At 55.1% G+C, this 119,998-nt stretch overlaps 8 protein-coding genes and 1 non-coding gene across 26 annotated transcripts; 5 read left to right on the forward strand and 4 right to left on the reverse strand.

Annotated features, from left to right (window-relative positions):
- Positions 1–513: 513 nt before the first annotated feature.
- Positions 514–5,625, forward strand: LOC122368320. The gene is made up of 8 exons (XM_043342146.1): positions 514–757; positions 1,090–1,320; positions 2,327–2,501; positions 2,752–2,988; positions 3,266–3,710; positions 3,756–4,196; positions 4,444–4,620; positions 4,924–5,625. Exons 1-8 carry the CDS (start codon positions 514–516, stop codon positions 5,176–5,178), a joined length of 2,205 nt encoding a protein of 734 aa, XP_043198081.1. The 3' UTR covers positions 5,179–5,625.
- Positions 5,626–6,639: 1,014 nt separating this feature from the next.
- On the reverse strand, positions 6,640–34,784 carry LOC122368327 (procollagen-lysine,2-oxoglutarate 5-dioxygenase 1-like). Of its 4 annotated transcripts, none has more exons than XM_043342158.1 (14): positions 34,494–34,767; positions 29,252–29,340; positions 23,338–23,638; positions 22,890–23,066; positions 22,471–22,667; positions 21,702–21,955; positions 21,159–21,260; positions 20,305–20,430; positions 14,397–14,535; positions 14,094–14,276; positions 13,526–13,630; positions 8,497–8,649; positions 8,048–8,176; positions 6,640–7,776 (listed from the first exon to the last, which is right to left on the reverse strand). In XM_043342158.1, exons 1-14 carry the CDS (start codon positions 34,573–34,575, stop codon positions 7,615–7,617), a joined length of 2,199 nt encoding a protein of 732 aa, XP_043198093.1. In that variant the 5' UTR covers positions 34,576–34,767; the 3' UTR covers positions 6,640–7,614. The 4 variants fall into 4 exon arrangements, 3 of the variants coding, with proteins under 3 accessions (XP_043198093.1, XP_043198095.1, XP_043198094.1); XR_006254216.1 differs by lacking the exons at positions 6,640–7,776; positions 8,048–8,176; positions 8,497–8,649 and adding exons at positions 9,006–9,874; positions 10,154–10,282; positions 11,250–11,586 and having other exon boundaries at positions 34,494–34,762; XM_043342160.1 differs by lacking the exons at positions 6,640–7,776; positions 8,048–8,176; positions 8,497–8,649 and adding exons at positions 9,006–9,874; positions 10,154–10,282; positions 11,440–11,586 and having other exon boundaries at positions 34,494–34,784.
- LOC122368328 (immunoglobulin domain-containing protein oig-4-like) lies at positions 14,893–19,129 on the forward strand. 2 transcript variants are annotated; one of them, XM_043342162.1, is made up of 5 exons: positions 14,893–15,149; positions 17,296–17,442; positions 17,837–17,985; positions 18,179–18,232; positions 18,767–19,129. In XM_043342162.1, the coding sequence occupies exons 1-4, from the start codon at positions 14,904–14,906 to the stop codon at positions 18,204–18,206; spliced, it is 570 nt and encodes a 189-aa protein (XP_043198097.1). In that variant the 5' UTR covers positions 14,893–14,903; the 3' UTR covers positions 18,207–18,232; positions 18,767–19,129. The 2 variants fall into 2 exon arrangements, with proteins under 2 accessions (XP_043198097.1, XP_043198096.1); XM_043342161.1 differs by lacking the exon at positions 18,179–18,232.
- Trnae-uuc lies at positions 20,470–20,541 on the forward strand. The gene has a single exon. It is a non-coding gene; the product is annotated as a tRNA-Glu (tRNA).
- A 1,562-nt stretch (positions 34,785–36,346) lies between the features above and the next one.
- On the forward strand, positions 36,347–41,632 carry LOC122368319 (guanine nucleotide-binding protein subunit beta-2-like). The gene is made up of 7 exons (XM_043342144.1): positions 36,347–36,580; positions 37,928–38,073; positions 38,811–38,944; positions 39,511–39,676; positions 39,992–40,199; positions 40,436–40,652; positions 41,024–41,632. Exons 1-7 carry the CDS (start codon positions 36,512–36,514, stop codon positions 41,128–41,130), a joined length of 1,047 nt encoding a protein of 348 aa, XP_043198079.1. The 5' UTR covers positions 36,347–36,511; the 3' UTR covers positions 41,131–41,632.
- Positions 41,633–41,786: 154 nt separating this feature from the next.
- On the reverse strand, positions 41,787–58,455 carry LOC122368316 (retinoblastoma-like protein 1). 2 transcript variants are annotated; one of them, XM_043342126.1, is made up of 19 exons: positions 58,378–58,455; positions 54,671–54,908; positions 54,224–54,366; positions 53,676–53,879; positions 53,263–53,453; positions 52,725–52,885; positions 52,158–52,415; positions 51,475–51,659; positions 50,936–51,146; positions 50,227–50,433; positions 48,997–49,113; positions 47,584–47,695; positions 46,931–47,059; positions 45,687–46,252; positions 45,325–45,501; positions 44,570–44,825; positions 44,175–44,344; positions 43,679–43,852; positions 41,787–43,280 (listed from the first exon to the last, which is right to left on the reverse strand). In XM_043342126.1, the coding sequence occupies exons 2-19, from the start codon at positions 54,848–54,850 to the stop codon at positions 43,104–43,106; spliced, it is 3,618 nt and encodes a 1,205-aa protein (XP_043198061.1). In that variant the 5' UTR covers positions 54,851–54,908; positions 58,378–58,455; the 3' UTR covers positions 41,787–43,103. The 2 variants fall into 2 exon arrangements, with proteins under 2 accessions (XP_043198061.1, XP_043198062.1); XM_043342127.1 differs by lacking the exon at positions 58,378–58,455 and adding an exon at positions 56,027–56,089.
- Positions 57,270–63,882, forward strand: LOC122368317 (polypeptide N-acetylgalactosaminyltransferase 1-like). 4 transcript variants are annotated; one of them, XM_043342131.1, is made up of 10 exons: positions 57,270–57,586; positions 58,602–58,838; positions 59,204–59,301; positions 59,630–59,810; positions 60,103–60,440; positions 60,668–60,878; positions 61,216–61,333; positions 61,605–61,791; positions 62,020–62,162; positions 62,488–63,882. In XM_043342131.1, exons 2-10 carry the CDS (start codon positions 58,696–58,698, stop codon positions 62,887–62,889), a joined length of 1,821 nt encoding a protein of 606 aa, XP_043198066.1. In that variant the 5' UTR covers positions 57,270–57,586; positions 58,602–58,695; the 3' UTR covers positions 62,890–63,882. The 4 variants fall into 4 exon arrangements, with proteins under 4 accessions (XP_043198066.1, XP_043198067.1, XP_043198063.1 ...); XM_043342132.1 differs by having other exon boundaries at positions 57,364–57,586; positions 58,580–58,838; XM_043342128.1 differs by having other exon boundaries at positions 57,366–57,586; positions 59,627–59,810.
- An 818-nt stretch (positions 63,883–64,700) lies between these two features.
- Positions 64,701–119,693, reverse strand: LOC122368318 (muscleblind-like protein 3). Of its 10 annotated transcripts, none has more exons than XM_043342135.1 (11): positions 119,437–119,673; positions 102,753–103,293; positions 86,417–86,575; positions 77,463–77,513; positions 76,048–76,203; positions 75,101–75,316; positions 72,152–72,187; positions 71,320–71,461; positions 67,606–67,649; positions 66,368–66,452; positions 64,701–65,836 (listed from the first exon to the last, which is right to left on the reverse strand). In XM_043342135.1, exons 2-11 carry the CDS (start codon positions 102,942–102,944, stop codon positions 65,673–65,675), a joined length of 1,245 nt encoding a protein of 414 aa, XP_043198070.1. In that variant the 5' UTR covers positions 102,945–103,293; positions 119,437–119,673; the 3' UTR covers positions 64,701–65,672. The 10 variants fall into 10 exon arrangements, with proteins under 10 accessions (XP_043198070.1, XP_043198073.1, XP_043198068.1 ...); XM_043342138.1 differs by lacking the exons at positions 75,101–75,316; positions 119,437–119,673 and adding exons at positions 72,790–72,861; positions 117,150–117,314; XM_043342133.1 differs by lacking the exon at positions 119,437–119,673 and adding an exon at positions 117,150–117,314.
- On the reverse strand, positions 106,280–108,889 carry LOC122368321. The gene has a single exon (XM_043342147.1). The coding sequence runs from the start codon at positions 108,887–108,889 to the stop codon at positions 106,280–106,282; it is 2,610 nt and encodes an 869-aa protein (XP_043198082.1).
- Positions 119,694–119,998: the final 305 nt, after the last annotated feature.

Below are 119,998 nucleotides of genomic sequence, written 5' to 3' on the forward strand. Positions count from 1 at the left end.
GAGGAGGTGGTGCAGCTGGAGCTGCCGTTCGAGGTCACCGAGCTCGCGCTGTGTGAGGAGCTGCTGCTGTGTGCCGGCGCCGACCGACTCCAGCTGCTAAGGCTGCGCGCCGAGACGGCGGGCGGAGCGTCCGGCTCCGAGCGACGGAGGACCGAGGAGCCTGCCGAGGAGGACGGGGAAGAGGACCTGGAGGAGGACGATCTGCAGGTCGGTGGGGAACGATCAGCCCCAATCCTCCCCGCTGTAATTAAGGAAATATCGAGATCCTACGTCCGTAGTGGCTGGAATACCGGCCAAGCCCATAGTCTTTCTGTGGCGTGGGTGGCTGCTCTCTTAGGTAGTGAGCTTGGACCAGACTGGCCACTGGCCAGCTCCGCTGTGGCCGGATCTGGGTCCCGCTCTAGCTGCAAGCCGTGTTCATTGCTGCGACCTATGCTACGCTTGATCCCCAGATGATGACTTGGGTCCTCAGCCCCCATCATGCTGTGAACCTGAGTGCTGTTCCCTCAGATGATGACCTGGGACCCGGCGCTGCCGGCCGCTCGTCTGACCCTCCCGGCGCTCCACCGGCCGCTGCCGACTGCCGCTGACGCCGGCCCGGCGCCGCGCCTGCTGGTACCCGCCGGCCGGCCCCAGCTCAGCGCCGAGTCGCTGCTCTACTGGCGAGAGCCCGACGGCGAGAGCCTGGTGGGCGGCGCGCTGTGCCTCACACCGTTCTACCAGCGCGCCGAGACCGGCCTCACCAACGGACAGAGAGGTGCGCTGCCGGGAGGGGTGACTGGTTGAAGGTAGGCCGGGACGTGCGGAGTGCTGGCTGGCTTGGGAGCAAAACTATTTTTAGCCAAGTGAATTAAAGTAATTACGTGGGGTATGGAAAATCGCAAATGTTCTTACGTCTCTGATTAAAATTGATTAGGGAACTCAGTTTTTTTCAGGTGCTCAGTTGCCCTTACCTTTCTAGTGGAACGAATGGAAATGCATGTGGTCAATGACCAGTTTTTGCCGTACTGACGTGCAACATACGTATATGCCTTCCATACGGGTTGTATGCTCCCCTGTGACCCGTGTGCTGTCCCTACCGTGTCTCAGAGTCGGGCGACGCCGGCGGTCTGCACTCTGCCGAGCGCGGCCTGCTCTCCGCCGTCTCCGTGTTCTTCTCGTCCTCCCACGAGGGCCGGCTGTACCTGGTGGCGCCGCTGCGACCGGCCGACGACCCGCCCGCCTACGCCGCCCTCGTGGGCAGCCACTCGTATACGTCTCCGCTACTGCTGGCCGCCCGGGAGGCGCATATGCTGCACGCCGTTACACACACAGGCCTTGGTGAGTGAGTGAGCGAGTGAGTGAGTGAGTGAGTGAGTGAGTGAGTGAGTGAGTGAGTGAGTGAGTGAGTGAGTGAGTGAGTGAGTGGGGCTGTGCCGTCACACACACATTGGCCTCGGTGAGTGAGTTGGGCTGTGGGAACTGGGTGTCCGCCCTAAGTAGAGATTGGTGCGCAAGCCCTGACGTCCAGCTCCATCTAGCTAATCGAAAAACTATGTGTTAAAAAAAATTGAAAAAAAATGTTTCTTTATTTTCCATACGAGATAATTTAAAAGTCATTGTTTAGCGTACGCACAGATTGACTGTCAATGACGGATGATATGTCAACTTTTAACCCGGCAGGCGGTGGGCCTCCCAGCCACCTTCCGCGCGGTGAGGGGGGGGGGCATCCCTCGTATCTCTGAAACTACTGGACGGATCTGTAAAATTCAAACGGCGTTCGATAGCCCGGTCAAATTTGTGGACGGGAACTAAATTTCATTGACCTCGGGCCAGCTGTGTAGCCCCGACCTCGTTTGGATGTTATCATCAGTGTCTTCCCGTCACGGAAACGCTCTCGTCAGTGTAAATACTTGTATCAGCCGCGTCATATCGCGTGGTTTGTTCAGAGGAACCGCCCTGCGACTCTGACCGATGTCGTCAGCTGGTAGCAGTTGGCGCGCTGTGCCAACGCTCCCACATCTGTTTGGCAATGTTCTACGAATTGATATACAGTCTGTTACTGCGTTTTTTATGTCTTGTCGATAATTGTGCCCCTACCCCTCCCAACCTTCGGTCTCAGTGGCGCTGAGGAAAACCTGATCTCCTAGATTTTAAAGTTTAAACTAGACATAAGCTCAATATTACGGTAAATTCTAAACAAAGCATCCTAGCCTCACTTCACCTCGTCCATGTTCGGCTCATGGGTCCTGCCATTCGATTGAACCAGTTTTCTTCTGTGCCTTTTTGTCCCACCATCCTGTACCACCCCATACCGCCCACAATCACACCATTCTCTCCTTTCCAGAGAGCTACACCGTGCGCGACACGCGGCGCCTGAGTCGTCTGGAGCGGCCGACGGAGCCGTGCCCCGACCCGGCCGAGGCAGGGTTCCTGCTCGGGATCCGGCCGTTCGTCAATGTCACTCACATGTGTGTCGGAGATGGCGTGCTGGTTCTGGCCGCTTCTGGGCCAGAGGATAGGTGAGTTGGACCGCACGGGAGACGGGTGGGGTGTGTGCCTGGAAACGCAGTGGGCCGGGCATAAATGAGGGAACCGGGTTGACGATATAGGGCGTGACTAGAGACATGGTAGACCAAGCTGGGGATAGCACGGATCGGGACGAACTGGAGACAAGTGAGGGACTGGACTGGACCGAACTCTGATAAGACCAGGATGGTGCTGCGAAATTGTTCGATGTTTCCTGATTGTGTGTGTGTGTGTGTGTGGCAGCGACTCAGCCACTCTCTACCTACTGCGGCTGCCGCCGCCGGAGGAGCTGTACGCCGAGTGTGCGCGGCTGGGCGGCACACACGGCCACCACGCCCCGGCCATGTGTCAGGCGCTGCTGGAGGAGGCGCACATGGTCCTGCGACCGGCCGTCAGATGGCAGCTCGGTCGGCCACCTTCCGACCGGCTCATTACTGAGTACAACAGCTCAGCGGCCAACGTCGGATACTACCTGCTGAGGTACGGGCGCGGGGGGGGGGGCTCGTATGAGAATCAATGGGCCGGGCTGGTAGATATTCAGTTCACACAACTATTTGAGAGACTAGTTGAGCCTTGGCTGGGAAGTTTTCTAATGAGCCATCGGCTAACTGGAACGGTACTTCTCCGCCCGTCTGCCTTGAGCCCGTGGCAGGTCTTTGTCGGTATATGTCTATTGATAATTATTTAAAGCTATCCAATATCCATGCCTGTGGTAAATTACCCTCTGACCTGGCCGGATCCTGTCGCCCTGACACAGGTCGTCCAGTGAGCAGGACTGGCCGCGCGCGGCGCCCTGGCTCCAGCTGGCCGCCGCCTCTGTCGAGGACGTCCTGACCCAGTGTGCCGAGGCGCCCGGTCTGGAGAGCTACCTGAGCAGCGCACTGTCGGCCGCCGACGGGCCGCCGCTCTCCTACCAGACTGCCAACCAGGCGCTGTCGGTGCTGAGTTTCCGCGCGCCGGACGCGCTGGCCGGTGTGCTGCTGGCCGCCGGGCCGCTGGTGGAGTTCCGCGCCGAGCCCCCGCTCGAGGCGCTCGAACAGCTCCTGGAGGAGACGGAGCTGAGCGAGCCGGCCGCGCAGGCGGCCCGGCTAGCGGCGCTGCTGCTTCTGGCGCGCACCGGGGGCGGCACAGCCGAGCGGCGCGCGCCGCTGCTGGAGCCGCTCTCTGAGGAGGCGCTGCCGGCCGGCTGTCCGCACCTGCTGGTGGCAGAGGGCGGCGGCCGGCGCCGGCTCACCGAGCTGGCCGAGCTGCTGGCCGACGGCCGGCCCGACCTGCTGGCGGCTGGACTGGCGACGCTGGCGGCCGCCGGCCGGCCGCCGCTGGCCGAGCTGACCGGCCTGCTGCTGGAGGCGGCCGACACCAGCGACCGGCGCGCCGCGCTCCGCTACGAGCTCCTTCTGCGGGATGTACTGGAGCGGCACCTGCAGGCGGGCGGGAGGCCGCAGCGCGCCGGCCAGGCGGTCACCCTACTCGTCAGGATGTACCTGGGCGGCACGGTGGGCGCGTTCCCGCCGGCGGGCGCGGCGCCGGCCACCGGTCCGGCCCTGGAGCGGCACCGGCTGGGCGCGCTGTACGGGCCGCGCGCCGGCTGGCTGAATCTGGTGCCGCCGTTCGCGGGCCGCGCGCCGGCCCAGATCCTGGCAGATATGGAGGCTGACCCGCGACTGGTCGACCTCGTCATGCTGCAGGTGAGGGGCGCTGTGACCTGAGCAGAGACGTGCTGGTTGCCCGCTCTACCCTGGACCCAGCATGAACTCGATCTTTCAATGCTGAGGGGTTAATTTTATGAAGAAATATGCTGGGATTTGTTGGCAGAGGAAGGCATATAAATAGGACTGCAAATTAAAATGTTGCTTGGTGAGTGGCTTGTCGCTCAGCGATCTCAGCACAGTGAAGCGGCTGATGGCCTCTGTCCCTTACTGCCTGTGCCTCCAGTCGCTGTTGTGCTCGGACCTGCCGTCTGCCGAGGACCGGCGACACATCCGAGAGTTCCTCTCGGCCCACCCGTCGGCGGTGGGCCACGACGCGCTGCTGGCTCTCTGCTCCGAGCTGGCTGACGCCGCCGCGCTGCTGGCTGAAAAGTACCCCGAGGCGGCGCTCGAACACGCCAAGGTGAGGGGACAGTGGGTGAGGTTAGAAGCCAGGGAAGGGTTAGGTGGTGGGGTGATGTCCATAAATTAACCCTTGGAATGTTGGAATTGAATGTTTAGGGCTCCCAGATGACTTTCTCACGGCTACGCTTTTGCTAAGCCTCCCCATGAAACTTGTGAATTTGAAATCGGAAGTGGTGCTTTTGGCAGTCCTTGTTGCAGTTCTTGTGAAAGCCTTCTTTCACCTGATCACCTGTTTTCGAAATGAGAATGGTGAATCTCTTGTTCCCCATATCGCTGACCGTGTTCCATCTCCGCTCGCCAGGAGCGGTGTAAGAGCCCGTCCGACTGGCGGACGGCCGTGCAGGCTCTGTCGGCCGCCCATCAGTCGGCCGAGCCGGACGGCGGCCAGCAGGGCGCGCTGGCCGCCCTGCTGGACCACCTGGCCAGCACGGTGCCACCCGACCAGCTGCGGCTGGTGCTGGCCGAGCGCGCCGACCAGCACGGCGCCGCCCTGCTGCGCTGCCACAACGTGCAGCGCGCCGACGTGGTGCGCGCAGAGATTATGCGTATGGCCTGAGGGGCCGGCGGGCGCTCTTGGCCCTGGAATGTCCCTCTCAAGTCACCGGTCAGTCAGCGGGGACCTTTGGCGAGTAGGGTATGGAACGGCGGTGTGCGGCGTCCCATGAGTGCCCCCGGACCTATTGTCGGTGCTGATCCGAGGCTGTGTCAGTTGAGAGATAGCCTATCCCACCTTACGTTGGTTGTTGCATCTGGTCAGCGTGAAGCAAGTCGAATGCGGGATGAGTTCCTTTGAATGCCATATTCGACACATGTATAATCGGGGTGCTGCAATGAGCTTACTATTCACCGCGAGTGAATTATGTGCATGTCATGCAATGGTCGCTTAACCCTCGCATGTGTGCGGCGTTTGCCAGCTTCTAATGCGTAGGGGGGGGGGGGGGTCGGTTGGACCCCCCCCTTGCCGTTTGGCCCCTGATCGAGCTAGAGCTTCGCGGAAAAAAACGAGCGTGCTGCCCGTGACGAGAGGAAGCCGATGATACCCAATTTTAAGGTCCTAGGTCATTGGTTGACCTTCCAGGTCAGGTCAATGACCCAAAGTCGGGAAAATCGGGACCTGTTAGAAAGTCGTAAAGTGTGGCTGCTAAGGGGTTTTTCGGGGTGCTGATCACGAATATCGTGTTAGTTTTGATCACAGATGATGTCTTGAAGCATTTAGACCAGGTCGGGTCAGGTCAGGTCAGGTCAACCAGTAGGCGTCGTGACGGGTATTCGTAGTACGTGTCAACCGCCTCTGACAGCTTCGTAACATGTTACGAAGTCACCAAAACTACTTCGTAAATGTTCAAATGGTTGCTAAATTCGAATTCAGCTCCAAAAACTAGCCTAGAAACATGTAAAACTCGAAAAAGTGACCCGAGGTCACCCGAGGTCACCAAAGGTCAATGACCTGACCTGACCTTCAGGTGACCTTGACACACACGGGAGTAACATCAAATCACATGTTTGAACGTTTGAAACCACGAAAAGCTTGCAAACACGCGGCTAGTGCGAGCCGACATACGCGAAATCGCGATTCCGGCCAAACATGGTCTCGGAAAAGAGGTCACAGGTCAAAGGTCATTTGGGTCAGGGTCATGAAATTTTCAGGGTAGGTGTAAAATTGATCAATGCGAGGGTACTGAAAGTTTCGTCGCGATCGGCCGCTTTTTACGCGAGTTATTCGCGAAAAACCATGGGGGGGGGGTCCATCCGACCCCCCCCCCTACACATGCGAGGGTTAAATATGTAATGCTTTGTATGTATTCATTATTACTGCGCGCACATGACAATCCTACCTTTCTCCTTGTCCAGTGCTCTGGTGGGGAGAAAGGGGCCCATGAGCTGTTTGGCGCTGTGATTGGATGACATTGTATCTACCGGTGGCATAAGGCGACATCTCGGGAGGGCGCGGATGGCCCACAGCGCCGCAGAATCTCACAGCTTGGGGACGTATTTGGTCCAGTTTAGATACTCGAGCTCTTTATATGGAGTGTATTGCTACAACAAAAGACAGTTTGTTCATACTGCATCAATGGCGTAAATAAAGCATGTTTGTCTTTCTGCCGTTGCCTTCCATAGAAGCTCGTACGCACATTGGCCCGACAGCGATTACAGACCTAAGCCGCCTGGCCACGGACTGTTTATGGCCTCGAGATCACCTACATCGCCGATCATCTCTCGCTGAAAAGGTCGGTTCGATCAGAACAGGGGCTGCTGAGATTCGTCATCCACTTCACACGACGGCTCGCGTGTTCCGGGCCGGACGTTGGGTCTATGTCCACACCGTTGTAAATATCAGATCCGTACCCAACATACAGATCATTCGCAAGGATCTGTGAAGGCACTTTGTAAACTTACATGCTATACACACAGTTGTCTCAGAAAAGAAAGACGGCACAGTCTCGCGTCCGCGTTACAACGTACAACACCCGCCGTCCTAGTCAGCGCCCGAACCACAGCACCCCTTGCCGAAAGCAAAACCGACTAACAGCAGCTACATATACTCGTAAGCGACTACCACACTACGTGTCAAGCCAAAAACATACCACACAAAACTATGCATTCCTCAAAGACAGCAGGTCAGAATATGACCCTGTTCAAAAATGTAAAGCTCATGTAAGTATGAAGATCTCTTCACAGCGTTTCACAATCTGTCCAAACAAGCATTACGATAAAGACGCTGGTATCAATCTGGTGTGGGAACCTAAACCTGTCTCCTTAAAAAGTGCATTGATCTCACCGTATGGCCTCATACGAACCGCTCTTATTCCAGGAACAAACTCACTGCGAAGGACAGCCAATGGCGAACGTACGTACAGCACGAATACCACGCAATCACACTATACCACCCATATACTTCACAGGTTGCAGCTGCAATCCAACCAACCGATCATCAGACTGACTGACCGACCGATCCTCCGACGAACCATCACTTCATCCGACCGTTCGACGATCAGACGTCCGGGTCGACGAACGACACCATGATGTAGCGGGTGCCGTTGGTGGTGGGCAGTCCCTGGTGCTGGTGGGTCAGTCGTCCAGGGTGCATCAGCACCCAGCCGAGCCGTGAGTCGGTCACCGAGCACTTGTAGCGCGTGAAGTGCACGCCGCCGCCCTGAGAGGTGGGGGGGGGGGGGGTGGCAGGTCAGTGGTCACTGGTCAGTTGTCCAGGTCGTTGGCATGCATATTGCGTATGGCATCAAACGCAATGCGCTTCATGGTGACGTGGTGACATATACTGCAAGTGCACACATCCTACGTTCATACTTGATTCATACAAACGGAGCGGACAAGAGACTGCGGTCTTTAAGTGGCGATTAATGAGAGCTCTAACGCAGCCCGCAGGCATAGTCACACCAGGTGGAAGGATCAGGACAGACACTGACCTCGTAGTCCTTTCCGGGCTGGTTGAGCGCGATGTTGATGGTGTAGGTGGAGCTGTCGCAGTGAGGTCGCAGCGCCGCCTGCACGTCCCAGCGGTAGCGCACCACGAAGTTGGCGCCGGCGTACGGCGGCTGAGGGAAGGGGCGGCCGTCAGTAGCGGGAGAAGGCCGACTGACACTTATCAGGCCAAAACTGACTTTTCCGTCCCATCATACACAGTCAAGCTTCAACGGCACGAACCGTCTACCCTGTCTACCCGGAGTACGAATCGGCCAAGGTGCCCTAACAGCCAACGACTCACTACCCCAACTCAGGATTGCTAGAACATGTTCCTGTTGATTGCAGGCCCTTGAAGAGTCATATCCGCGTCTAATAAGCATCCGAATCTCGAGATTCGGATCCTCCGGTCTTACGAGCATTACAATCGTCTCCGGTCCTAACGCACTCTCACCTCTCTGACGTGCCCCTCGAAGACCTTCTGCTGCAGCGGCGTGACGTACTGATAGAGGAAGGCCATCCACTGGTCGTAGAACCCCACCTGCTCCACCTGAATGTCGTCGGTCGGTACCGGGTCGTACTTGATCAGACGGTTCGTCTTGGACTTCTGCAGACGTGGATAAGAGTCGGGGTGAGACGGAGAGAGGCGGGTTAGATTTCCGACATCCGAGCCAGCCAATGGCTGTCTGATGGGTTGGAGTTCAGCGCAAGTCGTCCAGAAGAAGACAACCTAAGATAGAACTAGGTGCGCCCGGTTACCAACTAACCTATGGACCAGGGTCTGGAATTCTTCGCCCCACCCACATATTACACACATTCACCGATATCGGTGAATATGCTCCAATCGCCATTGGACTCCTCCGCCCATCCGATTGCCCTCTGTGTCATCACTTACCGCAGTGACACCAGCTCAGTTCAGCACGGCGCAGTGGCTCCGGTACCTCGACAGCCCCAAACAACCGATACCTCAGAGCGCATGTATTGGAAGACAGCAGCAGCGGACTGGAGTCCCACAATTAAGTGTTGCACTGGCAGTGGGACCGCTCACTGTGAGTTTCGCAGTAACCAGACAGCTGGACAACTCAGCCATCTGGTCACTAAACGGCAGAGTAAAACACTCCGCAGAGAAACAGATACGAGACATAGCTCAGCCGAACGAGATAATCTCAACACATTAAATTGCAAAAAGCACAAAAAAATGAAGTGGCTGACATTTCCATACATTTACTGACAGGAAAATGAGCGGAAATCTACAAACGTAGCGCTATCAAATGCATATAAAATTCCACTTACAACCACACGATATTGTTATGAACAACGCCAGCAATGGAAATATTCATTGCAAAATACCATACTATAAAAACGTGACCTTCAGTTGTGAGCGCATTCTCAACATCTGAGAACAGGCCGCATTAGTGAAACAGGCCTCTGGACAGCTTTCCATGATCATCAGCCAATCACTGTGTATAATGCCGAGAGTTCACTGATATCCAGCGTGCATTGCCATCGGAACCACCAATGCCGTAGAAAACGACAAAGTCCTTGGCATTTAAGAGACTGCTAGACAGCACAAAAGACGCTAGTGATTAGACCGACCGCCGGGTCGCCTGTGAGTGGCTGCTCTATGCAGTCCCGCTACCTATAGCAGGCAGGAGACCGGGCCGGCGTCCATCCGTTCACGGGTCAATGAACGATACCATGATGTAGCGCGTGCCCTTGGTGGTGGGCAGACCCTCGTGGAAGTGGGTGAGCCGTCCGGGGTGCATCAGCATCCATCCGGGCCGCGACTGGAGCACCTTGCAGTCGTACCGCAGGAACCGGCACCCGCCGCCCTGCGAGAGCAACAGAAAACCGTCACAGGCACATGGAAAGACACGGAGACAGGACGGAAAACGCGTGACAGGCATTACCAAAGGCAGAGAGGGTGGGCAGACAGCATTCCAGTAACCAAGAAATGTAAGTGTTAGCAGTGGGACTGCCCGAGCTGATTCGAGCTGATGGGCTCCCAGTATTATCTTCGTAGTGACTCCCTTGCAGTACCTCCAAGTGGCTCGCCTTAGTTCCCACCATAATCGCTCCATCCCATCGCTTACCATTCTACCGACACTGACCTCATAGTCCTTGCCCGGCTCGTTGAGCGCCACGTTGATGGTGTAGGTGGAGGAGTCGTGGTGCGGACGCAGCGACGGTTGCTCGTCCGGACGGTAGCGCACCACGAAATTCATCAGCGCCCGCGGAGGCTGTCCGGCGGCACGAGGGGGATAACTTAGACAGGCTGAGATGGCAACCATCACAGTCCAGTGCCCACTGTACGCTAGCCGCTCGATGGACAGGTGAAAACCATGTGTACAATTACTACAGGTACTTGGCAGTTGGCTGTAACTTTAGTCCGCAAGACTAAAGGAGACGCATACGTGAGGAGACGCATAAACCGGTGCAACATGTAAATTTACATTTATCAAATGGTAATAATCTATACCATATCCTCTTTTTTAAATTTACAAGCAACGCTATGAACAGTGGTAAGTGAAAAACACACAGTGCATCCTATATTCACCATCCCCACCACCACTGTTGGGTACATTACGAATATACAACATTTACCACCACCAGTGCAGCTTCGATGGTGTGGTAGCGTTGTAGCATTAACCACGACAGTAGCGTTGTAGCATTAACCACGACAGTAGCGTTGTAGCATTAACCACGACAGCTGCGAATTGACTCGAATAAAATACAGAATGGAGGAAGCATGCTCAACTAATTCGCGTCCTGTTGATGAAGATTGCTACTGGTGGCTCTTTATTTCACCATTTCAGAGAGATCCCCTGTGAAACCACCACCTGCTCAAATCAGCATGTCAACAATGTTAGTTCGAATCAGCGCGCAATGCACGGTCTAATAAAGAAAATATGTTAAAAAGAATAAAAGATTTCCTAACACCAATCCATAGCCAATGTTAGGGGCGCTCAGACGGATGGTAACCGACTGCGCGCCTGGCGTCAGAATGTTCAGCCCCTCCACCACCAGCTGTCACCTGCAACCGTCACCAGCCGTCGCCAGCTGCTGTAACCATCACCAGATGCTACCAGCCATCACCAGCGCTACCACCACCTTGGAGCACCACCAGAAGTCACCAGGCTGTCACCAGAGCCGCCACCACAATCCTCCATCACTAGTCTCTGGCTCCGCTGTCTTACTTGACCTCACCTGGCTCTCATAGCCCTCGAACACCTTCGCCTGCAGCGGCGACACATAATCCTGCAGCATGAGTAGCCACTCCTGCTCGAAGCCGATCTGCTTCATATGGATATCCCTGGTCGGAACTGACTCATAGCCGCCCTCCAGTCGCGAGTCCTGCAACACGCTGGTCAAGTCAGACAGGGCGGGAGGCACCTACATTATGGAAGTAGCCGACGTACACCTTCTCTTGGAACGGGCGCACGTAGTCCTTCAGCATGAGCAGCCACTCGCGCTCGAAGCCGATCTGCTTCATGTGGATGTCGCGGGTGGGCACGTTCTCATAACCACCGTCCAGCCGCTTGTCCTGGGGCCACAGATAGCTGTCACCGGGAGCGGGCAGAGAGGGAGAGACAGGGGATAGACAGAGGGGAAGCACCGTCACCGCAGCGGCCCACGGCGCCGCCGACAGAGGTCCAGACTCACGCTGATCAGTGGTCACCGTGCTCAGACTGGTGGGTATGGAAAATGTGGCCCAAAATAAATTAATCGCATTTAATTAAACCAGGGAATTCAAACAGATGCTTAAATCAAGGGGTTGAATTAACGCCACGGTAAAATTGAATTCGCAAGCGTCCAAAACCGTCTCAAAAATAAGATTTTCCAGGAATTTGTTCTTTGTTTGAATGCCAAGCATGAAACGGTCCACATTTCCTTCAAGCCCGTGCGTTTGTCGAGACCTCTGTCACAGCGCCACACAGAAACGACAGCTCAGTAAGAGAGCAGCTTCCTACCTGTGTACAGCTTTGGCTTTAAGGGCATTTAAACCAAAAATTAGGCGAGGTTCAATGGAATTAGAACGTATAGCAGTATGCTCAAGAGACATTCAATTCAAGATACGTCTAAATAAGGTTCATCGGTTGATAAGTGATGGTTATCAGGAAGACATAATTATTTCAAAGTGTTTTACGATCGCCTAGACGTACAGAGGCCAATATGAAATATCAAGCAGTGAGCAATAACTAGATTACTGGCTAACTACTTCATTCCGAGCATACGAATGCCGCTTTAAGTGTCTGATAGAACGATTTATCAACACGAGCAGCAGACAGAGAGTGAAAAGAAGCGTTAGCAGGCGGTGGAGAAGATAAGTCCCAGTCACCAGTCTGTGAGGATGCTGGTCGAACTAGTCCGGCGGTGACGTTAGCGTTTAGTCCGTCACCTGAGCTATGGAACGTCAGTACATACCTCGGATCTCCGTCAGCGTCACGTTCCGTCACGTCACTCGTCACAAACGTTAGTGAGTTCGCCGCGGTCGAAAAACATGCCAGTCCAGGGGAAAGCAACGTCCCAGACAAAACAAGAAAATAAGGCGGAGAAAACAAAGACGCCCAAACGGCACTGCTAGCGGAAAAAGCGCGCGTCGTGTTGTATATATGTAGGCATGTATAATCATAAGGAGTAGGTTAAATGTGCCAAGTTTGTATGTAGATAGCATCGATCAACTAAGAATAGGAGGCCATGCTGAAGATTATACTGATATCAATAAATGAAATCAACATACCATTTATTAGAAAACTATTTTCGTGAATAACAGGGAAATGAAATGGGACGGAAAATGTCACAAATTTCCCAATGGGTCAAATAAACGGGGCGACTAGAATAATGGAGAGCCCTTGCATGAGAAAAACGGCAAAGACATTGCCGACTAAGAAACGCCTGTGTTATATTCACTACTAATTATTAACCATCGAATTATAAAATAAAAGATCCGGAACAATAAAAATGGTGACGGCGAATTTCCTTCCAAATGGAACGAGCAATATTCATTATTTTTGATAAATTTAGAAGCTTTTAAAGCATTTCAAATACGAATTATGGTTGATTTATGCCAGAAATAGTTCATGACACATACATTAGTTGAAATGTTGAAAAACTGCTTTAGGCCACTTGTAGTTTGTAGGTACTGCCTTCAACGCACATCTACCACCCCATTAGTAAATAAAAAGCTTCAGCCGACCGTGTTCTAGTACCGAGTGGTTGAGTCAAAACTTCCACACAAACGAACACAAAACCTTTCAATCATGCCTAATATGCCATCGAGGCGAACAGTTGCAATACGCAAGCCATGCTCCGGCAGTCAGGCCATCCGCGCACGCCAATGTCAACTGCCCGCTCGTCCACGTCCACGTCCAGTGCCTACCGCAGTCGTCAGTCGGTCAGCAGGCCTACCGTACTTACTACTTACTCCAGAGGACAGTGTGTTTAGCCGCGTCCCCCGGCCGGCCGGCGGGCCAAACACTCACCTCATTGGTTCCTGATGACCACTCGCCGAAGTCTTCCATGGTGTCAATCAGCTCCTGACAGAACCGCGGGGTGACCAGCGGGAACCAGAACACGTCCGGGCACGGCTGGAACACAGAACCAGAGGGTTATCGGAGAGGAACACGGAACCGTGGGGTGACCAGCGGGAACCAGAACACGTCTGGGCACGGCTGGAACGCAGAACCAGAGGGTTATCGGAGAAAAGCATAGAACCGCGGGGTGACCAGCGGGAACCAGAACACGTCCGGGCACGGCTGGAACACAGAACCAGAGGGTTATCGGAGAGGAACACGGAACCGTGGGGTGACCAGCGGGAACCAGAACACGTCTGGGCACGGCTGCAACACAGAAACAGGGGGTTATCGGAGAGGAACACACCGCTAGAGGGTTAGCGGAGACGGAAATACACAGCCAGAGTTGGAACAGATAAACAGCGAGTTATCGGAGAGAGGAACACAAAACCAGCGGTTATCGCAGAGAAAACACATAACCAGCGGGTTATCGGAGAGGTGGAACAAGCAGTGGCACGGTGATCGCGGCGGCACTGACCATCTCGTTCTGGAAGTCCTTGTCGAGCGCCTGGCTGTAGTTGGCGTGCAGGTAGCGCTGCTCCCAGTCCCACCGGTTCTCCGTGATCTGCCACATCTCGTTGAACAGGTGACTCGTCTCGAAACTGTCCACCGACAACAGGTGGCCGAAGTTGGCGCGGTTCGACACGTACATAAACTTGTCCTGAAACAACGAAACAGAGGTTAGGTACATACATGTGTGACAGGGGTTACGGTATCAAGACACCATTGAATGTGAAGATTTAGCACATAATGTGGGTGTATAACTGTATAATGTTCATACCGCGTTCCGCATGTTCTCGCAGAAGGCCATGTCGGCATCCAGCAGGCCGCTGATGAAGTTGGGCCGCGTCTTGGGGTCGGCGACCACAGACCGCCGGATCAGGTAGCAGGCCGAGATGTACGGCACGTTCCAGATGCCTCTGCCAAACAGAAAGACCAAGAGTCAGACAGGCTGTACAGAGGGACAGACGGACATACAGACGGCTCAGACAGACCGTAAATAGGGGCAGACCGGACAGACAGATGGACAGACGGACAGACGGACGAGGCTACTATTCAGTTTTGTAGCCGTCTAACTTTCTCGGTTGACCCCATCTCATCCCGCGCGCGTTCTCACGATCATGAATGTCCGATCCGACTGCGTTTGGGCGCTACTCAGCTCGCCCCTCAGCCCTCAGCCAATGAGCCCGACCTCGATGAGGCGCCAATGAGCTCAGCCGCGGTGAGGCGCCACAGCGCTCACCCTCCTCCCTCATCTCCGCCGGCCGGCGCCGGCTCAGTGTCGGTCATGCAGGCGGTGCGTCACCACCTATCTGTGGTGCTGGTGCTGGTGGTGGTGCTGGCGGCGCTGCTGGTCGGACCAGCGCCGGCCGGCGGCAGCCTCCACCTGCCCAGCAGGGACCTGTGGCGCAAGAGCTCCGTGTGGCGGCTGGTGCAGACGCAGCACGAGTACCCGCAGCACCGCAATGAGTTCACAACGCTCGGCAAACCGCTGGAGGGCAGCCGGCGCAGAAAGCCGCACAACCCGCACAAGGTCTGTGGTGCGTTTGAGCTGTGTTCGTGGTCGATAATTACCATCAAGCGTTGGCGTTGGGGTGAGAGGAACTGCGTTTTTCAGTTGTCATCCCTCTCGCACTCGCTTCTGAACTTCCATCAAGATTCGAGGACCAACAGTCGGCAACCATATGTTCATGTAGGGGAGAGTGGGGCAAAGCGGCCACCCGGGGCAAAGTGGCCACCCATCGTTTTAGCCCTTCATAGCTGGCGTCAGTTCCAATTTATGGTTTCCAATTATACTTCTCTTCACGGTCGTTCGAATGAGCCAGACCGGGGTTTCAGGCCCATCACCATTGTTCTGTGAAACACGGAAAAGCATTTCTTGCCAGATTACCAACTATGTTTACAATTTTTAAATGTTATGTTATGCCATAACCGTTTTGGAATTTTTATAAGCGTTCTTGTCCATGCATTGCATGGTTATCATACATGTATTCTACCAATTTTAATGTTTTTTACCCCACTAATAGCTAAGCTGGAATATTTTTGTCTCGGACGGTATGCGCGGGGCAAAGTGGCCGGGGCAAAGTGGCCACCCCCCAATTGGCCATAAATTGCTTCCATCTGGATAAAAAAACATTATTTATATTGAAATGTGTCGTCATGCATTCATCTTGGCCACGTTTCAGTTGCATGAGTTGCCAAATAATGCAATTAAATGTTTATTTTTATGAAAACTCCTTTCTTTGTTTACCTACAGGTGGAAGATGATAAAGTAAACATCCATCCTCGATTAACCTTGTCACCATCAAATACACTAGTCGTACACGAGCAACTATTTTGTTTCTCATATCGGGACTTGAGAAGACGCCGGTGGCCGCTTTGCCCCAGGGTATGGGGCAACAATATGCATAGGTTTAATGTTTTGTCAATAGGGGAAGTTGGGGCAATGCCGGAGTTGGGGCAAAGCCGAAATTCGAGATATTTCGAAAACCGTAAGACATGGATGCCACCTGTCAGTGATGCTCTGAAGCTTAAGTGACTACAATTATCGCATGTTTGTTACGAGTCGTCATTCGGAATACTTCGACTGTGAGGGCGCCAAGAGCGTTTTCAAGGTACGTTTCCCTTGTACTACATGCGCCTTTGAAGCTGCATTTCTTACTCATTATGCTACCGTTTGTCTGGCCAATTCGGTCAAGTAATCTTTAGCATGTCTTTGCATAAGTGTGCTGCCTATTTGAAATTTATACAGCACGTTGAAAAGTTATGGGCCTGCAAATGAAAGTATGGCAGGCTGGGGTAATGCCGAAAACGTGTGATTACGCACGTGTTAAAAGCACGCTACGTGGACTTTACTGCTGTAGAATAGCAACGCGTATTTTTAGTCACACAAATTACACTTTCAACCGACACAACGGCCTGTTACCTATAAGGAATGATTTACCTGGCATGTTCTTATTATATCACACAATTATAACTTCCAGTGTGCACCGCGTCCTCAAGCTCTTAAAACGCGTGTCAGCTTTGATCAATTCTGGATAAAGTTTGAGATAAAATGGCAAAACATCAATGTCGGCATTCCCCGTAGATCATTTCTCCCATTTTCGGCTTTCCCCGCAGTCCGGGGCAACGCCGAAAAAGTCACTTCTTTGATATTTTTAGTTTGTGCGCTTAACGGTATGCGAATTCATCAAATGCGCCTGGTATGTTTGAAAGGCAAAAGACTGGCCTCTCGAATGACGCCAACAAGAATAGCTTATGTTGTCTACCTTGCGTGCTCAGGGCGTCAGAAAAAAAGTCTTCGGCGTTCCCCCAACTTCCCCTATCTTTCATATGTGAACGCCTTTGGAAATAAAACGCAGTTGAAATAAAAGGCAACTTACTAGGGATCACATTGGTATAGAAAGAATCTTTCCAAGTTTGAAAATCAAGCGTTGGCATCGTGAGAAGCGTTAGGGTGGCCGCTTTGCCCCACTCTCCCCTAAATGAGATATGCATTATTTATATTCGATTATCTTCGGCCCAAATGAGTCCCTCGAGTGGGATTATTGGTAGCATAATACGCCAAAATACCGTGGCGGTCCCTGTTTGTTTGTTGTTTACGGAAATCTGCGTGATGTTCGATCATCATAGCGGTCCTTTAGCACGCCTGTTTTCATACATGTTTGTGCCACACCCAGGTGCGGATTGCCCAGTCGTCGCACTACGAGCTCAAGTACACGTTAGGCCGGAAGATAGTGTTCATCTGCGTAGCGCGGGGGAACCCGCGACCGCAAATCACCTGGTTCAAGGACGGCATCGAGCTATACGCGCACAACTTCTTCAAGGTGGGTCACACGGCCGGGACACGTGGGCACAGGCAGCACAGTGGAACTGGACGCTGGAGCTGGACGAGCTGAGATAACAAGTTATATCTGCACACATGTTATGAGATAACAAATTATATCTGCGCACATGTATAGACTTGGGATTGCAGACCCACAACGGACATTGATAGCATTAACGAAGGACACAAACATAAACTCTGATGCATAGACGATTCTAAAACTATGCCGTACACTATTTCCTGAAAACGGCTCAGTTTTAGAGGGTAGCAGACCATTGAGCAAATTAAGCCAATTGGAATACGTTTGAGTTCCGCGTTGCATCTGCCACTCGCCAGTCGTATTTGTAAATAAAGTAGCTCGAAATGTCACGCTGCTGATTCGTCCGTTCCAACAGGTGCACGAATGGCAGATCGGCAAGCGCAAGTTCAAGTCCAAGATGGAGATTGATCCCGCTACGCCGATGGACGTGGGCTTTTACGAGTGTGTCGCCGACAACTATCATTCGGTGGACGTGCGAGGCTTCCGCACCGAGTACACCGCATCGTGAGTACATTCCGTACTGAGTTCACAGCATCGTGAGTACGCATTCCACCCATCCACAGCTGTCTACAAATGTGATCCTCCAGTCTCGGGCCTCCGGTTTGGCCTGAATGTGATCAAAGTCTCGGACTCACGTTAGTCCAGACCAGACACTGCCACAGTGCCACGGTAAAAACTAACAAGTATCTCTCCACAGAATTGTACTGGAGTCGCGAGCCGGCTGACAAGAACACCGTCTTGAAAAGGACAGGTAAGGAAGCTGATTGTGTCAACGATAACTTACTCAGATGCCCAACAGGAGCTGTGTTTCTTCATATCGAGCCATCAGGTAACCGTCCTTCGTCGAGATTAGTCCGTCCCATAGCTCAGGTTATGGAGTACCGTCCCCCACGAGTACCCCTGCTAGCGATCGAGTCAGGGTTAGAGTCGCTCTATACATGACAATTGACACCTCCGTCAGGGTTGGCCGGAACAGTGGTCTTATACATTATCCCCGAATACCAAAATGTAATACACATTTCCCGTTTGCCTAATGTCCGCGACTGTTTCCTTTTCAACGGGTCACGTTCTTTTTTTCGCGTGTTTACAGCTAATGTGTCCTCGGTTCGCCGCTCGTTAATCATAAGCGTTATAAACACTCACCTCAGAGGAATGACTTTTTGCGACAACTATAAAAAACGCAAAATACTGTCTGTGCATAAAAAAAAAATCGCAAAATACCATTTGTACAGCCGCCATGTTTGGTTGTTAGAATTACTGAATTGACGCATTTTCTCCGTTTCAGGCGAGCGGTGCAGCAGCACAACATGAGAGGCTAGGGGCGACAGGATCGTGTCTCCTCGCTGCTTCCAGACAGACTCATGAGTCGAGCGAGCGTAACTAGGCTGCGCTTACAGTCAGTTACGCGGCCTAGCAGAAGAGGGGCAGACATGTCCTAACTCTAATATTGAGCAAGGTGTGAGGGGTGGGTATGGTTCATGGCTGGATATTCTCACATTTACCGACCAGCCAACAGCTATTAAGGTCCAGCAACTGTATTTAATGTCTTACGAGTGTGTGCATCAATTCTGCAGTTAATGACGTGCACTGCAGTTCGTGCAAATATTGTTACTGATCACGCTATGTTGCAATAAATGTATGACAAATGGCAATGAGTTGCGATTAATTGTGGTCGGTCTGTCAGACGCAGGGCAGCATCGATTTCAATTTGTAAGCAAAATTACAACTTCACGGGATCACACGATAACAGCTTCCAAACTGTTCAAGGAAGGATACGTCTTCTCTCGCCGTGTACTTAATGCGCTGCAAAGACCCAGACCAATACAGTCTGTTCAGACTGGAACAGTCTGCCCCTACAGTCTGGAACAGTCTGTCCAGTCTACCACCGCGCCACTAACCCGCCTCGTCATGCGGCGTCAAACAGCTCGGAATGAGCCCGTCAAAAAGTCACCCTCAATTTCCAGCCACTTGAATAAGGATTGGGTCAGGCAGCTCGTTGTTACAGGTCATCACCCTTATCCTGTTTACAAATTAGGACATCGTCTGAGTACAGAGACTGTGCTCTGAGGGCAGTCGGTATGTAGGCATCACAGAGAGTAACATGAGTCGTATGTACAGGCTGCTTCGGCGAGCGGACAACCGTCGTTCAGTGGTCAATGGAGCAATGTTTTCGACATAACGATTCTCTCGATGAATACGCTGGTGCCGCCGCGTAACATTATGACCGTGATGGCTCGTATATTAATCGAAGCAACTATCCTTTATGGCGGGGACGTGGCAATCCAAATCCCTATTCGTAACGAACGCAAAACTCGTTGTGCGGGACAAAAATAAGAAATAAACCGAAGGAATGAAATAAAGCTAGATGGAATGCAATGGGACAAGATGGGGTTAAACAGATTGGGACGGGGAATGAACCAGCCGGGCACAACCAGAACCCTCCAGAGCAGACCAGATCGTCAGCACACTCCACTGCCAGTACGCCCGGGACAGCACGCAGCGCGGCCGGCGAGTGACGCCACAACGAACGAGGAAGTCGACAATCGCCGTCATTGGCGCTCAATTGAGCTGCTGAGGCGGACAGCGCCGGGTGGGGGCGGCCTCTCTGATTCAGAGGGGGGGGAGGCGAGCCCACAGGATACTGTGCGCAGACACGCACGTCGAACCACGTCGGCCTAAGTGCGCTGTGGTATTCGCTACCCCGTCATCGGTTGTGAGTTGCATGAGAGCACTACAAATGACTGATGCCTGGTCTGAGGGCTCGATGTTCAATTCCATGCGATCCATCACGCTCCCCCGGCCGGCGCGGTGCTTGGTACTCACGCGCGGCGTCCCTCCACAATATCCATGTAGTCCATGGAGCGCGCGTAGAATCCATCCGAGGTCAGCGATCCCCAGAAGTTGCTCCACGCCTTGTAGGGCCGCACCAGCAGCGGCGCCACGATGTCCCTGTGGGTACACGGCGGTGTGACTCCAATTAGCACACGGTCCCATGTGGTCTAGTGGCTAGGATATCTGGCTTTCACCCAGAAGGCCCGGGTTCGATTCCCGGCATGGGAGACCCTTTTGTGCTTATTCTGAAAATAAATATCTGGTAGTCAGATTCCAACATCGCCCTGCACCCCACACATGGACCGTACTCGATCCATGCCTAAACAACATTCCCTCTCCCGTCAGTCTTGAGTCAGCAGATTCATCTCCACATCAATGAGTTTCACACTTCAGCAAACAAAGAATGATTTAATTTGCATATTTCCACTCTTCCAGGCAGCGACCCAACTCGGAATATCATCTATCTTCTGACCCGCGAGACGAGTCAGAGCAGATGCTGTAAAACGCCTGGGAGGCAGGCTGTGCCGCAATGCTATCCAGCGGTGACGCCTCGTACTTTTAGTTACATCTACGTCCATAGGTGGCAGCACGTGTTTACGCCTGAAAGTATACTGCACCGCAAGACAGGAATGAAACATCTTAGCAATGTGGCATATTGGAACTTACTTGATGCTCATTCTTCTCGAAGTAAACTTCTTAAAAGTTATCGATTAACCGCGAAAGGCCACACTGTATAAAATTTAAGTGGCTTTATAAAATTTGGACACAGCCCGTGACTCGGCCCTGGCCAACCAACTTCGGTTCCACCTCACCTGTTTTGTTCTCCAACTCGTGTTCCGCCTCACCTGTTTTGTTCGATGAGCAGTTTGAGGGCGTACGGATTGTCCAGGTGGGCGTTGGCGTCCACGGTGAAATAGTACTCGGCCTTGGTCTTCAGGAACTCCTCGCTGAAACAGCGAGCGGAGACCGGTCAGTTGCACGAGCGACGATCACCGCAATTACAAATAGACATGAAAATGGATGCATACACCTACTGGGAGCGAATAACGTCAAACTGATCACTGAATGGCAAGTGTTAATGACAAACAAACATGAGCATGGACATCAACGGGAAGCTGACAGCATCCACACCCCACACACATTCAATCAGCTATATAGGGATCCAAATTCTATCGAATAACTAGCCAAATAATGCCACAGAGCAAACCTACTCACACTAATTGGCCTACTCATTCCAAACGATTACTCTCACTTCTTTCTGTCCATGAATTTTACTCATAACTCAAATAAATTCAAATAAAACAACTCACACATACCCATGATTCTGAACAATTCCCCACACACATTCCCAAGTTTGACACACTCCCTATACGCGTTGGTTCACTCACATGCCGCGGTTCCTGGCGTGCCACTCCTTCAGATTCTGCTCGTCACTGACCACCGTCACCGAGACGTACTCAGGGCCGTGCTTATCGACAAACGCCGCCACCTCCTTGGCGTGGTAAGCCACCGCGTTGTGGATGTAGAGGTGCAACTTGTCCTTGGGGTAGTGCAGCGCCAGGATCTTTGTGAAGAACTCCTCGGTGAAGGGCGTGGCCTGCTCCAGGAAGATGGCCATGAACACTGAAGGGTACTTGTCCATCTGAGGAGCACATAAAGACGTTGTGTTAGGGCAGTGTAAGGGCACAAGTAAGTGTACAGAAATATCGCCTGGCTATGTCCCATTGATCACGTCTGGAACGAAAATGAAATGTAACGAAAATGTCCCGGGAGACGGGAAGGCAAACGCATCGTCATTCGTCAGTCGTCACCTATCTTGTAACGGAAGGGCCTGAAAGTGACGGGTATGATCAAATCCGTTCCGCGGTTGTCGCACCGCCATTGCTGACGAGTGACGCCACCTACGGACAAACACCAACAGCGCCGCAACGAAATTATATACCGGCTGTTGCAGCGTTCGATGAGTCGTCACCATAGTAAGACCATGAAACAGTCGTTTAACCCAACCAGTATACAGTGCTCGATGCACACTGTCCGAAAGGTTGGATTCCAGGACAAATTGGCAAGACCCACCGCACGGTGGCTTATAAGGCCCACCATCCTCCCGGACTGAGCAGACGTCCACTCAGTACCCCACCCCGCCGCGTGCGCACCCACCTTGTCTCCGAGCTCGATCTGGTCCTCCCAGCAGGCCACGCAGCCCGTCTCGGGGTTGTAGGCGCCCGCCAGGTAACTGCCCAGCGTGTTGAGCACCAGCTTGGAGGCGCCGTTACCGTGGATCACCAGCGGCACCGTGTTGTAGGCCGTGTTCTGCAGGTACGCCTCCGAGCCCTTGAAACGCAGCTCCACGTCGGCTGGCGACACACAGGGCGGTGAGAGGTCAGTAACAGGTTAGGCTCCAGCGATACCGACACAGTGGAGGAGAACAAGGTAATATAAACATAGATGTGATGACCGGATAAAAAATACTCAACGCAAATTGCGCTAGCTGAAGCTCATAATATGACATGAAGCATTTGATAACACATACGTTCGCACAGCTCCACCCCGTTGCCCCAGTACCTATAGCTACTGACCAGTGGCGCCGTTGAGGTTCTGGAAAATGGTGGCCGTGTAGTCGAGCTTGATGTTGAACTTCTGCCGGAGCGCCTTGTCCAGGAATATCTTCGTGTAGTAAAGCTGATCGTCGCCGCCATCTTCAATTGCTTTATGAGTGACGATTTCGTATAGCTCCGGAGCGTAACCGATGAACGCTGGAAGCAGAACGGAGAGGCCGGTGAGCTGAGGTTTTGGGGCGCCCGGAGTGTGGAGGTCATCGGCGTCCAGTAGTTAGAGCACCACGCTGTATGATGAACAAAATATACTACAAAGTTGGCGTTGGAAAGTAGTAAAGCACTGCCAAATGCGATAAAGTTTACATAAAGGTGGATTAAAACAACAGAGCCAACAAAATGCAACACTAACAGCTGTTCACGCCCCACCCATTACCACATACAGCGCGCCTTACGCGGCCACGCGGCGTACCTCCCGAGTTGAGGTAGGGTTTGCCCTTCTCGGGCACCGGGTACTCGGAGGCCAGCGTGGCGTCCGGCCAGCAGAATCCCTCGGTCGAGAACACCACGCGTGCCTTCAGCGCCAAGAACGCCGCCACGATCTGAGAGGCCGGCGCGTTGATGACCACATCGTAGGCGTCGGTGAACATGATGATCTTGTTCTTGTCGTCCTTGTACTTGGCCAGCTCGGCCTTGAGGATGTTGATCTTGTGTCCGCCGCCGGCGAACCGCTTCACGTCCCCGCCGCGCCACTCCTCGCCCATACCGAGCACCTACGGCGGAAGGTCCAGGTCAGTGGATTCAGAGGTCAGTGGCGCCACACACACACAGGTCAGAGTGGAGAGGAACGGCACCATACGGTACCAGTCAGCGGACACAGGGGTCAGTAGCGCCACTTCTTACCCATACCGAGCACCTGCGGCGGACGGCATCAGTCCGTGGATTCAGAGGTCAGTGGCACCACACTTCACAGGCTAGATAAGCAGAGGTTAGAGGCACGGAACTCTGGACTCAGCTGATCAGCACAGTCCACCTTCTCCCCGGGTGACGTGAGCACTAAAATTTGGAGCTTTTTGCTATTTCAAGCTGGTAAAAAATAATATTCAAATGATGAACCCGTCAATAACGGCTCCACTTTGAGCGATAACACGGGCCCGGTACCGGTGTGAGATCACAGGATGACCGGATACCAGCTGCCGGATGAGGGGGAGGAGGGGAGGAGGGGGAGGAGCGGGCGTCCTGACCAGAGGCCAGTTTTACCTAAAAATACCAGCCGGCCGCCGAAATAAAATATCCAGCCGAAAAAATAGACGCCACACAGCCACGAGTTTCACCAACAAAAAATTCCAGCCGACTTCGGACGGAAATTATTTGTCGCCGGTAGTCAGCTGATATTCTGTTACGATATCAAATTACGATATGTCAAGGAGATTAATAAATCATTTAAAGCATGTTTTCAATCAAATTGAAGCGTGATTTCTAATGCAAATGCTATATACATTTCGAAATATTATTATCGTAAATTATTACATTATTTTCAAGAGTAATAACAACAAAGTAGAGCATTATAAACTTTCATATCTATATTAACATTCTGGTGCCCAGCAAAAGCCAATCAATACAAAACTACCAAATTGTAAACGTAGGTACGTCATTCATAAAGGTGACGTAAGGAAGCTTGCATTTAAGGCAAATTTAAGATGGATCTTTTTTCCTGTCAGCCTATTATATTAATTTTTACAATACCTTCAACTTGCTATGTACCTTTTTGTCTGTTTTTTAGTCGCACCTTGTAGAAAATCATCGTGTAGACCGAGAACGCAATGTGTGGACCTCCACCTATGAGGTGGGGACTAGATGGGACCACTCCAGTGGCAGCGGAACACCTTCAATTAAGGGGGCACTGCCGACTTTTGGTCCCATTCTTTCCATGCAACGCCCATAGGGCTTATATAAAAATGTCAAAATCAAAGGGGGGCACGGTGCCCCGGTGCCCTACCCGTTCCGCCGCCTATGAGTCCCGCTCCCGACAGATCCGGGAGCCGCACCTCTTTCCTAGCTTTCAAAAGAGCGGCAAAGAAGCGGTCAACATTGCTCCCAGAGACGCCACCTGAAGCTGGACGGACGACGGACAATTCCGCAGCCGAGCGATTGAACTGCGGTGCTACGAGGCGGCTTCGCGTGCACAGCACTGCATTAGCACCTTCTAGCGGGAGTAAGAGGGCTAACGAACTCGCCAAGGCCTATATAAAGCATTGTGCCAAGGCGAGTGTCTTACCTTAGGAAAATACCTACCTAGATTAACTGCTACACCGCGGTCATTGCAGGGCTGAGGGTGGTCGCTCGCTCCGCTTCGGCGAGGTGGAGGTCAGACTGCCCGGCTAGGTGCCTACGTGGTTTTAGCCGATATGCAGGCCCCGTTTGCCGGGCCCGGTCGAGAAGAAGGAACGCCACACAGCAAAGAATATTCGCTCCCGTCCCGCTACACTGGTCCGGCTCGTAAGTCGTAACAAATTAACAATACCTGCGCTAGCGTCGTCGACCGTCGTTCGACTGCGCCCAGTACCGCTCAGTGGAGAGTCCTGCCGAACTCCTCCGCGTGTGCCGAGATCATTCGTTGCGCGCGGACACAATCGTCCGACGGAGACCGCTCTGCATTATGATCGGGTGGTCACCACCTTGGTCGCCGGCTTTCACACCCAGCCGAGCCGTCTGGCTACGCCCCAAATGATCGTCTAAGCTTTTCGATTGGTTTGTAACTCGGGTCTAATATCGAAATGTTTGGGAGTTAGGACATGTTAAATCCGTGTTCATGAACAAATATACATTATGCAACTAAAACGCTTTACTTACTTTAACTTTCTAGGCTGATGACAAGGCATACACCTATTCATTGCAATATTTCTAAAATGTAAATAAATCATGAGCAATGAGCATAAAAAAACAACAGCGATCCACTAGAAGCTAGTGTGGAAATCCACTGACGTATTTCGCCTCGTACTGGCGCAGCTCGTACAGCGGCACCGGCGTCTCCCGCACCCGGCCGCCCGCCTTGCCCGCCTGCACCATCAGCCGCTGGAAATGGCTGCGCTGCCGCTCCAACATTAGCTTGACCGCCTGGCCGGCCCGGCAGATGCGCGCCGTCCGACGCACGCAGTGTACGTCTTCAACAGCGCCGGGATGTCGTACGACAAGACCGCGTCCACGGCGTCCACGTCAATACCGCGCGCTATAGCCTCGAGCACACCAGCGCGGCCATCTCAGCTAGCGCGCGCCGCCGCCGGCACGCCGGCACTACCCCACAGAACTCAGTCACGCGCGCGCCCAGCACAGACAGCGGTAGCTCCAGCTGGTGCGCCACCTCGTTCCAGTTGACCAACACGAGCGAGCGTCGCCAGTCGGGCTGTCGGAGCAAATGGTGCATCAGCAGCGGCTTCAGCGGCTGCGGCGCCACCACGTTGAACGACTCGCTCAGCTCGGCCGGCGTGGTGAACCTGCCGACGAACTGACCGGGCAGTGCGACGGCGGCGGCCGCCGTGCCGAACACCAGCAGTCGCGGCTGGAACAGCGACATTCGCTCCAGCTTCTCCGGCCTCCGGGTTCTGTGACAGGGTGGCCAAGAATGGCAGCTTCTGAAGCGGCAGGTGAGGCGCGCAGACGGCGGCGGCCGTCAGCCGGCCGGCGATGCAGGGCGGCGGGCCGTGGCGCCCGCCGCCACCCGCTCCACCGCTTTCAGCCAGCCCGTCTCGGCCATCTCGATCACCCGGTCGGCTTCGTCGATCACCAGGTAGCGCAGGTGCGGTAGCGAGAAGCCCTCGGCGCTGGTTATGTGATCCATCAGCCAGCCGGGAGTGCTCACCACGATCAGCCAGGGAGGTCGGGCCGCGCGGCCCCACCGCCACCAGTTGGCGCCCCCTCGTGCCACTGTGTCTCCACCCAGCAGCTGGACGCAGAGCGGTGTGTCGGCGTCGTACTGGCGGAACACGGCGGGCACCGAGCGGCCGGCCGGCGCCGAGACTCAGAGGTCGGCCGGTGGCAGTGGCGACTCTGCGGCCGCCAGCAGCTCGGGCAGCACGGTCACCTGCACCAGGAGCACCTGTTCCATGCCCTCGGCGGCCAGCCGGGCGCGCAGCTCGGGGCAGAGCGCCGGCAGATTGGCCGGCGCCGGCCGCCGGTCGCCAATCGGCTGCAGGTGCGCCAGCCAGTCGGGCAGCGCACGCGGTGCACGGTCTGTCGGCTCGAGCGCTCCACCTCGTCCAGCACGGTGAAGTCGTCAGCGGCGGCGTCTCCGTCCGACTCGGAAGTGTCCTCACTGTCGTTATTGGCGACGGCGGCTGCCGCTGTGCGCTCAGTCAGGTCGGCCATCACAGCAACACTCGCCGATGATTGGCGTCATCGAAACCGTCGGACGATGGTGGATTCATCACCGTTTTTGCAGCAGAGACTGGAAAAACCTCAGCAATAAACAAGGAAAAACCTTAGAACATGCCACAGCCTGCAATTGTGCATATTGTTATTATATTTCTCACATGACAGAAAATATTGGCTGCTTTATTCTAAGAACTGGCATGAAAAACATAAGCTAAAATCAAGCTAAGTGAATTATTATTGTATTTCAACATGAGACTGGGAAAAAATCCTTGTCACTGTCAACATGACCAGTGTAACGGATGAGCTGCATGAACATTTTGGCGCATGATCTGAAAACTCTGTGAGCAGAAATTTCAGCGCTGAGGTGAACAAATAACATTTTGGCCGCAATTTGCCTGGTGCCTCCACAATTTTGCAAAACTAACTCACAATACTTACAGCCAGTTTTAACATGATCCCTGCATGACTCATGTATGCAAGATACACATGCATTCAATATCAGCACAGTGCACACACAACAGTTATGGATTCATTTACATTTTACAACATTACTATTATTTTCTTTTCCTTCAATATTGGCAGCATGACTTGCTGAGCTCAGTGGCACAATCTTATGACAGCAAGTTTGTTCGGGTTCGCAACCATGCAAACTTTGCACGTTTGGCTTCAAAAACAAGCCTTTATACATTTCTTTCATGCTATTCAATTTCTTTTTTTAAATTTACTGTCATTGATCTTGAAAATCTTGCCATTTTGGTCTTAGCCATGTCAATTGCACCTTCCCTATTCCGCACAGCTCAAGTAAGTTCCACCCAAAAATAGTAGTGGTATCAGTAGTTGGTGCCTTGCATTGTCAAATGTAGCTGAATATGTGAAAACAGTGACATATTTATTTAAAATCTTGAGTCCAATGAGCCTACCCTCTCTGCCTCTCCTTCCAGCATTTGTTCAAGCACCTTCAATTTTCGAAAATGATCTTCCATCATTATTTTCCACTTCCGTGCGACTCGCACGAGCAATGAACTTGTAAGCTGACCACTAGTTAATAATGTGCTATCATCTTGCTGTTGGGTGCTTGTAGCAAAAAGATAATATAAACGAAAAAAAACTAGCACCACAACACCAAACACCAGTCTTGTTGGTTCCTTTTGGTCCTGCCTGGTGACAAAGGCTCTTTCTTTACGCAATATCATCAGTATTCCTCTTCTAATCTTGAAGCCCAGATGCTTTACAAATTGGCCATGAATGATACTAAATTATTATATCAACTGGGAAGCGCAAATCACGATAATTAGTAACAAATGAGGCCAATTGTTCCAACACGACACCAAAAAAATAGACGGGGTCGCCCGTCTATTTTTTGGGCTGTTTTTCTACAAATAATGGCGCAAAATAACACTCCATTAATGCCGCATTTGCCGTTGGTGAAACTCATTGGCTATTTTTCTGGCTGATATTTTTTTCACGCCGGCGGATATTTTTTCGCCTGGTTGGTGAAACTCGTCGGCTGGTTTTTGACAGAAAAATTGCGCCGGGCTGCTATTTTTCTGTTGGTAAAACTGGCCTCTGGTCACTGAATAAACACGTCAGCCCCAGCGTAACGCCCGTCTCGCCATGCTAGCAGCCGCACTGTAAACACGACATACCGGAACTAGTCAGAGTCCAGTGAGCCCGTAAAAAATAACGAAGCCAGGGTTCGTGAGCCAGCACATATGTGGCTCAGAGCCCTGTGAGCTAGTCCACAGCCTACAGTGTCCACTGGAACTCCAGCTCCAAATCTGTGAGCCAGCACGTATCACTTGCTCCGTGCCCCAGCCCATATTTCATCTTCGTGAGTCAGCTGAGTCAGCGCATGACTCAAAGTCCCGTAAGACAGTCCCTTAGTTCAGAAACCCCGCAGACAACATTGCGCAGACACGTTGGTAACGTGCAGAGTGCAACTGCGGATAACCCTCATTCAATAACAGCAGCGGAGATGCTAGGCGGCGGGCTAATCAACCATATTCACAGCCTACCTTGACGGGGATGTCGTACTGTTTCGCTGAGCGGGCGTAGCGTTTGAATCCATCTGTCTCGTCGGTGGCGACTGTGATTGCCAGAAAATCTGCGGACAAAGACGGAAGGCGGATAATTTAATTACCGTGCGGATAATTACCCAGCGGACGGAAATCGAACGGTGGTCAGGGAGCGTCCTTACAGCAGTAGCTGTCACTGAGCGGTGACAGAACAGGTGGTGACACGGGAGACAGGGGACGGCGCTATAAAACCATTCGGGAACAGTGGTGGTGCGGGAAACAAGCGATGGCGTTTTACGGCGAGTCAAACCGGACGGTGAAGGCACGGATAAACCATAAAAGGGATTTGGGGTGGGGACCAGATCAGCGATGCAACAAACCGTGCCCTTCTAGCAACTCTAAACATGTACAAGCAGAACACGGATCTGATAACAGAGAAATGTCGCCTGGCCGGTTGTGGACGGCACATCACAGGGAGAGGCTGGGAGCTAGAGTAAGCCCAGAGATAGAGCAGCCAGGCGGGTGATCAGACTAGGCAGGAGACGAGATATGAGCTGGATGACTCGGCCGAGCAATCGTTTAACGGCAGGCTGACTCCACTGTTCAAAAATAATGCTCCAAACCAGTTTTGGGTGCAGTTTTGAAGCTCTCTTGTAAGCACGGAGAAGCGCTCACGGAAAAGGCGCTCGGCAGAGGAGCATTGTTTCGTTAGCGACCATCAAAATGTTTTAAATAGCACTCGAGCCTGGCGTTGTTGGTACATGACATGGAAGCAGTCAAAAAGACGATTTTAGACGGCGAGGCGAGACGTGCTCCCAGGAACAAAATCATTTTTGAGACTGGCGATCCGCATTCAGCCCCTTATCTCAACCTGTTTAATACATGGGACTTGGGAGTACTTGGATCCTCTTCTTCTTGTCGCCGCTCTGTGTTCTTTGAGGTCATAGCCCGCTTTTTGGGTGCCGACTCGTACCAGGCCATCGCCTCGGTGCCTGCAGCTACCCTCTCCCCGTCGGACACGGCATCCAGCGTTCAGGACACCGCAGCCCGCAGCACCAAGCCCGCTCATGCAGCACAGGGCCGGAGTATCCGTCTACTCGAACGCCGGCTGTTCAAACACGTCTGGTGGAGAGCCGGACGTCCCACTAAAACCGTGTCATCGGGATTATTATATAAACACAGCCCAGACGGGATGAGTTCATAACAGAGCAGCTTTCGCTAACCACCGAAACCGCATTGCAGTAAATTTGAGCTGAAAATCCAACGGCTGATGTTCGATACAACTGACGTTAAGTGAACAAGAAGGATGCCAGCACTGTCTGTCAGCACAGCACAGCACTGTCCTTTACACTCTATTTGCTCGGGCCACTATACAGGTAAAGTTTGCATACACCGACTGGACACCTTGACGAGCAATTGGTGAACGCAGGTGTCTCGGTCGTTATCCGCGAAATCATGAAAAGCTCATTGTTTCGGACTTCAGCAAATACTTATGTGTTTCATCGTTCAAAACTCAGACAAGTAACGTAATCCCACAGCTACACAGTGCACACAGCGACAAGCGCTCAGCGACCGTGTTTGAAAAGTGTGGAAAACCGGCAGCTCCATTCTGTCCCGCCGGTGCAGTGACTCCAGTGAGACGTGAGACGGCGGCGGCGGCGGTAGCGGCGGCTGTGCCGCGGGCAGCGGCGGCGGTCACCGACCGACGCCGGCGGCTGACGTAACGCACCAGCTGGCCGCAGCGGCGCCCGCCGCCCCGCACGGCCCTACACGTGGGCGGGTGTCGGTCCATAGTCGTGGAAGGGTAGGCCGCTGCAGGGCAAACACCGCAGATGTCGGTCGGCTGGAGGGGAGGGATGGCCGGCCAGAGGGGAGGGGAGGGGACGTGTCGTTCGCACGGAGTCACCGAGCCGCGCGGGCGGACGTTGACTCGAGATGCCTGAGCCTGACGCAATCACATGCGGTGGACGGAATACGTTGGGCTGTGGATGTTGCCACTGGCCACTGGGCAGGGTTGTAGAGGGGAGGTAGACGGAAAACGTGAACGTGAAAACGGAGGGGCGGTTTCATGTTGGGCGATGGCCGATGGATGCAGAGATCCGAGTCTGCTATCTGTATCTCCATTATTTCCACGACGCGACGGATCACGATGCATGCTTTCAGCCGCCGGCCTCCAGCCAGCCAGCCAGCCACCCAAGCATCCAGTCACCCAGCCGAGCAGAGGAAGTCATCCAGCGTTAAGCGGCTCTCCAGACGTGTTCCCTAGTTGAGCTGGGCCGGACCGGTCGTACCGAGCAGACGTGGCAAACAGCCACCGCCACAGAGACAGTTATCAGGCGGTGGATCCTGATACCGGCACCGGCCGGCCGGAGAAGAGTCGCCCCACCGGACCAGCTCCGTGTTTTGAGTGTTGCAGTCTGATGACATCAGCAAGTGCAGGTTCGGCGATCCGGTTTGGGTCTAACGAGACGGCCGTGACGGCAGACGGGTGTCAGACCTTGGTCAGAGCGAGCAACCGAGAGATGGCCAGGCGTCCGTGGTTCGTACTCCGTACCATCGCCGGCGTCCGGCACTCCCCTATTGATTCCAATTGGATTCAACATTCATCGTGCGCAACAATGGTAGATTTACCGGGTAGAGCGCTGTAGCGGTAGTGGCTTTACCCGAACTATAGAAGTATAATGATTAATTGACTCAAACCGGGCGTTGTACGCATTGATTAATTAACCTCCACTGGATCCCGCAACGTAGATTGACCCGAGCCGCATTATGTCGTGGTGAATTGGCCGTGACTGGTCAGACAGGCAATGTCTTGCGTAGATTTCTTATTCGAATTCGACAATAGTACCGAAAAGGCACCGAAGGCAGCAACTATACCTGCCACCCACCGCCAACCGTACCAGAGCCGGAAATGGTCCCGCTGCTAGTAATGGTACCGGAAAACACTGATACCGGTTCCGATACTTGTTCCGGTTCAATAAAGGTGGAAGACCCGTACAATATTCCTTGATTGGCCGTCCAGCCGTTGATCCACATGACTTCATGCACTCCGGTCCGGGTAACCCGCTCATCACGTCCCAGCCGGCCGCTCCGGACGGCCCAGCTCGGACCCGTCCCCGCTCTCAGGGGGGGGGGGGGGCGGTCACTGGTCAGTCAGTGGTCACCGGACCGGTTCAGCAAATCAGCAGCCGCTCCGGTCGGCCCGGCCCCGGCCGTCACCGGCGCCTCTGCTCGACACCGCGGTCACCGGAGCCCCTCATTCACCTATGCCGGACAGTGGTCATACATTGGACGGCCGGGCTCCGAGCTGAATCGATTTCACACACTTTGGGCCAAACATAACGGATAGTCATGCCACCGGGCCACAGGTCGACGGTCAGTGTACCGCTCCGTGTCATAGGTCAGTGCCCGGTGTACAGTCGAACGTCAAAGGCTGGCAGTCGGCGTACCGCTCCAGGTCACAGGCCAACAGCAGTGGTGTACCGCTGTGTCACGGAACTACAGCTGCCTCAATGGCAAGGTCAGGTGTCCGCCCATCAGTACCTCACGTCCAGCCATTGAAGCCGATACTCCACCGGTGCTCCTGCCGAGTCGCGCGGCGTCGAAATCCGACCCACGTACAGGTGTCATACGACACCAGTCGAGACGGCGGGGACGGCCATACGCCGCCACAGGCGTCGGCACTGCGGTACACATCATCATCAGACTGGGCGGGCAATCGACTCAAATGCCCGAAAGGAAAACAGCAGTAGACAAGGTGCAGCGTTCATGTAACTGCTCAGCGATTGTGTTCCTACTTTTTACGTCTTTACTACCACAACATCGAAGCGCACGCGACCTTCCTTATAGTAATAGAGCATGACATAAAAACCAGAAAAGCCACTTTGATAGTAGATCAGCCGTGACACCATGACACCTGTTTCCTGATACGGCTCCTGAATGACATAACTCTCCGGGGACACCATGGCCGTGAAAGTTTACGGCGGTATTCAAGCCAAGACATTGATGAGATATCGATCTAAGATGCCTCACTATGTAAAGTTAACCGCTTCAAAGTACTGACCGCGCCCCACGTCACTATACAAGTTTGACGAGCGTCGAACAACACCAAATGCTAAGGAATATAAGCTCAGTCCATCTTGATCCCTTGAAGCAGACGGATCTTATCCGTACCTACCGACAGGCAACACATTGCAAATGTTGCGGGCCCTTTTAGTTAAGCTTGGTCAGTCAGTGACTCAGTAGCCACCAATCCGTTGACGAGTTTTCTATTTTTTCCCCGACGATGGCTCCTTTGGCTCCCAATTATCAGCATGCATCATGCATGTGCATTGTGCAATATGCGCATGTTAAGGACTGATGAGGACTCGGCGCCTCCCGACCCGGCCCGGTCGATGAACTTCAGACGGCCGGCCGGCCGAGCCGGCACGGTCGCGGCGGAACGTCCTAACGGTCTGCCGTCTGCCGCGGAGACGGTCGGGAGGGGCAGGCGCGGATACAAGGGGGGGCCATGGGGGCCATGCCCCCCCCCCCTTGGCCGATTTTTTTCAAAAATAAAATAAAAAGTTAAAAAGTTAAAAAGCTGAAAAGGGGGCCTCCTGAAAATAAAGTGGCCGAAATCCGATGAGTTTTTTTTTTTTAACCTACCCACTTAGTTATTTCTTAGAAGACTAGCTGAGAAGACTTCTTTGTTAGAAGATTGGTAAAGCTTTTCATAACTTGGAGGTCTCTTATACTCACAGAGATGACCACTTTTACAGGGCCTCCTAACCTGCACAGAGGGCCTCCAAGCCTGCACAGATGTTGAGATGTTGCCTGAACAGCTAGATAAGCTCAATAGACGCAGTTTTTTTTTGGGGGGGGGGCCCAACAAGTGGGAAGATGGGGCCTCCAACAGGTGGGATTATGGGGGGGGGGGGCCTCCTGGTTTCTAATGGCCCCTCCCTTGGAGATTTTCTGGATCCGCCCCTGGGGAGGGGAGACGCACCGCCACCGGCCGCCGAGCCGACAACACTGCAGCCAGCCGTCATCACTCACCCACACATGACCACCACGGTAATACGGCTGCAGTACAGCATCGTCATGAGATGCAGTCACCTGAACGTCAATACAGCCACGCTGCCTTTTGTGAACTTGTCCCGCCAACAGGCGACCCGTGCGTGTGTGATCGGAACAACACACCACACCCAATGTAGAAATGTAAAGAAATGCATGCACTATCATCAAATGTCCCAGCACCTACCGTGCTCATCTGACGATGTTGAAGAACTGGCAGACAGGAAAAAGCACAAAACAGTAATAGCTAGCACTTCCGTTGCTCTCATCTTGCTCCCGTCGATCTTGAACCACTTTTGCAAAGTCTTGTCGACTCACCGAGGCCACGGCCCTTTGTCTTGTGCCAGTTTAGCTTCAGCGACCGTCTAACCGACAGAAATCACAGCACCACTCTGTAAAACAACCTCACCGTCGCTGACAACCCGCCGACGCCGACGCCACTCGGCCGAAAAGTGAGCCAGAGTTCGGAGACGCTGCGCCAGAAACGGTCACCCGATAGGCGGGCGTCAGCTGATTGTAAACAAAGCAGCTAGCGACATCAGGCGGCCGGGACAGGAACTACTACTTCGGCCCCCGGTCGATGATCCCGGAAGAAATAGAGCAGCCAGTTTTCTTCTAAACGAAACCCGGACAGTATGGATAGCATGGTATGGAAGACGCAATAAAGTTTGGGGTAATTATCAGTTACATGGCATTAATCTCGAGCGCCAAGCTTCGTGCGAATGTTATGTCATACAGGGCTGCGGAGTCGATGGATTTACGGCGACTCCGACTCCGACTCCGACTCCGGCTTTCAAAAACCAACTCCGACTCCGACTCCGACTCCGGGCAGAAATGTCGACTACGATCGATTCCAACTCCCGACTCCGACTCCGCACACCTGGCAGGGCTGCGGAGTCGACAGATTTTCGGTGACTCCGACTCCGACTCCGGCTGGGGTTTCCAATATCGACTCCGACTCCGACTCCGACTCCGGTCACAACTGTCGACTCCGACCGACTCAGACTCCGAAAAAAAAACTTTTTAAAAAGGGATACAATTAAGTCCCAACGGTAGGTATCCAACTTAACTGCATCCACTCCTAACTGAGATCTGAAACATGGGCATGGCTGGTGAATTGTTTTTTAGCTTTAATGTTGATAATCGTTTGCAATTTTTGTAGTCGTAAAGTTAGGTATTTCACCTAGAAAAAGTGCAATATTTCATTATCATTTCGCCGTTCGAACCACTATCGTGTGGGTATACGAAGTTTATTTCACACTGAATTGTTATGTATAGTTACTTTCGGATTATTCTCTGAGATAATAATATCTAACTCACAAGTCCATATATTTCGGATGATGTTGCTCACCCTTGGTCACTGGACAAAAAAAAAATGTTTCGCCGTAGCCGTCCAAATGCTTGGCGCATAACCTGAGCTGAGGAGTGAAACGTAAAAATCAGGGACCCTTCAGCCCTCGAAACTGAAACTGAAAGCCCAAAGGTTTCGGAGCCCGAAAACCATTTTTTTTTTTTTGTCCAGCGACCAAGGGTGAGCAACATCATCCGAAATATATGGACTTGTGAGTTAGATATTATTATCGCAGAGAATAATCCGAAAAGTAACTATACATAGCTAATTTCCTGGGAAAAGATGACTTTAAAACAACACTGAATTGTGTTGCATCTCTCAGATCCGGAGCCCAAAGATTTCGGGCTCCGAAACCTTTGGGCTTAAAGTTTCAGTTTCGAGGGCTGAAGGGTCCCTGATTTTTACGTTTCACTCCTCAGCTCAGGTTATGCGCCAAGCATTTGGACGGCTACGGCTAATGCTGAATTTGGACAACATGCTTCGACTCCAGCTCCGCAGTCGCATCCATGGTGGGTTCACTTCTTTTCACGTCACTCGACTATCTTATTAAGTTTGCTCTTCCGCATCAGTATTCGCGAAAGCCCTTAGTGTTGATAACAGACAACCTCTGCCAGATTGATGCAGGTACTGAGGTGAGGGTCAGAGGTCAGGGGGTCAGTGGGGCTCCGGAACTCCCTGTACCGACAGTCAGTCGGTGCGGAACCTCTCAGAGACGGGCGGGCCGGCGCCGGGAAGCCGTACACGGGGACGGCGGCCGGTGACGCGTCCGATCCCATTACGGGCAGCCGTAGCGCGGCGGCCCGAGCGGCGGCCGGCCCAGATCGACCGCCGAGCAGCGGGCGCCAGCAGCCGACATGAGCTCCAAGGACCCCGAGCTGGACAAGCTCAAGAAGGAGCTGGACACCATCATCGAGTCCATCAAGGTGGGTCACCGCTGGAGCGGGGAAGGGCAGTCCCGAGGGATAGGGGTAGGTCGGAGCCAAGGGCAGTTTCGAGGGGTGAAGACTGAAGTGTCCCGTCAGGGACAGGTCAGTACTCCGGGGGCAGGGTCTTGGCTGGAGACAGGACAGTCCCGAAGGAATAGAGGTCCGAATGAAGGCAGGACAGCCCCATAGAACAGGAGGCCTAATCACCACCACAGGTCGGGGACGAAAAGATGGCCCCGAGGGGATAATGTCTAATGTCTGCGATGGATTAGGGACACAAGAGCGGCTGGAGGGACTCGTATCAGCGACGGGGTCAGGAAAGAAAGCTATCTGCCTCGGCTCTATTTTGAACCTCCCCATGCACTCAACCCGAGCAATGATCGCGAAAAGAAAAACTTAGCCTGAATTTTAATTTGTCGCCAATAACTGCGATCAAATTGAGTTAGCGAGTCAAAAAAGTGATCAGTGAGCTCAGACCGAGCAAATGCATTTGGTAAGTTTTTTTTTAGGTTCTAGATACCGTTATAATCGTTGGCTCACGACTGCTTCCGTGTCATTAACGGTTTGTCATTCACATAAATTGATCGTCAAAATTGTCGATCATTGAGATCGTCGACGCCAATTCGACGACAAGTACAATATGTCGCCGTATAAAATCAAAGTACTCACCACCAGCAGTGGAGGGACAGGGCGCAGTCTGAGGACACGACTCGGTCTTGGCCCAGCCGGTTCCACTCAGACCCAGGCACACCAGCAGGATCGCTCGCAGAGGGGCCGCCATCCTCACCAGCCTTCCGACCTCGCTGGCGCCCTGACAGTGGCGGACTGCCTGTCCGGGTCGACCGGTCGCCCTCCACACCGCCGCCCGAGGAACGGTCACGAGTCACGACACAATACCGTCACGACCGCACCGATTCGGGACGCTCCGTGACGCCGCTGCACGCGCAGACTCGGAGACACTGAGCGTCACGGAGACGGTGTAACGGTGGCGTCACGGACACGTCACGGACACATCACGGACGCATCACAGACGCATCACGGACGCATCACGACGACACACGCATGACACAGTGACTGTCACATAAAAATGCATTAGGTACATCGTGTGTAGCAGCATAACCAAAAATCACACAAAAACATATTAGCACAAACAAGGTCATATTCATCCATCCATCCATCCATCCATCCATCCATCCATTCATTCATTCATTCATTCATTCATTCGTTCGTTCATTCATTCATTCATTCATTCGTTCATTCATTCATTCATTCATTCATTCATTCATTGGTGAGTATATTCCCCAGGATGGCATGCTGCTCCTCCTTACTGCTCCTCCGTTTCAGGCGGCTCAGAAGAAGGGCGCCGACGCTGACCTCGTGGGCACGTGTGCTGACGTGGCCGACGCACCGCGGATTCACTCCTCGTGCCGGCGCGTCCTCAAAGGACACATCAACAAAGTGAACGGCGTCCACTACAGCGGCGACAGCAGGTCAGTGACCTAAAAGACGGCAGGTCAGTGTACGTACTGACTGCAGGTCAGTAATAGACGGCAGGTTAGTGGCAATGTCACGTCAGTAATGGACGGCAGGTCAGTGTATTGACGGCGGGTCAGTGTATTGACGGCGGGTCAGTAATAGACGGTAGGTCAGTGGTAATGTCACGTCAGTAATGGACGGCAGGTCAGTGTATTGACGGCGGGTCAGTGTATTGACGGCAGGTAAGTGGCAAGGTCAGCAATGACAGCAGCTCAATGACAGTCAGTAGATCAACTGGCAAACAGCATGTCAGAGCGACAGCGACAGCAATCAGCTCAGGGCTCAGGGGCTTATGGATCAGAGGCCGATGCTTTGTATTCCGTACCACTGTTTCTCACTCACGTGCATGACCTTTTGATAACGAGCGTCTCTCGTGATAAAGCGAACAGCAACAATCAATAGCATCACGATTATGAAAGAACAACAAAGACTTATGCAAACTCAGTTGACGGGTTTGAAACGTCTGTGATGGCTATCAGATATATCGTAGTGCAGAGCCGAAGTTCAATGCTCGGCTATTTATCACTTATAGAAAGTACTTATTCGCATCTGTGACTTGTAAAATGTATAGTCCCTCTGCGACCCATTCAGTGTGCTCGTCCAAATTTGTCGATCGTCACCCCCCACCCCTACCCCGAGGTCGTCGTGACCTGACCATCTGACGTCTTCCCGCCTCCTTGCGTTGTCGCAGACATGCAGTCAGCGGTTCACTGGATGGAAAGCTCATCATCTGGGACACATGGACCGGCAACAAGACGCAGATCATCCCGCTCAGGTCGGCCTGGGTGATGGCCACCGCCTTCGCGCCGTCCGGGAACTTCATAGGTGGGTTATGTGAGCACAGGCCAGGCTCAATCGCTCTACAGAAGCTCCCCCGCCCCGCCGAGCCGGACGGCCGAGCTCTGCTCCCTTTCTGGGCCGACTTTCAGTCAGGCTTGCCGTTACGCGTGGTCTGAAGGCATCACGCGTGTCCGGCTTTCCACTGAGAGTGCAGAGCGGCAGCCCAGAACTGGCGACACGACCCGGTAAGGTCGTGAGCTCCGGCCGGCCGGTCCGGCGCCGTGTGCGGGGCGGCACTGTCACGGTGTGCTCGACTAAGGACTCAGACCTAGACATGTGCTTAGCATAATGAGCGCTTGTTCGGCTTCTGAACGATCAGGATGCGTCATAGGATCGACAAGGCCGCGAATATTAAAATACGAATGTGCTCACGCGTCCAGCACGTAGAGATCCGAGTAAGGGCAGGGCGTTATATGTATTGTTATGGAAACCCTGCGGGATTGGAGACTCCTCTCCGTGCCCTACAGCCAATGACGGCGTCCCGTCGGATCTCTGACGTGTCCAACAAACAGTTGGACGTAACACTCTTCACGTCTTCCGGTGCCCGACAGCCAGCGGCGGCATGGACAACCAGGTGACGATTCACGACCTCAACAACCGTGACAGCAACGGCCAGGCCAAGGTGATCCGCGAGATCAGCGCCTTCGAGGGCTTCCTCAGCTGCGCGCGCTTCCTCAGCGACAGCCAGATCGTCACCGGATCGGCGGACATGAAAATGTGCGTGTAGTGGGACCGGTGACGCAGTGGGGGCGCTGACTGGGCTTGATCACAAGACCGGATCACAATTAAGATCATTCCGACCGCGTCAGATAGGGGGGGGGGGGGGCGACAGCTATTTCCAAAATTAATGTGCACAGTTTATGGTTAATGTGCTGTGGCTTATGCAGGTTAACCGACAAGCGTGGTGTCTGCTGCTGTCACGTGCTGTGGGTTCGACCCGTGAGTGTGACAGTATCTCTATGTATATCGTGCTGTGTTTGACCGATTCTCCTTCTGCAGTGTGCTGTGGTTGACCGATATCCTCCTTCGCAGTGTGCTGTGGGACGTGCAGGTCGGTAAGAACCTGGGCGAGTTCAACGGCCACGAGGGTGACGTGGTGACGCTCTCCATCAACGCCGACGCTACGCTGTTCGTGACGGGCAGCGTGGACCGCACGGCCAAACTGTGGGACGTGCGCACCCCCGGCTGGTCAGCGCAGCAGACCTTCTGGGGCCACGAGAGCGACGTCAACTCGGTCTGCGTGAGTCAATGACGGACGGCCAATATAAGTCACACATCGGCAACTTAAGTCGGTTGACAAGTAAGGTAATATCAGCAAGGATGTCCAGTTATAGCGTCATATGCTTGCTCTCCTATAAATCCATTCGTCGCCCTGCCTGGTCCCCGGATCGCATACAGCCACCCCGTCATTCTGTCTCAAGAATTCTGCAAATGCAAATGTCTGTCAGCTAACACCTCCACCACTGCCCCTTCCAGTTCCACCCATCTGGTCACGCGTTCGCCACGTGCTCCGAGGACAAGACGACGCGCCTGTTTGACCTGCGCGCCGACCAGCAGCTGGCCCAGTACGCGCCGCCCACGCCCAACTCGGCGTTCACGTGCTGCGGCCTGTCGCGCTCCGGTCGGCTGGCGCTGGCCGGATCTGACGACAACACCGTGCACATCTGGGACACGCTCAAGGCACAGCACCTCGGTACGACGTGTTTCCCAGAAAACTTTGTAAAATGCCACTTGTCACTCTCGAATGCCTCAGGTCACTAAATTTCCTCAGGTCACTAGGCGTAGTGTGCGCTGTACAGCCTAAGCCCAAGAAAAAGTAAGGAATCGACCCAGTTAACTAGTGGAACGATTGGTTACATTGTTGAGGATACAAGAACGATGATACGATCCAAACCTTTTTCTCATACTACCCATACATGTGATCAGAGGCAATTCAAATTTGTGACCTTGTGCCTTCTGTGACTGATGTCTGCCCCGTGTCGGCTGTCGGCAGGGAACCTGGCCGGTCGCGAGACTCTACACTTTTCCTGACTGATATCTGACGCGCATCGGCCGTTCTGACAGGTAACCTGGCCGGCCACGAGGGACGCATCACATCCCTGAGCGTGGCGGAAAGCGGCGTGGGCTTCTGTACCACCTCCTGGGACACGACAGTGCGAGTCTGGTACTGAACAGTCTCCTACAGCGGAGTGACGCTCCATCCAGAGGAGCGACGGACGCCCTCGGCCCATATGGAGCTGAGCGTGCCCATCACGCTGCTTCACAGGCGTTCTGGACAACACACGGAGCCAGACGACTATTTACACACCAATCTGGTTAACACATGCTACCGGCATATGTTAGCAGCTAAGGAAGCCAGAGGCAGAGTTACGTCTGCTGAGCGTGTGTAAACGGGACGGTGTGGTTCTGGGGAGGCCAGCAGCCAGCTGTCAGTCCCCAGGTTTCCACAGAGACTAGGTTCAGATGTTCATATGGATGGCAATTTGTGACAGGATCGGAAGACATTGGTTGTTGAGTTCGGCGTCATTCAGCCATTTTAATATGCGGAACGGATAGGCGGACGGCTGCCTACATAACCTGCTGGGCGGTGAAGGTGCACGCCCCCCTATATACGCTGTTGATCACCATGTCGACAGGTGCCTCGTTCCAGTAATACAAAGAACCAAAGATACAGTGTTTGAATTCTAGCTTGTTCCCAATGCGTAACATTTCAATCTAGGTAGTTTACAAGTTGTTACAGTCACCCTAATGCTCCAATTTGTGTTATAACTGCGAGCCGTCCAGACAATCAACAGATTTGCACAGATCTACCACAAACGAGCGTGTGTTCAGTGTGGAGAATCATTTATATTATACCAGAAAAAAAATCAAACAGGCATATGCGTTAAGTGAGCACTGGGAAATATTACAATCCAGTAATGGTTATGACACTCAAATTACTTCAATGTCTGCGAATGGCTGTTTTATGGAAGACGAATGTAATATATCCACCGATAAGAAATCAGCTCCAGCGTTACCACACACCGCCTTGTACGAACCAATCGTCAGTCAATGTGCTCAGATTAGAGGTTAATGATTGATGTGTGAGGCGGCGGTCAACCCCATTTGGCCTCTGGAGACACGCGAACCCAACAAATCACAGCAGTGACAGCGGCGGCGGCGGCTCAAAGCCCAAACCGCGGTCCACGGCGGCGGATAAAACGGACGGCACCAGCAACCACACACCTCCCAGTCTCCGTCCGGCACCGAACTAAGGACCAGGAGCAGCCCAGGAGCGGCCCAGTGCAAGGGAAATGTACGGAGGGCGGCCCTCAGCTGCTCGGAGTCCGAGTCGACCCGACTGTCCCGGCGGTCAGCCTCAGACAGGAGAGCGGGACGGGAGGTGTCGGCACCGGGGGGACTGGAGGGGGGCAAGGATGAGAGCCCCATCCGCCGCCACCGCCGCCTGTCAGCCACAGCATGATCAACAGCGGACACACACAACGAGTAAAACCACCGGAAACCAGTCACTAAAAACACACATCATACCACGGCGAAAACGGTGAGGTCGTGAATGAGAGCCGATGATAACGACATGGGGAGTAAATGACAACCGACGCCTCCGACTATCGGTTTACTACTAGTCCGTCTCGCAGAGCTCTGCGAGTCATCAAATGAACATTGAACGCATATTAACACACAGTTGGCTGACGCCTGCTCCCGTTCCGGCAGCCAGACTTGCAGACGCAGCCTTCATGGCCTTCATGGTCTCAATGGCGACAAAGGAGCGGGCAGTGAGAGGCTTACAATCGCTGACCGCTCGTCTCACTATAACAATGATGATCCGGCCAGAGTCTAGCAAAAGTCTATAAAATTCACACACTCACAGGGTTTGCCCGGGGACGGCGCCAGACCCAGGTATCTCCGGACGTCAGAGTCGCACGACTCAGTGGTAGCCCCCTCGACCCACAGGGCTGATCTATCTGTGACCGGCGGGTTAACCCCTCCGACCGACGGGCTAGCTCCTCTAATAGGCGAGCTGACCGTCTATGACCGGCGGGCTGACCTCTATATCCAGCGGGCTGACCCCTATATCCAGCGGGCTGACACCTATATCCAGCGGGCTGACCTTTGTGACCCCCAGCTGACCCCGGCGGCGGCCGGCTCACTCTGTGGCGTTGGCCTGCCGCTGGTCCAGCACGCCGCGCAGCCGGGCCATGTACCGTTTGGGCTCCGGCTCACCGTCCTCTGTGGGCTGGAGGGCCGAGCGGAGCCGGGCGCCGGCCGCCAGCGCGCGCTTCTCGGCCGACGGCTTCACCATGGCGTTTATAGAGCGCAGCTCCTGGAGGGCGGAGCGAGTCAGGCCAGGTTAGTGCGGGGTAGTGAGGCCAGCAGAGCTCTGACCACATACACCACGGTGCGGCACTTTGGGAAAGAACAGATGCACAAAAAGATAAGACATAAATGACATGAATCAAGAGCATCAATCCTCCCGATTAAATAGAACTAAAATCACGCAAAATGAAAAGAAACTTTCATTATGGCTGATAACAGTGCATAAACGCTTTAAGATAGTGGGATGAATGTAATAAAAGTGATTGGCCGCGTCAAAAACCCGCCGAATTTCAACAATATAATATAAAATGCTGTTTTAAAAATGCGTTTGCTTATAATTCGGCGGCCGGATTAAGAGGCCATTTGGTTCGCCCGTGTGCCCCGCGGGCTCGCTGTAACACTCACGTGCGCCGGGGACCGGTTAAAGCTGTAGGAGCGCATGGTGGCGGCACGATCGCCCAGTCGCATTGGCGACTGTTTCAGGGGACTGATGTAGATGGAATGCGCCGAGGAGACGCGCCGACTGCGCGGCAGGGGGCTGTGCCGGGGCGACGGCAACGGCGACAGAGGCGGCTTACCCTGCCGGCGGGGAGGACATAGTAGTCAACACACACGACAGATATCGGCCACTGTGCGCCGATCAATGGTCACTGCATCGGATCCATAGCACACAACATATGATGTAGGATTTTGAAAACAAAAAAGTGCGCATAGCGATAAGAAAGCAAGAGGTTGATAAAATTTAACATCCGCCACAGTCGCGAGGAAATTACTTTTACTGGTCGGAAAATCATTTCTAGCTTGGCACCGCTCGCTGGTATGTGGAGAGAAAATGGCCAGCCAGTTACGTCGGAATATAACAATTTGAGACGCGGCTAGGTGCCAAACGCACGTTACTCACGTCTCCCTTAGAGAATTTGCTGACGAACGCCTTGACCTTCTCGACGAACACCTGGTTATAGAACTGGATGATGTCTCCGCGCTCCTCGTGCCGGTCCTCGAACTGGTAGCTGGTCGCCGTGCCGGCCATCCGAGACGGCGTCGGTGGGCACGGCGCGCCGGAGGGCGGAGCTGTCAGAGGGCACGGGGCATGTTAGGTCACACAATATCAGCGGACACAAAACACAGACGCACTGAAGCGTAGAGTACATCGGTTGTCGCTGTCAGAGGGCACAGGCAAAATGCTAGAAAAACAGGCACGAGTCACTGACAGACCAACAGGCCCTACATTTCTTCGAAATATATTCACATCAGCACAACTAAGTCCGTGTGGCGCGGTAGTTTGTCCGGACTGACCTTTGATGGGTGCGCTGTCGGCGGGCGCCTCTCGCTGCTCTTTCTCTTCCTTCTGCCCATCCTTCTTCTCCTTATCCTCCTCCTTCTCCTTCTCCTTCTCCTTATCCTCCTCCTTCTCTTTCTGCTCCTTCTGTGCGCCGTCTGCGGGCCTCTGGACCACCCCGAGCAGCACCGAGCGATAGACGTGTGACTTGGCCTGCGGCTGGCACCGGTACATGCCCATGATGTCCGTGAACTTCTTATTGATGCCGAACGCCTGCGGAACGCGGAGGGGGGGGGGGGGGCGTCAATTGGGTACTGCCGGCCCAGTAGCGAAACGTGCGTACGTATGTACAGTCCACAGCAGAAGTAATGTGGGGTTTCAGTCATGGGTATGTTCTGCTTCTGAAGCTTAGGAACGATTAGCCAGACTACAATGAAACATTGAATGTAGCTTATATGCATCGTCACCCTTGCAGCTGCAATTTTAGCTATTGACATCTTCTTTTCGATCACTCCGCATTAAACAATCGCCAGTCAAAGCCAAGCGTTGAGATTGGTAAAACCCTACATTACTTTAGCGGTGCGCTGTACGTACGTACGCGTCCGGCCCCTCTCTGACAGCGGATAAGAGGGCTAAAATCTTGCCAAGCCCACCAGCATAGAATTGCTACAGGTCGTAACTTTCTGCAGTTGCACTCTGGGGTGCTCAGGAGTGGCCGCAGACTAACTGTGCCTACCCCAGCGCTATCATACCATACCGGTGTCGGTCTCACCTTGCAGACGATGAAGATGGAGGACATGATGAGCTGGTCCAGGTGGCGGCCCTGCATCACCGTCACGTGATGCACGATCACGTACTCGAACACAGTCCAGATGGTCTCTCGCACGTCATCCAGCAGTTTCAGCCGCTCGCACAGGTCACGCATCCGCACCGCCGCCAGGTAGTAAAACTGCGGACACAGGACGTCAAGGAAAGTTGAGAAAACCTGAAACGATTATCAACAAAGCAAGTCGTCGCAAACACTGAAACAGTCGGTCAGGGCGTGCATACTCAAAACGAATGAAGAGATGACACTGATATTGGCGGATTCACAAAAAATTCAATCTTAATTCCGGGCATTCTGCTCCATCTTACCTTTCTGAAGAAGAGTCCGAGCGAGTTTTGTTTGTGCGGTTTGACTGGCGGAGTGCTGCCGTCGCCGCCGGGGGTGGCTGCCGAGGGGGTGGCGGAGGGGGCGGCCGTCGGGGTGGCCGTGGAGACAGTCACCAGCGGCTTCTGAGGCGGCGTCTGGGCCGCCGCCGGCTCCGGCGCCGCGCCGACTGCGGTCTCAGCCTCAGAGGCCGCCGGGCCGGCATCGGCGACATCAGAGAATATCCCTGAACCCGCGACCTCGGAGAAGAGCCCTGACCCACCGCCCGCCTCCGTCTTCAGCGGTCGGTTTTGGACTCCGTCTTCTGCACCGTCGGTTTTGACTGCCGTCTGACTGTCCGCCGCGGCCGGGGCGGCCGTGTCCGTCCGCGCAGAGGTCGTCTTGACGACGGCCGGGGCGGGAGAGCCCGCTGCTGGAGCGCCGACCGGCCGCACCGTGCGCTCACCGTCCGTGACGGGCGCGGCGTAGCGGCCCTCGCTGCCTCGTGAGCCCACGAACAGGGAGTAGGTGCGGAGCGGCATCCCGGTGCCCTGCCCCCGACCGGCCGAGCCTGCGCGGGCACAACACAGGTCACAACGCCGCCGGACACAGGGCCACCGACTAACGAGAATGGCTATGATAGAAAAAGACACGTGAGAAGAGAAAAACTCTCCAAACACAATCAACCAATCAAAGATCAGAAAAAAAATGTATGTACAATCTCTCTTGAAAGTACCGCGCATCGGTGCGGCGGTGCTACCACGCCCGACCGAGGAACGGCTGTTAAAGTTGAGATTCACAGAACCAATTGATCTGAGATAAGGGTATGGATGTCGGGGAGGCCAAACCGATTTTGGTTCACCGGTACCTTCTTGATCCGTGTGGCGGTACTTTCAAGAGACATTGCACTTCCGTAAATTACTTGCTGTTTAATTCCATATCGGTAGACTTAGAAACATATGCACAAAAGATGAATGAATGAATGAATGAATGAATCAATGAATGAATGAATGAATCAATGACGGAATGAATGAATGAATGAATGAATGAATGAATGAATGAATGAATGAATGAATGAATGAATGAATGAACAAATAAATGAATGAAATTTAATGGACGATTTAAAAAAAAAAAGAAAAAAATGATTGACTTAATGGAAAATGAATGAATGAATGAATGAATGAATGAATGAATGAATGAGACGACAAATCAACCAGCACTTGTGGGGTCTGCTGAAGCCCTGACTGACCCTCTGCGATGACTCGGTGCTGTCCGCCGGCGGCGCGCGGACCGACAAACAGTCGCCGCCTGGCCGTGGACGGCGTCACCGGGGACATGAACCGGTCGGTGGCGCTCGACAGCGGCGACTGCTGCGGGTCTGTGGACAAATGGCAGGGGTTACAGACACAGATAAATACAGACAAACATAGACAGACGAACAGACGACAGAAGACGAACAGAGTCAGAGACAAACACCGTTAACAGCCAGCTGCTCAACAGCGGCGGCTGCTGCGGGTCTGTGGACAAATGGCGGCGGTTACAAGCACATACAAACACAGGCAGACATAGACAGAGAGAAACACAGAAAACAGACAGCTGTTCGACAACGGAGACTGGTGCGGGTCTGTGAGCCAACGGCAGGAGTTTAAAACACGAACAGACAAACATAAACAGACAAACACGAACAGACAAACACGAACAGAAAATAGAACAGGCAAACACGAACAGAAAATACGAACAGACAAACACGAACAGAAAAATACGAACAGATAAACACGAAAAGACAAACACAGACACCAAAACACAACATCATGTCGTCGACGCCCGCTTCGGGCGACTGGTCTCCGTCAGGTTGCAACCCGTTCCCCGATTACACAATACACACTCCGTCAGTATACTCACTTCTCGGCGACGGTCGGCTGTAGGTGACGAATACCCGCCTGACGGCCGGGATCGGCGACATGAGAACGCTGGCCGGCCCGCCGCCAACGGTCGGTGTCCGCTCCGTCGCCTCCTGTCGGAACAACACAACAGCTTTTGCTCAACATGCTCTGCCAGTACAGGGCAGCAATGGATAGAACAAGCACAGCAGAAAGCAGCAGCCAGGGATGATGACTATTAAAGCTGATTATGCTGTTGGTAACTGGACGTACAGTCGGCAAGGCCCTGGCACTGCTGGGGGGGGGGGGGGGGGGGGTGCTTCTACCGCGGCCGACACTGTACGAAACGATGACTACAAGGCATCACTGCAGCTGTCAGGCTGAGTACCTTGATATTTGTCTTAACTCTTAGCCCCATAATAATGCGACGAATCAAAGGATTAAAATGGACTGTTGCTGAACGCGCTCAAGCAGCTGAGCCTTATGGAGCCTAGACAGCCTTTAGGGTCAGTTTAGATTATGTTCTGGTGAAGGTCAGGTCAAGGTCAGGTCAACGTCAGGTCAAATTAGGTCAAATTTCAAAGTTGATATTTTGCATAGAATGGGTAGGTATCGATTCGATGCAGCTCGTCACGGGGAGTTCAATGGTGGTTTTTGTTTTGTGCTACGTGGTCTAGAATTGCTAAAAATTGGGTTTAAAAATATGACGTCATCAATTTTGAACAGTTTTTTTTCGCTATAACTTGGCCAAAAAAAGGAGGTATCGATCTAAAATTTGGTATGTATATAGAAGAGCGCAGGGACTATCACATATATTCCGGTTTTTCGAAATTCGGAACAAAAAAAAATCCAAATTTGGGATTTTTTTTGTTTTTCTGAAAAAAATTCTTAATTTATGGGGTCAAAATCCCAAAATTTTGAAAATCCGAGATAGCAGTTTTGTAGCGCTGTCTTTTGTCTACATGACCATATAAATAACTTCGAAATTGCTTGGTAACTGTAGCTTTTGTGAGCGTTTCAAGATTTCATGTTTTTTGCTCATTTTTGCTCGAACATGACCTCAGCTTGACCTCAATAACTCCTGAGTCCTGACCTAAGGTGACCTAATACTTGAAATTTGGTATGAAGGTGTCAAAATGATACCCGGAAAGGTACTCTGCGCGCCGCCGTTTTCTTGCTATTCAGGAAAAACCACAGGGGGGCCAAATTGGGCCCCCAGCGGGGCGAGGGTTAATCGGTGGCATAGCAAGGTCACACGACAAAAATAAAAAAGCTCCAAGACTTCTGGGACACCCTGTAGGTGGGTTGTATACTTGGAAGGGCTGCACGTCCGTACCTGTAGGTGCGGCGCCATCGTCTCGCTGCTGGGGATGTTGTACCGCACCTGTACAGTGTGTTTGGACTTTGGTAACGTCTGGGGAATGTTGTACCGTACCTGTAGGTGGGGCGCCACCGTCTCGCTGCTGGGGATGTTGCCGGACGCCGCGTCGATGACGGCCCAGAGTCGCGAGCAGCGCCGCCACGCCATCGAGTCGAGTACCAGCTCCTCCACCTGATGGGGAGAGCGAGACCAGACCGGAGGGGGTCAGTGGCGTCTGGAACTGGCGGCGTCAGCAGTGTTACTTAGGCTGATCAGCAGAGTGAGACCAGGGCCTCGTTTCATAAAGCTCTGCCGTAACTTACACCTTTCCGTAATTCACACCCTTTCAAACTACGGAGCGCAAATAAATCCGTTTCACAAAGCCACAACTGGAATTGTTTACACCTCCGTAACTAAGCATATTTGCGTAGTTGCCGTAATTTATCAAGCGTCCTACAAATTACAATTTCATGTCAACACTTGCTTTTTTTACGAGAAATTATAAACAATTATGTTGAATTTAAATCTTAAAAATTATTTATGAAAAAACAAAATTGATATTGATGACCATCCTTTATTAAAACAATATCTTGAAAACAGCAAAAAGCCAGCTAAGCAGAAGTGCCTAACTACGAAAGTGGCGCGGCGCGGCGAATAAACAATCTTCCGATAGTGGCCACTAAAAGCGACTGGTACAGAAGATTTGCAGTTTCTTTTTCTCATTTTGGCTGTTCTTTCTTCCTCACCGGGCTCAACATTATAAAATATATTAAAAATTAGCTTCGAATCTTCACATTTATTCAAATTCACGCAACATTTTTGTGCGTAGTTTACACCACTGATATCAAGAGCCTGATAAAATATTTGGCGTTAATTACGTCGTTTTGTGAAACCCAAATGGCATCAATTGGTCCGGAATCGAGCATTTGCCGTAAATGAAGCTCCGTAATTTCGATGGCGTGGATTACTCCGGTCTCCGGCTTTATGAAACCGAATTGGCATCAAATACGCCAAATCTGGCATAATTGACGGAACGCCGTAAGTAATTCCTTTTATGAAACGAGGCCCAGGCAGTGGTCAACGTCCAGCAACCTGAAATTTACACAAAAAGTTAATAAATCAGCACTAATATACTGCACGATTACGACTTAAAGCAACCACAAAAGCAAAACGATAAAAGAAACACCTACAGCCGCCTGAAATACTTCATTATGTTGGAACTTTCCAACAAAATTCGTTTTCATTAGCACGTTTCATTCCAAAGCCCGACAGAGCCACACGGACGGGACGGAGCGCTGCTCCCACCTTGTTGAGGTGTTTGACCACGTCCCGGCAGAGGCCCTGCTCCTCCCGTATGATGATCTCCAGTAACTTGTAGAAGTCATAAGGCTCGATGCCGAGCGCCTCGATGAGCCAGGGGAACTCGAGGGTGGCCGTGCTGTAGCTGAAGAGGACGATCTCCAGACTGCAGGCGAGCAGACACCGGTGGAACACCGTCTGTTCCAGCAGCACCTGAAAGGTGAAGGACGGGGTGGTCACCAGCCGGCGGCGACAGACAGTAGCCACCGAGCGGCGGCCAGAGGACTGCCAGTGGATCAATGGTCGGCATCCACTTCGGGGAGGACTCGATAATTTTTTGCAGACTTTGTTGAAGCAAATTATTTAGAACGAAAAACGGAGGTTGACAAAACTCATGTGGAAAATTTACGTATTTTGCGGAGACTGACAGGACTGTAAGATGAGTCAAACAAATTGTGTAAAGTTCGCCTCTGACATCATTAAATACATCCGAAGAATGTTCCGCAAATTCTTTAGAATGAAAAACGGCGACTGATTTACAAAACTACTGTAGTTTATTTACATATTTTGCGGAGACCGACTGGATTACAAGATGAGTCAAACTACCATCAAATTAGGTTAACTTCACCTCTGGCTCTGACATCATTAAATACATCCGCAGAGTGTTCCGCAATAAAACTCAGCGGTCAGCATCTCACCCTGTCTAACCACTCACCAGCAGGTTGACGTCGGGCCTCTTCTGTCGCTCGGAGGTGACCACGTTCTCCAGCATCTTGTAGTAGAAGGTGGCGGCCATGCTGAAGCGTCGCTCGACCAGCTCGACAGCCTCGTCCTCGGCCATGGTGCGCGCGCAGGCGGCGGCGAACTCGCTCCGAAACTCCGACACAAGAGTGGCGATCGTCTCGGTCGGGTCCGGCGTGCACCCGCTGACGGAACGGAGACGGAACGGTTAGAGGGAAACGAATAGAATATAGGAGATGGAAAGAGGAAGGACGGATGCCGGTCCGTCCCCATAAACTGATGAGAAAGGTCATAGCGAAGTCAAATACAGGATGGAAGTGAATAGACTTCACAGAAGATGATTATCATCGTCATCCCAACTAGTTTATCTCACAACTATCCAGCATGAATACGTCTCCCGAAAAAAAAACATACGAATAAGGAATGAGGAGATGCGGGGGAGCCGACAAGAAGAGAGCAGACAAAGTATCAAAAGAGTTCCAGACCACCCCCACCTCTCCCCCGGCTCCGTACCTGAGCAGGGCGGCCAGCTGGGCGCTCGGCTGCGGCCCCCGGCCGTCCAGCAGCGCCTGCAGCCGACTGACGCTGTACATGGACGCGGTGATGGGCGTGGCGGCCGGGTGGGACGGCGCTGCGTCCACGGGCCGCAGGTAACTCCGTCCCGTCAGTGGAGTGGCCGGCATCAGCACCGACTGACTCTGGGGGCGGCGGACAGATAACGTCACAAGAGGTACAGTCACTGGGGCGGCCGGGGGGAACGGGGGTGCCGACTGACTCTGGGGGAGCGCGGACATACACCGTCACCGGGGATTGCAGTAATCGGGACTTATCACTCATGGATGACTCAAGGGGTACAAAGTGCGGTGTGGTGCAGGAGAGATAAGCTCCGCACTTATGTTTTATATGTCATTCAAATACAATCGTATATGCTATCTGCGTATGTTCGGAATGACGGAAAATCGATGAGCATGAAACTTTGCCATCAATGACATTTAAATGAAACACTGCAACAGATCAACAGAATTAAAAAAGTAGCCACCAGAGCCATGGATAACACCTTCCTGAGGTCAGGTCAGATACTTTAATGTTTCAGTTGCTGAGACTGATCAACGTATCCACAGGCTCCTGGTTAAAACAGCCACGGATGGCCGTATGCACCTCAGTCGCGCTCCGGTTGCGCTGGGCGTGTCACTAACCTGGGCGCCCTGCGACAGCATCAGGCTGCGCCGCACGTGCATCCGCTCCGCCAGGTCTCCAGCAGTGACGCTGTAGTTGTTGGCCTTGCTCGGCGTGCCAATCTCCTGACAGGCCTGCTCGCCTAAGAACGTCCGCTCGTCGAAGTTGCCGCAGGTCAGCAGGTACTCCTCGTAGCGCTTGTTGACGCTCTTCCAGTTGGCATCGAACGTCTCCAGGGAGAGGATGCCGTGCAGGGTGTTGGCGTCGCCCCACAGCGCCTGGGGACGGGAGAGGCCGGACGGAGGGAGCATCGGTCAGTCAGAGCTCGGCAGGGTGGGCAGAGACAGGACACACAGACAATAAATAGATATGTAGATACACCGACGGCCGAGACAGGAAAGGGAGTCGTATAAACGACAGAGAGACTAACGGAGAAAGGCATGCAGTCAGCACAAAATACAGATACATCTTACATTCAGACGGGTGTTTGTTCGTTTATTTGGGCTTTAGGGATTCGGACAGATGAACGGACGGACAGACAGACAGACATCAGCCACTACCGACAGCAGAGCCCAGCAGCCACTCACATTGCTGGAGAAGAGCTGTGCGATCTTGTCCTTCCAGACGTGCTGCCGGATCGCCTTGGCCTCCACGATGAGCCCGTCGAACTGGTTGCACAGGTACTCCAGAATGGAGGGCACCACCGCCGGCGGCTCGTAGTCGCGAGAGTTGAAGTTGGCCGGCAGCGCTGCGGTGCCAGATCGAGGGTCAATGGTCAGGCTATGTTAGAATAAAGTCGCGATGTGGACAAAAAAAAGGTTTGATATCCATTGTCAATCAGTTCCTGAAACTCATTACAGAATATAATAGACACGCATCAGCGTGAGATTCCCACACTTAATTGCATGAGAAAATTCCTACATTGATTGCCAGCAAGGCCCAGACAGCGCATCAAAACAAATATATGGCGGCCAAATAAGTCGCAATTACGAGTAAATCATGCCATCCGTAACCGGGAGAATCGGTTCTTTCAGACTAGGAATCTCGTACCCTCCAACCCTTGAAGGATACTCAGCGGGTCACTCCCGAATCCAGACACTCTCCCGCTCGACCTGCTCCACTCACCGGGCGACTGCCTGTTGAGCAGATCCCGCCGGTCGGCCGCCACCGTCACACCGAACATGTAGTCGACGCAGGCCAGCAGCAGGTGGTACGTGCTGACCAGGTCGGACGACACAGACGGGATGGTCGACTTGACCAGCACAAACAGCGACCAGGTGAACTGGAATAGGTCGCTGGCCGTGCACGCGCTCCGCCTGAGGGAGGGGGACAGAGGACACGTCAGGCGACACACGGTGGGAAATGAGACAGAACGGTTCAACATCATCGGATATAAAAATCCACATTGAGAAAGCTCATTATCATTGCCATCCGGCGTAACTCAAAGCAAGAATGACGAACTATGATACATAATGTTCACGAGCTACTAATAAAATCAAGTGTTCACGAATTGATCAGCACGTCTCGTCTCCACCCACCTCTGTTTTCTGGACTTTGGCGGCCTCGGAGGGTCATCCGCGGGGTCTGTGTAGATGCTCTTAAACATGGGCTCAAAGTAGTTGTTGAATAAAAATGTCGAGACGGCAAAGTTGCGCTCCAGGGCGTCCAGGTTACGGTGGAACGGCTGCGGCAGATTGCACATCTCCGCCCACTTCTTGGACTTGTCGAAAAACTCGAGTAAACTGCGGGAGCATACAAAGCAGGCTACAGTCACACACTACACAGGATAGCAGGTACACATAACGCAAAGAACAATACATGGTATGCGCAACTACGCACTCAAATACGCATCAAAGAGAAAACTGGCATCGAGCCGCTTCGGCGCTCGATCTGTGCTCCCGATGCTCGTCGGTCATGGGCACTGTGCAGTGGTCGCACCAGAAGTCGGTGAGCGGAGCGGGTTGGGATAGGTACGAGGCTGGTCACGGTAAACATACTCTGCCGCGTAGGGCAGGGTGGAGGTTGGGATCTGCGAGAGAAGCACTGCTTACTGCCCACTTTCCTTGACCCAGCAGTCAGCACTGACCTGAACTTTGAGAAGCGCAGAAGCCGAGTGAGGCTGATGAAGTTTCCCTGCATGGGCGCCGCCTGGTGACCACCGACAGAGGGCACGGAACCCTTCCGGCACGAGACGTATAGCGAGCACGCCAGCCAGTGCAGCTTGTTACCCTGGCGAGTGGCACAGACTGAGATCAAGAACCACAGCTATTCACAACACTTCGCTACTTTGGGTTTAGATCTTTAGCAATACTCATCTCTAGAAGCTAAGGTGAACATTAACTTGGAAACAGATTTGAGGATTACAATTTGAAGGGATTGCAATTGAAGCTGCTATGAAAACTTTGGCAATGAACTCAACAGAATATCATCGAAGATACTATCCATTAAAAAAAGTTTCGCCCTGCCTGATTAAATGGAATGAATGAAATTCAATGAAGAGCTCATAATACTAAGCAAAAATGTGATGACTTACCTCTAGAGTGTAGTTTTGCTTCACTTGGCAATAGCTGTTCCAGGCTTCTCTTGCTGTCATCTTATCCATGTTGAGATCATAGCACATTTCAGTGAATTGCCCATGGACCTGGTCACTCTTCTCGTCGACAGCGTTCATGTTTGCAGTTGATAAAACAGGATGTGGAGTGGGCAATGGCATGACTGCCACTAATGAGATCAAACAACCATAAAAATAAGGTTATAACTATGCTGCTTCCCTGCAACAAAGAAAATATATCACTTCAACACTTGCCGGACATATTGGTTTTCTACAGACGGGGGCCCGGCCGAGGGCGGGGTAGTTCGACCCCCTCGCTGGTTCGTCCGTAAAGGACTGCTAGAACCTCGCAGAAAACCTTGATTCATGGATCCTGCAGCAAAAAGTGTATCCACCTAATGATCCTAAAGACAGTAAAAATCTGCTGAATTTGAAACTGTAGGTACCAGTACAGATATCTAATCAGAATTCAGAATCCACTTTGTTATCAAACAAAAGCATCAATTTCAATTTGAGATGTCTTTGAAGATATCACTGAGCATTGTTACGAGCGAGCGAGCGCAGCGAGCGAGCGAGTTCATACTGAATTAAGGGAAAATCCTGAATATGAGCGACCGGCCGGGGACGCTCTTCAAAAGCTAATATCTTAGGAACGGGACATCCGATTGACAAGCGGTCTTCTTTACTGAATGTCACTTGGACGTGAAAGCTCTGTGGTGTGATGGCCACCATGCGTTCTTGCCAACCAAGATCTCGTGAACGGCTGGGCCGACTGCGCTCAAATTTGGTACACGGTTGGGGACCAGTTAGTAGGGTGCAGTGCAAAAGTCAGTTGGGACTCCGCTTGCACGTGCGCACGTGTAGAATGCCGCTTCCAGATCTCAGGAACGGCTGGGCTAATTGCATTCAAATTTGGCACACCGCTAGCGACCGGTTAGAAGGGTGCTTTGCACAAGCCCGTAGGAAGTACCCTCTTGCCCTTGCGCACGTGCAGGGCTCACTATCTCGCTCGCTCGTTCTTCGCCCAAAAGGCGTTTTACTGGTAAAATATAATACCAACACTTCACTCACACGAATAGCAATTACCATGCCTACAGCGCTGAAGGAATGCTTTTTGGGCTTCGATTATTGTGAGCTTGGATCACTCTGAATCAGGATGTGAATTGTGAAGCTTATTTCATCCAGCTAAGCTTACACAGCTAAAAGGTCACGCTGAGGTAGCAGTAATTGATATCAGCAAATGTCAGGAACATGGCAACAGCGCTTATCCTGCCAAGATCATGACCAAAACTTGTGAGTATGATAAAATCAAAATGAAAAATACAGAGAACCCCTCACCCAAAACTCCGACCGCCTGACGAGTGTGAAAAAGAACGCGGCGTCTTCCCCAAATTTATAAACAGAAATCCAGTAATGGCGCACATGTGACATGTCCTGCGCACAATTCGCGCGAAAGTAAGAAATGTGCCACTACTAATTTAACAGCGCATTAACCAATGTTAATTAGGGCTTCAAATAAGGCAATTTTACCCTGAATTATTGACAAAAAGTCACACACACAAATGTAAAAATTAGATTTATTATGCATCTTTAAATATTAGGTTAAAATATTAGATTCAATGCATTAAGAAGTGCCTTTTTCTGTGGGAGGTGGCGCCAAATTTAATTGATTTTAGTCGCTGGAAAGATAATTAGACCCAAATTAGACCTTAGGGCGTAGACAATTGATGACATTGCAAGGACGAAAAGAAAAGACTGGACAGTAGACAGAAAGAAGTGACTTTCATTCCATTTGAGCCCTGCTCTTATATCTCAAATCGAATACGGGCACTCCCAATGATTTAGGGAGCGTCCGTCCGTTTCCCCGCGGGGGAACGCCGACCCGCGGGTCGGCCGGTCGCCGTAGCAATAGCCTGCTACTTGCTAGGAGCCGTTTCAGCCCTCGCCTTTTGCTTTGAAAGGAGATGCCATGCACGCATAAACTAGCCGATATGGTTGTGCACTAATGCAGCCGTTTCACCTGTGACCTGGAAAATGGAATTTCGCATCTTGTTTGGTAGGTATTAGGTATATTTTTAATTATTGTAACAAGATATAAAGGTAAGGCAACAAATGTCAAACAATATTGCATTGCATGCATGAATAAAACACTATTTCTCATCAGCTGCGGGTGAGCTGCCCAACAACCACATCCACTCATACGTGACAAAAAAAAACCATAAACCGAAATGTTCGGTTGAACCTTCCGACGGTTGCCAACTGCGTACATCGGATCGGTGCATTCCCCTTGCTTCTAGCCGCAACCATATGACGGGTTACGGACGGTTGGCATGCCTACTTTCCCGGCCTTGAGGAGGCCTTTTTGGGCTTTGGAGTTCGGCGCGCGGACCGCCCATCGGTCGGACCGATTTTCCTCGTTGGCGGTGCATATTTCAGTTCGATGCTAGGTTTTACGATTATAAACGGTACCTAAGGCAGCAAAATACTCTGAATAAGAACTTGTCAGACGTCAACTCGTGACGCCAGATCAAAAGTTCTGCATTTTGCAGCAAAAAATGTCATGTCTGTTAGCCGTACGTTAGGCACGATGCTGGATTTTAGCCCTGCGTCGCTCGTCTCGGTCCACTGTGCGCCGCGTCCGCTGCACCACCTGGCGGTCAGCGCCGGGCGATGCCGTACACCGGTCGAGTGACCTTGCGGAGCGGGCGGCGGCGGCGGCGGCAGCGACGGTGATCAGTGCTGGCGTCTGTGAGTCGCCGGTGTGGCTGCGGGAGCGACGGTGTGCTCTCGCAGACAGGTGCAGCGTTCACCAGCGACCACCTGTGATCGGTGAACACGGCACTGTCCGCAGGGACATCACCGACAGACAGCAGCATCATGGGCTAGCGACAGGTGCAGGTGAGTCGCCGGGGTCAGCGAACTTCCCGTCACCCCTCAGGCCGCCGGCGACTGTGACGCCATTGTGTGAATAACGTTCACTTTGTTGTGGTTTCTTTTGCGGACTGTCGCCGGCGGATAGTGGAATGTGACCGCAGTGCGTTACCTACCACCAGTGTAGATCGTCACCGCAATTATGTGCACAGTGCATTCTCGTGCATTCCATTTTACTGTGATCACTGGTGCGTCTCCCTCGCACCCAGCGTCCCACGAATTTAAATTACGTCTTGCGAACTATAATTACGTCCCGTCCTCGGTCCTCCCGTCCTGAGAACGAAATAAAAACTCCCGGCACCGTTTTCAGGCGACCGTCGGTGAAGGGGCGGTCGTAACGGTGCATTTTTATTTTGGCTGGCATCTCCACAGTGTTGCGTCACTATAGCGAGACAATCCGCGGCCCGGCCCGTTTTGTTACCTCCGTCCTCCACCACCCGCCTGGAACCTCCAGCACGGTGAATAAACGGCGGCCGCCTCAGTCTGCTCGAGACCCGACAGAGACGTGGTCCGGACTCTGGGTAAATATCATTCGACGTCTCATGCTCTGCATGAGACGTCGGCTGCGTGGGTTCGACTTCGATGTGAACGTACTTACAGAATTAAATTCCAAATACCCACTAAAAACGCCCACCGAGCTGCCGTCTATCTGGACCCACCCCGTTGACCGCCCGTGGGTGCAGCGGGCTGCAGCAGGTCACCCTTCAGTGCTCACAACATCGGCCAGACAGCAATCATTGCAAGTTGACCATACTTACTACGGGTCGCTCGCCCCGCAGGCCGTCTGCCCGACCGTGGGTGTTTCACTGTTACGATAAAGTGCTGGGGCGGGCCGGGCCGCCCGTCCGACCGGTTGCTGACTAACCCATCGGCGGGGGAGGCGGTGGCTGGCCAGACGCGACTGACGTCACTACTCACACCATGCGATCTACGGGCACTGTGTCGATGAATGGCCGATAGGTATGTGAACTATGCCCGGCAGACTAGACGCCAGCCTCCACACCTGACTGACCTCCGAGGGTCCGACCACCGACCTCCGACTCCGACCTCCGACCTCCGACCACCGACCTCAGGCGATGCGTCTGTGCGGCTGTCGGCTACGCCGGAGCACGGCTCTTCTGCTGGCCGTGCTCGGCGTGGCCGCCGTGCTCTACGTCCGCTACATGCAGCAGGAGGCGGAGCTGACCGACCCCGACCCGGACGTGGTCAGGATTATTAGGTGAGTCAACGTGGCCAGGTCACTGAATGGGTCACTTCAGCTAGTCTCCTCGGTTAGATCATCTCGGCTTGGTCACTGACTGGGTCACGTTAGGTCACTGGCTGGGTCACCTGGACTCTAGCTGAGTCACCTGCCCCTATTTGCATTGGCTAGGTCACCTCTACCAGGTCCTTTAATTAACCACGGCTAGACGACCACATCTACGAAGCAACATCGAATGGGACTACACTCGATTGTATCACTTTTGTTCGGTCAAGGGTTGGTTCGCAGGTCAGGGCAATGATTTGTTCATGCTACTCGGTGCGTCGCCTGTATACTGCTGCTTTTATGTGGTCTGACTCATCTTATCGCTTTGTTTCGCACAGGCAAAATAAAAACCAGAAGGAGTACATCAACCGGAAGGGCATCCACGTCGTGGTCGGCCACTACAAGGGCGACCCGCCCCCGGAGAACCTCACCGAAGGTCAGACTCGGTGCACACATGCAGGCGTGCACGAACGCATGCAAAAGCGTACTTAGCACGTCACTTTTTTCCGTTTTGCATCGATGGTGTGGTTCTGTGGCCATATTATTGCCGCCATATAACGTGATATAGCGTATAACACCATATATGATATAACGTAGTAAAAATGTTTTGCACAATGGCATGTCGCAAACTTGAATAAATGTATGACTGTTTAGTGTTTGGCTAAGTTATGGCTTTCACAAGCACCTGCATAATGTATGGTATCGATAAGCGGTATATATAGACAGAACCGAGTGCTGACGTCATCTCCGTCTCTGCCCAGCAGCTATTCTCAACACCAACGACTACCGTCCGGTGCCCGGGGAGGGCGAGAAGGGCATGCCGGTGGTGGTGCCGGCCCACCTGCTGGACAAGATGCGGAAGCTCTACCGCATCAACGAGTTCAACCTGGTGGCTTCTGACCGGATATCGGTGAACCGCTCCGTGCCGGACGTCCGACGCGCGGGGTCAGTGGTCCTATATGGCGCTCAGCTCTTCGTGTTGGATGCTCGGTATAGTTCGTTGTTTGAGACCCAGTATTCGGTAGTTGCTTATTAGTTACGGAGACTCGGTAGTTTGCATTCAGTAATTATTTTTTTTTTCTGAGAACTAATGCGTTTTCTGTGCCCTCTTGTTTTCTGTACTTGCAAGTTCTACCCTAATGAAATGTGGCCCATGACCGACATATGGAGGATAAAGATACCCATGCATTGTTCGTAACCAACCATTAACACGCATTTTCACTTTTTTCTCCCACAGATGCCAGGACAAGAAGTACGACCAGAGTAAGATGTCGGCTGCCTCCATCATCATCGTCTTCCACAACGAGGCGTGGTCGACGCTGCTGCGCACCATCCACAGCGCCATCAACCGCTCGCCGCGCGAGCTCCTGAAGGAAATCATACTCGTGGACGATGCCAGCGAGCGCAGCTTCCTGGGCCGGCCCCTGGACGAGTACGTGGCGCAGCTGTCCGTGCCCACTCGCGTGGTGCGCATCGAGGAGCGCACGGGACTGATCCGCTCCCGGCTGATGGGAGCTCAGGAGGCGACCGGTGATGTCATCATCTTCCTGGACGCCCACTGCGAGTGCACGGAAGGTAAGTGACCGGGAGCGACCCTGGCCATGACCTGACCTCGACCCTGATCGGCCATGATTCACTCTGTGTACGGTGAGCCAGTGCGTCTAGAGTCCGGACAGTTTGATGTTAGGCTGGGTTGACAAAAGTGGCCGTATTGCGCCCTGGACTGTCCGACAGGCTGGCTGGAGCCGCTGCCAGCTCGGTGTTGTAGTGCACTCTTTACCGATCGCTGTCTTGTTCGACAGGCTGGCTGGAGCCGCTGCTGGCGCGGATCGCCGAGAGCCCCACCTCCGTGGTCTGTCCCGTGATCGACATCATCAACGACGATTCATTCGCCTACACACGCAGCTTCGAGCTGCACTGGGGCGGCTTCAACTGGCAGCTGCATTTCCGCTGGTTCACACTAGGCGAGCGCGAGATCCAGGCGCGCAGGAAGGATAACACCGCGCCGTTCAGGTTGGTGAAGGGGATGCTTACTAAAAAAGGTCTGCTGACTTAACTTGGTATCGGGAGTGTCGGGAAGGGTACTACCCTCGGGTGGCTTGGGCTACTTAACATAAGAAGCCTACCCAGTCAGCTTGAATTGCATGGCCGTCCGTGTCTGTCGGCTTGTCTGTCAGTCGAGATTCTTACAGTCTGTATCGTTATCCAGTTAGTTTGTATGTTACGTTGTCCGTGCCGCTGACAGATTCTCCATCAGTTTATACCGTTGATCTGCCTGGATGAGGGTTTGTCCGTCAGCTTGAACTGTTTGTTAGTCTTACTGACGGTTTATCCGTTTTTTTTTTCACAGGACACCGGCAATGGCCGGTGGGTTGTTCGCGATAAACCGGGACTTTTTCTACCAGTCCGGGTCCTACGACCGGGACATGGACATCTGGGGAGGCGAGAACATCGAGATGTCACTCCGAGTGAGTCACCACAACTCATACGCGGCGACTCGCAGCTGAAATAAATGTTGTATAGTGAAATAAGTGAAAAAGGGCGTCCGTATTTGCGGGCCATGTTTGGCTGGAAGTTGTAAAAGCGATTGCTTACATCAGAAAAGGGCTTTATTTGGCTTTGGACGTGCCTTAGACCAGTGCACTTCAGAGACCATACTCCATAGATCCCTACCAGGGATAGCGGTGGCGGAATGTCCCCGGCTCCTGATTGCTAACGTGACCGATGTATGGCCCACAGGTGTGGATGTGCGGAGGCAGCGTGGAAATACACCCCTGCTCGCACGTCGGACACATCTTCCGCAAGAACTCGCCGTACACGTTTCCCCGCAAGGGAGGCGTGGGAGGCGTGCTGCACCACAACCTGGCCCGCGTGGCCACCGTCTGGATGGAGAAGTGGGCCGACTTTTTCTTCAAAGTCAACCCAGGTCAGTCAATAAGGCGCTGTTCGAGAGCGATAGGCCGTTACTGAGGTGATAAAGAGAACCTACATACCGATCTCAATCGATCTTTACAGCAAACCCAGCTAAGGAGTCAACGAAGACGGAGTCTGCAGTTCTGATACTGGTTCGTTTGGACGAGATCAGTAGGTATGTGGCAATGCAGTTTGTCGATGTTTCCCATTCCACGTCTATAATCCCGGCTCCCCTCCTCAGAGGCCGCTAAGATGAAGGACACCACGCAGGTCAGCCACCGGATGATGGTGAAGAAGAGGATGAACTGCAACAACTTCAAGTGGTTCCTCGACAACATCTGGCCGGAACACTTCTTCCCCGACGATGACCGCTTCTTCGGCAAGGTATGTTGTGTGTAGTCGGCACATTGTCTTCTCTCAAATACCTACTGGTCTTCTATTGGTATCAGCAGCAGTCGCACCATACATAGAATGAAGATTAGTAAATGAAGTAGCTTTATGAAAGAGAGGCATCATGACAGCATCAGTAAGGTTACCATTGCTGGTCAGTGGTCACTGGAACGGTGGATTTTTTGCGAGCTTTTGAGTTGTGAGGCGTTCTTGTGTGCCGTTTGGCGTGCCATTGTCCTGAGCTTTATTCAGTCGGAATATACTCGGATGTTAATTTCAACCAGCCCGGCCGCTTATCCGTGCCTTTCTCCGTTTCCAGATCCGTAACGACAAGCTGGAGCACTGCGTGCAGCGTCCGTACGCCACGGGCACGGGCCAGCCGTCGGGCCCGGCCACCACCACCGACTGCGCCTCCAACTGGTACACCCCCCAGCTGTTCGTCATGACCGTCGACGGCTTCATCATGACGGACGAGTCCGTGTGCCTGGACGTGCCGGACGGAGGCCGTGAGACGGCAGAGTCGCGGGTCCGGATCCACGGCTGCAGTCAGCTGTCGCGCCAGAAGTGGTTCCACGACTCCAGTACCAGTCAGCTGGTACACGTGGACTCTCAGAAGTGTCTGGACCTGCCGACGGCGGCGAACCCGGAGAGTCTGGTGGTGCTGGCCTGCTCTGACGGTCCCAGTCAGAAGTGGACGCTGGAGGAGGTCCCGTGGACGTGAGGAGTTGAATCTCAGGTCGTCTTGGACAAAACACTGTGCCTCAGAGGTGTGACGAGAACATAAGACGTTTATCATACCAGCTGTGTGGCTAGACGATTTGAGAGAACGCCGAGCGTCTATCACAAACTGAGAACTGCATCTCAAGGATGTTACAAAACGCTGAACGTCTATCTGAGGAGAGATTTGACCAGCGGACCCAGTGATACATTTCCGACCATTCCGTCCCTGTGATAGTGATACTCGTGCCTGCAGGAAACTAGCCATTACTCTGCTCGGAGAGCTGAAAGTGAACGCGTGAGTGAGCGTTTCGGTGCCGGGAGACGAATTCTCACTCCCAAGTCAGTGCCGACATTTCATCTGTTCATAACGTGCTCAGTGCGAGTGTTTCAGGCGAGCCCGTGATTGGTGATTTGCGATAACTCAATAACCACCTTTTCACGTTATGCGAAAAGGCGCGATAGGGAACGGATCGTTGCTATTTGGAGTGACTCGATGGGCGGCGATGGTCGCCCGCTTGTGATCGCGGGTCGGACGGGGCGGACCCGATGGCACCACGGCCGCATATTGTCGGCCGTGTGCTGCCCAAGGCTCTATAGAAGTGCTGCCCTGACCGCGCCAGCCCCGCCACAGCTAACCTACCGATACGTTTAACACTGACCAAAGGCGCCCGCGCGCAGGTCTCCTGGCGGGCCAGCGTTCAATCCGCGAGTGTTCCTAACCTCTAATGTCTTCCGTCCAAGGACCAATGATGTCATGTCGCCAGTGACTCAGCGGCAGAGTAAGAGGCTTATTTATTACTACACCTAATGTCTTGTTTTGATACTTGTTCTTCGTAGTTCGTACCGAAAATGTGCTGACGCTTTTGTCATGACAAATATTTATACCTAACCACACGATATTTTGTATCACAGACTGAATCAATATGAAATAACTTTATTCAGAGTTTATCAATGAACAGAAAAATACAATTCTGGAGGGAAAAGTTACAAAACATGTGATAAACTGGTTTCCACACTTGCTTAGAACGAGTCTCTAATGCGGTGGAGTGAATATCTCCTACGCTTTTGGTCTTTTCCGCACATCACAGTTAAAAAGTAACTCTGCACAACATTGGTAACACCTATATTAAACCTATACATTATACAACGTGGGCGGCCGGCCGGGGGCGGGGGCGCGGCGGCGCGGCCGGCGAGTATTGACCAGGTGCGGCGCCGGGCCGCTGCGCTTGTACTGTCCGGTTATGAAGCTGAGTGCCGCGCCACCGCGCCCGTCGCCGCCGCTCGGCGTCCAAATCAACGGCGGTGGAGAGACGGAGAGAGAGAGTAGGAGAGGGGGAGAGAGGGGAGGCGGGTGGACAGCCGGGACGGCGTTAGTGCCAGCGGGTCGGTGAGTGGCGGCAGGGACGCGGCTGCTAGCTGCGGAGACAGTCCAGGAGGCGGCGCCGACCGCCGCCGCCGCCGCCGCCCTCACACTATTGCACACGCGGCACCCGTATAGTGCCGCCGGCGGGGGGGCGCGGCGCCGACCTAGGGCCGCGCCGGCCCGCGCGCCGGCGGCTCGACCTCACGGCGGCGGCGGCGGCGGCCGGCCCCGGCGCCGTCCGCGACCTACTCGAGAAGCGCTGGCTGTCCGAGCGCGGCGCCGGCGGCGGTTGTACCGCCCACCGGCGCCGTCAGAGGGGGAGACGCGCGCGCCGGCACCGCGGCGTCAAACAATGAGGAGGCATGCAACACATACGGAGCGGCCGACCGAAGGGTGGCGCCTCGGGGGCGCCGGCGACTGCGGCCGCCACAGAGGCCGCCGCCGACGCCGACGCCCGTCTAATGCTAAGCGAAAGCGTGGCGAGCACGGTGCCACCCTGTGCGGGTGACGCCGCGTCGCGCAGCGGCCAACTAATCCTAGGTCTCTCACGGCGTGCTGAGGATATCTGGGTTTGGTGCGCACGGGTCGGCGGCCGGCCTGCGCTCGGTCGCTGCCCTCTCGGGTGCGATCAGATCGCGCGCGCCGTCTGCTGGCGCGCAGGCGGCGCCGTTTAGAACGGCTCGGCCTGGACCTGGGCCGCCGACCCGCCGCCCGGCGGCTGCCCGCGGCGGCGCCGTCCGCTGGGACAGCGCGCCTGCGGGCGCGACCGGCCGCCGACCGGCGACCGCTATGGCACTGGCGAGGCGGCGGAGCCACCGGGCCGGCCGGCCGGCCGCGGCCAGGGCGGATGCGCGCGGCGGACGCGTCACAAAGCGAAGCGATTCTCCCCACCGTGCCGAATAGACGCGCCCCGGGACGCGGCGTTGGCGCCGGCCGCCGCGCACCAGCGCCGCGCCCCACGCACCCTGCTTCTCTGACTAGACCTATCCTTATAAATATGTACAAACAGGCTGGCCGCTGGGCGGCGGGCCGGCCGGCGTCGCGGCGCCTCCGGCAGCGGCCGGGCCCGACGCGGCCGCGCGCCGTCCGGCCCCTCGCTCGTCCACCATCCAATACCCAAATATCCGCGCTCACTAGCTTAACACTCTTTTGAAGAGTTTCCAGTAAGGTACTTGTCTATACAAAAAATGAGAACACTTTAACATGAACTATCACTTAAAGTTCAAAGAGGGCATCCGGCTCGTGCAAGAGCACGAGCTGGCTGGGACGGAGCGGCGGCCGCCGCCACGGCCGGCCGCCGCCCCGCGCCCGCCCCACATAAGCGATTGTGTCGGATAGTTTGATTTGTTTCTGGCCGTCCGTGTCCGGCCGGCCGGCTGACTCGTCTACAGCACAGCGTTAGTAGTTTGATTTGGCGCCGCTCAGAGCAGGTGCAGGCCGAGCGCGGCGGCCGAGGCGGCCGGCTCGCCCGGCCCGGCCGGCAGCACCGGCAGGTGGTAGTACTTGCAGCGCGGCCGGGCGCACTTGCCGCGCACAGAGTCGCGGCACACCGTCACCTGGTTGCTGCTGGTGATCTCCACGTGGTCTGTAGGCACCGGGAGGGCGAGGTCAGCGGGCGAGGTCAGCGAGCGAGGTCAGCAGGGGTCAGAGGGCGAGGTCAGTACAGCGAACACACACCAACCACAAAGAGGACGACCGAAGGAGCTTCAGACAATCGGGATAGGGCACACATTGAGGAGAGTAGACACCGCACGGCCGAATGAGGGATTCGCTGCTCCAGATAAATGAATCACACACTCACAACGGTCAGCGACAATTTTAGGGCAGCTCATGCACAGCGAAGCAGTTAACCGGCTGGGCTTTCCTCTTTGTTAAAATGACAGAGCATCATCAGAGCAACACTCGATAGTCGATATAAAGGCATCTCCACGTAAATCAAAGCAACACGATATAGAGGCACCCTCACGAAACGAAGAAGTAAAATTAGTCCAAATTCTAAGAACTACTACGCTCAATCAATCACAAGCGTTAGCTGCTAGTGAGACCCTCGCCGGCTGCCCCGAGCCCCGTCTGATCTTCGCTCTAGCCACAGTCACGCCAAACACGGCCCACGCACCTGGGACGTAGTGGACAAATTTACAGGCAGGCCGAACGCAGGCTCCTTTCCTAAAATCTTGGCACACTGGAAGGTTGTCCAGCAACTGTAAGACAGAGACCGGTGAGCGGACGGTGCGCCGGCGCCGGCCGAGAGCATGTCAACATTGCAAGTGAGAGAGAGAGAAAGAGAGACAGAGGAGGCGGCGCGGCCGGCCCGGCCGGCGGCCGCGCGCCGCCGACCGAGCCGACAGCGTGCCCGCGGCGCGGCGCGCGGCTCTCAACGGCGGCGTTATCGTTACTGGACAAATGTGACGGCCGCCCGCGCCATCGGCCTCAAACGCGCAGCTGTATTGTATTATCGTATATGACCGGCCAGCAATTGTTGTTGATAAGCGTCGTTACTTGTCACATGCTCAACTATGCATTCGATTTAGCCACAGTTTCAAAAACCTTTGACTTTGAGATAAGCAGCGAACAAAATTCAATACTGGCAAAAGAAAAGAACACACGAAAAGCAGTATAACGTCGGCCGCCGGGCCCATAAGCAGCGGGGTTGTCGGGCAAAAAGGATGGGAGAGGTTGATGGCGCCCACAATTTGCTTCCGTAATGACGTTCGAAATGTGATACTATGTGTATCCTGCTGCTTCAACGCAACGATTTAATAAATCGTTTCAATCATAGTGCGATTAGATACCTTTTGAAGAAGATCTCTTTCAATTCCTTGACCAGTGATATGGAAACTCAGGCTGATGTGCAATGTTAAATTATGATCAATTTCACATTCGCTTTTTTGATTTTTTTCAACTCAGTTGATTTAGAATTAGTAGACAACACGAAGAATTAGTATTGAAATCGAGGAAGAATGTTACAGCAAAATATGTTTGAAGCCATGAATATGCTCTCCCACCGGCTAAGCTCAGTGAGCTGCGCCGCGGCGGCCGGTGGGGGCCGGCCGGGCTCCTCCGGGTCACGGGTCGGGTCAGAGGTCACGGCAGGACGCCGGCAGCTGAGGAGGGCACGGACGCTGAAGCGGGGACGGAGTAGGCGGGCGGCGGGCGCCGGAGGCCGGCGGGTCCGCCGGGGCGGGCGGGCGGAGTCAGGGCGCGGTCCGGCCGGTACGGGTCTGACGACTCGCGGCGCCAGCAGTGGGCGCCGCCGGAGAGGGGGGCGGCCGACCGCGCCCTGTACTCCGCAGCACAAGCAGGGCTGTAGCGGGCCCGGCGGCGGCGTGAGGTCGAACCGCCGCTCCATACTACCTGTCCCAGAGAGTCCGTGTATGTCACAGAGTGTGCGTTATTGCCTAGCGTCGGCAAGCCAGCCCAGCCAGCATGCACGGGAGTTGAAGCCATGCCACGGGTCGGGAGACGCCGACCCGGTCACAGGCGTCCGGCCGCCGCAGCCAAAGAGACGCGCCAAGTGTGGCCGAGCGCGCGCGGCCGGCCGGCCGGCGGTGTCGATCAGGTGTCGGTGGAGTCAGGCCGTGGCCGACGGTCCACGGAGCAGTCAGCCGTGGTCATTCCGACGACAGGAGAAAGACAAAGAACAGATAGAAAGAGAAAGAGAACAGAGAGAGACAGAGCGGGGTTGAGAGGGGAGAGAGCGGGAGATAGAGCAGAGCGCAGGTGTGACGGAGCGGCAGAGCGGAGGAGCGGCGGGGAGAGAGTGCAGGCGGAGTGATCAGCCAGGTGCAGCCGGTCGGTCGGACGGATGATTGTACGGACGGACGGACGGACGGTCGTAACCAGCAGGAGAGCAGGAACGCAGGTCCGTGTTACGGGAAGAACATGGAAAAGCCAAAACAGAGAGAAATTAATGGTTGGTAAAATGACATCACATATGAAGCTGGGAAGCGGTTCGGACTACAAAAGCACCTTTCCCATCGTCCGTCATCACTTGTGGCCTCAAGCTTCTAAGATATTAGTGAAAAAAGAAGAGCCCAAAATTGGGTACGGTACCATTTATAACACGACTTTGACTAATACAAACATAGAAATACACACTGAGAGTGTAGACAAACAGCAAGTACACAGTTCATCGTGCAAGCCAGCAAGCGGATTGCTCAGCGACACGAGCCGTATCTTACAACGCCATCTACGAGGCAATCCGCTAACTGCGAGTTGTGCAGTCTGCCGCCCGTGGTGCACACACTGGGAGCCACGCGCGAACGAGAGGCGGCAAGCAGAGAGCGGCGCCGGCGGCGAGCGGCCGGTGGCGCGCCCGGCGGCGGCGGACGCGCCGCGGACACCGGCACACCGCGGCTGGTGGAGCTCGGTGGAGCCGAGAGTCCGTCAGGACGGTGAGCAGGTGAGCTGGCCGCATCGGCGGGCCGGTGTCCGCGGCGCGGCCGCCAGTCAGCGGGGTCGAGGGTCTGTCAGGCAGGGAGAAAGTCAGTTTGGAGTTCAACAACTAGAAGGTCAGCTCAGGGTCCATAGTCAGAGAGCCAGTATCAGTCAGTCCAATGTCCATTAGTCAGTCCAAGGTCCATCACTCAGTCCAGAGTCCAGAGTCCAGGGTCTGTTAGTCCAGGGTCTAGTGTCCGTCATTGAGAGAGTCTGGGATTGATCAGTCACAGATTGTCAGTCATCGGACAGAAAGAGGCAGTGACGGAATCGGACAGAAAACTGGCTGTGGGTCTGTCAGTCATCCAGTCAAAAATGATCCCAGTCCAACATCCAACCACGTCAGTCAGTCCCATAGTCAGCAAGTGCTTTCCCAGCCATTCATCTAATAATTCCCCAGTCAGCAAGTGATGACTCCACCCAGTCAGCCAGTCAGCGATACCTGAAGCGCGTCAGTCAGTGGAGCGGTTGGACGTTAGTCACTGCCGGCCGGGCGCGTTGAACGCAGCGTGCTAGTTAGATCGGGGGAGGGTGGCGCGTACGTTGGACGGTCGTTTTAGATGCGCTCACATGCACCAGAGGCGGCCGGACCGACCCCAAGTCACCGCAGTCATTCAAGCCGGCCGCACACGGAAAGATAGACACAACACAGGCCACCGCACGGCCCAATCGAAGCCAGCCGCCAGAGATCCACACCTTAGTACAGAGCGGCGCGCGCCGGGCCGCGGGCCACCGGGGCGGGCCGCGGGACTCCGCCGCGGCGGCCCGCGACCGCGCAGCGCCGCCCTCCCGCCGCACACAGTACAACAGCCAATGCACGCGGCCGACACACGGCGGGCGGCAGCACAGTCGGCGCGGCCGAGCCACACGGCCCGCAAGCTCTCTGTCTGGTCTCCCTCTCCAGTTTGGCACCGAAACTGTGACCTCTCGGCGGATACTAAGTACGCGGCCGACGCGAGTCGACCCAACAAACAGCGAACGCGCGCGCGCGCAGCGGATATGGCGGCGGCCGGTCGCGGCGCGGCGCATCACAGGCAGCGGGCGCGCGGCCCAGCACAGCGGCTAGCTCTACCACCCTCTCCCCAGCCCGGCCAGCGCGACGGCACGCAGCTCGCTGCCACCGTCCGAACAGCTACTGGAACGACACTACACGTTTAGAAACAGGACAGCTCAAAAATATGGCCAGGGACGCGTGCCGAATGGGCAGTCACTGTGAATTTTTACAGACAGTTGAACTGTCAGACTGTGGAGCAGACCAGTGACAATCACCAGCTCGACTACGTTAACACACCAGCACAAACCTGTCCAGTACCGCCATCATATGGCACAAAAAGAAATCCAAGCTTACCGTAACTAACACCTAGACAGGGTGATATGCAAAGCACGATTCATTCATACCGAACAAATACCCTAGGCTTGACACAGTCCGATCCGTTCGATATGTTAAAGAAAATACCGAAAACGGCGGTCTCCAGAGACCGGCACAACTTGCAATTTAAGCTCTCTGTTTGTGTCTGTATTCTACGTCTGCCCTGTCGGCTCACTCGTCACTATCACAGCTGACTCGGCGGCGCTCGCAGCCGCCCACTACCGAGACCAGCATGACGATCACAGGATGGCGACCGGAGCGGCGCAGCCTCCGCCGCCCGGCCGCGCGTCAGCCAGCCAGCTCTGCCCCGGACCGGTCAGAATGTGCGCAGTGGATAGGCTGAGACCGTGTGCGTGCTGAAAGAACGAATCTCTCGGTCCGCCACACCCGGACCGCTCACATTTTGCGCATGCGCTTCAGCGCCGGTTCGCCGTTCTGGATCTGGGCGTAGGCGGCGGCGGCGGCGGCGTTGGCTGCCGCCAGCCCGGTCTGTGCGGGCGCCGCCCCAGCCAGCATCTGCTGCTGACTGGCCAGGACGCTCGGCTGGCCGTAGCCGGCCATAGCGAAATAGGGAGACGCCGAGGCCGTCGAGCCCATGGCCAGGTAAGGAGAGGAAGAGGAATAGGCCACGGCGGCCGCGGCGGCGGCGGCCGGCTGGGCGGCATACAGCGCCGCCGCCGGCTGCAAGTACGGATTGGCCGCGTACTGCTGCTGCTGCTGCTGCTGCTGCTGTAACAGCAGCCGCTGCTGCATCAGCAGTCTCTGCTGCGTCTGCTGCTGCTGCTGCTGCTGCAGCGCCACCTGCAGCTGGTACTGCTGCTGCTGCTGTTGCTGCTGCTGCAGGAGCAGCTGGTCGGCGGACAGCGCCACAGGGGCGCCGGCGCCGGCGGTCAGGCCGGCCGCCGCCACTGGGTAGCCGACGGGGCGCACCCCGGCGGCCGGCAGCGCCGCCTTGCTGATGGCGTAGCCGGTATAGAGCGCCGGGTTGATGACGGGTGGCAGGGAGCCGGCCGACAGGGCCGTGGACGTGGTCAGCGCCGTGGACAGGCCGGCGCTGACCGTCACTGGCTGCGGGCCGGCGGAGCCGGCGTCCACGCCCGAGGCGCCGCTGTCACTGGCTGACGCGGCCGACTGGGGCGGCGGCGAGGCGGCGCCGGCCGCTGCCGACAGTCCGTTGGTGGCGGTGCCGTGCGCCGAGCTGGCGCCGGCGCTGGCGGCGCTGTGGCCGCTGGCCGGCCGCTCGTGGTCGGCCGTGTACTCACATGGCGTTTGGTGCAGATAGCTCTGCTGCTGTTGCTGCAGCATCAGTTGCTGGTAGCTGGCGGCGCCCGGTGCCGGGTAACACGGTATGCCCGCCTTGTCACCGGCCGAACGCTTGTAGGCCACGCCCATACCGGGGAAGGCCTGGCGACAGGTAGACACACACACAGACACACGGGTCACACGGGTCACTGGTCAGCCGGCTGAGACGGGACGGCGGGACGGCCGCCGGCGGACCACGACACACGTTACACGCGCTCAGGGCAGGCGCGCGTCAGTCAAGCTGCGACCCATGGCAGGCAAATAAATGTTTCAAAAATAGCACAATTTACACAAAATTTATCTGCCGTTCACGAGATTTGAAAGCAGGTCGCGAACAAGGGCGCCTGCATAACGGTACACTAACGACGATTCGAGCTGAACTGATACCACAGGCAACAAAAACCTCAGCGGTTTGCGGAGAAATAACCTTTGGCCTCTTGATAAGCACCATCATCGTTTGTGAGCAACCTATAGTTCCATTACTGCACCATGGATTCGCTAGAAATGAGACCACTGAGTGGAGTCACTGACAGGGTCCTACCCCACCGGTGCCCTGTGAGCCGTGCGGTCGGACTGTGGCGCAGGTGGCGCAGGTGGCGCGGGTGGCACGGGTGCTCGGCCGTGGGGAGCGGTGAGCGGCCGGCCGGCCGGCGCGGTGGGGGCAGCGGCGGGGCGGGCGCACAGATATACACGCTGCAGCCACGGACAGACAGGGGGTGACGGCGGAAGGGGACGGACCGCCGCAGACGGCAGAACATGCACTCAGTGCTCCGACCGGTGGCCGCAACTTACACCAAAGTATACTTGAGCGTCGTAGGCAGGCTCGCCCTGAAAACGAGAGCAGAGCGGCGTCAGAAGTCGACCCATGGTGGGCGGCACCCACACACACAGAGCTGGAAGGCAGAGTCAGTACTGGAGACTGGAGAAGGATAAGTTGACGCAGACGGAAACTGAATCTGATTTAACAGGCAGAGGAACGTCAGAAACATTTATGGGCCCAGAGTACAAGGGCAGCCATGCAATGTTCAATTCAATGGCACAAGCGCTCTCAATTCAACATTCTCGAGTGCACACATGAGCAAAAGAAAACAGACGGAAGAAATAAACGTGAGTGAGCGGCATTCGATTATTGAGTTATTGACTCGATTTGTACAGGTAGCAGTTGAGCAGGCGCCTCGACCCGCCCGTCTACCGCACACGGCCAGCGCACCCGGCCACAACGACACACAAGCACGCCAGAAAATAAGCACGGAGCTCGCAAAGGCATGTTAAAGAAGGAAGAAATTTTGACACTGTATTAGGTATAAGAGTATGTGCTCTGGCGGCTGTGAAAGGTGGTGGGTGCGCTGGCAGCGACTGCAGTATGTACAGGCGTCAGCGGGTGGACGAGCGAGCCGCGCCGGTGTCTCGCCACCGCCCCCAATGCTAACCAGCTCATCGGCGGCGTCTCTGGGACGCTTGCGGCTTCCGTCGAGAGCAGCGGCCGTCAGCGGCTGCTCCACCTTGAGCCGTTAGTGGGCGAGCGGCGTGCAAGCGTCGCCAAGCCAAGCAGGTGGGTGTGCCGAGGTGGGCGGCGGACACGGCAGGGCACAGCACGGCCGGCGGCCGGAGACCAGACAGCGGCAGTGGCGGGCAGAGCAGGGAGACGCAGAACAGAGAGAGACAGAGAGAGAGAGAAACTCATCAGCTCGGCGGGCGGTCCAGCGGCGCCGACCAGGAGAGGGAACGGGCGGTGGGACAGGCAGCGGCCCACATGCGCCGCGTATGTACAGCGCACGAGGCACAGCTACCGAGCGGCCCCGCCAGCCGCCAGCAGAGCGGCCCAGCGACCGTCAGCAGAGCGGCCCCGCACACGGGAAGGGGAGACGAACTCGGCCACGCCGGCAAACGGATCATCTGGGCTGCTCAAAACCGCCAGTAATGACGGCATACTTCTCAGCGACAAATAAAAAGGAAATACCCCAGATGACACATCCAGATTGATGGACGGTTGTTGAAAACTCAGCAGCACCTCTCAGAGCATAATTCCGGCATGGCCACTGTTCGTCACACCTTCACCATTCATCTGCATGTTCTCCTCCCACAATCGTGCACAGATATACACAACACCGATATCCAATCTCAGGCGCAGTCACAGCCAGGTCAATATGTAATGTACGTCAGCCAAATGTTGTAACCCATTCACTGTAACAGAGCATGTATGTGAGTGTGTCCATTGTCAAAATGTAAACACCGATCAAGCGGCGCCACATATGCCAATCGACAGAGCCGCGGAGCCGTCAGCGCTGGAAATGGTCAGTTCAAGCACACACCCGCAGCCGGCGGCGCATATTCACAGGGCGCGCGTCACGCCAGCCGGCCCAAGCTCCCTGTTGTCCCTGCCACCGGCGCCGGTCAGCGCGTGTGTGTGAGGTGGCGGAGGGCGGAGGGCACCCGCCGACTTCGGTGGACGGCACCAGCACATGGAAAGCGTCCGGGCCAGGCTGGGCGGCGGCATGCTGGCAGATGTGTGACGTCACATGCCCTCGGGAGGCGGCGGAGTGGAGGAGATGGGGAGGCAGGGGAGGCAGGGGAGGCAGCAAAGCCACATAGGCGGGGAGGCAATGAAACGGTCAGAGAGGGTGAGACACTGGTGACAGAGAGGAAAAGGAGACAATAATGCAATTTTACTGTCCAACATCTAAAGATAATCAGCATTTAACGCTAAAATCTCGCGTTTCAACTTTGGAACTATATGTTGAATTACTTTGGTCTTATCTTAGGCTTTGAGCATTGGGCAACAATTGAAAGACTCAGAAACGTTAATGGATATCGAGCTAAACACACTAAGCAATTGAATATTGACATGCTTAAACGTTTTGACGATATGCATGACAACTTCAAGCTGGAGAGTTGTATGACAAAACTAGCATAGTTAAAAGAAAATGACACCAAACTGCTACAAAAATGATCGTGTTGTGTCACCAAACACATGCGGCAACATGTGTCCAAAAAGGTTAAAAAAGAATTAAACAGAAAATGGATGCATGTCCGATTAGACAAAGCAGCTTGAGTTCAGCATCAATTGAACGGCAAACATAATGATAAATTATTTGTTAGCCATGCACTCATTAGGCATGCTATAAAATGTATTGTAAAAATGTCCGCGCATACCATAAAATGTATATTAACCAAAGAGTTAGGAAGTTGATTTTGTCCCAAAACCCATATCAATAGACAAAACTTCACATCAATGACAAAGGTGGATGGAGCTTCAATTCGTGCAATCGGCCAGTCCGAGCGAAAATGATTGAAAGGTAAGAAAACAGGAGATATGAATTTATAGACCTTATAGATAAGAAGGATTGAGTTAAAAAGATAAATGAAAAGATAGATTCATTTATAGGCTGATGGATTGATCGATCGATTGATTGACTGAATGAAATATAGATAAGAAATATTGAAATTACTATAGATAATTGGCGATTTCGAGAGAGGAGAGCGAGCGAGAAAGAGAGAGAGAGAGAGAGAGAGAGAGAGAGAGAGAGAGAGAGAGAGAGAGAGAGAGAGAGAGAGAGAGAGAGAGAGAGAGAGAGAGAGAGAGAGAGAGAGAGAGAGAGAGAGAGAGAGAGAGATGTGAAAGACAGAGCCTAGGAGCGTCGGACTGGCCGAGCCCATGCAGTGAGGTCGGCCGGGTCGGGCCAGGCCGAGGGTCTCGGGGTACGGGGCCGGGGGGTACGGGGTACGGCGGGCGGTGCCTACCAGTGCGGCGGGGGAAGCTCGCGGAGCCCGGAGCTGGGCCTGCAGGTGCGAGGGGGGATGGAAGTAGCGGCACGGCTCGCGGCCACAGCGGCCCTTGACCGCGTCCATGCACACAGTGACCTGGCCGTCGTCCACGGCCACTTGGTCCGGCGGGTGGGCGTAGCGACACTCCTGTTCGGCGCGCTTGCACGCGCCCCGCTGAAACTCGCGACAGACCTGCAACAACAGAGCCAGGCAGAGGCCTCTCAGCGGCGCTGCACGGGCCCGCGCGGGCGGCCCGTGGCGAGGGGAAGGTGACGGCGGGACGGAAGGATCGGAGCAGAGGCGGCTCTTCTCCCGCCGGCGATCGGAGCTGCTTGTCGGACTGGACGGATGGAGGGAGGCAGGGAGACAGAGTCGGGAGCCGGGGCCGGCGGGGAAGCGGGGCACAGGGTGCGGCGGAGGCGTGAATCCAGCAACCAAGCTGCTCCTGGGTGATGGTGGGGCTGAGCGGGTGGCTGCGGGCGCGGCGGGGTGGCGGCGGGTCGGTACGGGTACGTCAGCCGCCCGGGTCAGCTGCAGGGCACACCGACTTAGCAGCGCGGCGGCGGCGGCGGCGGCGGCGGCGCGGGAGGCAGAGTATGTGACAGTCAGCTGCGCCAGACCACACGGGCCAGAGAGAGACAAGCGTGTGCTACCCTACGCTGCGCCGGTGCCGGTGTCCGCGCCGCCCGAAGCCCGGTGATGTAGCTGGCGGCGGCGCCGAGAGACGCACACACACGCACACGCACACACGAGACCCCACACGCACAGGCGGACGGACACAGAGAGACGCAGAGACGGCCCGCTCACACACAGACAGACAGACAGACGGCGGCCCGACAGCGGCCCGGCGCCGGCGGCGCCCTGACGGCAGCGCTATGTATATGGCAGAGGAGCGGCGCCGGCAGCGGCTGCTGTGACCTTACCTCCAGCCGGTCCGAGCGCTGCATCTTCTGCTGCAGCTGCGGCAGTGCCAGCGGCGCCACCAGGCCGGCGTCACCCACCGCCTGTGTCGGCGCCGCCGTGTAGAACTGGGACATGCTCGGCGGCAGGCTGTACATGGGCGCCGTCGGAGACGTCATCTATCGGCAGGACGGGCAGGCGTTAGTCGGCACGGCCACCACGGGCGCGTTGGGGAGGCGGACACTGACGCCCGTGAGCCGAGATCGGCTGGCAGACATGTCTTTTGCAGAGGGATAGTGCTGGCAGAAAGCTGAGAACACTTGAGCGATAATATTTGGCAACGAATGGCAATGTGAGCCGCTGACATTAATAAATTGATACATGAGTAGATGATATGCATATTGCATATAGAAGATATCGCCGCCGCGCCTCGGGACGCGAAAGTGGCTCCGCTACAGCGTTTACCGAGGTCAGGCTGCGGTGACCGGGTCGGCCCTACTCACATGACCCAGCCTTGAGAGCATAGACCATATGCAGGGCACGGTGGCGGGGCATGCGGCTGGGACACAGCAGCAAGGGTCGCATGCAGGGCAGGCGACATGGAAAATGAGGGTGATGGTGGGACACCAAAGCCGCACTACCACAGGGCCCCGTCTCCCCGGGCTTCAAGTAAGCGACTAGCAAATACTGAGCAAGAGAACGGCTGGCAGGACCCCTCCCAGCATCTACCCTCCCAAGGAGCCCACATCCTTCGCCAGTTCTCACAGAAAATTCGTAGGAGTAAAATGAATGTTCCTGGGAGAATAGAAAAAGAGACGTCGATGGAGAAGAATGTCGGAGAGAGGGAAGCGAGTAAGCAAGACGGAAAGAACAAGAAAGAGCGAGAGAGAGAGAGAGAGAGAGAGAGAGAGATAGAGAGAGAGAGAGAGAGGAGAGAAGAGAGAGAGGAGAGAGGAGAGAAGAGAGATGAGAGAGCAACAGAGAGCGCGCGAAGGAGGTTCCTCCCGGCGCCGGTCGGGCGGGCGGGCCGACCTCCCGGCAGCAGCCCGCTGCGCCGCGCCGCGCCCGCTCGCTCGCGCAATCGATGCCGGCGGACGGCGGCGGCAGTGGAACGGAGCCCAGCCGACCCGCCCGCCTCTTTCCGGTGAGATAGCGCCCAGTTCCGGCCGGTCGGGCTAGCGCTGCTCAAAACTGGAGGGAGAGGAGACGGTAGGCAGCCGACTAACGGCAAAACCGGCAGTTGGCGACTGTTCTGTGAGGCGCGCCTTATCGGTCTGCCCGGTTGTCTCATGGCGGCGGGAAACGGCGAGCGAGCGAGGAGGAAGAGAGAGAGAGAGAGAGAGAGAGAGAGAGAGAGAGAGAGAGAGAGAGAGAGAGAGAGAGAGAGAGAGAGGCGGTCAGGCGGCGAGGCTATCGGCATGCACGGTCCGTATATTACCTCTGCACCACCGCCGGCATAGGCCAACACCAACTGCCCGTGACTGGCGACCTGGCCGGCGAGACAGACGAGAGGGCAGCCTCAGCAAAGGGAGTTACGGGCGGGGGACGGCAGGCGGCACGGGCTCTCTTATGCCGGCACTGGCGCTAATGCACGCTCTAGCACCAGTGTCGGTGCCGGCACCGGTAACAGCAGCAGAACTGGTATAAATACTGGTACCGAGACCCATACTGTCTGTCACCAATACCAGTAGCGATACAGACACCAATACCGATGCCAGCACCGACGCTAGCACTAGCACAGGCACTGGCACCAACACCCGGCGACCGGTGAGCCATGGTGCCAACCAGCGATGAACTAGATCGGTGCGGACAGGTAGAAAACACACGCAAACAGAAAGCCACGACCCGGCAGCCAAAATTAACCACAGCAGCAAGCGGGCGGCGACGGAGCGGGAACAGGGCTGGGATCGAAAAGGATTAGGTTCTGTGTTTTCTAGCGTACGTGCGTGCGTCAGAGATGAGCAGTGTGCAGCGTGCAGTTTTCTAAATACGCTGCGTATTCTTTTTTCTGTGTGATGCGTGCTTGTATGCGTGTGATTGGAGACGAAAGGGGAGACAGAGAGATGGGGGAGGAACGTGTAATGCAATTACCGGACCTTCCCTTTCCCCGCCAGTATTTTCCCGTGAACAAGGCGTGTGGAGTCCTGGTCCTGGCCTCTGGTGTCCGGGCCAAGAAGTTACATCAGTCGACTATGGAGAGCGTTGGCCGACGCCCCACCACTCTCCTCTGAACTGAACTGACCTGCCAGGTCCGACATCTGACCACTGGCCCGACCAAATGACCAACTGACTGGTGCAGTAGGCCAGCGACACATTACTGTCCTAACCAACGTAAACAGTAAACACATTTCTGGGAACGGCGACTCGACAGAGACAGATATGCCTCTGCTGGCGCTTCGTACAGCACTCAGATAAAGCGGCTGACGTACGGAAGCGCAGGCCAAACGTGTGTTTTTCAACCATCACTCTACTTGATGCGAGCTCGTCGGATGTGTGGGGAGCCCTCTGGCTGGTAACGTGACTTGACAGTTGTAGGAATTTGATTAGATTTATCGTCCTTTGATCTCTTCGACACCAAAACTGTCCGCAGTCCGATAAGTTATCTTTCGTATTAATGAACAAACATGATCAGTAATCACAATTGACACTAAGAATCACCGGATCACCAAAGCCGGCCTACGCCTTTTCCACACGAGTCTTTCACACAATCACTTTACTCATAAGTCATACTCCTCCCAGATGCCCCTAAGCCCCAAGCAATCTTCTCTTCTTGCCAGGGCCTCACCCAACCTGACCCAAAAAGCAGAACATTCAATTCACTTAACAAATAAATGACCAGTTCACGTGCACTTTTGAAACAACGCCCTTTCAAGCGGTTACATTAAATCACACTCCTCCCCGATCCTGATCGAAACCGTACCGCATGGGAGCCCGCACCTGCCGCTGGGACCGCCGGCACTGTCCCTCTCCCTGACCCATCTCCTCCCGGTTCTCCTCTGGGAGACGCACAAGGAGCGGCCCTTCGTCATCTGCGGTATCACTCTGAGGCTGTTCCACGTGCGCCTCACGGGGCTGCAGGTGGCGCACATGTCTTGGCACCCCATCCACTTCCACAGTCTGCAGTGACACTCGCCCAGTCACCACTCCCTCGTTGTACTGATCGTCACATCGCCCCCGCGCCGATTTCACCCACACCGCATCTCCCACGCTGTACCTGCATGTATCTGGCTCGGGCTCTTCAGCGGGCTGAACCGGATCCACTGCCTTGACTCTCACTGTGTACTTGTACACCATGCTGACAGGGGTTGCTGCGTCGGTCGAGTCGTCCCTCGGAGTCGCATTGTACAAATACACCGCCTCCGGCACGCCACATCCCTTCCTCGCAGCAATCACCTTCACGGAGCGGTGATTTCGTTCGACGATGCCATTACCCGATGGTGCGTACGCTGCTCGGTACCGCACCCGGGTGCCCCATTCACGGACGAATGCCTGAAATGCGCGGCTGCGGAATACGGTAGCATTATCGGCCAGCAGCTCTGAAGGTGCTCCCCTCTCGTAGAAAATCGATGACAGCTCCCCTGTGACGTACGCCGCGCTCTCACATCGCAGCTGGCGCCAAATCGCGAACCTTGATGGTCCGCAGTCTACCATCGTCAGATAGAGGCGCCCCTGGAAGTGCGTGACATCAACTGCGACGCGCTCCCAGACAATGTCTACCGACAGCTGTCCGCCAGTCCACTTCTCCGGTGCCGGGTCAATCGACCGGCACGTCTGACAAGCTGATACAACAGATCGTGCCATACGCTTGGTGACCCGCAAGTTTGCCCTCTTGGAAAAGTACAAAGTTCTTCTGACACCTGGGTGTCCAGCGGCATGATGCACCCGCTCCACCTCCTTCACTAGCCCGGCTTCATCTTCGTCTCCTTCTGCACCCGCCATGATGCAAGCCGGACCGCTGCCTGCACGCGTGTCTCGCCACCGCTCCGGCACTCTGGTGAGCTTATCAGCTTTGTTGTCAGCAGAGGCCACGCTGTGAACGCTGATCTCCAGGCTGTACTCGTCGGCCAGCATCTTCAGTGTACTCAGCCTTCGCCTGATAAGCATTTCCGAGACGGCCTTCGTCTTTAACCGTGCTTTGCCGCTCAGGAGGTCAGTGATCCAATGGTACACAGTACGCGAATCCGTCATCAGTCGAACTCTCTTAGCACCCCAGAGGATGGCCATGTTGACGCCCTTCAGCGCGGCATCAAGTTCTGCCATGTTGATGTGTTCCGTCGGTTGGTCGCAGCCAGCATCCGTCCTCCACCACCTCGCCCTCGATCTCGAGGACCACTCCCAAGGCCAACATGCTGGCGTCCGCCCAGACCGTCACCTCGTTCCCTTTGACGTCCCACTGACCTCTCGCTGGGTCATCTGTGTTAATTTGCGTCATTATCTCTTCGATCAGCCCATTCACTAAACTGTCCTCGATGACGTCGTCCCAAGCGTCCGCCGCTTCATTAGCCTTCCGCTTCAAGAACGACACCGCTGGCCGCAGCCAGCCACACACCGGAAGGTGTCCAGTCAAACGGCCGCAAAGCGAGAACACCTTGCGTTTCGTCACCGGCCCGTCGATCTCTCGGACGTCGTTGTCCCTCTTCCATTTGAGGTTGCCATGCTCTTCCTGAACTCGGAGACCGAGAATCCGAGCGCCTTCTTTTGGTCGTACTGGTTCCTTGCACTGGAGCCCAAAGGCTCGAAGATGTTTGCTCACATTTTCCGCGGACATCACATCCTCATTGACCAAGACATCGTCGACATATGATGACACTGCCTTTGCCACGTCCTCGTCTTGATTCACCACTGCCTCGAGGACTGTCTTCATCACCCTTGGTGCGATGTTCAGGCCAAATCCAAGTCGACTCAGACAGTATCTTGTTCCTTTGTACTCGACAGTCTGGTAAGGCCACAGAGATTCGTCTACATGTATCTGAAGGTATGCTTTCTGGAGGTCCAGAAGCGCTACGTTCGCTCCCATCTGACGCCATTCGCGGAGCTTCTCGTCACACACATCAACATCTGCCGTGTACGTGTCGACAAATGTGTTGATCTCGCGGAAGTCAAGCACAGGTCGCACCTTCCCTTTATTCTCTTGGACCACTGCCATGAGTGGAATCAGGCCTTTCGGGGGACCGTGTTCTTCTTCATCGTATTCTAGTAGCCATCCGTTCTTGATCCAGGTCTCAATCTCCTCTTCATAGTCCTTTCTGACCTCATCCGGCACAGTATACTCGCTCACTCCATTCTTGAGGCGAACTGGTGGCTCCTCACCGGACCACTTCCATTCCACTGTCCAGCGCTGCAGCTCCGCAGCGAAAACGACACGGAAGTCTTCCTTAAGGCTGAAACAGACTCTTTCCGCGTTCAGGAAATCGCATGCGAGAGCCTATTCAAATACATTAGTTTCCTCTCGCATCGATCGCACGCATCTCTCGCACTACCCGCATCAGGAAATCGTATCTCCCTGACAGTCTTCCCGCGTCGTCCTGACGCCTCGCCCGCATCACCCGCAAGCATCGCCCGCACCTCTCGCTCGCATCGCCCGCAGCGACATCTTTTCGGGATGCGAGAGAGTTGAAGTTCAGTCAACTTTTCCGTGCGGGCGATGCGATTTTGCAGAGGGCAGCACGTCCGCCATCTTGGAATGTAAACAAACTTGACCTTGGCAATTTATATTGGTGGATGCGATTGATGCTAGTGCGTATTTTCCATGTCTTAGGGTCTAATTAGCACTTAATTGGGCATAGGTTAATGCTATTTTCTAAAGACATTCGTAATTCCATAAATTTAGCCGTTATTCGTGCGTCAACATCTGCAAAATGATTGAAAGAAGATCTGCCTGACGGAATCAAGTACCAGCTACCTACCTCCTCAACCTAGCCAAAAGTAGGTAAGTACCAAAGTAACCCTAGCTATTGATTACCTTCGTGATTAATAAAGATAATAATTACTTGATCTTTTTTATTGCAGGATGAAGTTTCCGTTGTTTTTAGCTACACTAAACTTCAGGAAAATCGCTAGTGCTAACCGTTGCTGGCCTACTTGAAATAGATAAAAAACACCTCCTAGAAAGGGTTTTGCATAGCCTTTGCTGCCTTTTCCGATAAATTCCGCCAAAATGATAATAGAATTGGCCTCAAATTAAGTCATGATTGCACATTAAAGAGCTCTCTTAGTCTCTTGAATCAAAGGCAGGAAACTCATTTCATGTATGTAGGAAGATACGGAGACAATTGACATGAAAACTGGGCTTCTGTCAAAAGAATGGGACGGGTGCTGAGTCTATATTCTATGTCCATCTTCCACCTGCTCCTTCTGGCTTCTTCCCATCCCCTTCTCCCCAAGGTCGGCACCATTTCTTTGTTTTTCTGTCCCCTCTTTCCTCTTTTTGTTTTTTTTTCTCTGATAGCCTTAACAGCATTTTCTTTTTCAATCTCATAAGTTTATGAGTTATTAATACGATTTTTCAGAACGAACATTGTTTCTATTACCGACAAACCTTTCAGATCATGCTGATTGCTGCCTATACTCAAACGCACTTTACCGTGAATGCCATTTCATTGGCAAGTGACCAAACTTTGCTTGATTGGGCAATCGTCTATACTGTCTAACTAGGTACTTATTCGTGAACTTATCAACCTCTGTGGGTTTCCATTGTTCCAGCACGTTCCAGCACTCGGATCAGCCCACAACCGCTGTCCACAACAGTCCGACTGTCACCACACCGCCAGTTCCGGACGAGTCGGTGCACGGTGGTGACTGCCCAGTGCCCACGACCCACGTTACTCAGGGACTAACGAGTAGGGAAGCATCCTGGAATCGGAGGGAGGGGCAGTATTCCGCTGGCGATGCTTCTGCGACTGACCCCACGGGGAACGACCAGACTACCATGACAACCGTCAACGCAGACAACGCGAACATCACTACTAGACGCACCTCCTTCATCCAAGCAAACATCACCAGCCTAGCAGCAGCCGTTAACCCGCGCCGAGCCGGTGCTCGGCGCCAACCGCGCCGTGCCCGGGGATCTGTGAACACCCACCCCTTCTAGCTCGGCTCTTGGGTAGCATAGGGATATGTGGTGAGTGGCTTTCAAAGGAGCGTCCAAAACCAAGACGATAATATATCGGTCATTTTTTAAAGTCAAGTCGAAGTTCAGGTCACCAGAGGTTATCAAAGGTAAAATGTTGCATATTTCGACATTTTCGAAACACCGGTGCAAAACTTGGGAACCAAGAGAACTTCAGCGCAACGGAAAAGCGCGTTCGATCATAGCCATTTTGACATTGTTTTGTGATTAGCTCTCAAATTTGACGGAGGATGAAGGATTTAGATCATAGAGGACAAATCTTGACTTAGCCGTTTTAAGGAAAAACCCTTTTCTGTAACCTCTCCTGACTCGATAAAATTTGTAATGACAGCATCGCACTCCTCTCGTCGAGACGCGTCGAATCAACTGTAATTTGACCTCAGGTAAAGGTCATAACCTAACCGGAAGAGGTCGACATCATCTGACTAATACCTGACAGCTCATGACCTTGAACTGAGGCCAACTTTTCAAAATGACACTTCTCGTCGAGAGGAATCGAGTTAAAAATGTTTAAAGGCTATTTTAGGAGTTCTGGCCTCTGTAGGCTAAGCTAATGATCGGAAGTTGACCTTGGCCATTACCGCATACCGGAGCAAGCGCTGAAAGGGCTATCAAATAGGCAGTGCGCTTTTCCATCGTGCTGTAGCTCTATTGGTTTCCGAGTGATGCGTTGTTTTCTAATGTTGAAATAGGCAACATTTTATCTTTGATGACCTCTCGTGACCCCGGTTGATCTATTTAACCTAAAAATGGCTGCAATGACTTCGTCATGATTTTTGACGTTATTTGGAATGCCACTTACCGCTTCGTGGGCCAGGAATCAAGTAAGACGGGTCATGTTCGGTCCCCCAGGGCCCGGCGCTATTGGTGCCGAGCAACGGCCCGGCGCAAGATGTCAGATCTTGTTAGAACAATGCGGTTGAATTTGGACTACAATAAACCGACACATAGTACGATATACGTTTGTAGTTTGCCGTCAAAAGGTGAGGCATTGCATGAAAACAAATTTTCACACAAATTTAGATACCTACTTGTACTTCTTCTATATCGATACCTTGAGTTCCCTCTCGCACGGACAGTGCGATCGATGCGAGAAGTCGATGCGAGAACTGCGGGTGATGCGGACGAGCGAGTCGTGCGAGAAGTGCTTGCGAGACATACGATTTTCAGATCCGAGTCGTGCGAGCGATGCGAGCGAGCGATTGATGCGGAAAGAGTCTGTTTCAGCCTTTATCAACAGTCAGATCTTGCAGGTCCCCCACACAGCCACATGCTTCGCTCTCGCCGGCGAACTTTACCTCAGAGGGCGATCGCACCGCTACTCCCCCGAGAGCCCTCACTCCATCCATGCCGAGAATCGCACTGAATCCCAGCGGCTTCTTAGCAACCACAAGTGCATCAACAGCTACTGGTGCCATCCCCGGAACCTGCACACGAACACCAGCCGTACCCGCACATTCCAGCCTCTCCCCGTTGGCCGTCAGCACGTACACGTCCCGCTTCTCCCAAACAGCGCAGAGTGACGAATGAATCACAGTGCGAGTACATCCCGTGTCAATTAAGACATCACAGTCAACTCCGTTCATCGATAGCTCCCTCACCGGCAGCGCGCCGTTCCATCTCAGTCCCGAGAGGAGGCCGGCGCATGGACCGCCTCTCGCTCCTCGTTTTCCGGGCACTGAGCCGCGATATGCCCACGCTTGTTGCACCGGAAACATCTCACCATGCTTGGACCGTTTCCTTCACGCGCCTGACATTCACGCGCGATATGTCCCAGACGACCGCACGCGTAACACGGCCCTCGCTCCTTCCTCCCTCCATTGAAGCGCTGGTCTTGGCCGTCTCTTCCCCGTCGCACCACCATAGCCGTTATATCGGGTACCTTGCAGTCTTCCCGTAGGATGGCTCTGGCCCTATCCACGACTTCAGATAGAGTCAATGACTCCATGCGAGCGCCGGCCCGTAGCATTTGCTTCACAGATTCGGGTAGGCCGGCAACGAAAGCGCATCCCATCCCTTCTTCGGAGAGCCCTCCAAAGAGGGTTGACAGCCGTTGCAAGTCTGCCAAATACACATCTACCGATTCTCCCGTGCCCAGCCGACGTGCGCTGAACATTTCATACGCAGTGTATTTATCAGCGGCAAAGGCGCGTCGCAGAGCCGCCTTTACTTTAACCGCCTCTCTCCTGTCCACTTCAGGCAGCTGCCGATAAACAGCAGAAGCGCCACCCTTCAATCGCAGTGGTATGACTACCACTTGATCTGCAGCCGGTTGCTGAAGATTGCATACCATTTCCACCTTTTCGATCCAGTCGACAACATCCCCAGTACCGTCGAATTCTGGGATCAATCTCACATCGAAACTTGCCATGGTTGAATTGAAATAATGTCTAAAACGAAAAGGAATGCCGAAATAGCTTGTAGGAATTTGATTAGATTTATCGTCCTTTGATCTCTTCGACACCAAAACTGTCCGCAGTCCGATAAGTTATATTTCGTATTAATGAACAAACATGATCAGTAATCACAATTGACACTAAGAATCACCGGATCACCAAAGCCGGCCTACGCCTTTTCCACACGAGTCTTTCACACAATCACTTTACTCATAAGTCATACTCCTCCCAGATGCCCCTAAGCCCCAAGCAATCTTCTCTTCTTGCCAGGGCCTCACCCAACCTGACCCAAAAAGCAGAACATTCAATTCACTTAACAAATAAATGACCAGTTCACGTGCACTTTTGAAACAACGCCCTTTCAAGCGGTAACATTAAATCACAACAGTATTGAGACGGAGCGTGGCCAGGGCAGTGGGGTGGGAAATGACTGCGTGTTTCCGCCCCATCCCTGTGTGACGCCCCCCTGCTGGCGCCACCCACAGCCGTGACACGGCAGCTCGGGCGGTCACAACCGTGACGTGGTCGTGATGTGGTGTCACGTCACGTATTGTGAGCGCGCTTTCCGCTGCCCTAATAAGGGATGTGAGTGAGCCATGAGTTCTGGCATAACGGGGAATCCTCCTAACTAGCGGGAACTCCCTCCTAGCCACTAAGGATAGCAAGGGACTGGGAACACCCACAGATACAGGCAAATAAACTGAGGAGGTCGGGGCATACCGAGCGGTGGGCCCACAGCAACACAAAGACAACGACAAACACCAAACCACTGACATGCAGACGGGCTGGCGGGCGGCGGGGGCCGTTAGTGAGCGGCGGCGGGGGCGGGGGCGGGGGCGGGGGCGGGGGCGGGGGCGGCCCACTCACCGGCACAGTACCCGCCATCGGTAGACTGCCGGCCGCGAACTGCTGCATCAGCGCGTTCTTGATGGCCAGGTTGTTCCTGCCGTTGATGAGCAGCTGTTCTTTGAGATGTTGTGGTGGATGGAAGTACTTGCATGGTGGCTTCTCGCGGTTACACCGGCCCTGTGAACGCAGAAAAGAGCTCGTCAATAGGAGTCACTGCATCGGAAACTGTTCACTGCATAGGGCACTGATCACTAATCGTCTACCTACGTATCATTAGCAACCATTGGTTCGGTCACATGGTCAGACACTGGTTATTAGACTGAACACTGGTGTCACCACTGCTTAGTCATTGATCACTGACAGTTGCTGAACCAAACACTGGTGACTGACGACGACCACTCTAGAGATGTGATCCAATCCATAATGTGACACCAGCCGCGCGTCACGGCGTGTACACAGACACAGAATGATGGACGACAACCGGCGGCCGATGTGTGAGCAGGCCGGCCCGGTTCGACGGCAGCGGTTTGGAGCTAACGAGGGGCGTGGGGCCGCCGGTCGCTGCTGCTGCAGTCCCGGGGAAATGGCACAGCTCCCGGCAGAGCTTCGGAAATGGCGGCGCTTCCCGTCTTGCCACCAGAATAACAACTCGCTAGATGGGACGGCGCGGAGCCGACCGGCGCCGCGGCTCGACCTTACTCGGCAGACGGAGACCAAGATAGGAGGGAGATGCTGACATAGCTCAGGGCGGAGACGCTGAGCAGACGGAAACGCGAAATGCCGACCGCACGAGGTGCAGCCAGGATAATTATAAGCTCTGATTACTAGACCTCCACTGGCAGTAGGGTAGAATTCGGCCGGCGGTCAGCTCCAGTACGCTGTGCCGCGTCCCAACAGTCTGTCTCCAAGAGTCGCTCTGTGCAACCGTTCGGTCAGAAACGGTGTGGGAAAGCGCGACCGGTCGACCGGGCCCACTTAGCGAGCCAAACGCATGCGACAGGTGGTCGCTGCCACCTTGCCCCGCACAAATACGAGTGTCGGGCGAGTACGTGCTGCGGCGAGCGCCCGGCTGTCGGGGGCGACACCCACTACACGCCCCCCCCCCCCCCCGCAGCCCTACACCACACCCCACACAGGACCGCCCGCCTCCCACACAATCACACTACACTGGGCGCGCATGGCGTGTGACCGACCACAAAAAGTGACAACACGTGGGGCGGCGTTTTTTGTCCCGTCCGTCAGTCGGCTGGGAGGGTAGCGCTGGCGGCGGCATCGACCGGTGAGGCGGTGGGCGCCGGTAGGACGGAGAGAGCACGAGAACAGCTGACTGATAGACGAGGACACACCAGTCACCCACTATTCCTATTTCGGAAAGAGACGCAGAGAGCAGAGGATCGGCGACCGACTGCCCTAACCGGTTGTTGTGTCAGTTATAGCTATAGTTCCATTAGTTGTAGCCTGGGTGAGCACAAGAACACCCCAGGCAGGAATTCCTCACCCCAAACCACCGTACACTTCGCGTGGAGAGGTACACGGTTCACCTCTGTGGTCATATACAATCCGTCAGCCTCAATCTTTCGGAAGACGGATAATCCAAAACAGTCTTATCGAACTTCTATACCTCAAATGTACGACTTTTAGTGCCCTTCGCACAAAGAAAGGCAAACAGTCGGCTTAGCGAATCAGGTGTTTCCTACATTGACTATCTATCCTAATCACCCGGTCTATAATTGATCATGTTATTGAAGTCCGTAAGCGGTGCATTAGGTATGCCATATTATACAAGCCAATATGGCGGAGAAGAGCGACGAGCCGCAAAAATACAAAAGGTTTCAATCTGCCCGGGGCGGAACACATCCATCAGATGCGCCTCAGTGAACGACAGAAGGCAAGACGCGCAATCTTTGAGCTCCGTCATCTACGAACAAAGAACGGCTTTGTTATTGACCAATGGTCATCTCAGATATAGGATACATCCAGAAAGCTGTCAGCAGTGGCGGCGCGCAGTAATGTTCAGCGCGAGGTAGTGTTCGGGGGCGAGCTGACAGGCGCCCCCACCACTGACACAAGGTTTGTAAAGAGAACGGCTCAGAGATGCAATGCCCAACAGCGATCGCCATGGGACGGGGCTCCACAGCACACCATGGTTCTCAGTTTGATGGACACAATGATCTCAATGATCTAATGTCAGATGAACATACGAAAAGGCACCAAAAGTCCAAACTAGAACGCGCATCAGTATACAACAATAATTACCAAATGTACATAGATACAAACCATCAGTTCTCCCATCCATGCAGTCATACCTAAAAAAGCTGCTCCATCCACGGAAATCAATGATGTTTGATACGCCAGTCACCACCAGCCTCCTAGCGATGGCTGGATTGCATATCCGCCGACTGGCCAGGGGCGGAGACCTCCCTGGCCTGCCAACTGAGTCTGACAGACCGTCGCCGCTCTGCGCGCGACACCGGACACCAATCTCGGTCGCCGCTTCTTCATACCGGCAAAAAGGATCGTTTTTCTATGCCGCAATCGGGGTCGGCCGGCCGCGCGCACCGCTCAGTGCCGCAGCGCGATTCGCGCCCGCCACGGCGGCGGACGGACGTAAAAAGCCGCACTGCCCGGCCGGCACAGCGCGCGGCCACGCGGCGGCGGCTGCAGCGACGGCGGCGACGGGGCGGCGGCGGCCGACTGACGCCCATCGATCCCGGACAGCGGCCGAACAAAGGCAATGGCGCCGGCCGCCGCCGACCGCCCGCACCCTCTCGAGCCAGCGCCCGCCGGACACAATTAGCATGATATAATCGGCCGGCGTTCCGGGGCACATGCCACTGGGTCAGGTCAGGCCCTGATGGCTGGGTCATGTCCGGAGGGGGAGGCTGCAGTCTGTGATAGTGCGTGTGTGGGGGAGTGGGAAGCAGGGGAGCCTCTGCGCCTGTGCGCTCCCGTAAGTGTTTGCGCCGCGGGGGTCGCTCGGGTCGGCTCTGGGCGGCCAATATCCGGCGCCGGCTGTCGCCAGCCGTGTCCGTTATTGCTTCCCTATCGATGGCGGTGGGGTGTGGGTGTGGCGCCGCACCCCTGCACTGGCGCCAGGCGCCGCCCGCCCGGGCCCAGCCCGCAGACAGCCCGCTGTCAGCCATGGCTCTGCAGCCGGGAGCAGGGACGCCGGCCGGGGCTGCAGAAAGTCTCAGCGGCAGTCCGTGCAGCCCGCCCGGGACCGCTGTGTGGTCTGCCGGGACCAACTGCGCGGTCCCGCCCGGTGCCATCCTACCCGGGAGTCACACAAAGCGAGCGGGAGCGGCGGGGATGGGCGGAGCGAGACAGCAGAGTCGGCAGCGTCGCCGCCGCTGGAACGAGCACGGAGAGCTCCTGCCGCCGTCTCAATGGAGCCATTGGAGCGCCGGTCCTGCCGAGCGGCCGCCGCGGCCGGTCGGCGGCACTGGGTCAGACCGGCCGACGCCGGCGCCGCCCCGGCGCGCGCACACAGAGAGTGGCACACTGCAGCCGCCGCCTGTCCAGTCAATGGCCGATTGCGCTGCCGCCGGCCGGGCGCGCAATTCCAGCTGGCCGGCGATTCCGCTGGATGGCGGTGGCGGATGGTTCCGACGGTCCTCCCTCCCTCTCTCCTCCCGGCCCAGCTGCCGCCGGGGCAGTGGGCAGTAAAACGGCACGTGGCGCACGCCGACGCGGCCTGCACTGCGGCGGTCGGCTCGGCTCGCCAGGACAGGGAGGGGCAAGAGGTCACCGACCGGCACGGGGAGCCGACTATTCGACGTTATGGCGGCCGCATGACCGCCACCCGTGCACTGCGGAGTGCGGCGGACTTGAACAAAGTACGGTGACGCCCCGGCCGCAACCCCGTCATCGCTCTGATGACTGCGACAAAGCACAGTGTGCACTGTGCATCAGTAATGCACGATCTGTTCCCGGCACCAGGGCTGGTTCAGATTCCGGTCCGTTGAGGTTTTGCCTTTTGGTGTCTTCCGACACTAAAGAAAACGGGCAATGTGCAACTCTCGCTGCAATGCTGAGCTGGAGATGGGTTAGGGGAAGTGTTTGCACCTTTCGTGCTCAGACATGCAGTAGAGCGTCTGTAGCGCTGCCACGTCATCTCAGTGCACCCCACGGCCAGACGCCGGTCAGGAGCACTCCCTGCAGACCGCCGCCGTCGGCCGCAGACGGCCACATTCCCTCCCGCCGCCCGCTCGGTGCCCGCTGCACGCCGGTGCATTGTTGTCGCAGTCCGGGGCCGCGCGCCACAATAAATGGCGTCTCGGGCGAGCCGGAGGTGACCGCGGTCCGGGCGCCTCGTGCCGGAGAGGCCGGTCGGGGCAGCCGGTGGAATCCCGTGCCGGTGCCAGCGGCTGCAGTGGGCACTGCAGGGGACCGACAGAGGCCGACAGGGGCACCGGAGCGAGCGGGCGGCCCCGACCCGGACTGGGACATCACAGGGTGACAGCCGCGGCCGCCCCGGGACACGGCCACCCTAATTACCGCGCACACTCCCTCCCCAGCACCGCCCGGCAGCACCCAATTACTCGGCCCATGTCTCCCTGTTGCGGCAGGCCGGGAATAGGTACGGCATGGAGACAGGCCAGCCCACCGCGCTAATGTCTATTGACAGCCGCCGGTTGACCTTTTGCTTCCAAATCCCGTCAACAAGAGCATTAGTGCGCACAATGGCACTGGAGCGGTCGGCTGCCGGTGAACGGGGCGCTGAGCTGGGTTAGCGCTGCGGTCTGGAACTGCGCCGCGGCGCGGTGGGGGTGTCAGGTGTACCGGGGCCCAGCTGCCGCCGGTGGTGGCCGCCCGGGCACCGTTCCAGCCGCGCTGACCGCCGGTCAGCCGGCCGTGGCACGCTGCCGACACCGGCTGGCGGAAGTTGACGCCGCTCCAGGACGGCACACTGTTGCTGCTCGGCCGCCGCCAACAGAGCTCGGTGGGGCCCTCCCCTCCGCAGGCCATCATTAGCCGTACCAGACCATGCATTATACGACAAAAGCAAATGGCATTGGGTGTGGTCTATTCACGCGCTGTCCATCAAGGGACGGATTGTTTGCGCCCACCAAAGGAACCTGATGGCGATGAAAGACGCAGACTGGCTCAGTTCCCCAGCGCTAATTTGACACATGTTCTTATAACGGTGCTTCCAAGTCGTAATCACAATGCGGAAACAAGTAGTAGCTGATTACCGTGATTACCAGTACGAGTGTTTTTATCAACATCTACACGCTCTAGTGCCGTGTGAGTGCCCGTCGCGCCGGTGAGCTCTGTTACCGGCAGCCACACGGTGCGAGCTGAGGTCGTGCCGTGTGCCGCCCCGCGCCACTGACCGGGGCGGGTCCCGGCGGTGCCGTAGGCCCCGTAATGCCGGGCGGGCGGGCGGGCGCCGGACGGCACCATCGGACAGTCGGCGGACGATTCGGCCGCCGGATCAATGCAAAACGCCCGGCCGTATGGCGCCGGCCGGCCGGCGGCGGGGCCCGTCAGTCGGCCCGCAGACCGGCCAACGCCCTCCGGGACCGCGGCGACCCCTGAACCACACCTCTACCGGGCTCCACAGGCCCACGGCAGCGCCAGAGACACATCCCGATCCAGCTCCCCAACCCACTCTGCCAGCCAATAGCCACAGAGCCCGCGTCCAAGCTCACTTCAACCAGCTACCCAATCCTGAATCTGCTGTCCCAGTCACGTAACCAGCTCGTGCCAGTCCTTTCCAGTCCTGAGGTCGCTCTCCCTGTCAGTCAGTTTCCAGTCCTGAGGCCGCTCTCCCGGCCAGCTCCTCGGTCCCCAGTGCAGTGCGGCGGCCCGGACCGCTCGCGCCCGTATGCACATACCAATGGTCGGCGGCAGCGGCCGCGGACGGGCGCCGCCTACTGATGCAGGCAGCGCCGGCCGGCCGCGGTCACACGGCTGACACGCGACGGCGCCGCCAACCCAGCGTGCATACGGCAGCGATCTTCGCACGGTTCGAGTCTGTCCCGGGCCGCAGTGACCTGGTGACCCGCGCGGTCCGGTCACCGGCAGCACGGTGCGCCGCCGCGGACGGCCGGTGTCCGGCCGACGTCTGCTCTCTCCCGGCCGGCCGTGTGATCACCCGCACAATCAGCCTGCATTCAGAGGCGGCACACGGCCGTACCGGGCGTCATTAGCGACCAGACGGGCGCCGCCGCTGTCCGCCACACTCGCGCAGACGACAGCTTAATGAGGCCGAGCGGCGCGCGGCGCGAACCCGGCCAGGTGTCGGCCCCACTGCCGTCTCCGGTGGCATGACGGCGCAAAAACCGGTCACCGATCAACGGCTCGGCGCAGACACACACGGCTGGGGACGCGCGCAGCCACCGGCTCAGCGCTGACGCACGCGGCTGGGGACGGGCGGGGCGCGAGATCTGGCACCGGAGACGGGCTAGCGGCGCGGCATGGGCTGACGCCATCAATTTCGCGCTGCAGCTGCTCCGCTCCTCGCCAGGTAAACAGAGACGGCTATGCAAACACACCGTTGCCATGGTGACAGGCTTTGGAGGCTCAGGCGGCGCATGAGCGCGGCATGACGACGGCTGTGCGCCGGTGCTGAGATAGGGCTGGGACTTGACTGATACTAGACAAGACCGGGACCGTAACGGGACCGACCTGGGACCATGGAGCGCCGCTGCACGCGCCGCCCATACACCAGACGCTCGCTCAGCCGGACACATCGAGCCCATCTCAGAGCGCGCTAAAAACGCCGATAAAAACGGCGCCGGCTCTGGTGCGCGGCGGCGGGTGGCGCGGGCGCGCGCCGTTTCGCGAGGCTGCGTGCCGCGGCGGCCGGCCGCCCGCCGAGCGGGGCGCACGCCGGCAGCGGGCAGTACAGCCAGACAGACGGACAGACGGACGGACGGACGGACGGACCGCCGGGACCGGCGACACCCGGCCAGTCGTAACCCCATGGCAAACAGTCGGCCGGAACCATGGCAACTTTGATCAAACAGAGCGGCGGGCGCTATTGCAGCGGCGCTGCGCCACAGCGCTTCATTAGAGGCCAGCCGGGGTTGGAGGCAAACACCGGCCGCCGGCGCCCCGGGCCGCTCCACCCCGCACCGCTCCACAGGTCCACCAGTTCACCCGACTCCATCGGTCAACATTTCATCGGACTCCAGCGGTAAAAGTTCCATCGGACTCCGCCAGTCCGCCCGGCTCCACCGGTCCAAGGTCCATGGCTCACCGGACTTTACCGGACTCAGCACTCAGCAGGATCAACGGACTTCGGTTCAACCGATTCCAGAGGCCATGCATATTACATAGCCCACACTCCACGATTCGCAAAACTCCGCCGGACCTCACTAGTCCCCGTTCCACCGTATTCCACCGGTCTTACGGATTCCACTACTGACGGTCAGCGGTGCATGGTGTGGCGTGAAGTTCGATGGATGAAATGACAAATGGTGCCTTGCAAAAGCGGCACGTGGCAATTCAACGGCTGTGCAAGTTTATTAGTTTCTATGAACTATCCCCTAGAATGGCCTTCGGGTTCTTTGTTGGTGGATTTCCACAAACTATGCCACAAAAATCACTCCCGATACATATAATTCGATCGACACTGCGACTATGTGATCCGGAAGGCTCCTCACTGAAGGTATCTGGGTACGGTGAACGGCCACAGTGTCAAATACAGGCCGCCACTGCTGAGATCGTGCCTAGGTTCAGTTTCCGGGATCGGTGTCTGGCTCAGCACAGATGCACTTAGGCTGAAGGAATGGACCAGCGGGATCAGGCCACGGGAGACCTGAGGTCATTAGTTGAAAACAGTTCGTCCAGACTGGATTTGCTTATGCAAGACTTGGAGTGTACTAAAAATCAGTCGCAGTCGCGAATATTCATAAGAATATTTGCTGGCGACAAATGTTTTATACCATATACACAATATTTGCGCTTTAGACCAAAATGTAGGCAATTTATCAAGCAATTTTGCAGTGAGTCCGAAGGCCTATGCCGGACGGTTCTTCGCCGATGCCGAACCGGAGCCGTTACATCTTCCCAATGACTGGACCACAGCCGTCATATCTACCACGGGACTGAGCCCGAGCTGATGTATCTCCCCAGCACTGAGCCCCGCCGTTATATCTACCCCGGGACTGGACCCGAGCCGCTGTATCTCCCCGAGACTGAGCCGGTACCGCTGTATCTCCCCAAGACTGAGCCCGAACGGTTACAACTACCCCGGGACTGGACCCGAGCCGCTCTGTCTCCCCGGGACTGAGCCCGCAGCCGCGGCAGCCCTTCCGAGAACGGAGCGCTCGCCGGCCGGCCGGCCAGGCTCGGCGGCGCGCAGCACTCCCCTGAGCCCGGCCGGCGCCAGCGGCCGCCATCCATTCGAATTTCGCACCGGCCATGGCGCCGTGCAGCGGCGCTCGAGCGAACGCGGGGAGGAGGGAGGCGGCGAGAGCCGGTTCCTCGCGCCACCGAGTGCAGCACGCCGCGACACAAGGTCAGACGGAGCCGGTGCACGGCCGGTCGGACCGCTGCACTGGCGCGCCGGCGGGCCAGACAGGGCGCCGGGGCTGGCGCTCTGCAGCCGGCGGCCTGAGGCGAGGCGGCGCACCGCAGCACCTGCCCGGTGTAAAATAAACAGTGCCGCCTCACCGGCACACCATCAGCGGCCGCGGCGGCCGCGCAGGCGGCCACATGACCCGCCATCGACCGTTTCCAGACTTCCGTCGGTGCCGGCCAAAAATACGGGCTCGCTGCGTCGTGCGGCCGACCGCCTCCGCATCCCGGCTGCACCGCTGGCCGGACGATACCACGGCCCCTCACCAACCGCGGCCGACACCACCGGGCCCTCACCAATCTGGCCGACACCAGACGCTGGTGCCGCGCCAATGAGCCTGATGCACCAGGCCCGCGCTGGCACCGGTGCACGGCGAGCAACAGCCCGTCAGCGGTCGGCGGCCGGTGTCGGGCTGACCAGTGATCGCTCAGCACAGGTGCCGCCGCCGCCTCCCGCGATCAACAGGCAGCCCGGCTGGCCGACGGCCAACGCGCCGCCCCCGCCACCTCGCGCGGATTCTGGAAACCGGCGCCGGCGGCGGCGGCCTGGCTGTGGCCGTCGGCCCAATCAATACCATCAACACACAGAGCGGCGGCGGCGGCGGCGGCGGCGGCGACGCGTATACACGGCCGGCGGGCGGCTCTGGGACAGCCGCCCCCGCCCCCGCTCCGGCCGCCGCCCGGACCATCCGCCAGATAATAATGATGAAGATGGACGCGGCGTCAGCGGCGGCCGATGAGCGTTTTGTCGCCATCAGCCGGCGGCGCGAGTGGTCATTATTGGGCTGGCGGTCACGGAGAGATGGCCACTCGCTCTCAGCGCTGTCTGCCGCTGCCCGGCGCAATCTGTCACTGTCTGAAGAGAGGCGGCGAGGCTATCGTTGTCTGGCGCTGTCTGCAATTATATGACGCTGTCTGTCATTGTCCGGCGCTGCGCTAACAGTCTGCCGCAATCTGTCATTATTTGTCGCCCCCAGCCACTGTTGGCTATTGTATGGCCCTGTCTGCCATTTTCTGCCATTTTCTGGCGCTGCCCTGTCACTGTCTGTCTTTTTCGGGCGCTATCTGGGATTACCAGTCGCTGTCTGATGCAAGTCTCCGGACAAGACACAGACAGCTGCCTCAGTCGACGGACAGGACACTGAAAACAGACAGCAGCGGACAGCCAGCACGCTGGCGCAAGCAGAGATCGAGAGGGCAACGGCAAAGTTACCGACGGACTTAATACCGCATGGAAAGAATCTCAAACTAACGGCCTGCTACAAACTGCTCGACTTAGTTAATGATATTCATGCCAGAGGGCATTAAACAATGTGGATATTGCAAAGAAGCGCCGCAGTTAGCGATGTTCCAAGAGTGATTGCTTTGAAATAGTAGAGAAGAGGAGCAATATTCATTCTTCAGTGCTGAGAAACGATAAAGTTAAAAGTAAGTGCAATAGGCACGCTGATATTTTCGATTTGTTACATAACGAATTTCTCTCAAGTAAGCTCCATTTTTAACACCGCATTACTCTTGAAAGCGAAGCCAAAAAAGGAGAATGCATTTAAAAGCTGATAAAATCACTGAGGCATCAAAGATTTTAGAATCACATACCCCGTTCGGTTTCCGTGTCTGGCCACAGGTCAGACGTCCGTAGCCTGTCACTGGCCCGGCTCCGTTTCGTGCGCTCCAAATGAGTTATGGGCGCGATAGGCGCTTCATTTCATGCCTAAAATAACAGAAACGATACCGCCAGCCACGGCTACCTCAATCAAATTCTAAAATGAAATTAATTGTAAAAGACCACACTATGCGGCGGCGCTGCTCCGATGGCGGCGCTATTCCATGGGGCATGGGCCGACCAGCCCTGTGTCTGCAGACTGAGGCGGCGCACACTGGTCGGAAACGCCCTCACGAGAGGCCACGGGCGATTCCGGAGTTTCGGATTATTTTTTATATAGATCGATTTGAAATTGATCAAATTATTATACTTAGGCCAAAAAAACTAATCCGGGTGACCAAAAATAGCTGTAATCAGCCCCCGAAGATGGGTTATCCCAGAACTCGGAAACTGACGCGGAGCAAGAGGTTTCTTGAGCCGGATATTCAGAGTCTTATTGCTGATAGACACCAAATTGAAATCCCACATATTATGCATCAAAATGTTCGTTATGAAGTTGCCGACTGGTCAGTGCAAAATTTTTGGTATACTTTTTCCCTAACTAAGATGTACTATAGCTTTTTTATGAAGGCTCTCCTACAGTGATTCTGGAATATAACTGCAAAGTTTAGGTAAGGAAACAACAGGTAGTCCCATCTAGTTCCACTCTGATTTTTTGTGAGATGAAGTAGTATTTAAATTTACACCAGGGCAACATAAAAGCTAACTGCGCATTTTTGCGCAAAATTTGCAGGAGCCGCTCTTCCTACCCAACTACCGCCCGCCCCGCCCCAGTTTCGGCTCGGCCGCCGCGCCCGGCTTACGCTGACCTGTGTGGCCTGCACGCATCCATGCGTAGTTGACTGGTCATTAAAAACAGATGCGCTTGAGTTTATGAATTTTGTGAAAAGCGCGTTTTATGTATGCATTTATGTATGTATTGACATCAAAAGCCTTCCACATATTGCGTGGCGATTACGGCTTGCATTTAGAGAGCCTTGCTATTGACAACCATCACTCGGCTGAAGAAAGTGGAAATTGAAACCTTCGTGAATATAAGACGCTGCAAATATAGGACACCTGTCACTGACGTCGGGTTACCTTGGGCCGTCTTTTTACATTAGATCACAATTCCGGTATTTAACCCTGGCCGGACCGATTGGTTTTCTACATTGACCGGGGAGGGTTGGTACAACTCCCTCGCCGTTGCGCCTGTAATTGAGCTAGAGCCTCGCGGAAAAAAACACGCCTGTGTGCCGTTATAAGACGCAAAAATTAGGTACTACCCGATTTTAAGGTCTTAGGTCAGCCAGTGACCTCTTAGGTCAGGTAAGTGCCACAAGGCACGGGCTCGGTTTTAGGTTAATTACTTTGCCAAAAATGGTCGCACTGCCGCGATTTTGGCATAATCGTGTTTGTCTAGCTCAGGCGCGTTGAATGCTATACTTGGTGTTCGGGTGAAGTCAACTTAACCCTCGCCGGCACAGGCCATTTTGCGTCCTTCGACGGCACAAGGGGGGGGGGGTACGACCCCCCCTCGCGTTTGGCCCCTGATCGAGCTAGAGCCTCGTGGAAGAAAAACGAGCGTGTTGCCCGTCACGAGAGGAAGCCGATGATACCCAATTTTGGTCCTAGGTCATCGGGTGACCTTCCAGGTCAGGTCAATGACCCGAAAACCGGGAAAATCGGGACCTGTTAGAAAGTCGTAAATTGTGGCTGCTATGTGGTTTTCCGGGGTGCTGATCACGAATATCGTATTAGTTTTGATCAGAGATGATGTCTTTAAGCATTTAGACCAGGTCGGGTCAGGTCAGGTCAGGTCAACCGGTAGGGGTTGTGACGGGTATTCGTAATACGTGTCAACCGCCTCTGACAGCTTCGTAACACGTTACGAAGGCGCCAAAACTATTTCGTAAATGTTCAAATGGTTGCTAAATTCGAATTCAGCTCCAAAAACTAGCCTAGAAACATGTAAAACTCGAAAAAGTGAACCGAGGTCACCCGAGGTCACCGAAGGTCAATGACTTGACCTGACCTTCAGGTGACCTTGACACCCATCCTAATGTATGGGAGCAACATCAAATCACATGTTTGAACGTTTGAAACCACGAAAAGCTTGCAAACGCGCGGCTAATGCGAGCCGACATACGCCGAATCGCGATTTCGGCCAAACATGGTCACGGAAAAGAGGTCACAGGTCAAAGGTCATTGGGGTCAGGGTCATGAAATTTTCAGGTTAGGTGTAAAATTGATCAATGCGAGGGTACTGAAAGTTTCGTCGCGATCGGCCGCTTTTTACGCGAGTTATTCGCGAAAAACCTTAGGGGGGGTTGCATCCCCCTGTGCCGGCGAGGGTTAAGGTGTTAACCTCGGGTCAAGGTCAGGTCGGAGCCCCTCAGGTCACGAAAATGGTTGAAGGAGGTCATATCGCATATCATTCGATTCGGCAGGTCTTCCTGAGTCCAATGGTGGCTTTCCCGACTCTCTAGCTCCATCTGATCAGGAGTTATTGACGAAAAACTTACATGGCCTTAGTGACGTCATAAATGACGTCACGCAAAGTCAAAAATGCTAAAGTCAAGCACTGGACCTTGCAAGGAGTGCATGAAACCATTCCCGGTGCCCGAATAGCAGCTCCCAATTTCCCTTGTTGACTTAAAGTGGTGCTAGATCCTGTATTATACTCAATTATGACGTCATAACTTAACAGATTCACGTCATATATTTAGTGCTTGACATCCAAATGATAGCTTACATATGACAGAGAAGGTATGCAAAGTTTTATGAAGTTTGCTTCACTAGTTGTGGAATAATAAGCAAAAAACTTTTGCGGAAAGGCCGCTGGCCTCTCGCTGGAGCGTTTCCGACCAGTGTGCGGCGCGGCGCGCCACTGAGCAGCACTGAGCCCCTCTCCCTACCCCGCCGCGTCCTGCAGAGTCGGCAGCGCGGCCGCTGACGGACCGCTGCTCCGGCGCTGACGCAACCCCCGTTCATCGGCGCGCCTGCAGCCGCTCGGCGGCCCATCGCCGCCGTCACGGAGCCGGGCCGCCGCCGCGCCTGACGAGACCCAGCACAAATAAATAGGGGAGCCGGGTGGCTGCAGGGCGACCGGAGGCGCCCACGGGGCTGCGCCGGGTGGTGGGGTCAGACCCCGGTGGCAGCGCGCCTCTTCGTACGGCAGTGGATGGTCCGCAATGCCGATCAGATGAGCATCATGCAGTGTGCTCATGGCTTCAGAGCACAAACCGTTATAGACGGTCCAGCAGAGAACGATAAGACAAGAGGGAACCGCCGGGACGAGGCACAGGCGGCAACAGAGAGGCCCATATCAACCGTCTGAGGAAGCGCCACACATTTCGGAGAAGGAAACCTACATCGCAGATTCGAGATCAACAGCAGCGAGCCCAGCAACACCAGCACAAACAAAAGCATTCCGAGCTGCCCTAACCTGTTCGAACGTCTTCCTGGTGGTGTCCACGCCACAGCGAGCTTCAGGCCCAAGCCCAACCCACTGCGACGCGCACCAGACCCAGGTCTAAGCCAATGTGTCGTGTCCGAGACCGGAGTCCGACCCACCACGACGGACCCACTGCGGCGCAGACCAGACCCCAGTTTATCCCGCCACCACTGCGCCGCGCACGGACAGCAACAAATGGGCGCATTACGGGGATTACCATCGGCCGTAAGTAATTATCTGGTGCCCGGTCCATGAGTGGCGGCGGCCGGTGAATTTTTCATCAGCCATCGGATCAGCACGGCAGCGGGTCGGCCGTCAATCCATCGACCGTGGCAGTGGCGGGGCTGACCCGTCGACCGCGCCCAACCCGAGCGGCACAGTCGCACCCCGGCCGGCCGGCACCGGGAGGCGGTGGGTGCCAAACTCGGGAGGTGGGTGCTGATGGATGGTACACCGGTGCACCGGTGATGGGTGCCAAAATGGGGCGGTGGGAGGTAATGGGTGCTCGGCCACACCGACAATGCTCGGCAGCGGTTCAACCCAGAACCCTGAACGTTAAGGCGCTGCCCACTTGGACAACTCGCAGAGGCTGATAAAAACCATCAGAGCAACGGCCGTTCGGACCACAGCGTGCAAGAACAACCAAAAAACGAGTCCCAGGACGCTCAGTGCCAAATGGCGCGCAAGATAGACGGCCCGAAACTGTGCCAGCACCACGGCATCAGTTGCACCCAATGTCAGCACCAATTTTGGTGCTATTGGAGTCAGTGCACGCTCAATATCAGTGATACAGTCGATGTCAGTGATACGCATAGCGGTCAGCAGCGCTGTCACCCTCAGTATCACGTGTAGAGCGGTGCTATCAGCTGCACTGTCACCGCCAGTATCACGTGCAGAGCGGCGCCGGTGGACGTCGCCATCGGACGTGGGGGCTGCCACAGCCGAGCGCCGCTGAGCTGCCGTCAAGGCCGGCCACTCGGGGGCTCAGGAAGGAGGCGGTATGGAAACGAGCGGGGATAGGACACGGAAACGAGCGGGGACAGGACACGGACACGGACAGGACAGGACACGGACAGGAGGACCACCTTAGTATCCGCCGTGAAACCTCAATAAACCAGCAGTAACGGCAGATCGCTTTACTGATCCCTTACGACAGATCCCTTACTGGACAAGGCGACAAGGTCCTGGAGCATCGACCAGCAGTGGCAGGACACTGCACTTACACTGTCGAATGACCTATCACGGAACCAGCGTCCAGCAGTGTCGGATGGCCAGTCAGTGGCCCAGCATTTCCGGCTGACCCGTCACCAAACCAGCGATATCGGATGACCGGCCACTGCTCTGGAGCGATATGGGACGGCTTCTCAGCCCCGGTACAGCCAAACCGATCTAAAGGGCATTCAAAACGGCTGAAGGCGTGAGACTCGCGGGCGCGGCCCTCACCTCACTCAACCGACAGGCGGGCCATTGTTATCCGCAGTGAATGCAGGTCGGCTGAATTCATTCAGCACACTGGAGCCAATCGAACGGTTCGAGGAGCATACAAACACATTCAATACAGGTCAATGCAAACGATCGCTGTGTGACTAAAACGCTAATAAGGGCAATGACGAAATGCCGGTATTTGTCAGCAATTTAGCATCAATGGCAACAATCCTTCAATCAATAAGGTCAAAATAGAACGCTACCAGTCAACGGACAGCAGAAACGGTTCACTCGATGGACAAAATCGCTGTCAGTTATTATAACGAACAACTTTATGGCCTTTGCTCTTTTCACGTATATAAACAATCGAATAGTGGACATTTGCACCAGTTCAACATTGTTTGGATGGGGCATATGCCCGAATGTCTGGTTTTTGCCTAGTTTATCAGATATCCAAACAAAACTGGAATGTAAAATTCCGCAAGTCTTACCAATTAAAAAATAAAACATGGCCCCTACCTTATCATTGATAATATATTTTTATACCGGTTTAAGCAGTCTGGTTCCAGTTTGGACGGCTCGTAACCAATCAAATCAATACCAATCGATTTGGTCATAACAACGTATAGCTGTCAAATGTCCATATGCATCACGTTCGGACTGGCAGCGTTGCCCCTGAGCTCGCCCCCATGACCGTTCCGCTGCCCGGCTGTCCCTGCCGGCTCGCCACGATTGGCCCCGCGGGCTCGCAGAGCCGCCGGCGGCGCTGTCCGTTGGCCAGGCGCGATGTTTGCTCAGTCAATCGGCCGAGCGGGGCCGGCGCCAGTGCCGATAACGCTCCGAGCCGAGCATGGCGGCCGTCATGACTCATGACTCACCGGCCGGCCGGCTCCTCAGTTCACATACTGCCTCGGTGGACACGGCCCCGCCCGGCGGCACACGGCGGCACATCGGAACGGGCCGAGCCACTCGGTCATCAGTGATCCACGCCCAAAACCCACACCACACAACAATGACCGAATAGCATCGGATTCCGGGACCACAAACGGTTGAAAGTATTATAAGATGGCCCATGGATACACAATGTCACATCAAGGCCTAAGCTGAACACATGGCGACACCATATGACCTACCCTACTGCAGTGCTGGTGATCTATGACCTGCCCTAAAGCTGCATTGGCAGGTGGCCTCACATGGCTAGCCCTACAGTGGAGCGGTGTTGGCACCCGTGACCCACCCTACAAAGCTGTGCTGGGACCCCAGGTCAGGTCAGCCCCAAAAAGCGGCGGCGTGCCACTCACCTTGATGGAGTCGAAGCAGGCGGTCACCTTCCCGTTCTGCACCTCCACGTGCGGCAGTGGGTGGGCAAACTTGCACTCGGTGTCACTGCGACTGCACTTGTTGCGCTGGTACTCTCTACAGACCTCCAGCTGCAACCAACGCGAGTCCTTTATATTCATGCTCAGAGCGTTCACCATGTGGAAGTTGGCCATGACGTCGAAGGACGGCGGCAGCGGCAGCGGTCGGCGGCTGACGCGGCGGTCACCGGACGCGGAGGCGCATCCAGCCGCGCGGTCAGCGGCGGCGGCAGCGGTCCGCTCCGGCCGGCACTGCTGCGCTCCCTCACCTCACCGCCGCCGGAGGCACACCCGACGCGCACAGCGCAAGCTTAGCTTGGTCTGCAACGCCGCCTCTACGGCCACAGCAAGCTTGCGGAGACTATCTACTGGGTAGCGCTGTAAGCGGGGCCAGGATTGGCAGACTGGTTGGTATAAGCGCTCTGATTGGCTGCTGCGGCGAAAGAAGCTAGGCGATTGGCCGGTCGTCCTCAAGGTTATCAAGCTGCAATGAGAAAGAAAAGGAGTTAAAGCATCAACCTACACATTCCAAAGCTGGGAGATAGAGGTAGCGATGCTGCACCGGGCGGCGGCGGCGGAGGAGTGGTGTGGCCGCCGCCGCCGCCCCCCGGCTGCCGTGCAGGGGACGGTCGTCCACAAGCAGCACCCCCGCCGCTGACAGTGCGCCACTCTAAGCCAAGCACGCCACGGTTGCGTCAGATTAGCAGCGGATCTCTACGAGGCGGCCCGTTACCCTGCGCTGGCTGGCGCGGCTACTGAGCGCGGCTGCAGCGGCGGCGGCGTGAGGTGTGCCGGGCAGGCCGACTGGGTCGGCCCGCGCCACCCGCCCCGGTTCCAGCCCTACCGCCAGTCCCCATATCCCACACTCGGCCCGACCACCGACCGCGCCGGCCGGGCACGCTATCACGGCGAGCGCAGCCGGCCGGCGCGGCGGCGTGCCGGCCGCCGACCACGCCCGCCGACCACCCCGCCCGAGCGCGGCGCCGCTCACAAAGGACACCAGACGGAGAGGGAGAGGACTACACACACAGCCATACTCTCCAACACACACCCTCACACTCTCACACACCCACAGCAGAGGGATGAGGACAGCGCGCATGTCGCCCCACCTACCGGCCGCGTCTGTGCGTCGCCGCGCCGGCCAACAAAATGGCAGCTGCAGCGGAGCCGGCAGCGCCCCCTCCGTCACCGTGCAACACCGCCGGCCGAGTGGGGGCCGGCGGCCGACGCCGCTGCAACACGGCGGCGGCGCGGCGCGGCGCGCGCAGCCGAGCGGCCCCGCCTGCCGGCCGGCCGGCGCCAGCCGACCGACCAGCCGCCCCGCCGGAAAAATCGCCAAAAACTTCCGCACATGGTACCGCGAAATGCCGCGGCGGTGAGCCACGACAAAATGGCGAAGGCTGATAAAATGTAGCTGGCAATGGTGCAATCGCTGAGATTTTCATCAACAATCCGTAGCTACGGAGCATATATGCATAGGTACAGGTCTGTCAAAATTTCAACATGAGATATGAAAATTTGCCTTCAAATAGAAGACCAAAATAGCATAATCACGTTAAGTTAAACATTGAAACTAAATTCAATTTCAAGCTTCGATCAAAGGGAATCTTTGAATGCTGAATGTACCTAATAAGCGCTCAGCTAAGCGATTACGCGCCGAACGCGTGCCTAACCATAGATCGCATATCAATTTCAGGCTTGAATGTAGGATTTAAAAATAAATCATTCAGTTGCTTGCAATGGGTTAATTCGACCTCAGCACGTACCATGCCTACAAATCATGCAAAGGTACGTGGCAAGTATGTGGTTTTATTACGGATATAAGAAATAGGTTACCTACTGTTCAGCTCATTCTTTCGATTGCGTAGGCATCGTACAGTACCTGGGGTACCAATTTTTTCGTAATTTGATTCCCCTTGAATTCGGATGATCAGACGACCGGATGATTACATCGGATGACCAAGCTGAAGAGCGTATTGGGTTCTAGAGATTCACAATGGTTTCATCTCATTGGCAAAACACGTCCCAACAATATGCCAAACAAAGGAAATCATACGAGATGACTACAGCGACAACGCTTTCCACGAAACTCAACAGCAAAACCACTGAAGCGTTTCAAACCAAACGTCAGCGAAGCCCACGACGGCCACAACACTCGACCGCCTCGAACTTTGCAGCGTCATGGAGCTGAAATGAAATTAAATGGAGAAATAAAGCGAAAGTGCCCACGTGTTTACAAAGAAAATAAAGACAGTAATGCCAAGTGTCCTCCAGATAGCGAAGGAGAGAGAGAGAGAGAGAGAGAGAGAGAGAGAGAGAGAGAGAGAGAGAGAGAGAGAGAGAGAGGGAGGGAGGGAGGGAGGGAGGGAGGGAGGGAGGGAGGGAGGGAGGGAGGGAGAGGGAGAGGGAGAGGGAGAGGGAGAGGGAGAGGGAGAGGGAGAGAGAGAGAGAGAGAGAGAGCGAGAGCGAGAGCGAGAGCGAGAGAGCGAGAGAGAGAGAGAGAGAGAGAGAGAGAGAGAGAGAGAGAGAGAGAGAGAGAGAGAGAGAGAGAGAGAGAGAGAGAGAGAGAGAGAGAGAGAGAGAGAGAGAGAGAGAGAGAGAAGGCAAAAATGGAGGAAGAAGTGTCTAGATACTAAATATATGGATAGTAAGTAAATGGGCTGAGAGGGGCACATTTATGAACTGTGAAGGGGCAATGTGGTTTTTGTAGGAATTTGATTAGATTTATCGTCCTTTGATCTCTTCGACACCAAAACTGTCCGATAAGTTATCTTTCGTATTAATGAACAAACATGATCAGTAATCACAATTGACACTAAAGGCCGCCGTCCACTGTGCGGAACGCGTGCGGTCCGTACGGAATTTAACACAGAACCCTATGGGCGCATCCGGTCCGTACGGAAATCGTGTGCGCTCCGTCCGGACCGCATCCGAACAGCAATCAGCTGTTGATTTTCCGTCAGCTCTCCGCATGCGTTTCGGATGCGGTTGCTACGGAGACGGAAGAGTGATGTCCGACGCGTTGAACTTTTCTGCGGAAAACGCATCCGGAACGTCCGGAACAGACTTGGTTTGGGGCCGTGGTTACTTGCAATATTTTATTTGGTAATAAGTGATAGAAAACATTTATTAGCTCTCCGCATCCGGACCGCATCCGGACCGCATCCGGACCGGATGCGGCGACATTCCGGACGGACTCCGGACGGAATTCCGTCGCAGTGGACGGCGGCCTTTAGAATCACCGGATCATCAAAGCCGGCCTACGCCTTTTCCACACGAGTCTTCCACACAATCACTTTACTCATAAGTCACACTCCTCCCAGATGCCCCTAAGCCCCAAGCAATCTTCCCTTCTTGCCAGCGCCTCACCCCACCTGACCCAAAAAGCAGAACATTCAATTCACTTAACAAATAAATAACCAGTTCACGTGCACTTTTGAAACAACGCCCTTTCAAGCAGTAACATTAAATCACACTCCTCCCCGATCCTGATCGAAACCGTACCGCATGGGGGCCCGCACCTGCCGCTGGGACCGCCGGCACTGTCCCTCTCCCTGACCCATCTCCTCCCGGTTCTCCTCTGGGAGACGCACAAGGAGCGGCCCTTCGTCATCTGCGGTATCACTCTGAGGCTGTTCCACGTGCGCCTCACGGGGCTGCAGGTGGCGCACATGTCTTGGCACCCCATCCACTTCCACAGTCTGCAGTGACACTCGCCCAGTCACCACTCCCTCGTTGTACCGATCGTCACATCGCCCCCGCGCCGATTTCACCCACACCGCATCTCCCACGCTGTATCTGCATGTATCTGGCTCGGGCTCTTCAGCGGGCTGAACCGGATCCACTGCCTTGACTCTCACTGTGTACTTGTACACCATGCTGACAGGGGTTGCTGCGTCGGTCGAGTCGTCCCTCGGAGTCGCATTGTACAAATACACCGCCTCCGGCACGCCACATCGCTTCCTCGCAGCAATCACCTTCACGGAGCGGTGATTTCGTTCGACGATGCCATTACCCGATGGTGCGTACGCTGCTCGGTACCGCACCCGGGTGCCCCATTCACGGACGAATGCCTGAAATGCGCGGCTGCGGAATACGGTAGCATTATCGGCCAGCAGCTCTGAAGGTGCTCCCCTCTCGTAGAAAATCGATGACATCTCCCCTGTGACGTACGCCGCGCTCTCACACCGCAGCTGGCGCCAAATCGCGAACCTTGATGGTCCGCAGTCCACCATCGTCAGATAGAGGCGCCCCTGGAAGTGCGTGACATCAACTGCGACGCGCTCCCAGACAATGTCTACCGACAGCTGTCCGCCAGTCCACTTCTCCGGTGCCGGGTCGATCGACCGGCACGTCTGACAAGCTGATACAACAGATCGTGCCATACGCTTGGTGACCCGCAAGTTTGCCCTCTTGGAAAAGTACAAAGTTCTTCTGACACCTGGGTGTCCAGCGGCATGATGCACCCGCTCCACCTCCTTCACTAGCCCGGCTTCATTTTCGTCTCCTTCTGCACCCGCCATGATGCAAGCCGGACCGCTGCCTGCACGCGTGTCTCGCCACCGCTCCGGCACTCTGGTGAGCTTATCAGCTTTGTTGTCAGCAGAGGCCACGCTGTGAACGCTGATCTCCAGGCTGTACTCGTCGGCCAGCATCTTCAGCGTACTCAGCCTTCGCCTGATAAGCATTTCCGAGACGGCCTTCGTCTTTAACCGTGCTTTGCCGCTCAGGAGGTCAGTGATCCAATGGTACACAGTACGCGAATCCGTCATCAGTCGAACTCTCTTAGCACCCCAGAGGATGGCCATGTTGACGCCCTTCAGCGCGGCATCAAGTTCTGCCATGTTGATATGTGTTCCGTCGGTTGGTCGCAGCCAGCATCCGTCCTCCACCACCTCGCCCTCGATCTCGAGGACCACTCCCAAGGCCAACATGCTGGCGTCCGCCCAGACCGTCACCTCGTTCCCTTTGACGTCCCACTGACCTCGCGCTGGGTCATCTGTGTTAATTTGCGTCATTATCTCTTCGATCAGCCCATTCACTAAACTGTCCTCGATGACGTCGTCCCAAGCGTCCGCCGCTTCATTAGCCTTTCGCTTCAAGAACGACACCGCTGGCCGCAGCCAGCCGCACACCGGAAGGTGTCCAGTCAAACGGCCGCAAAGCGAGAACACCTTGCGTTTCGTCACCGGCCCGTCGATCTCTCGGACGTCGTTGTCCCTCTTCCATTTGAGGTTACCATGCTCTTCCTGAACTCGGAGACCGAGAATCCGAGCGCCTTCTTTTGGTCGTACTGGTTCCTTGCACTGGAGCCCAAAGGCTCGAAGATGTTTGCTCACATTTTCCGCGGACATCACATCCTCATTGACCAAGACATCGTCGACATATGATGACACTGCCTTTGCCACGTCCTCGTCTTGATTCACCACTGCCTCGAGGACTGTCTTCATCACCCTTGGTGCGATGTTCAGGCCAAATCCAAGTCGACTCAGACAGTATCTTGTTCCTTTGTACTCGACCGTCTGGTAAGGCCACAGAGATTCGTCTACATGTATCTGAAGGTATGCTTTCTGGAGGTCCAGAAGCGCTACGTTCGCTCCCATCTGACGCCATTCGCGGAGCTTCTCGTCACACACATCAACATCTGCCGTGTACGTGTCGACAAATGTGTTGATCTCGCGGAAGTCAAGCACGGGTCGCACCTTCCCTTTATTCTCTTGGACCACTGCCATGAGTGGAATCAGGCCTTTCGGGGGACCGTGTTCTTCTTCATCGTATTCTAGTAGCCATCCGTTCTTGATCCAGGTCTCAATCTCCTCTTCATAGTCCTTTCTGACCTCATCCGGCACAGTATACTCGCTCACTCCATTCTTGAGGCGAACTGGTGGCTCCTCACCGGACCACTTCCATTCCACTGTCCAGCGCTGCAGCTCCGCAGCGAAAACGACACGGAAGTCTTCCTTATCAACAGTCAGATCTTGCGGGTCCCCCACACAGGCACATGCTTCGTTCTCGCCGGCGAACTTTACCTCAGAGGGCGATCGCACCGCTACTCCCCCGAGAGCCCTCACTCCATCCATGCCGAGAATCGCACTGAATCCCAGCGGCTTCTTAGCAACCACAAGTGCATCAACAACTACTGGCGCCATCCCCGGAACCTGCACACGAACACCAGCCGTACCCGCACATTCCAGCCTCTCCCCGTTGGCCGTCAGCACGTACACGTCCCGCTTCTCCCAAACAGCGCAGAGTGACGAATGAATCACAGTGCGAGTACATCCCGTGTCAATTAAGACATCACAGTCAACTCCGTTCATCGATAGCTCCCTCACCGGCAGCGCGCCGTTCCATCTCAGTCCCGAGAGGAGGCCGGCGCATGGACCGCCTCTCGCTCCTCGTTTTCCGGGCACTGAGCCGCGATATGCCCACGCTTGTTGCACCGGAAACATCTCACCATGCTTGGACCGTTTCCTTCACGCGCCTGACATTCACGCGCGATATGTCCCAGACGACCGCACGCGTAACACGGCCCTCGCTCCTTCCTCCCGCCATTGAAGCGCTGGTCTTGGCCGTCTCTTCCCCGTCGCACCACCATAGCCGTTATATCGGGTACCTTGCAGTCTTCCCGTAGGATGGCTCTGGCCCTATCCACGACTTCAGATAGAGTCAATGACTCCATGCGAGCGCCGGCCCGTAGCATTTGCTTCACAGATTCGGGTAGGCCGGCAACGAACGCGCATCCCATCCCTTCTTCGGAGAGCCCTCCAAAGAGGGTTGACAGCCGTTGCAAGTCTGCCAAATACACATCTACCGATTCTCCCGTGCCCAGCCGACGTGCGCTGAACATTTCATACGCAGTGTATTTATCAGCGGCAAAGGCGCGTCGCAGAGCCGCCTTTACTTTAACCGCCTCTCTCCTGTCCACTTCAGGCAGCTGCCGATAAACAGCAGAAGCGCCACCCTTCAATCGCAGTGGTATGACTACCACTTGATCTGCAGCCGGTTGCTGAAGATTGCATACCATTTCCACCTTTTCGATCCAGTCGACAACATCCCCAGTACCGTCGAATTCTGGGATCAATCTCACATCGAAACTTGCCATAGTTGAATTGAAATAATGTCTAAAACGAAAAGGAATGCCGAAATAGCTTGTAGGAATTTGATTAGATTTATCGTCCTTTGATCTCTTCGACACCAAAACTGTCCGATAAGTTATCTTTCGTATTAATGAACAAACATGATCAGTAATCACAATTGACACTAAGAATCACCGGATCATCAAAGCCGGCCTACGCCTTTTCCACACGAGTCTTCCACACAATCACTTTACTCATAAGTCACACTCCTCCCAGATGCCCCTAAGCCCCAAGCAATCTTCCCTTCTTGCCAGCGCCTCACCCCACCTGACCCAAAAAGCAGAACATTCAATTCACTTAACAAATAAATAACCAGTTCACGTGCACTTTTGAAACAACGCCCTTTCAAGCAGTAACATTAAATCACAGTTTTACTAGGTCACAAACAACCTATCGGGCAGCCAAACTTGCAAGATACCATGCGCGGCGGCCTTCGCTCGCCCTGCAGCCTCCACTGAGAGGAACGGGCCGGGCGAGCCCCTGCCCGAGACATGGCGAGTCCCTCCATGACGGGGTGGAGAGTAACCATCGCTACTCCGTCCGTCCTTCAGACAAACGGGGAGGATGAGAGCCCGACGGTCCCCTCCAGCAGCCGATGACTCGTCAACCAGCGGCTGGCTTTCTGCCTTCTGCCCGGCCAAGGCCACACAATGACAGACGCCAACGCCAAATAAGTCGAGAGCCACTCGTCGAGAGAAAACAGCCGGCTGCCGGGGTCACAGCTCTGTGACGGGTGAATGTCTGCAGCGGCCGGCGGACAGCAGTCGGCTCCACTGCCAGGGGCCGCCGCCGGCGCACAGGGCTCCCCGCTCCCGGCATCCTGCAGCGGAGCGAGCGGCCCCGCCGGGCCTCTGTTTATCGTGAGTATGTGTAAACGAACACTGCGCCGATGGAGGCCGCCGTGAGCCGACGGTAAACAGCCGTGCCGCCGACCGGCGCCGCGCACCGGGACTGCAGACGGCTATCTAAAGGCGCACTGGCACCGCAGACGGCTGTCTAGAGGCGCAACGGGCCGCAGACTGTTATCTACAGGCGCACTGGGACCGTGGACCGGACCGCACCCACGGACTGCCATCTCACGACACACGGGGACCAGCGGACTGCGCACCACAGCGCACCGAGCCTCAGACTGATAAATCACGACACAACGGGCCCGCGCTAAGCGACACCTCACGGCACACCAAAATCCGTAGGTCAGCGAGGGTACACCTGAGGCTGACGGGCCATCTCACGGTAGCCGAAGCCAACAGGAACGGACCGGCGAGGGCACACTGGGGCACATCAGACGGAGCTACAAACCGGAGCTGCCACACGCCACATCGGAGCCGATAAAACGCCAAACAGCTACATGGCGGCACACCTCAAGAGCTCCTAGAGGCATTAATGCCTTATTCTCAGCCTACAATCCATGCGCTCCACTAAGCATTACAGCTAATTAGCGGATCATCCATAATTTGTCCCTGCATTGTATCAAACCAAACAGGAAGAAAACATAATCGCTCCGAAACTGTTAACACGCTACAAACAATGCATGATCAGCAGGAAACAAAGCTTCACAAACCGTGAGTAAACTGCCTAAAAACATCACATTCCTACCAACGTTAATAGAGTTAGGTAGCAAGGCCATATGAAAATAAACGATTAGGTGAGCAGTCGGAACAAATTAATCCGATTCGGTGACGATTGCGATGCTCGGACTTCCGCACGAGCCAGCAGATAGGTATCCTGTGTCGTTTCTACCGCCTCGCGGTAGACGAAGCTCAAAGCCAGCACACACCCTGTGCGATAGTAGGCAGCGTAGGCAGATGCTCGTACTACCGCATGGCCCGGCAGGGGCGTGGCCGCCTGATGGCCACCGCTCGACCCGGCCCGGCCCACCGACCGTCCGTACCGGCCAATTACGCCGCCCGAACCGGCCGTGACTGCCGAACGGCAAACCATCCCGTCACGGGTCGGCGTGCATCGTGTCCGCACCGCGAGCTGACCTCTGGCCAAGGTCGACGGCGGAGAGGAGACGCTCTCCCCACTCTGCTCTCTGCGCTCTATCCAGGCGCTCTGTCCTCCCGACTCTCTCCCGCCCCTGATTGACATTCTGTGGCTTTCCATTTTCGTTTTCGCTCCGTTTTCAGCGGCCCACTCTACGCGCGGGGCCCATTTGGTATTCGGGTCGGTGGGTCCAGAGTAGGCCGGTCACTGCCGCCCTGGGATGGGGACACACTCGCTGTGCGCGTGACTGGGAGTTACGCAGCGGCCCACGGGGCGGAGGGAGGTCAGGACCGGTCAGGGGTAGGGTCGCAGCAGTGGCCGCCAGTGCCGTCCCCGCACGGCACCGTTATGGGCCGCCCGGCCGGCCGTCGACCAGCCGCCACCTGCCGCCGGCGCCGCGATCGATGCCCGAGGCGATCAGTGGCGCACTTTACGGCCGGGGTTACGCCGCCAGTGCGCCGCGTACGCCGCACCCTAACGAACAGTTCAGCGGCGGCGCGACGCGGTCCCCCGTAGCTGCTAGGTAACCGGCCACAGCGGGCGAGAAATGGAGGCCGAATTGACACTGCAACACACTGAGCATAGTGGAGCACACCAGCAATACTGTAGCCCAACAGCACTGGAGCATACACGACTGCATACGAACGCGGTGAGAAGTTCGAAAATGTAACGCACGATTGCTGGAGGATCAGAACCTAGCCACTAGCCAGCCTAGTCGAAGGCACAGTGGCACTAGCTACTAGCCAGCCCCGTGTGTAAGTCGCCGCCGCCCTCTCCCATGAGGCCGGGACATGACGGGCCTGTCTTCCCTATCTCGCCGATTTCCCCACGGCCCTGTGGGGCGCAGAAACACGTCACGCCAGCCCGGCCGCGGCGCCCGCCAGTACGGCACCTGATGGAGGGAGCCTCGCCGAACACCGGCGCGAACAGCGCCATCGGCCGGCACCTTACGGAAAAATGTCACCACACAATCCGGGGATTAATGTCGGCATCAGTTTTGCATTAGCAGCAGCGGGCGTAGCCCCGGGGACGGCGGAGATTTATGGTCATCGAAACGGCCGCCGAGGCGCCGGCGGAAAGAATGCCATCGCCGCTGCCGGCCAGCTTTCTCCTCAGACGCGTCCGGACGAGGCCGTTGGAAGGCACGGAGCCTCTCCTGTTCAAACCCGGGCGGCAAGGCGCCGCTCCCATCCCGCCCCCGGTGGGGTGGGTCTGCCGGTCCAGCCCTGGAGCGGCACGACGCTTTTCCTGTTTCCAGCCCAGGAATGCATGTTGCACAATGTGACAATGTACAGCGCCTCTTTCGTCCCAACCGGGATCGGCATGAATCATCCTCATCCATTATTCGAGAAGACACGGTCCTTCTCCCGTCCAAAACTCGCGAAGAAATGACACGGCTCCTCTCCCGACTCCATCCCCAGAACAGGCCTCCGCGCAGGAGCCCCGCGGTGGCTCAGTGGGCAATGGGTGCCGCCCGCTGGCCACTGCAGCCGGTGAGTCAGAGCGGTGGTCCGCGGGCCGCGCGGGGGCGCCGCCGGCCGAGGGCAGCGGCTTTCCCGAGCCCCCAAACCCTCCTCTACCCCCCCCCCCCCCCCCCCGCTCCGCTCCGCTCCCTGGCAGACACGACACGTCACGGCACCGCAGGTCCGAGGCCGGCCAGCACACGCCAGCCGTGAGCCGGCACTGAGAGCCACGAACCGGTCCCCGTGCGCCGGCGCCGCCATTATTAACGCCGACATTAGCTAATGAAAAATGCCGCCGCCGGCGGCGGCTGATGGCCGGTGACACGGTCAGCCGGCAGGGCCGGCCGGCCGAAGCGGCGCGTCGCACCGCCGCCGCCTCTGCAGCCCGCCGCTGACATTTATCAAATCGTAATGAGAGCGCCGCCGGCCGGCCGGCCGAGTGCCGTGACATCACCCTGCTGTCGGCGGCGGCACGGACAGGACCCCGTCCCCCCCCCCCATCTGACGGTTCACGGCACGACACGCGGGGACGTGCTCAGTGCTGGGCCGGTGGAGCGCACTCAGTGGCCCACGGCGCGTTATCGGCGGAAGCACGGGCAGAATGGATGGCGAAAGTGGAAAACATCGGCTTCCCCGCCAACAATGTTAGCAGTAACCACCAAATTTGCCAATGGGCAGCAATTAAGGCGATGTCGCGCACTCCTTGACATTATTTAAAACATCTTTATTTTCATTTCCAATTACGGTTCAATGAAGAACCCGTTTCTCGTGGGTAATGAGACGAAGGCTCACTAATATTTGAACACTAATGGGCAGCTATAGCGAAATTTCGGGTGGGTCCGGTCGGGCCGCCCCAGGCCCACCCCGGACAGTGACCCCACTGCACCCCACTGCACCCCACTGCAGCGGGCTCCGAGTCGGTGCCGACACCCACCGTCGGTCACCACCCACACCGATCCGGCGCGGCCAGTGCAGCGGCGCGGCGCCTCCGCGCAAATGAATACAGCACCGGCTGCCGGCGCCGACAGCGCCTTTCATGTGTCGAAATGCATTCCGGCGCGGAACAAAGCGGGCCGGCGCCGCTGCCGGTGCCCGGCTCTGATGGCTTCCTGGATCGGGAGGATCAGTGTTGGTCGGTCGGTCGGCACGTAGGTACCGAGTCGAGCGAATGGAACCGGACACGGCGGTACCTTACCATGGTAGATGGAGTCGGAAGCGTTCTACCGGTACCGCGGTACCATGGCGGCAAGAACTGTACACGGCGGTACCAGCAGGCAATCGTGCTGACATCGACTTAGGAATAAGCTCCAAGACCGAGCAGCGATACCAGCCCGCACGAGGTCGCACGACAACACACCATACGCAAATGCTGTATTACCTTCAAAATGAGCTTATCATACAGAGTGCATTAGCTAATTAGCAATTACTTGCCAGAATTAATCCCCAGCTTTTTGTTGGATGAAAGCTGACCTTTCAGTAAAGCCTCGTCACCACCGTCGCAAGTAGAGACGACCCCTGTGGTGTAGAAGCTTTAACCACACTAGAGCAGAGATCCCTCCCCATCGGCCGCAGGTCACTTCACAGGCAGCCCGTGACCACCTGGCACCTCACAAGGCTCGTGACCCGTGACACGAGCACTACGAGGGGGCGTCACGCACCGAAGGGTACCGTGGCCGGCGCGAGGCTCTGCTGTAATTACAACCCGACAGACAGACGGACCGACGCGACGGCAGCCGCCTCCGCAGCAGTATCGACAAAGCGGACCGTACCGGCCGGCGACGAGACCCTCCCTGGGTCACGGAACCCCGCGGGCACCGCCGTCTTCCCAGACCCGGCACGAGGACGTCACAGAGGTTCCTTTGTCGCCTTGGACTAGCTTCCAGGCGGTTCCCATCAGGAGCGAAATCAAGGTATAGAACTGGATTCTGGAATCGAGAAGTTCCATAGAGATCTTATATAAAGTCTTTACGAAGATCTTATATAATTATAATCTCTTCGAGACCTTATATAAGATATCTATTAATATCTATGGAAAGAACAACAACCTATAGAGGTAATTGTCCAACTGACTGACAGCCTGACTCATAAGACAACGCTTGAGACCTAAATCTGTAAGGAAAGAAAGAGCGGGGAGCAGTAAAATGAGGGATGGCTCTGGGAAGACGAATAGAGATGGGACGCCTGTGAAAAACAAAAAAAAAAACACTTGCGAGAACTGAGAAGAGAACCATGAGAGGAGGAAGAAACTGATAAAGAATAAGATCTAAGAAAGGGGACAGCTTTGGTAGGGGAGATTTGAGGGGCAAGATGAGAGGATGGGGCTAGGAGAGCGGGTTACAATATATGAAGGAACTATGAAAGGATTGATAGGTGTGAGAAAAAACACCAGCTGCTGGAGAGAAGATGCGGAAGAAGAGGAGAGGTGCGAGAGGAAAAGACAGATGAGAATGCAGCCAGAAAAGGAATATCGCTTAGCGAGGAGAGCTCTGTAAACGATATGGCCAAGTTTGACAGCGGAGTCGCCAGGAAGAGAGGGGAGGTCGGGGAAGAGTTAGAGAGGGGAAAGGGAAAGAGACGGAGAGAGGTAGGGAGACAACGGCGGAAGTCGGGGCACGCCCCAGTGATTCTTTTGAAGCGATGTGGTTGTTGGTCCGAAGTTTTGCTGGAAAAGAAACTCCTGAACACGTGGCCACGCGTTGGAGCTGTTCAATGTTACACAAAGGAGACAAAAATATCGTTGGGTCAGTTCCGAATTGAAGCCAGCTAACTGCAGATTGTATGAGTCACTTCTCTGCGGCCACGTTGTTTCACGGTATCGCAGGCGCCGGCCGCGCGAAGATCAGCGCCAGTCTCTGGAATGGGCTTCTTACCACCGAGCGGAACGCGGGGCCGACGTGTCTGCTGACAACAGCCCGGGGCTCTTGGGCCAGCGCGCACTCAGCTAGGGCCGGGGACGGCAGGAGAGGAGACCTGGACCATCTGCTGAGTCAGAGTACGACCTGCCGTCAGCACCGCGCTCCCGCCCTCCCCCACCGCCACTGATCATTCGGATCAGTGGACTGGGAGATCGGGGTGCTCGGGGTCACATACACGATTCGATCGACCAAGGGTCAGATAAATTTGAAAGCAGAAAAGTTAGAACAGAGAAAAACCAATGCACGTTGCACTGTTCCGTCTTTCATGTGAATCCATTTATTGATTTTTAAATTCCAGTCAGTACTGGAATACTTTGTAACTTGTCATGTTACGTTTCCGCATATCGCAGTTTCACCGCAGTGTCGGTGGTCCTGCGCAGTCCGCACTCCGCAGACACGTGACGTCATATCTGCTCCTTCCGCCCCGTCCCTCTTACATGACGTCACTATCGGACTGGATCGGGAGCGGACCACTTCGATACGAAGCGTTCTAACGAACTCCGCTGCACGCCGAAGCGAGCAGCAGCACGCACGGGCACACACACGCACACGTCGCCACTCTCGCCGGACGCTCAGGGAATTTTCCGCAACGGCGGCGGCCGGACGTGACAATGGAGAAAATGTGCCGACGGCAGGGGAGCCGAGGGAGGGAGGGGTTTCTCGGGCCCATCGAGCTCACTCTAGAAATCCCAAACGGCACACCGGGGTCCTACCTAAACCAACGGGGACTGGGTAGTGGGTAGTTCTGCTCTGATCCAACCAGGATCCAACCGCCCTGCTATCCAGCCAGAAAAGTAGGCCGCCGCGCTAAGCACCGACGCGGCCCGGCCAACCACTCACATGTGTCGCCGGCAGCCGCTGTGGGTCTCTCGTCTGCCTATCTGCAGTCTTCCTGCCTCAGAGATTCGGCCAGACAGGCACAGACACCGGAACTGCACCAGTCCGAGCACTGATCACTGCCGGACGCGGGCACACAGCAGCGAGCTCTCCGCCTCCGACAGCCTACTATCGACGGAGCGGCGCGGCGATAGCGGAGCGGGCGCACCTGGAGCGGCGGCCAGCGGCTCTCAAACGCCGCCGCCGGGGCTCTCAAACCGGCGGCCCGTAGTCGGCGGCCTCCGCTGCCCATTGAGCGGTGGAACAACGGCGACCCCCTCCCCTCCCCTCTCCAGCTCACCCCGCGGCCGGCCTCGACGCTGCGACACGATAGGTGGGAACCGGCAGCGGCCGAAGGTCTCCGCGCGCGCCGACCGCGCCGGCCCGAGCGGCGCGCGCCCACCGCCGCCCGTGATCCCACGTGGGCAGGCGCTGCGACCCGCGCGGACAGCGAACACCACCTTTGTCCCCTGTTCTGGTCCCGTCCCAGCGTCCACATGGTGACACGAAAAGCAAACAATCTAACGTATCGACTCGGACATGATTAAAAGTCGCCGTTCATGATTTGTGATTGCATTCAAAGTTCCCCGACCGGTGTTCCAATAGGGAAATTAAATGAGTCTCACCCTAAAATTCCGAGGCCATAGTGGGCAATGTTCAGTGCTCAGTGTCTGCAACAGCGGTACCGTAGGCCAGTGGGCACCGGTAGGGACTAGTGGCGGCCAGTGTTCAAAGTCTGAGGCTCCGGCGCTCGACATGAGGCTGCTGACGGGGACAGTTTACCGTTGCAGCGGAACGGTTGCAACTGCTCACACCAACGCATTGGTGGGAGCGGTGGGAGCTACACTTAAGTGCATATATTATCCAAGCAACTTCTAACTTCCTGATAGGACGACAGACGTCAGGAACTACGCCAAAAGTTCGGCTCAACACGAGCTCTCGCCGCTTCAATTTGTCCATTCAAGCTAAAAAAAAAAGTCTTAAAAAAGTGGAAACATACAAAATTTCACATAAGATACTTGCCTGGCTAAGACTACTCAACTATTTGCAATGCCAAGTCAAAAGGCAATAGAAGCAGCTCTATTTGCACAAAACACTTCTGCAAGAATAAATGATGAACTTGCACATGCACAAAGAAGACTATGACAGTCCTTTAGTACTGATTGAATATAAGCAAATTGTCTTATTTGTGCATATCATTCATCTAAATTAACATGTCTCATCTGGCAATCAAGTTAGGAAAAAATGATGAAGTAGGATGCACCACTCATTCAATTTGATAAAACAATTTTTTTAATTCTAATGGGAACTTAAAGTCTAGCAACAGATCATGTAACATAAAGCTGTAACTACACTTGTAGCTCTTCTCTGATTAAAGGAATGTGAGATAATTTTGAGGAAAAAATATATTAAGGTCCTTGCTCTAAATTCCAAACAAGAGAACCTAACATCAAAAAGCACCAGCCATTGGTAAATGATTGTATTCCAAGGGGGACATGACAATTGAAATGTGTGGATATTTGAATATTTCAGGAGAGCCAGTTATTTTTTACTTTCTTATATGTCTTATGTGTTCCTTGCAAAATTACTTTCCCTTACAGACATCAACATGAAATGCAATGCAAAATTGTAAAGGTCCTAAGTAGTCACTTCAAAAAGATTGGTCATCCATAACTCCATAGTCATATATGATATAATAGAAACATCATTGAACTTTTTCTGACTTCTGCCCCTTGTGGCTTGCAGTAGGATGGCCCCAGATCATTGGGCAATGGACACAATAGAAGGTAGGCAAGGCAGTAAATGTGAAGATGAAGTCCAAGTTAGTAGACAAAAAACGTCGTCTAATCCAATCTACCACTTGGACTTCATCTTCACATATACTGGCGAGACCTGTGAACTGGGGAATGATCATGTCCATTGTCCACTGTCTGTGTCATACTTTGTGAAGTGTGCATCATGCATGTCTAATCTGTTTTTCATCATTTGATGATTGAACTGGAAGGGCTAGTATGCTCACATGATTCAAGTATAAAGTGGGTGCTTCAGAACTATTGTCTGATCGCAAGTTAAGCATTCATACTTTGATTGACATTCAGTACCTTACTACCTTGACCTCAACTGTGTGGACATTCCGCAAACACATTACAATGTGATACAACACATACGCAGATGCCATAGCGACAGTGGATATACCCAACACCTTCTAAAGACATGCTGATGCAATATGCATACTGATAGTAATGCCTACCTCTCAAAGTGGAAGTGCTGATTGTGAGTTGTGACAGGAGCCTGGCAGAAATGCACAGCATCAGCATATCCGAGTCGAGTTAGTCATCAGTGTGAGTGACCGAAGCCCGGGGTAGGTCGAGAACTTGTTGAAAGTCGTCGCTAAACTGAACTTTGCACGCAAAATAAACTTTAAGTAAACTCAACAGCATGCAACCTGCAGGTCAATATAAAACGGTCGCGGGCGAATCGCGAATCGCTCTTTATTTTTTGAAGTTTGAGCGGAAAGCATTTTGCGTTGCGCCAATAAATGTTTGTGAAGCGCCAGATACGAAACAACACGCAGGTGTTGGTAGTTTTTTAATCCCCGAATGAAACTACAATTACACCGACGTTTAATTTGAGTCGACACATCCAGAGATAAAGCTGTCCACTCCTTTCTATTTGTGGCCCACGGGCCCTGGAACACCACATATTCTTTCAGTCCGTTCGCAAACAGGAACTGAGAAAAATGATACTCTTTATTATGTTATGTATAAGTAGGTTCATATGTATTTTTTACCAGCGTTTTTAGACGACAAAGT

This window comes from Amphibalanus amphitrite, unplaced genomic scaffold (assembly GCF_019059575.1).
Source record: "Amphibalanus amphitrite isolate SeventyFive unplaced genomic scaffold, NRLGWU_Aamphi_draft 000939F_arrow, whole genome shotgun sequence".
NCBI classification, from domain to species: domain Eukaryota; kingdom Metazoa; phylum Arthropoda; class Thecostraca; order Balanomorpha; family Balanidae; genus Amphibalanus; species Amphibalanus amphitrite.

Excerpts from the sequence above, each read along its gene's own strand:
- LOC122368320 (XM_043342146.1), top strand. The coding sequence starts at position 514 with ATGACCTGGGACCCGGCGCTGCCGGCCGCTCGTCTGACCCTCCCGGCG. Across the intron at positions 2,502-2,751 it reads GCTTCTGGGCCAGAGGATAG|CGACTCAGCCACTCTCTACC; the intron begins GTGAGTTGGACC and ends TGTGTGTGGCAG. Across the intron at positions 3,711-3,755 it reads CCGGCTGTCCGCACCTGCTG|CTGCTGGCCGACGGCCGGCC; the intron begins GTGGCAGAGGGC and ends GAGCTGGCCGAG.
- LOC122368316 (XM_043342126.1), bottom strand. The coding sequence starts at position 54,850 with ATGCCATTGCCCACTCCACATCCTGTTTTATCAACTGCAAACATGAAC. Across the intron at positions 52,886-53,262 it reads GCTCAACAGGCAGTCGCCCG|CGCTGCCGGCCAACTTCAAC; the intron begins GTGAGTGGAGCA and ends CTGGCACCGCAG. Across the intron at positions 49,114-50,226 it reads TGGTCAAACACCTCAACAAG|GTGGAGGAGCTGGTACTCGA; the intron begins GTGGGAGCAGCG and ends TCTCCCCATCAG.
- LOC122368318 (XM_043342135.1), bottom strand. The coding sequence starts at position 102,944 with ATGGCCAACTTCCACATGGTGAACGCTCTGAGCATGAATATAAAGGAC. Across the intron at positions 76,204-77,462 it reads ATGCCGGCGGTGGTGCAGAG|ATGACGTCTCCGACGGCGCC; the intron begins GTAATATACGGA and ends TCCTGCCGATAG. Across the intron at positions 71,462-72,151 it reads ACGCTCAAGTATACTTTGGT|GCCTTCCCCGGTATGGGCGT; the intron begins GTAAGTTGCGGC and ends ACCTGTCGCCAG.
- LOC122368317 (XM_043342128.1), top strand. The coding sequence starts at position 58,696 with ATGCGTCTGTGCGGCTGTCGGCTACGCCGGAGCACGGCTCTTCTGCTG. Across the intron at positions 59,811-60,102 it reads CCGGACGTCCGACGCGCGGG|ATGCCAGGACAAGAAGTACG; the intron begins GTCAGTGGTCCT and ends TTTCTCCCACAG. Across the intron at positions 61,334-61,604 it reads ACATCGAGATGTCACTCCGA|GTGTGGATGTGCGGAGGCAG; the intron begins GTGAGTCACCAC and ends TATGGCCCACAG.
- LOC122368319 (XM_043342144.1), top strand. The coding sequence starts at position 36,512 with ATGAGCTCCAAGGACCCCGAGCTGGACAAGCTCAAGAAGGAGCTGGAC. Across the intron at positions 39,677-39,991 it reads GGATCGGCGGACATGAAAAT|TGTGCTGTGGGACGTGCAGG; the intron begins GTGCGTGTAGTG and ends CCTCCTTCGCAG. Across the intron at positions 40,653-41,023 it reads GCTCAAGGCACAGCACCTCG|GTAACCTGGCCGGCCACGAG; the intron begins GTACGACGTGTT and ends CCGTTCTGACAG.
- LOC122368328 (XM_043342161.1), top strand. The coding sequence starts at position 14,904 with ATGCAGGCGGTGCGTCACCACCTATCTGTGGTGCTGGTGCTGGTGGTG. Across the intron at positions 17,443-17,836 it reads ACGCGCACAACTTCTTCAAG|GTGCACGAATGGCAGATCGG; the intron begins GTGGGTCACACG and ends CCGTTCCAACAG. Across the intron at positions 17,986-18,766 it reads CGCACCGAGTACACCGCATC|GCGAGCGGTGCAGCAGCACA; the intron begins GTGAGTACATTC and ends TCTCCGTTTCAG.
- LOC122368327 (XM_043342158.1), bottom strand. The coding sequence starts at position 34,575 with ATGAGAGCAACGGAAGTGCTAGCTATTACTGTTTTGTGCTTTTTCCTG. Across the intron at positions 22,668-22,889 it reads GAACCTCAACGGCGCCACTG|CCGACGTGGAGCTGCGTTTC; the intron begins GTCAGTAGCTAT and ends GTGTGTCGCCAG. Across the intron at positions 7,777-8,047 it reads AGCCCGGAAAGGACTACGAG|GGCGGCGGCGTGCACTTCAC; the intron begins GTCAGTGTCTGT and ends CCCACCTCTCAG.
- LOC122368321 (XM_043342147.1), bottom strand. The coding sequence starts at position 108,889 with ATGGATGGAGTGAGGGCTCTCGGGGGAGTAGCGGTGCGATCGCCCTCT.